Source organism: Panicum virgatum, chromosome 9K (assembly GCF_016808335.1).
Source record: "Panicum virgatum strain AP13 chromosome 9K, P.virgatum_v5, whole genome shotgun sequence".
Taxonomy (NCBI): domain Eukaryota; kingdom Viridiplantae; phylum Streptophyta; class Magnoliopsida; order Poales; family Poaceae; genus Panicum; species Panicum virgatum.
In genome coordinates, this window is record NC_053144.1 from 53,533,426 (window position 1) to 53,657,395 (window position 123,970).

The 123,970-nt window shown below is 46.2% G+C and overlaps 18 protein-coding genes, 1 long non-coding RNA gene and 2 pseudogenes across 36 annotated transcripts in view; 11 read left to right on the forward strand and 10 right to left on the reverse strand.

The window, feature by feature from the left end:
• The window catches only part of LOC120652269 (probable mediator of RNA polymerase II transcription subunit 26b), a 3,109-nt gene extending 2,208 nt beyond the window's left edge, over positions 1–901 (reverse strand). The window contains exon 1 of one of the 4 annotated variants that reach the window (XM_039930034.1): positions 55–901. In XM_039930034.1, the coding sequence (XP_039785968.1) occupies positions 55–417 (363 nt within the window). In that variant the 5' untranslated portion in view covers positions 418–901. The remainder of the gene's footprint in view (positions 1–54) is intronic. The other 3 variants (XM_039930036.1, XM_039930037.1, XM_039930035.1) reach the window with 3 other exon arrangements.
• Positions 902–11,610: 10,709 nt separating this feature from the next.
• LOC120652270 (stomatal closure-related actin-binding protein 1-like) lies at positions 11,611–18,376 on the forward strand. Of its 2 annotated transcripts, XM_039930039.1 has the most exons (14): positions 11,638–11,934; positions 13,051–13,179; positions 13,566–13,870; positions 14,072–14,200; positions 14,463–14,555; positions 15,054–15,194; positions 15,748–15,816; positions 15,914–15,997; positions 16,344–16,524; positions 16,619–16,735; positions 16,823–16,881; positions 17,221–17,355; positions 17,687–17,836; positions 17,922–18,376. In XM_039930039.1, exons 3-14 carry the CDS (start codon positions 13,586–13,588, stop codon positions 17,958–17,960), a joined length of 1,482 nt encoding a protein of 493 aa, XP_039785973.1. In that variant the 5' UTR covers positions 11,638–11,934; positions 13,051–13,179; positions 13,566–13,585; the 3' UTR covers positions 17,961–18,376. The 2 variants fall into 2 exon arrangements, with proteins under 2 accessions (XP_039785972.1, XP_039785973.1); XM_039930038.1 differs by lacking the exon at positions 13,051–13,179 and having other exon boundaries at positions 11,611–11,934.
• Positions 18,377–19,029: 653 nt separating this feature from the next.
• LOC120648802 lies at positions 19,030–19,483 on the reverse strand. The gene is made up of 2 exons (XR_005665091.1): positions 19,318–19,483; positions 19,030–19,233 (listed from the first exon to the last, which is right to left on the reverse strand). It is a non-coding gene; the product is annotated as an uncharacterized LOC120648802 (long non-coding RNA).
• Positions 19,484–22,893: 3,410 nt separating this feature from the next.
• LOC120652271 (probable serine/threonine-protein kinase PBL15) lies at positions 22,894–24,937 on the reverse strand. Its single transcript, XM_039930040.1, has 3 exons — positions 24,092–24,937; positions 23,853–23,989; positions 22,894–23,747 (listed from the first exon to the last, which is right to left on the reverse strand). Exons 1-3 carry the CDS (start codon positions 24,672–24,674, stop codon positions 23,151–23,153), a joined length of 1,317 nt encoding a protein of 438 aa, XP_039785974.1. The 5' UTR covers positions 24,675–24,937; the 3' UTR covers positions 22,894–23,150.
• Positions 24,938–31,826: 6,889 nt separating this feature from the next.
• Positions 31,827–36,844, forward strand: LOC120652272 (DEAD-box ATP-dependent RNA helicase 10-like). The gene is made up of 13 exons (XM_039930041.1): positions 31,827–32,528; positions 32,619–32,751; positions 32,854–32,923; positions 33,284–33,346; positions 33,762–33,836; positions 34,404–34,523; positions 34,890–34,931; positions 35,049–35,123; positions 35,457–35,603; positions 35,747–35,884; positions 36,000–36,111; positions 36,224–36,312; positions 36,419–36,844. Exons 1-13 carry the CDS (start codon positions 32,354–32,356, stop codon positions 36,536–36,538), a joined length of 1,359 nt encoding a protein of 452 aa, XP_039785975.1. The 5' UTR covers positions 31,827–32,353; the 3' UTR covers positions 36,539–36,844.
• Positions 36,845–39,051: 2,207 nt separating this feature from the next.
• On the forward strand, positions 39,052–43,057 carry LOC120652274 (nodulation protein H-like). Of its 4 annotated transcripts, none has more exons than XM_039930045.1 (8): positions 39,052–39,369; positions 40,400–40,525; positions 40,810–40,954; positions 41,036–41,274; positions 41,380–41,638; positions 41,937–42,116; positions 42,263–42,418; positions 42,512–43,057. In XM_039930045.1, the coding sequence occupies exons 3-8, from the start codon at positions 40,934–40,936 to the stop codon at positions 42,686–42,688; spliced, it is 1,032 nt and encodes a 343-aa protein (XP_039785979.1). In that variant the 5' UTR covers positions 39,052–39,369; positions 40,400–40,525; positions 40,810–40,933; the 3' UTR covers positions 42,689–43,057. The 4 variants fall into 4 exon arrangements, 3 of the variants coding, with proteins under 3 accessions (XP_039785979.1, XP_039785978.1, XP_039785977.1); XR_005666512.1 differs by lacking the exon at positions 40,400–40,525 and having other exon boundaries at positions 39,053–39,369; positions 42,512–42,746; positions 42,832–43,057; XM_039930044.1 differs by lacking the exon at positions 40,400–40,525 and having other exon boundaries at positions 40,787–40,954.
• A 180-nt stretch (positions 43,058–43,237) lies between these two features.
• On the reverse strand, positions 43,238–48,254 carry LOC120652273 (probable protein S-acyltransferase 17). The gene is made up of 10 exons (XM_039930042.1): positions 47,959–48,254; positions 47,781–47,874; positions 46,553–46,647; positions 46,308–46,475; positions 45,951–46,023; positions 45,826–45,878; positions 44,666–44,757; positions 44,313–44,365; positions 44,105–44,230; positions 43,238–43,693 (listed from the first exon to the last, which is right to left on the reverse strand). Exons 1-10 carry the CDS (start codon positions 48,105–48,107, stop codon positions 43,418–43,420), a joined length of 1,179 nt encoding a protein of 392 aa, XP_039785976.1. The 5' UTR covers positions 48,108–48,254; the 3' UTR covers positions 43,238–43,417.
• Positions 48,255–49,070: 816 nt separating this feature from the next.
• LOC120652276 (serine/arginine-rich SC35-like splicing factor SCL28) lies at positions 49,071–53,528 on the reverse strand. 5 transcript variants are annotated; one of them, XR_005666513.1, is made up of 8 exons: positions 53,178–53,528; positions 52,129–52,206; positions 51,395–51,559; positions 51,245–51,312; positions 51,122–51,161; positions 49,875–50,154; positions 49,494–49,655; positions 49,071–49,390 (listed from the first exon to the last, which is right to left on the reverse strand). XR_005666513.1 is itself a non-coding variant. In XM_039930050.1 (7 exons), exons 1-7 carry the CDS (start codon positions 53,399–53,401, stop codon positions 49,381–49,383), a joined length of 747 nt encoding a protein of 248 aa, XP_039785984.1. In that variant the 5' UTR covers positions 53,402–53,528; the 3' UTR covers positions 49,071–49,380. The 5 variants fall into 5 exon arrangements, 4 of the variants coding, with proteins under 4 accessions (XP_039785984.1, XP_039785982.1, XP_039785983.1 ...); XM_039930050.1 differs by lacking the exon at positions 49,875–50,154; XM_039930048.1 differs by lacking the exon at positions 49,875–50,154 and having other exon boundaries at positions 49,071–49,406.
• Positions 53,529–53,613: 85 nt separating this feature from the next.
• Positions 53,614–56,341, forward strand: LOC120652275 (pentatricopeptide repeat-containing protein At5g18950-like). The gene is made up of 2 exons (XM_039930046.1): positions 53,614–55,522; positions 56,036–56,341. Exon 1 carries the CDS (start codon positions 53,710–53,712, stop codon positions 55,357–55,359), a length of 1,650 nt encoding a protein of 549 aa, XP_039785980.1. The 5' UTR covers positions 53,614–53,709; the 3' UTR covers positions 55,360–55,522; positions 56,036–56,341.
• Positions 56,342–60,766: 4,425 nt separating this feature from the next.
• Positions 60,767–67,956, forward strand: LOC120652283 (sugar transporter ERD6-like 16). The gene is made up of 18 exons (XM_039930062.1): positions 60,767–61,191; positions 64,218–64,280; positions 64,599–64,688; positions 64,777–64,836; positions 64,927–64,992; positions 65,138–65,203; positions 65,295–65,370; positions 65,457–65,521; positions 65,666–65,758; positions 65,840–65,920; positions 66,054–66,138; positions 66,215–66,258; positions 66,332–66,394; positions 66,478–66,537; positions 66,730–66,783; positions 66,951–67,010; positions 67,118–67,232; positions 67,407–67,956. The coding sequence occupies exons 1-18, from the start codon at positions 60,931–60,933 to the stop codon at positions 67,526–67,528; spliced, it is 1,524 nt and encodes a 507-aa protein (XP_039785996.1). The 5' UTR covers positions 60,767–60,930; the 3' UTR covers positions 67,529–67,956.
• A 4,043-nt stretch (positions 67,957–71,999) lies between these two features.
• Positions 72,000–78,907, forward strand: LOC120652280 (sugar transporter ERD6-like 7). 7 transcript variants are annotated; one of them, XM_039930055.1, is made up of 18 exons: positions 72,000–72,423; positions 72,587–72,649; positions 72,991–73,080; positions 73,168–73,227; positions 73,321–73,386; positions 73,592–73,657; positions 73,736–73,811; positions 73,910–73,974; positions 74,333–74,425; positions 74,503–74,583; positions 74,728–74,812; positions 74,886–74,929; positions 75,005–75,067; positions 75,146–75,205; positions 77,644–77,697; positions 78,122–78,181; positions 78,276–78,390; positions 78,524–78,907. In XM_039930055.1, exons 1-18 carry the CDS (start codon positions 72,094–72,096, stop codon positions 78,643–78,645), a joined length of 1,593 nt encoding a protein of 530 aa, XP_039785989.1. In that variant the 5' UTR covers positions 72,000–72,093; the 3' UTR covers positions 78,646–78,907. The 7 variants fall into 7 exon arrangements, with proteins under 7 accessions (XP_039785989.1, XP_039785988.1, XP_039785990.1 ...); XM_039930054.1 differs by having other exon boundaries at positions 72,035–72,423; positions 78,122–78,196; XM_039930056.1 differs by lacking the exon at positions 77,644–77,697 and having other exon boundaries at positions 72,035–72,423; positions 78,122–78,196.
• A 1,349-nt stretch (positions 78,908–80,256) lies between these two features.
• LOC120648125 lies at positions 80,257–82,105 on the forward strand. The gene is made up of 2 exons (XM_039924877.1): positions 80,257–80,957; positions 81,096–82,105. Exons 1-2 carry the CDS (start codon positions 80,257–80,259, stop codon positions 81,148–81,150), a joined length of 756 nt encoding a protein of 251 aa, XP_039780811.1. The 3' UTR covers positions 81,151–82,105.
• Positions 82,106–82,696: 591 nt separating this feature from the next.
• On the forward strand, positions 82,697–84,802 carry LOC120652284. Its single transcript, XM_039930063.1, has 3 exons — positions 82,697–82,877; positions 82,984–83,787; positions 83,890–84,802. The coding sequence occupies exons 2-3, from the start codon at positions 83,063–83,065 to the stop codon at positions 84,533–84,535; spliced, it is 1,371 nt and encodes a 456-aa protein (XP_039785997.1). The 5' UTR covers positions 82,697–82,877; positions 82,984–83,062; the 3' UTR covers positions 84,536–84,802.
• A 2,436-nt stretch (positions 84,803–87,238) lies between these two features.
• On the reverse strand, positions 87,239–90,345 carry LOC120652287. The gene is made up of 5 exons (XM_039930065.1): positions 89,801–90,345; positions 89,564–89,642; positions 89,405–89,492; positions 89,147–89,321; positions 87,239–87,662 (listed from the first exon to the last, which is right to left on the reverse strand). Exons 1-4 carry the CDS (start codon positions 90,290–90,292, stop codon positions 89,183–89,185), a joined length of 798 nt encoding a protein of 265 aa, XP_039785999.1. The 5' UTR covers positions 90,293–90,345; the 3' UTR covers positions 87,239–87,662; positions 89,147–89,182.
• A 425-nt stretch (positions 90,346–90,770) lies between these two features.
• Positions 90,771–91,909, reverse strand: LOC120648126 (annotated as a pseudogene).
• Positions 91,738–94,330, reverse strand: LOC120652285 (uncharacterized protein HI_0077-like). Its single transcript, XM_039930064.1, has 2 exons — positions 93,635–94,330; positions 91,738–92,443 (listed from the first exon to the last, which is right to left on the reverse strand). The coding sequence occupies exons 1-2, from the start codon at positions 94,223–94,225 to the stop codon at positions 91,913–91,915; spliced, it is 1,122 nt and encodes a 373-aa protein (XP_039785998.1). The 5' UTR covers positions 94,226–94,330; the 3' UTR covers positions 91,738–91,912.
• Positions 94,331–95,281: 951 nt separating this feature from the next.
• On the forward strand, positions 95,282–96,606 carry LOC120652288 (universal stress protein PHOS34-like). Its single transcript, XM_039930066.1, has 3 exons — positions 95,282–95,697; positions 95,815–95,921; positions 96,131–96,606. The coding sequence occupies exons 1-3, from the start codon at positions 95,484–95,486 to the stop codon at positions 96,356–96,358; spliced, it is 549 nt and encodes a 182-aa protein (XP_039786000.1). The 5' UTR covers positions 95,282–95,483; the 3' UTR covers positions 96,359–96,606.
• Positions 96,607–97,037: 431 nt separating this feature from the next.
• Positions 97,038–100,359, reverse strand: LOC120652277. Its single transcript, XM_039930051.1, has one exon. The coding sequence runs from the start codon at positions 99,902–99,904 to the stop codon at positions 97,325–97,327; it is 2,580 nt and encodes an 859-aa protein (XP_039785985.1). The 5' UTR covers positions 99,905–100,359; the 3' UTR covers positions 97,038–97,324.
• Positions 100,360–115,619: 15,260 nt separating this feature from the next.
• Positions 115,620–116,587, forward strand: LOC120652286 (annotated as a pseudogene).
• A 945-nt stretch (positions 116,588–117,532) lies between these two features.
• On the forward strand, positions 117,533–120,403 carry LOC120652279 (eudesmanediol synthase-like). The gene is made up of 6 exons (XM_039930052.1): positions 117,533–117,766; positions 117,893–118,199; positions 118,393–118,762; positions 118,886–119,104; positions 119,252–119,387; positions 119,574–120,403. Exons 1-6 carry the CDS (start codon positions 117,638–117,640, stop codon positions 120,114–120,116), a joined length of 1,704 nt encoding a protein of 567 aa, XP_039785986.1. The 5' UTR covers positions 117,533–117,637; the 3' UTR covers positions 120,117–120,403.
• A 493-nt stretch (positions 120,404–120,896) lies between these two features.
• On the reverse strand, positions 120,897–122,930 carry LOC120652289. Its single transcript, XM_039930067.1, has 3 exons — positions 121,799–122,930; positions 121,509–121,638; positions 120,897–121,400 (listed from the first exon to the last, which is right to left on the reverse strand). Exons 1-3 carry the CDS (start codon positions 121,913–121,915, stop codon positions 121,156–121,158), a joined length of 492 nt encoding a protein of 163 aa, XP_039786001.1. The 5' UTR covers positions 121,916–122,930; the 3' UTR covers positions 120,897–121,155.
• Between the last annotated feature and the right edge of the window lie 1,040 nt (positions 122,931–123,970).

Consider the following 123,970-nt stretch of genomic DNA (forward strand, 5'->3'; position numbering starts at 1 on the left):
GAAGAACCGGCGGTGCCGCGGTGGCCGGTGGGGACGCAAGGAGCAAGGGAGGACCTTTTCTTGGGCATTGGAGAGAGCAGCCTTGACGCGGAACGCCTCGGCGACGACGGCGTCATCGCTGTGGTTCCGCGGCGCGGCGCCGCCGTCGTCGGTGACGACCTCAGCGCGGTCGGAGCTGCAGAGGCTGGGCGCCGGCTGGCCCGTGGTAGGGAGCCACGGCGCCTCCGGCGGCGGAAGGGCGATAAGCGCGGTGTAGAGACGCTCGGCGATGGCGTCGCGGCGCGCGCGGAGGGCGTCGGGGTGGTCGGCGGCGGCGAGCCGGATGGCGGCGTCGATGGAGTCGAAGATGCTCGCCCGCGCGCCGCTGAAGAAGCCCCGCCAGTAGTCCAGCGACGGCGGTGGCGGCGGCGGCGCCATCCGAGCCAAGATCGGCCGCCGCCGATCAAACCAAAGCTGTCGCCTTTCTTCAAGATTGCAGTCAATCAATGTTGGTTTCTTTTTTTTAGTCTTGGAATTTAATGCTAGGCGTTTTTCCTGATCTCGCGGTTCCAGGTCCAATCCAATGGATGGAACAGCGAGACGTTAGTGCTGCAACCGGCGATCGATCCGTCGACGGAGGAGGAGAGAGGGGAGGAAGCTCGCGCGGCTTCTTTTCTTGGGCAGCGCGATCTGTCTCTCTTGGAAACAGCGCCGCTGTATCTGTCTTGCCTGTCTACGCCAAGCTGGGGGAAGGCCGGAGGGGATGAGCTAGAGGCGGGGTGGAGGTGGAAGAGGGCGACGATGGAGAGCGACAGCGACGGGGCGAGGTGGGGGTGGGCCGCTGGTGCGAGGCGGATCGCGACGGGGACGGTGAGTGGGAATGCGAATGGAATGGATGCCGCAATCCAATCCAATCCGGATTCCGGTGGATTTCCCTGACGATGCGATTCGATGCGAACGAGAAAAGGGAGGAAATTCCTGAGGCAACATCGATTCGTGGCGCTCGTTGGAGACTTTGAGGTGGCTGGGGAAGTCCAGCCAATTTTAGTAGCAGGCAAGCCCACGTAATACTTGGGCTGACGGGAGCTCACACAAATAGGGGTACTCGTCTGCTCTAAAATGGCCAGCCCAGTTCGACAAGGTAGGCCGGCCCATGAAGTGTAGTTGGGCTTTTCGTGACACAGAGAGAGAAGCGAATGGGTCTGTAGCCTAGTGGTTACAAGAGTCTCAGTAGCACCTGAGGTCTTGGGTTCAACTCCCCGTGGGAACGAATTTTCTAGGATTTAACGGCGTTTGTGCTTTCAGTGGTAGGCGATGTTTCCATCGACAGCGGAGCGCTTGTGGTGACTTCGTCAATCTCGAGGATTTGCCGGCTCAGTCTCTCGGAGGTGCTCATAGAGGTAGGGTTGCGTGCGTGTGTTCATATGGATGAGTGTATGTGCGTGTTTGTGAGCGCGTGTGTGTATTTATAGGGATGAGTATATGTGCGTGTTTGTGAGCGTCTGCGTCTGTACTGTATTTCTAGTATTTCTAAAGAAAGAGAGGCCCACTTGATGGGAACTAATTTTAGGTTTTGCCTAGTCTTGTCTTGTAGTACTATTTTCCTTTCTCCCTGCTTGTAGTGTGATGTGAGTGTTTCGTGGAGACGGAGATGCAACTGTCCTGCAGCACAGAGGCTCGGTTTCAGACTACGGCGTAGAGCGGAGCACGAACACTCAATTGTATGCCGGCAGTAGACTTTACCGTTACAAATGTGTGAATAATCCCGTTTGTAACAACTCTCAGACTCTCAGAGGGAACAACCCAAGAACGAACATGTCTGATTTTTTTTTTTGACACACATGTCTGATTGTTTGGAGAGGAGAGAAGCGTACGTGGAGTGAGAAAGAAACACAGTAGTAAAGGGGTGGCAAGCAATGAAGCCAAGCAAAGGCAGGCAGTGCGGCGTCAGGCGGGGGCGCTGGTATGACCTGGGGTGTGTCTCCAGAGAGATCTTGGACCAGGCATTCATCGTTCCTTGGGCCACGCGGTCGTCACTGCTACCATCCACGCATGAAGGTACAGTATATATATCCACAACAAATTAAAGATGTAGGAGTAATTCCTGCGATTTAAAGATGCTCCGCTGTACCTGATGAATGCCTGGATCAGGTCCGGATGGATGCATGATCCAGTCGATGAATGAGTTGCGGTTGCAGCTCCTCCTCAGATTTGGATATAATAACTGTAACACCCAAAATTCGGTTTTGTTTGAATTCAAAAGAAATTTATTCAAATGAGTTTGAGTTAAAAAAAAAACTTCTTTCTCTCCTTTCCCGAATCAGCCCAGCAAGCCACTCGACCCAACCCACTCTCTCCCTTTCTTTTCCTGTTTCGGCCCAACCCACTTGGCCCAGCAAGCCCACTCCACCCTCCTTCCCTTTCTCTCACCGGCAGGTGGACCCCACCTGTCATCCCCTTCCTCCCGCCTCCCTCTCTTCCCTACGCCGGCCGCCGGCCGCTCCCTTCCCCTCCTTCCGTTACTCGGTGTCTCCAAGGCTTAGTGGAGCCTCCACTCACGCCTCCCCACCTTCCCTTCTGCTTCCCCTCCCTTAACGGACGCCGCCACCCTGGCCTTCATGACCGGCCACGCTAAGCTCGCCGGCCCTTCCCCTGCTGGCCTTCCCTCTCTTCTTCCTCGGCCTATATAAGGCCACCGCGCGAGCCCTTCTTCTTCTTTGCCTCTCCTCCACTCGCCCTCGCTCTCTTTTCTCGCCGCGCAGTGCCGTCGCCGCCATTTCCGGGCTCGAGCTCGACGCCGCCGTCGATCTTCCCCTCCATCCCCTTTCCTCGACGACCTGCCGCCGCCGAAGCTTTGTGACGTGGTGAGGAAGCCCCAGCCCTCTTTTCCCCTCTCGATCTCGCTCTCCCGCCCCAGCAATTGCTCGCCGGAGCACGCCGTCCGCCCTCACCGTCGTGAGGCACCGCCGCCGCACCAACCCGCCGCCCAGATGTCTCCATCGAGCTCGCCGACATCTCCTCTTCCTCTCCGGCCCTTCCGTGCCACGAATCGAGTGCCGAAACACCATTTCGGTGAACTCCGGTGAGTCCGCCACCGCGCCGCTTGCCGCCGGCGCTCTGCGCCGCCAATAGAGCCGCCGAGCCGCCCCGCCTAAGCCGAGCCAAGTCGACCGCTGAGCCGCCCGAGCCAAACCATCGAGCCGGCGCCGATGATCAGAGCCGTCGGATCTCGATCCGACAGATCCTATCCATCCGACCCGAGTCAAACCGAGCCGCCCCTGGTCTTTTTGCAAAAAAGGACTCTCAGTTTTATATAAATCAACCCGCAGTCCTGCCCAGTTAAAAAGTTTATGTGAAAAAGTCCTTTTTATTTTTTTTAGACCCCTGATCTTTCTGGTTTTTGAATCCGCCGTCCAAGACCTTTCCTTTCTTAGTCTAGCCCCTGGATCTAACCTTTAATTAGGTTCTAGCCCTCGGTTTCTTCAAGTTTATCCCCTGAAAGTTCTATTTCTTCACAAACAAGTTCTTGGAACCTTGTTTTAGCCATATCTTTCTCATCCTAACTCCGTTTTTAGTGATTCTTGCGCTCACACGATCCTTGCAACACGTATATCATCTTTAGCACCATATCTCTCTCTATTTTTACTGTTTGTTGTGCTTTTTTCTTATTTATTTGTTTTGCTTGCGTGATCGTGTAGATAACGCGTCGTTTGAGGGAAATAAGAACAGGTATACGAGGAAGAGAATCAGCAGTTTGGCAAGGAAGGCAAGTGGACTTCTCCCCCTGCATATTCTATTTTGTCCCAATAATAGCATGATAATTCACTTTACTTTATTGTTAAAGTTGAATAAACTTGAGGGGACACCTATTAAGGATTTATCTAGTCTTTTACTCATGAAACCTTGAATACCGGGTTTAATAATCTTGTTGGGTAGATATGCTTAGTTGCTTTATCTTGAGTTGGTAAAATAATAACTTTTGAAAAATATTAAACATGCTTTATGTGTTATCTTGGTTAATGATACAAGATCATATGACTTTAATTGGCACATGGAGAACCACCCAGGAAAACAGTACAACCACAAGTACCACATGGCTCTGGTCTCGGCTGATTAATTAGAGACTCTAGTTTGAACCGGTCTTACCGAAAGGGGAAGAGGGGCGGCGGTAGATGGGATATAACCCGGTCCTCTTGGGAAGTGGGCTTTGCTAAGACACTATGCCCATTAGGGAGGTTTATGCTCTACTACTGCTCCGGAAACCCTAGCGGACTACTTCTTACTAGGGAATCTTTATAAAAGCCTCGTGGCGTCCTATGCAATCACACCTTGAAAGTGTGGTATTGTGCCTGATCAGCACATGCATGGTTGGATCCAAAGTTCTTTTGAACTTTTACGCGACATGTGGTGAAAGTGTACAACCTCTGCAGAGTGAAAACTGATATATCAGTCGTGCTCACGGCTAAGAGCGGCCTGAACCCTCACATGATAATTGAACTTGAAGAATAATTTAATCCGTGTTTCTATGGTTTTGATATGATGATGATATATCCTTTATGCTTAAGTGGGTTGGTATAAACTTATAACAAGTAAATAGGTGCTTGCTAATAAAATATGACCAACTTAAAATGCTAACTGCTATAAATCTCAGCCTTTCCTTGAAAGCCTTGCATTCTTCCCCCGCTTGCTGAGTACCAACCATAAGAGTACTCGCCCTTACCTAAATATTGTTCAGAAGCGAATGTTCAAGTGGAGAACTACGACGACTTCGAAGAGTTCTAGGTGCGCGTTCACTAGTCAACTGCCTGTGAAGGAAGCTGCTGCTGCAGTACTCGTTTAGATTATCGGTGGAACGCTTATAATTTATCGGAGTGTAATAAAGTTATTTACTCTCTCTTATCTACGTTTTGGACACTATTTTTGATATATTCACTTATGACGTCTATCATATGTGTGTAAACTTGATCCTGACGCACATATAAGATGCATTCGGTTTTGTTCTTGAAACCGGGTGTGACAATAACTACGCGTGATGTTAGAGAGCGTAGCTAGATAGTACTAGTAGTTGACAACGACGGATCATGCAGCGTGAGTCAGGCTGCATGCTTAATTACTCGAGGATGGTTGTGATTGGTGGCTGGTGCTAATTTAATTTGCTGTGAGAGTAAAGTATTGTTGGCTGAGATGTGATTTTTTTTTCTTTGCGAAAGACATTGAATTTGCAATAAATTGAGTTGTCCCTGTGCCTATCCTAAATACTCGTTGGAATGCTTCGGTATCAGCTACAGCAACGCGCAAATCTCTTGCAGAACTGCAGGACCGTACCATCTCCAAGCATGGAGAAGCAATTGGTATATAGGCGGCGCCGTTACGTCACACACTGACACCGTACCAGCATGTTGGCTGCCGTATTCGCGATGGCAATCCAGAAGGCGACCTGCCCAGCACGAATTCATTCCCATCTCACCATACAACTATATACTGTCTGCTGAAGCTGGTCATCGACCGATTACTCCGTCCTTCCATGGCAATCGAGCTCAAGCGAGAGTTTCTTTTTCCAAGCCATGATGGTGTCGACGTACGTCCCGGCCGGGTGGACGCGCGGCGCGGCCGCCTTTCTGCATGCATCATTGGCGCTCCACACTCTGAAATTAAAAAGGTAGGGGGGAGAGAGAGAGAGAGAGAGAGAGAGAGAGAGAGAGAGGACACGGAGGGGGGGGGACTAACCTTTGTTAATCAACCACCGCCGATCGGTGCGCGCGGTGGTTAAGTGTTAATTAATCACCGATCGAACGGTGCGCGCAGTGGTTAAGCGCGGGTTTGATCGGGGTCTATTACGTGGCTAATTAGAGTAGCTAGCTAGGGCGCCCGCCCATCATCATCATCATGCCATGGTGCCTTTGGTCTCAAGGCATACGCGCGATCATCTGCGATTCTGGGGACTGCACTGTTTATTAAAGAGGAGCACTGACGCCAACCGCGCTGCAGTAGCGCAGTTGCAGCAGCCAGCGGCAAATGATGGCGATTGTTGCATAGCGGCAAAGTGGAAATTGCACCCTTACGATATAGCCTAATTCTATGTAGCTACCTAGCTAGCTGCTAGGATTAGCATGTCACTTGTGGTTAAAAGGTGAAGCCAGAAACTCTACACACAATTTTGGCCTGCAAGAAGCTCGATGGATGTTTAGGTGGTGGGGAAGGTTCTCTGCATGCGTTCTAACACGTAGAATTAGGCTCTAGTATCTAAATTTGTTTGTAGCCAGCTAGCGTCGCTCTCATCTTGGGCTGTAGTATACTAGTACTTACTGGCAAAGCAGCCGTACTGTCCGTAAGCGACTAATCAAGGGAGATGATGACAAAGAGCATCGCAAGAGACCGGCCCGAACAACCTCGTCGGCGTCGGTACCACGCATGTGCTGTGTGCCGCGTTACGTTTACTAGCAATTAGCAATTTAGCATGGGGCTCGGCTCGCGGTAATGGCGCGGAATAATCAACACGACCCCCCCCCCCCCCCCCCCAACAGTCGACACGGAACGTGCGAGTCTTCATACGCTGCTTCCTTCCTTCTTACAGGTTGCTCATCGGGTTGGTAGGTTGGTGGGCTGCTCGAGCCAATGGCCCCCTACTGCTTCTTTTCGCTTCACTTCAGGGGCGCCCCAACTACGATTACAAGCAACCGCAGGGGGTTCCGCGCAAAACGCCGCAACGGTCTGTAACGGACTGCCATCGACCGCCGCCCTTCCCGCCACCAGCGGGCGGCGCGATCTGCCGTGGCGCGGAGCCGGCCGGCCGCGATCGGTCGTCGTCGGGGGGCGGCCGCCCGCCAGGTGGGGACCGCCTGCGCCGGGATAAGCGGCACCGGCCTCTGCTGGCTGCTGCCCGGGCCCCGCCCACCCCGGTCGCCGCGTGGGGATCCCCGACCAGGATTCTCTGCGGCGCTCCTCTCCTTCGAAGGACGGAGACGGGCGGCGGCCGGCCGCAGAGTGGGTCGCCGCACCAGATGCTCGTAGGCCTTGTTTGCTTTTTACCGTGTTTTTTTATAGTAAAATGTACTGGGGTCCTTAAACTAGTTGATCTGTTCTGTTTAGGTCCATGAACTTTGAAAGTGTATTTTTAGGTCCACAATCTATTCAATTGTGTCACTTAAGGTCTAAAACATCTCTTACTAGCATTGACCGCCTACGTGGACCGCCACGTAGATCCAACGTGGACCGTATATTTGCAAATCACCCCTTTCCTCTCCCAAACTTACTCATCCCTACACTTTGTTCCCCCAGGCCTTGCGTGGCGCGGCTCGGCCGGCGCTGGACCAGCGGTGGCGAGCGACGAGGCAGCAAGGGAGGCGAGCGAGGGCAGGGATGGCGCGCGCATGGGACGTGAGGGGGTGTGGCGAGCCTCACCGGCCGGGCGCAGGGCGGGTAACGGCGGCGAGGAGGCGGCCCAAGATGGAGGATGGTGGCGGCGGGCGGTAAAGGGCCGGGTGAGGGCTCAAACAGGTAGAGAGGAGGGAGGAGGAGCCGTGGGTGCAAGGAATCGACGAATGGCTCACCGGAGAAGACGAATCGACGGTGGCCGGTGTCGGGGAAGGAGCTCGTGGCGGCGGCAATGAAGGAACAGAAGGAAATTTGGGGGAGGGTTTGGAGCTCTGTGCTTCTGCTACCCGCTGCACACTCAATCAGCCGGGGATCCGCCGCCACAGCACTGCTCCGCGGCCGGGGAAGCACCGCTGCCGGATGGGGAGAGCCCGCGCGCGTCGGGAAGGACCCATGTCGCCGCCTGCTCAGCCACTGCCCGGATCCGCGCGCCTGCTCGTGCCTGGACGCACGCCCCGGCAAGCCCACGAGCTCGCATGAGCCGTTCCGCCTCCCGCGCGCCGTTGGTCCCTTGCCGGCCCGCCTGGCCGCCGCCTGGTTTCGCGCTCCGCTCCCGCTCCCCTGCTACAAGCCTGAGACGACGCGCGCCGCTCCCCTGCTGTAGGCCCGCGCCGCACCCCGCGTGCCGCTCCTGTGCCTCCCCTTGCGCGCCTCCTGGCGCGCGCCGCTAGGCCCCATGCCCTTCTCCGCCTCCCGCACGCACGCCACGTGCTACCGGGGTCCGCCAGAGGTGCTTCGCGCTCGGGAGGGAGCCGACAAGGCACGCGCGGCGGCCCGGCGGGAGCCGAGCAGCGGGGCTGCAGCGGCCCGGCGGTGCGGGAGCAGAGGAGATGAAAGGATGGGGGAGAATTGAGGAGGGTTCGGCTTGGGAGGGGTGATGTGCAAATATACGGTCCACGTTGGATCTACGTGGTGGTCCATATAGGCAGTCAACGCTGGTAAGAGGCATTTTGGTCCTCAAGTGTGTCAACCTAAAAATGCACTTTCGAAGTTTATGGATCTAAACAGAACATGTCAACTAGTTTAAGGACCCCCAGTACATTTTACTCTTTTTTTTGGACGCCTCTCATCTGGATACAGCTGTAGTATCTGTTCATACATGTACACGCACATTCACGCACACCCACTCTACACACGCACACCACCGTACACGTACAAACAGCCCTACAACTATACTCAGAAATGAAATCACCGGATGACTCTATACGCGACGGGCGCGTCGCATTCTCTTTGTGGCTCCACGCGTGAGAGACTGTAGATTTAAATAGGAAACACAGTTCCCTGTTGGGGAAAATCCCCCGGTGAGACACCCCGGTCGATCCAGGATCGAACCCGGGCGGGCAGGAAGCCACCCACCGGCTTTTGGGCACACGGCAGTGGTCGAGTCTCTCTGCAGTTACTGCAGAGGAGACTCATCCCGGCTTTTACCGTGTCTGCATGGTGAAGGGTGTGCTCAGCTCCGCGTACTACTACCCGCTAGGGCGAAAAGGTCTGCATTTTCTGCGTGTTAATAAACAGTATTTGTCTTGGGTGAAGGATTGCCAGCGGTTCAACGCAACCATGAAGTTTTGTTAGATTGATGGGGTTTAATATGCGGATGAGAAAAACCACATTCTTAGTTATGCATTATGCTATTGGAAATCTAAATTTATGTAAAAGAATTGGAGAATACCTGAACCTACATAAAAACTATATAATTTTGTTCAAATTAACTCCCTATCAATTCCTAGCAATAGCATAGCAAGAACATCATATTAGAAAAAGGAAGAAATAGCAAATGTTGTTGTCCAGAATAATCTTTCTCGCTTCTCTAAACCCATTGCTAGTTGAGGATCGGAATTCTTAAGATTCGCACTCAACTCCACGGTGCTATGTCATCGACTTTCATGACTATGAAGTTGCATGTTGATTTGGCATTTCAAAAACTCGTTTTGAACTATATTTATCCCCTATCTGATATGATGCTTATAATCGTGTGGATAAATGTGAAAATATGGAGATCTAAGGTGACATAAATTCTCGCTCTTGTAATAAGGGGTTGTTTGATTCTAGGGGCTAAACTTTAGTCCCTGTCACATCAAAAAGAATCTTGATATTTAAAAGTATTAAGTAAAATTTTATTATAAAACCAATTGTAGAACCCTGGGCTAAATCATATAAAACCAATTGCAGAACCCTGGGCTAAACCGCGAGACGAATCTAATAAGGTATATTAATTCATAATTAGCGAATGGTTACTAAAGCATTACTGTTGCAAATTATGGATTAATTAGGCTTATTAGATTCGTCTCTTGAATTAGCACTCATCTGTCAAATAAAAGTTATAAACAAATTTTATTAATATTTTTAAATAGCAAGATTCTCTTTGATGTGATAAGGACTAAATTTAAGTATGTGAAAACAAACAGCACATAAGGCAAATAGTGCATATATATGCTACATATGTTCCTTGTACATCCTTGTAGAGGGAGCAGGATGAGTGCCGAGGCCTTCCACAGTGATGGTGTGATACTGGCTAACGAAGCACCTTCTCACCTTCTTCGGTAATTGAATTCTTGATGGCTCATGATGAAGCTTAGAAAATAAGGAAAATTTCCTTCATAATTATTTCTAGAACTGTTTGGTTTGCGCTATACTAGGAATTGTATCAACTTTGTCCGTTAATTAGAGATATTAAATTAAGGCAGTTTCCAAAACCAACATCAGAACTCCTGCGCTAGGAACCCTGAAGAATCTAATGAGACATTTGACCGCGTGATTAAACAATGGTTACTGTAGCATCATTGTAGTCCATCATCAATTAATTACCGTCATTAGATTCGTCGCGAAAAGTTGCACTCATCCCTAAAAAAGTTTTACAAATAGATTATATTTAGTACTCCATACATGCGAGATTCCTATCTCGAAAATTGTGTGCTAAGGATAACCAAACAAGACCATTAAAAATTCATAGAGTGGTATACACCAATTAGTATAGACAAATATAGTCTATTCTTACTTTTGCCCTTTTATCCATTCAATTTTGCATGTGTCAAAAAATACACAAAAAGGAGTAAAAAAGATAAATTCAAGGGGAGATAACACATGCTCCCTCCGTGCCACTACCTCTGTCCCAAAATATACAAGTCATTCTAGAAATTTTAAAATAGACTAGCGGAGATGTACGTGCCACAGGCATGTATTTTTTTTCATCAAGCAATGATGTTATTTAAAAGGACGGCTTGGTGCAAGTGGTAATGCTTGCCACCTGTGAACCGAGAGGTCATAGATTCGAGCGGTGACCTCTACATATTGCACGATGTGTGGGAAAGACCTCCCGCTAATAACCTCCCCCAGACCCCGCACAGTGCGGGAGCCTACGACACTGTGTAAGTCCTTTTTTTTAAGCAATGATGTTATTTATTATCCTTGCAAAAATAATACACGTCTTTTTTTCTTCCATAAACAATGATGTCAATTATTATCCTTCTAAAATAAATAATGACAAGAATTATGGGTGAATGTATGTGAAAAGGAAAGTAAAAGTATATGCTAAAGGAAAGTAATACGCAGGTATAGAAAATTGCTTGTGTAAAAAGTATTAAGATTTTGGTGGAAACATTGACGAAACCAATCTCCCCCTCTCTTTCGTCCAACCTTTTGGATTGACAAGTGGGGCTTCCGTGAGGGGTATGGTGGGCCTAATTTTGGTGAGAAAGAGTTTCAGTTGTTTCAACTTTTTATAGATTGATTAACAAAAAATAAAAGATCATGCATACCCCTATTTATTACCTATATTTGACAGTAATTGATTCTTACATGCTCATACACTTTTCTAAATCAGATAAAACAACTTATTCTTGGAATAAATCTTGTATCCTAGAATGACTTGTTTTTTATGAAGAGAGTACTCATTAATTTCAATTTTTAAAATTATCGGAACTTAACGTTTGCTAGTGCTTACTGGAAATTTGTACGACCGCCATGTAATTAGTAAAAGGATATCACGAGTGTTAGGGTTACGAAACGGAAGCTCACAATGTGTTGTAGCTTTAGTATGAATTAAAGTAAAGCAAAACGCACAGTATACAACATATAAAAGCGAGAGTATAAGCTCTTTTTTTTTGTACCCATCAACCCATGGCCCTGCCTTGTGAACCAGGAAACTACCAAAAAAGATGCACGTTGTGCAGTGTGGCCCTAGCAAAGAAGAGATGCGCCATGCCACGGGATCCAGATTGCCCTTCAAAGCTGCCACCCGCCCTCCCCTGCTCCCACAGCCAGCCTAGCCCCTCTACCAGAGTGTGTGTGTGTGTGTGAGAGAGAGAGAGAGAGAGCGAGGCGCGAGCACCGAGCAGAACCCGCGCAGAAAAGCAACTACCTCTCCTCCCCCGCTGGCCCGCACCGCCCTCGCTCCCGCAAGATCCCCAATCCCGCCGCAGGTTTCTCGCCGGAGAGACCACCATTGCTGCGCGCAGAGCTGCCGATTCCGCGGCCCGCGGCCGGTAGCTTCTCTCCATGCTGCTGCTGTGAGGTCCTTCGACTGGGTTCGAGCTCTGTTGGCGTTGAGGAGGGCGGCCAAGGCGCGCTCATCGCGAGAGGGTTAGTTACTTCTCGGTATCAATCATTATCCCTTTCGCTCCGCGGATTTTTGGCCTGCCTTTTGTTGGGCTTGGCGATTTGTTTGGCGCACTCGTTGCTTGTGGAGCCGAAAGTTTGCATCTCTGTTCGGTGGTAGTGTGTTGAGGTTCATTCTTCTCGTCCTGTGTTCATCATCGGGACGCTCTGTTCGACCGACCTCTCCGAGTGCCAGCGGAGAAGGTTGAAGCCCGGGGCTCGCATTTCCTTGGAGCGGCTGGGTGGTTAATCCTGGGACTCGGAGATGTGAAATAAAATGGGATGCCGTGTGGAGTCCGAATTAGTTCGGTGATACAGCTGGAGTGCATTTGTTTATGCTCTTGATGGAGCCCTGTAGAGCTTGCAAGTTGCAATACTCGCACCTTGGGGGCTAGTAGGAGTAGCCTAAATAAACTCCGTATGTTCTCATTTTAAGTATTGTTTGGTCTAAGATACGACCTTATCTTTGGGTCTACGCCAATAATTGTTCTGGCGTACTAGAGAAGAAAAAATGGTCGTACTGGCTTCATTTCGCTTGCTGGTAGAGGTTTTTGTTGAGAAAACAACAACAAAAAAAGAGCTCAAGGGGATGCCAAATCAAGGGGTAGTTCTGATGATTTGTTTTGTACATATGCTCTAGTGTAGTGTACTGCTATTTCTTTCAAAGCTAAGGTCCTTACAAGTTACAACTGAAGCTGCTACTGTGTGTAATTTCATCTAGCTGTACTTTTGATATACCCCCCGAGTAACTTCAGATCGCATTCTTGCTTTGGTAATTTATTTGACTTTCTGCATGTGGAGTAAATGAGGTAGGAACGGGAGGCTGTCATGTGAGGAAATTCTGATCTTCTGTGTCACTAGATGCCGTTCCCCTGCTTTCAACCACCTCTCTAGCAGTCTAGCTCTGTCCCAAGCACTTGCTGTTTTCCTAACAAACAACGGTGGCCCACTCCCAACTGTAAAGCACAAATGCTTTTCTTATTCACTGATAAAGTTGCATTCTTACCGTCCTCTAACTGTCCTTTTTTGTGGATTTCAAGAAAGCGATGTCAAAAGTGGTCGGATCCGCTCTGGTCTAATAGTACTGAAATTTGCTGTTAGGGATTTCTGTAGACAATATGGGAGGCTTATGGATCGATGCAGCATTACTTTTCCAACCACCTGCAGGCTACAATCATTCATGCTCCAAATATTTGCTGCTAGATGATCAACCTTTTTTTACTTCTTTTTGTGAGTGCTTAATATCTTTTCATTTTCTTTTGGTGCTAATTGTTAAAAAGGCGTTGGGACATTACAGATTTTTTTTCCTGATTAAATTTGACCTTTTGTTTCTTTGTTATCTCAAAGATAAGCACGTTTTAAGTTTATTTTATTGCAGTGACATGCTAAAAACAATTAGGCCATCCCTATTTTATTGCTCATCCAGCCTGTATCCACCCACCTTTACATTCTTGGATTCCATTGTGCTAGTTTTGCTGTTCGGTCTTTATTCTTTTCCTTTTTGGCATGCTTTTGAGCAAAACAAATCATCAAATGATAAATGTTTATCCACATGACATATGTATACAGAATATATTGTGAATTACACGGTAACAATGCTTTGTTTTGTGGATCAGGATTGCGACGTATTTCATAGATGACGAAGGCTGCAACTCTTTATGGGGCCAAGACACAGACTGAGACCCTACGGCCAGGGCCATTGCGCCCAGCAAATATCATCAGAAATAAATTTCCTACCTACAAGAATGGTTCAAATGGTATAGTGATCAAACTGGCCGATGGTCTAGAAATACCCCCTCTCAAGGAGATTGTTGCAAAGGAGACTGCAGATCTACTTGATCGTCGTCAGCGCCTCTCTGTCCGTGAACTTGCGATGAAGTTTGAGAAGGGTCTCAACACTGCCACACTGTTGTCCAATGAGGTTCAGACCCTTACATTTCAGTGCATCATGTTCCAGTTATTTGAATTAATTCAATAACATGTACCTGTTTTCATGCTTCTGTGATTATACAATGTAGTGCGTTGGCTGATGTTTTCCGTGATTAATGCAGTGTAGCAATAACTGTAAGCCTGGCCAAACATATAACACAAAATGTTTTGCTTGACTTTCACAAAATGACAGGTTAAATGGAGACAAGTAGCTTTGCTGGAGAGGGATATCCTTTTGAAGAATCTTAAGAGTGTATTAGAGTCACTCAGAGGTCGGGTGACAGGCAAAACTAAGGACGAAATCAAGGAGTCTATCTCTATGGTTGGTTTCTTCATATCCTTTGCCAAATGACATTTTATTAGCTTTATATTTCCCCTTGACATGATTAATATCTAGTAGCAAATCTTCATAAAAGTATATTATACATTTCTTTAAAAAAAAGTGCTCCACATTGCCTAGTTTATCGTGTAAGGGTATTTTCTCTATTCTGTTGAATTACTTTCATCAAGATACTTTCAGCAACATGCTGAAGTGGTGCTCCTATTTCATTGTGATATTTGATTTGGGGTGTACTGTTCTGTAGGTGGAGATCCTTGCAGTCCAGCTCTCCAAAAGAGAAGCCGAGTTGCTTCAGCAAAAAGAAGAGGTCACGAAATTAGCAAAATCATTAAAGCAGGTGTGTTCCACATTGTTGTATAACTTATCTAAATGTGAGTGATAATAATTTCAGGAATCGAAATCTATTTATTTGAAATATTCCAAAGTGATTACTGTCATGATTCATTCATATTGCACCGTTTATAGTTCCCCACCAACATGTTTATCTCCAAGGTTACTTTTTTGCAGCCATTTCTGTTCAAGACTCGCCTCAAAAAAATGAATCTTATTGCAATCCTAATCCTTAATTTCAACTAAATTAATGTAATTTAAAGTGGCTCAGCAATCATATATTTACTATGCAAGCATAACACCAATTACCTTATGTAGGATTTGATTTTCTGCTCATTTTAAACATTGTGTTTTGGGATTCATTTCTCCCAGCATAAAAGGCATCCAAGCATTATGGGTTTAGCTACCACTACTCTTCATGTTATTATTCGTTTACATGTGTGAGAGTTAGAGTTTACTCATTTTTAATATTGCTTATAGGCTTCATTTTTAATATTGCTTATAGGCTTCTGAAGATGCAAAGAGAATTGTTGAAGAAGAAAGAGTGAATGCTCATACAGAGATAGAAAGCGCTAAGAATGCTGTCCAAAGAGTTCAACAAGCAGTTCAGGAGCACGAGAAGATGTCCCAGAGTACCGGGAAGCAAGTATGTGGATAAACTTAGAATTTTTTCATAACCATGCCTTGCTACAAGCTAATGCATAACTTGATTTTCTGCCTCTAGTTTAAGTGAAGTTTTGATACAGTTGTTGATACATCTTGTCTTGTATTACCAATCTGTTATTCCTTACCAATTGCTTTATCTACGAAAAACAGTATGATCAGTTCTGAAGATTTGCTTATCTCTCTGGACAAGTGCATGCATCATTCTAAAATTTAGTTACATGAAAGTTTATTTCAGCACATCTGCACAGGTTGGGATAACCTGGAAGATACTTCCCATAGTTTCAAACTTTCAATTCATCATGTATGGCTGTATTATTAGCTATAATGGACTTAGAACATGCATTTCCATTTGTTTTTTCTATTCTTATTCAAATTCCATTGTCATGCTATTATTCAGAACTTTCAGAAGCTATTCCCTTTGTATAAACATTTGTTCATTCAGAGGTTACATCATTTCAAATTTATATATAATCTTATTTTAATACCATTTTCAACTATGAACTTGTGTGTGATATCTATTTGCTGTTTGGAAGGACATGGAGGAGCTAAGGAAAGAAGTTAGAGAAGCTCGGAGGATCAAAATGTTGCATCAGCCCAGCAAGGTAGGGATGATCACACTTTGTAGAACTCTGTATATCAATTGGGGTCTGTATACTCTTTTCATCAATATGATCACATGATACATTTTTTGTTCTCTAGGCAATGGATCTGGAAAATGAAATAAGAATTTTACGTAAGACATTTGCTGAGAAGTCCACTGATTGTGTTAACCTTTTGAAAGAGGTATCTTTACAAATGCTGGCTTCAGTTATATCCGCATATATTTCATATTTAAGGATGAAAGTTGAAATCATACAACATTTTGTCCGTTGTATTGTGTAATGTACTGGAAATTATTTAGTATAACACGAATGGGTGCAAAGGCACCATATTGTTCAGAAGCATGATGCATACATGCCACTTAATTCAGCGTGGGCTATCGTTCTGCTGTTATTTCTGTGTGCCTTAGTGCCTACCAACCTCAAACCTCTTCTATTTTCAACATCTGAAATATTTTCAGTAGTTGATCTTTTCCAGGTAGAAAATAAACCTGTGTTACATTAATGATTTCAAAATATGTTTTTGGCAGTTGGAACTGCATAAAAGGTTAAAGGAAAATGACACCCCATCATTTGATTTGGAGGGTCTCCAATGCTTAGGATCAGTGCTACGTATAGTTGCTATCAGTGGTACTCACATGGATTTGTCAAATATTTCTATCCAGTGGTTCCACATACACCCAAAAGAAAGCAGCAAAGAGATCATTTCAGGTGGAATCATGCTCTGTCTATGTCTCTCTCTCATCTTCACATTAAATTCAGGGTGCCAGTGCTTTTGACATCTTTTGTGATTGTACCTCTTTAGGTGCAACAAGACCAGTATACGCCCTAGAACCACATGATGTCGGACGCTATTTGCAAGCTGAAATCGATGTTGGTGGTGAAATTGCCATAGCAAAGACAGCTGGGCCTGTAGACCCTGGTTTGTTTGAATGAACATACTTGATGAGGAATATTATCTGTATGTCTCGGTTATTGCATGATGTATAGTGTTTATTATTGCTAGCAGATGCTGGATTGGTGGAATATGTGGAGACACTCGTAAGGAAACCTGAAACTGAGTTCAATGTATGATCACACATCCTTTACCACTCTGGCATTACTTTTGCACATATGCCATGTCATTTTTTTGAAATCTGTATTCCTATGTATCAGATAAGTAGTCCGTACCATCATAACCAGTATATTAGCTTAAAGTTTGTTCTTTTTTCGAAAAAAAATTCTTCACATGCACTGTTCTTAAGCACGTACTGCTGCTCTTAATTTGAATAACACTGCTGGTAACCTAGCCATATATCAAATCCCATCATGGCAGAACTATTTTTTTCTCGAACACTCGAGGCACAACTATTAGAACCTTGAAAAACAGGTGTTCTTAGGTGCCTCTTGTTTTGTATATCATGGCAGGTTGTTGTGCTTCAATTGAACGGCATTGAGCAGCCAAAAGAATCAGTTCATGTTCTCAATGTCGGACGGCTGCGGATGAGGCTTACTAAAGGGAAGTCAGTAGTTGCCAAGGAATTCTATTCCTCATCAATGCAGGTATGGTACAGTACATGAGTAACATCATATCTTCTCTTCTGGGTTTAGATGGTGACTGCAAAAGGATTGTGCTACGTAACGATGCATGCATCTATTATGGCAAAAAGCATGCCTTTCTTTAAGGTTTAACACAAAGGTTTTCAACAATGTTACTGGTAGTTCAGTTGGTTGGAACACACTCAAGGTTCACTAGTACCCTGCATCTATAGTAGTGTGTTTTCTTTTAAGCATGAGTTGGTATTGGCATATTGCTCTTGTTCAATACTGCTACCAGTCCAAGTCAAGAAGTAAGAAGCTTCTGCCTACCCTTAAAAGCCTGCTTTTGTTACAGTTATGTGGTGTTAGAGGTGGTGGCGAAGCAGCCTCGCAGGCAATGTTTTGGCAACCCAGCAACGACCTCAGCTTGGTGCTGGCCTTCGAGACCGCTCGGGAACGCAACACAGCCATCATGCTTGCTCGGCGATTCGCCATAGATTGCAATGTACGTGCCATCTCCTAGCACTACCGCATGTTCTTAGTCTCATGCTGCTGCTACAATTTTCCTTACCTTGGTGGAATGGTTGCAGATCATCCTTGCTGGGCCAGGCGACAAAACTCCCTGGTGAAATGAACCTGTAGTGCTCCGCCGATCCGACGGCACCTGTCGGTCCGCGACCCCGTGCAGTGATGTACATTTGCGTGCACAGCGTGTTTGCACCAGTTCCTCTAGTTTTCTCGTTCAGTCTGGGCTGTTCTGCTCTTCCTCGTGCTGTAGGTTTCTGAAAGAAGGCGCCGTGCGCACAGTTTTAACCGCCGCGGCGCCGTCTTTCTGTCTCACTGTGCTGTGTTTTTTTTTCTTCAGTTGCGAGCGTTGTGATCTGTTGCTAGCAGTTGCAGCAGTAATCTATGCTTGATGCGGTACACATCTAATTGTGTTCGACATATGTTAGTGCTGATGTTGAAGCAATGATAGGTATTATGTATGGGGAACATAATATGGTTGAGAAACGCCCAATCGAAAATATGGTTGAGATGGTGGGAATCTGAGCCCACGCACGTTGATTGGGCGGCCTTCTTCTTTTCTCTCCACTCTGGCGATAGATCTGGAAAATGGAGATCCACGCAGAAAATTCGGTTGGCTATTTCGTGGAGGAAGGAACTACGCACTGTATTTGATCTCGCAGGAACTGGCAACGGATCGGGCCGTATCTTTGACGAAGCTCCATCTCTATCAAGGAATGTGTCGAGCGAGCGGTTTGATTCTCTCAGGGGAGTAAGGGCAGCAGAGCGATGAATAGCGGATGGACGACCGGCGCGCGCGTGGACTGGGACTGACCCAGGCCCGCGCGGGAGGAGGAGGGTTTACCTTTTCGGTTTTTTTTTCGAATCCCGCCGACTGCCGGAAACGAAATTTCGGCCGAAATTTCGCCGAAATTCGCTAATTCCGAACGGAAAGAGAACTCAAATTCAAAAAACGAAATTCTGATAAATTCCGACCGAAATTTCGGTGATTTCGACCGAAATTCGGTGATTTTCGATCGGAAAATGATGTCATTTGTGATTTTTCTACTGTTCCCGAGGTCAAATGAAAAACTTTTGAATACCAACTTTGTTCAGTTTTTCGAGATATACAACTTTTGTTTTAGGAACTTTTTCATTTGAGCAATGGTTTGAAAATTTTGGCAGAGTTTCCCCTGATTATGTGTATATTGACAGTTTATAATGCATAACATATATATAACTCCACAAAACAATGACAAATACACCATTTAACACATAACTCATGTCCAAAGTCCACACATATAACGCAATACATCCAAAGTCCATTAGAATTATTACAATCCAAAGATACAACAGAGGCAAAGACATAGTCCATACTAAGTCCATGTAGCATATTCTCTGCATTTAAATAATTATGTGAAATGAATTGAATAAATAGAGGAATCAAAACATATAGATAAATTTTATTGATAGGATACGTACCTGCATTCTTCAGTCCTCATATCTCTCTCCCGGTGGTCCCTCATACAGCTCGTCTATTGGTGGCAAATACACGTACGTAGGTGGGTGATATTGCAACTGTGGAGCTCCATATGGTAGGTAGCCGTGATAATCCAAATAAGGCAATGCTGCAACTGCCTGCGGAAGTGGCGGGTGCACCACCCCTGGTGGTGACCATAGAAAGCCCCCTTGAGGGGGAGAAGTACTGTACGGGTTGTAGTACTGAACACTGGAGGCAGAGTTGGAGCTATCTTCATCATATGCAAGTGGGGCCTGTCGACGTGTCGATGTTGTTTGTCGTTGTGAAGTAGGTGCTCCATGATCTGTATCTTGTGTTGCATGGGTGAATTCTTCCTCCCCAGTGAACATTATAGTAGGAGCTATATAATAACCTGAAGTATTAGCTCCTCCACCCTCGTCGCCATCAATGGCCATTCGCCTAGCAATGTCACTAGAGAACTCACCTTGCTTCATCCTGAATGTTTCAAATTACTGCAATGCAATTGCTGCAGAATTAGTATTCAACATTTTCTCCAGACCATTGCGCATTACTGCCATGACTGTTTGTGATGTGCCCAAACTGTACTGCACGTAAGGGTTAAGAGCACAAGCAGTGGGCATATAGGTGCCTGACATCACTGTGCTCATCATTGATCACCAACTCCATATTCGCCCACCATTGAATACTTGTCATGCATTGGTAAGCGTACCTTCCAATTGCACTATTGAAGTGGCGGGACCGTCGGAACTCAGGTGACACTAACCATGTGTCCTTCTTCTTGTACATGCTTTCAAGGAACATGTAGTTGGTCCAAAATCTTGTTACATTCCACTTGACCAACTCCCCACCAATGCCTTCCCTCATCATGCTGTGTAGACTGTTGGAGTTGTAGAGCCAGCTGCAAATTCGTTGCGCGCTTCGAATACAAGCATCATGCTCCGGCCACTTCCCTATGTCCTTCAGCATAAGGTTGATGGTATGGGCAAGGCAAGGCTGCCATGCAATGTTAGGGAACTCGCGACAGAGAATTTTGCAGGCTTTTTTGTAGTTCGAACCATTGTCCGTGACCGAAGGGCAGTCCTTCACATCTTTCCCCCTATGTGCCAAATGCTCTTTGAACCATGTTGCTCCTCCCCCACCCTTCTCCTCCCTGCAATACTTGCATTTGAAACCACCCCCGACCTTTTGGCCATGCTCCCACACTATGTCTGGCATTGTCCTACAATTATAGAAAAATAGCACGGTGTAAGTTCATGAATATCACATAGTAGCATAATGCAAGTCCATATATATAAATACTTTTATGGTTACATACTATTCTATATCACTTAGTACCTAGGTGACATGAATCAATCGGCTCTTAATTTCATCAGTAATATTGAATACAACTCATATACAAAACGTTGGAATAATTTTTTCTATACATTGCATTTCACATTGTCACTAGAATATCAAATCAACTAACAAATCCTAACATTCTCTCTAACCCTAGCTTCCCCATTGCAAAAATAGTATGAAGTTCATCATTTATCAAAACTAACTCACTTAGATCAACAACAACAAGCATCACCATCGCAAAAATAACATCTCATACCTTTTTTTTCCGGAGCCCGCGGCGAAATCCGTCCCGAAGAGGCGGTTTGCCGCCGGGATTTCAACGAAATCCTCCTGGAATGTGGGCGGCAAACCGCCGGGCCTTCCCGGCCCTGAGATCCGGTCGATCCCGGCCGGAACCCGCCGCTTTCCCGCCGAAATTTCGGCCCGGGACACCGGAATCAGCTGCTGCGGCGGCGGGCGGCCAGGGGAATGGAGGGGCGAGAGAGGCGAGCGACGAGGGGAGTGGGGAAAGGCCGAGACTCCGCCCACGGGCGTTGGGTAGGTTATAAATGTTAACGGGTCTCTTAATTGTTAACGGGTTTGAAACCATTTAGTGAATTTAACCAACCAAATCAACATATATTTCAATTATTTCAAGTGCTACTCGCTCAGAAAAACACCTAGTTTTTTATCATATTTTTACACATTTTTTACAATTTTTTTTGAATTTTTAAATTTTGAAATGAAATATACCGAAAAAATCGAATTTTCTTTTCCCGGTGTATAGCGAAAACGAAAAATTTACCAAAATTTCGGCGAAATTCCGCCGAAAATGTTAACCCTGGGGAGGAGGAGAACCCGCCGAAGCGCAGCACGCCACTGTTTGAAGATCCCCGGCCTGCTTGGGGGAGGCAGGCAAGGCAAATCGAGTTGAGTCGGGACTCGGCCGGCGAAAGGTAGTCCGCCGCGGCCGTCGACCGCGCGCCCGGCCGGCCAGCCATTTCTTGACGACGACGATCCAGCTGGAACAGATGATGAAACCATGCATTACTTTAAAGGAAAAAATTTGAATTACATTCATGAACTATTGCAAAAATTCAATTTTCAACCTTCAACTATAAAACCAAATAACAAAGACCAACTAACTGTCGAAACCGGATAAACTTACCCCTAGAGTGATTTCCAAGGTAGTTTTATATTTTCAAAAAAAATAAAGAAATTTAAATTAGATCTTTAAAATCAAAACTAATTCATCTTAAATAAAAAAAAGAAACTAGTACTAAAAAATTTCTAAAAATTGAATCTATCTATTATTACTCTATTTGAATCTTGGTTGTGCAAAAATAATAGACATAACTACAAGCAATTAAATTTATGAAAATAAAAAATTAGACCCGAATAACTAAAAAATATCATGCCAACAGATAGGTTACATTTTTAGTACCCATTTTGTATTTTTAATTTAAAATAAATTATTTACAAATTTTTAAGTTTAAATTTGAATATTTTTAGTTCTAAAAAAATAGAAAACCACCTTCAAAATCACCTAAGGAGTCAAATTTGCCCGCTTTCAATAATTGGATGGTCTTTGTAATCCGGTTTTGTGATTGAAGATTGAAAATTGAACTTTTGCGATAGTTTGAGGGTGAACATCGCAGGCAGGTTGATCGAGCACAACGGCGGTTCACTTTTTGTGAAGCGGATGAATAATCTGTCCTGCTTTTTTCTGCAACTAGCATATGGTCGCTGCACGTGTGCGTAAAAGATGAGATTGACTGCAGGAGCCGTATCGATCGATCCCCCTTCCCTTGTAGGAGAAGGAAGAAGGGGAGAACGGCAAGCTCGAGAAGATTACGCGCGCGGGCCAAGTCTTGACTCTGGAGGAGACCGGCATGGAGGTACAGTGACAAGCCGGTGGATGCACGCCGGCCGCCGTCGCGGAGCAGCAATGTCGCCGTCGAGAGGATGACGCCGGAGTGTCCCGTAGCTACGATGCTGTTGCTGTTGCTTGGATGGATAGATCGATGCGATGCTCCCATTGGAAGACCGAGCGCAAGGTGCAGGCGCACCGAAACAAACACTGCTCTCTATCCCCATCCCAGCGCGCTCTGTGATGTGAAGCATTGCTCGTCGTCGTCGTTGACGCAGAAGCTTCCTATCCACATCCTCAGTCCCCACACGAGCGAGATTTAGAATCACACAGCACACGACATGGATCTGAAGCTTCCTAGACAACCTGCTGCATCGATCCCATCGTCGTATTCTCAAAACGATCGCTTCATGATGAATCCAAAAGCAGTATGGATGGTACAGCCATGGAGGAGGATACAGGGCGTGATCTCATCTGCCTCTGCGCCTGCCTGACCAGTGACCACATCTCATGCTCAATTTGCTCATACAGCGCCTATATATATACTAAACCAACTGTAAAATCTTTCTATATACCCGCGCGCGCGCGATCATACAATGCAAGTACGCGATGGCGATTCGAATTCGATCATGGCAGCTTGGAGGAGGCGCTCCTCCGGCGCGAGCCGGCGTTGACGCCGGCGCTCTTGACCTCGGCGCGGATCTTGGCGGAGATGGCGTTCCTCCCGGCGACGGGCGCGCCGGCGGGCCAGAGCCCGACGCTGACGGCCATGTCCTTGAGCCCCTGCAGCCGCTCGAGCGCCTCCACGACGGCTGCCATGCGCGGCCGGTCCCGCGGCTGCGGCGCCGTGCACTGCACCGCGAGCTGCGCCACGGCGCGCGCGCCCTTGACGGAGTAGTGCCCCGCCAGGCGCTGGTCCATGATGCAGCGCAGCCGGCGGCTGCCGCCGCTGAGGTAAGGGCGGGTCCAGTCGACGAGCTTGACCTGCTGCTCGGCGTGCGCGCTCCGGCCGCGGACGTGCTCCATGGCGCGGCGGCCCGTGAGGAGCTCCAGGAGCACGACGCCGAAGCTGTAGACGTCGCTCTTCAAGTTGAGGTGGCCCGTCTGCACGTACTCCGGCGCCGCGTAGCCGTGGGTGCCCATCACGCGCGTCGTCACGTGCGTGTCCTCGCCCTCGGGGCCCATCTTGGCGAGCCCGAAGTCGGACAGCTTCGCCGTGAAGTCCTGCAGATGGATTATTGATCAGGTTCAGGATTCAGATGACTTTGAGATCGATGGGGAAGGAAAAAGATGCAGTGGTAGCTAGGACAAAGCTAGGACACCACCGACCGAGTCGAGCAGGATGTTGGAGGCCTTGAAGTCCCGGTAGATGACGGGCGTGCTAGCGGCGTGGAGGAAGGCGAGCCCCTTGGCGGCGCCGATGGCCACCTTGATCCGGGTGCCCCACGGCAGCGTCGCCGAGATCCCTGTAGTTGCAGGTGATGAAATGGATGGATGATGAGTTCTGAATCTGAACTCCCTTGGCAATTGAATTTGTGAGCAAATCAGGCAAGGCGAGCACTACGTACTCCTGAAGAGGTGGTTCTCGAGGCTGCCGCGCGGCATGAACTCGTAGACGAGCAGGCGCTCCTCGTCCTCGCAGCAGTAGCCCAGCAGCCTGACGAGGTGCGGGTGCCGGAACTGGCCCAGGAAGATGACCTCGGCGAGCCACTCGCGGTGGCCCTGGAACCCGCCGGCGTTGAGCTGCTTCACGGCGACGGGCTGCGCGGCGAGGCCCGGGCGCATGCCGGCGTCGACGAAGCCCTTGTACACGGCGCCGAAGCCGCCCTCGCCCAGCAGGAAGCTGGCGGAGAAGTCGTGCGTGACGCCGCGGAGCTCGCCCAGCCCGAACGAGTGCAGCTGCAGCGGGCCCGCCATCTCCCCGGCGGCCGCCGCCTCCGCCTCCGCCTCGCCGCCACCCTTGCCGGCGGCGGCGCCCGAGGCCGGGCTGTTGGCCAGCGACGAGAGGCGCCGGAAGGAGGCCAGCCGGCGCGAGAGCTCCGACTGCTGCGGGCGGCAGCGCGCCAGGCCGTCGGGCGCCACCGCCGCGTCCTCCGCCGCGCAGCACTTGGTGGCCGACGCCAGCACCGGTCGCCACGGCCTCGGCGGCATCGTCGTCGTCGTCGTTGATCAGGTGGTACTAGTGGTGGGAGCCTGGGAGGAATGAGCTGAGCTGAGGTGGTGGTTTTGGGAGGGGAGTGGATGATGATGCGTCGCCGCGGTGGGGGTGGTTAGCGCGGCAGGGGAGGCGTGGGGATGATATAGCGGGAAGGGAAGGGAAGCGGAAGCAGGGTCGGAAAGGGGAAGGCGAGGCCAACCGTTCCAACACACCACCACCCCAACTGCTCCGAACCACTCTTCAGGCAGAGTGGTGGTGCGCTGCTTATGGCAGCAGGGGGCCTCGCCTTTCCCGCGCGCTGCCGGGCACTTGCTTGTCTTTTCCTGCTCCTAGGATTTCATCAAACTCACGCTGCCGGGCACTTGCTTAATTAGTGCTAGTACTACTCTGTACTCACATGTATGCAAGTGTAGACCAGGTGGGGGAACGGTGATAGGAATTACACCCTGACCGAGCGTCCTTTTCAAGAAAAGGAGGAGTACAAGGAATCTGAAAATTCGATAGACATAATAACAGAGATGGAGCGCATAGTTTTTTTTTTAACCGATCATGGCTATCTCTGTTTCCAGATAGTATTATGAATTAATTACCCACTAATAAGCCCATGTGCACTTGTGTGTTCCTAATCTTTCTATGGCGCATTTGTAACTTTGCACGGTGTATTAGGCAATGGTTATTTTCCTAATGCACTCAGTCTGCTCCTTCACAGTTTTATTAAATAGTCATGGCTTTTTAGGCCAGTCTCAATGGAGTTTCATGAGAATTTTATGGGTATTTAATTTTGCTGATGTGACCGAACATTTATGAAGAGAGAAGAAAATGTTTTATGAAATGTGAGAGGAGTTTCATCCGGCACAGTTATCTAGTTTTTGTTCCACGTAATTGTGAAATGAAATCCTTCATTGAGATTGGCCTTAGTCCAATTGTGGTGGCCAACGAGAGCATTTTATCAAGCGTGGTCATTGTTTCTTTCTTCTATTTGGAAATGCTGGCTATGGATTTATTGTTGCTAAGTGGTTTAATTTCCCCTCTTAGAGGTTGTGAATGTCCACACTATTTAAGAAAAACCGTCGACCCCTTGATAATGGTTTATGAAGAAGAACAAGAATAACACCCAGCCATAGTAATTGAGAAAATGTTAATACCGTGCAGTGAGTTACTCCTTCCGTTACAAATTATAAGACATTCTAACAATTTTGGAGTATCAAGGTTTTTTATGTTTGACCAAATTTATATAATAGAATAGTGACATTTATTATATAAACTAAGTACCATTAAATTCTTTATTAGTTATATTTTTATAATATATCAATTTGATATCATAAACTTTTATATTTCTCTCTATAGTCTTGGTCAAATTTGATATTGTTTTGACTCTCTAAATTTCTTGGGATGTCTTATAATTTGGAACGAAGGGAGTATGAATTATGATTAGTTCGACCATTGAGGCCACACAAATAGCCCGGTGGTAACTTCACCGCTGGTGGTGTTACCTATACGAGTTTTTGGTTCCGACTTCTTCGATACGTTGATGCTTCCGATTTCATTTCAAGAATACGAGTGGTTTGTTTTCACCGTGCCAGATTTTTTTTCCAAGAATACGAGTGGTTTGTTTTCACCGTGTCAGATTTTTCTCGTGCAGTAATTTCGTGGAACTACTATTTGTAAAGCGACAGCAACTGCGGGCGCCAAGTATACAGCAGCAGCATTGACAGCGCGCTAGGGGCGACAAAGTCAAAGTCAGGGTGACAACTGACACTTGTATGAATCTTTCTTAGGTGGAATTCCTACTGACGTAAGCTCTTCGTTCTTTCCTTGCTAGAGGAGCATACTGTATTTATTAGGTATAAGATTTACTTAAACATGAGCATCGCAAAATTTTTGCACGATTATTTATGTACTATATATATATATATATATATATATATATATATATATATATATATATATATATATAAAATATCCTGCCTTACAGTGAAGCATCCGTTGACGACCGGACAAACACTCATTCAGGCAGTCAGCGTGTTACACGTGACGAATCGACGCGGCAATTAGCATTTTTTTTCTCTCTCACCGTGCTGTAGATGCTGCTAGCCTGGCATTATATATACAGTACTGCGCACATGTACCGTACGAAGCAGTACAGGGTGTAATGTAACGATATTGAATTGGGGTCGCCACGCACATGCATGAACGTTTGACTAGTTTGACTTGTCGCTGACCCAACCCCTGCATATGCATGATGGGCACAACACCGCGTACTGGCCAATAATGCTGCAGCCTGAAGCTATAGCATAAAGGGCACGGGATGCTCAGCTCGTGCTGTACACGTGATCCTTCCTTCACAGTATTTGTTAATTTATTTATTTGTTTATTATACGGCACCACATACTGGAGTGGCCGAATATTGTGTGGTGGCAGCAAGGGATGAGCACACGAGTCAAGGAGACTTGATCTATCTCTTGTTTTCTTTTCTTTTTCCTTGACCGATCGGAACTTTAGACAACGTCGATGGGAAAGAAGAGCGTATGGTATGTATTGTTGAGGTCCTGTTTAGATTATCTAGAACTAAATTTTAGTTTCTAAGCAAATAGAGATGTGATGGATTGGTGTTATGTGAAGATATTGTCAGGTTGAAGCAGGAATGAAGAAGAAGATTGAAGCTTAGCCTTCTAATTTTTTTTATTCTTTAGTTTTTTCTGTTTTTTTTTGAATTTTCTCTTTTGAAGTTTAGAGTCTAAGAACTCTTGTAGCTTGAGGGTTGGATCCATCTTTTGGTTGTAGACATTCTCTTGAGAGTGTTTAAGGCCGGGATATTCCTTTATCTAAAAAAACTAAATTAAACTAAATTTTAGTTGGGACAAAACTTTAGACGACTAAATATTGTATAATTAATTTTAATGCATATCTGTTTGGATACATGGACTAACTTTTTTTTTGAAACGGGATGACCCTGCTTTTATAGAAAGCAATAAGAGTTTTTACATGCCGGTTACTGGGGATGCCAGTTTGCTTAGAACAAGCGAGCGAAGATTAAAAACTAACAACCAACTAGAAGAAAAGACACAGGACAAGAATTAACAAATGTCTTCTTCGATGCACCGCCGCTCCACATTCTTCAGAAAGAGTCCCGCCCAGCTACTGACTTGTGCCACCAGTCCCTCCGCTTTGGCTTGATCATCCCTTCGAAGCAACGGCTTCCATCTCTGTAAGAAAGATTTGGTTTTGAACAGCAAGTCAGACGGTTTTCTAGGAAACTTGCCCTCTATTGTTCGTTTATTACGCGAAGTCCAAAGGGCCCAAGTCACCATGGTTAGAAGGAAAAGTTTACTGTGATAGTCTTTGCACCCCAACGGAATCCAGGTGTCAAGGAAGTCCTGCCATCCTACTGGAATCCTTTCCCACCCCATTACTTCTTTGAAACAAGTCCAGAGAAATCTGGCAACAATGCATGTAAAGAGGATGTGGTCCGCTGTTTCAGGTTTTTTACAGATATTGCAGACCCCACTGCCTTTCCACTTCCTTTTGCGAAGTTCTACCCCCGTCTGCAACCTGTCATGGGTGATTAGCCATATGAAGGTTTTAAGTTTCAGTGGTAATCTGTTCCCCCACATGAGCTGCAGCCTTTTGTTCACCACCCCTCGGTGTGAAATCCATCTGTACATGGACTTTGTTGTGAACTGTCCTGATTTTTCCTACACCCATTTGACGACATCTTTCTCCGAATTCAGTTGTACCTCTTCCAATTGGTCTATCAGGCCCTCCCAATCTGGAACATCATGCTCTGTCAGGGCTCTTCTGAACTTAAGTAGCCAGACGCCGTCCACAAAGAATTCACTGACCACCCCTAATTTATTACTGCTGAGGTCGTACAAGTTGGGGAAAGATAATCTGAGAGGTGTATCTCCCAACCATACATCTTCCCAGAATCTAACTGACTTCCCATCATTCACATGGAAAACAGCCCCCCTGCTAAACCCATGCTTGATTTTGTTCAAGCCTTTCCAGAATTGTGATCCTCTAGCTCCTTTGAAGCTCAAAAGGGGTTTATTTTTTAGGTATTTTGCTTTCAGGATCTGGCAACAGAGGTCATCCTCGGTGCTGTTATAGATTCTCCAGGCCCATTTCATCAGTAGGGCTTCATTGAAAATTCGTGTATTGATGATCCCCAGCCCCCCAAAATCTATTGGCAAGCAGACATTTTCCCATTTGATCATGTGGTATTTAAACTTGGAGCAATCTCCCCTCCAGTAGAATTGACTCCTTATAGTATCCATTTGCTTATGCACCCCCTCATGAAGCAGGAAAATGTTCATAGTGAAGGTTGGCATGCTACTTAGAGATGAATTAGTCAAGATAAGCCTCCCCCTGAGGATAGGTGCTTCCCTTTCCATGATTGCAGTTTCTTCCTCATTTTGGCCACTATGTCTTTGAAGCCACCCACACCCCACTTTTCTGCTAGCAATAGGGAAGCCTAGGTATCTCATTGGTATTTGGCCAATTTTGCAGTTAAGCATGTTCATGGACTAACTTCAGACCTAAAGTTTAGTCCATGAATCCGAACGGGACCTCATTATGGGCGGAAGGGATTAGAGTGCAAGTGCCGGATTGCATTAACATCATCCCGACCATTTTCAGTGATCCAGCAGCTAGCGCACGCGTGATACGGTAACCACTACACAAGCAGCAGCGCTACGGAGTACACCTCTGCCGTCTCTCTCCGCGTCATCAACCAATTCATTATAAGTATTTTCTTATTCATTTTGGAGCAAGCAAGCGATCGATTCAGAAGAAAAAAAAAAGGTCATCGCCCCGCAGATAACGCAAACAGAGAACGTTGCGCTGACGTATGCGTCTGCTATCGACGACATGCAGGCGCGGACAATCAGTTGTGTATTACTACTATTTTCAAGTGCTGCTTGCGTTTGTTCTAAAAAACAGACCTTTATTAATTTATTATATTATATACTGCTGTATGATGCATTATTGCAACTAGCTAGAGCGGGGCGGGTAGAAAAGATTTTGACCCAGACGGGCTCGAACCTTGCACTTCAATTAAGAAACACCAAATTTTGCATGCATCCTCTCGATCGCTTATTAACATTATTAGTATCGGATCGAAAGCATCCGCGTGGATCGACGATCAGATCAGACACTCACGCAGGTGGCCGCGTCAGCATGCATGTTCCGCGTGCGCGGCGGCTACCTGACGTGGCAAATTCGCCCGTCTTTTCTTTCAGCAGCCTGGCGTTGCGCTTGCGCGCATGTACCGTACGAAGCATGCAGTTGAAGGTGCAGCGCTATTGAATGTGCGGATCGCCATGACTGGTTTGACAGGCAACGCTTAGGTGTATTTAACCAAACAACCTCTTAGAAATCTCTCATGCTTCACCACATTGTTTACTGGCTAAGGGTAGCTTTGTTTGCCGCCGCAGATTGTATGATCCAACTTATAATTTGTCAGCTGAAACAAACACATCCTAAATTACAGCCGTATTAAAACAATCCATATAATAGATTATGATGATAATAATCTCCAATAATAAGCTTAAATATTATAGACAGGACATAGGCGGATCATTAATATATTGTAGGTGTCAAACAATTAATCCAAACGGGTAACGGGGCCCCAGCACGTCCCATATGCGCGATTAAGTAATCTTTTGTATAGTGCCGGCCGATTGCATCATCCGTCATCAACCCCATTTACCCAAAGAAAAACAAGATATAATTAAATTAGCTAATTGCATCTCACCACCCCAACCATTCAGTGGGACGAGGCGCGCGCGCATGCTTGCATGTGTTGACTACTGCATAACAAGCGGGCAGGCCGCATGTTTAAAGTCGCCTCACGCATCTCCATTCTCCACGTCATGCGCTCTGCTACTATTTCTTTCCGAGTGCACCCTACCAGACTTTGATCTTCCCAGCTCCTGCGCCTGCGAGATGCAGTAGAAAAATCAGCAAACGTATCTGTCCCCTTTTGTTTTGGATGGGCTGGGCCTGAGCCTTGCTGTGCGCGGCTGCGCGCCATGTTCGAATCAGCGGCATCGTATGGCGGAGCAGTTGGGTCAGGTGGAGGTTGCTGGCTGAGTGACATGGATGGATGAGAACACTGAAAAAAGAAGAAGAAGACGACGCGCCCGATTCCGGGGGATCCTATATATCCTCCGTGTGATAGAAACTTTAACGATCGCACAACCCATGAACCGAAGCCCAGCAACATATGACCCAATTGGACAACGGTAGCAAACAGCACGTGCACTAGACAAAGTGCGGGGACGCTGCCTTTTTTCATCAGCGCGTAAAGAGGCTCAGCCCACCGTGCTTTATTTTTTATCATCTTTAGTTTTGTTTGTTCTACTAATTATTATAGTGCAGCATTCAACAATCTTAACAAACTGAATTGATATCTTGAAAAAAGTAACTCGACAATTCGAAAATATTAATTCAACATTTTAAAAATGTTGAAATAGTATAATACAAATGTTGGAGTGATATATTGAAGATGTTGAACTAGTATATTAAAATGTTGAAATACTAAAATAAAAAAATAAAAAAACATATTGGATCTCATTCTATAGTATTAATTGCCAGAACATTATGGTTCAGACGGATTTTAAATTGAATGTATAGTTTAGGAAAAAAATCATTTCAAAATAGGAAAACGTTTAACGTCCACCCACCTCCGGTCTTTCCCCAACACGTGGATATGCTATGCACCCGAGGCTGATTTCCTGCGTAGAACTAGTTGCACGTGTCGCTCATCTACTCGTGGCCTGGCCTCTCACAGCTAAAATATCATTTGAATCAGACGATGTAGAAAAGCTGCACGAATCTTATACACCGAAAGATGAGTAGATTTTTTTCTTCCAGAAGATAGATAGGATCCCCCGGTATCCGCGTGAAAAACATGAAGCACGGAAAGCGGGGGGACCTATTTATCTTGTACAAGATTGTTAACACACATATCTTTAATCCATTAGCGGCCCAACAGTAGGCCCATAGACTACGAGCTGCCGTACAGTTTCTTTTTTTTTCTCATGTCCGCGGTCCACCTGATTATTTTCAAATTCCAACACATGGTAACTCAAAAAAAATCCAACACATGGTAATAAAAATAACATATTGGATCTCATCTCGCCGCAATCTTCCGCCCGATTCCCGCCGCCGCCACGCGCCGCTGCCTCGCTCCATCGCACTCCCGTGCCGCCACCCCGCCAGCGCTCCCTCACCACGCGCTGCCCGGCCGCAGAATGCAGCAGGCAAAACCCTAGGCTAGGGTTTCCGCTGGGATTTGTCGTGCCCGCTCGTCGATTCGCCATCTTCGGCCGCTGCGCCTCGGCTTCCTCACCTCCGGCCAGAGGCACGGCATTTGGGCCCGCCCGAGCTCGGATTTTGGGCCGGATCAAACACGGCGCCAGGAACGCCCGCCGCCGTACCAGCAACCGCAGCTCGCTAGGGTTTCCACCACCGCCGAAGCCGCCGACGTGGCCGTCAAGTTCAAGTCTTTGGCGTCGCAATAAAAAAATAAAATCTTTGGCGTCCTCCCTCCCAGCCCAGCCGCTCCGCGCTCGCGCTCCGCTTCCTCCACCACCGCTCGCCTAATTCGCCGCCGCCGCCCGCTTCTGAAGCCTCTCGCGCACGCTCGCGCACGCTCGCGCAGGCAGCCATGGCGAAGGAGGATCTGGCCGCGGAGGCCGGCGAGAAGCAGGAGCCGACGCCGCGCCTGGCGTCGACGTTCGCGGAGCTGGGCATCTGCAAGGAGCTGGTGGAGGCGTGCGACCTCATGGGGTGGAAGGAGCCCACCAGGATCCAGGCCGAGTCCATCCCCCACGCCCTCCAAGGTACCACCGACCATCCGTTGTCCTTCCAGTTTGGGCTGTGCCGGGCGATTGCGATTGCAGGCTCTTAGTCCGGTTTGGTTCTGCTCCCAGGGAAGGACCTCATCGCGCTGGCGCAGACGGGGTCGGGGAAGACGGGCGCGTTCGCGCTGCCCATTCTGCAGGAGCTGCTCGAGAACCGCGACGTGCAGCATCCTTTCTTCGCCTGCGTGCTGTCCCCAACGAGGTCCGGCTTGCTTTCTCAAATCCTCCCTTTGCCGGCAACGTTTCACCATCCGGTTTCGAATGTGCGTGGTAGCTGACCTTGCGACTGTGGTGTGTGGCCCAGGGAGCTGGCGATTCAGATTGCGGAGCAGTTTGAGGCGCTCGGAGCAGCAATCGGTTTGCGATGCTTAGTGGTGAGTTAACTTGCTGGCAGCGATCAATGTTAGAGCATTCCTATCTGATGAAGTTCAATGCTATCTGTTACGGTGAAGCAGGCAGACTTTCTAAATATTGCTGCTCAAGTTCAATGCTATTTCTATATATTGCTATCCAGGCCACTTTTGCTACCAATTTATTCTTCTTTGCTGACCACCTTATATCTCTGTCTAATGTCTATAATCATAACTGCTTTCTTCTCTGGATTCTTTGAACATGTCACGCGCTTGTATTATTAAATTAGATGCATTCAGATGTCCCCTGGAGATATTGTATCTCCTATGCCTGTTATGTGGGCTTGTTGGTTTCAACTGACATTTTATTTTATTTTTCACCAGCTTGTTGGTGGAGTGGATCGGATGCAGCAGGTGTTAGCCATTGGAAAACGTCCTCATATTGTTGTGAGTGCTGTAGATTCCATGATTTTCTCTGCATTTGTCCAAGCTATAGACCTGAAGTTGTTTTCCCCATTTATATAGCAAAAAATATTTTTTTACTCAGTATGTTTCTAATATGTATTATGTTGAAACTTGTACATTAAATGACTTCTGAAAAGCCACCACAATGGCATCGGCATCCTTATGAAATCCAGTTTCTCCTGTTGCTGGATTTAGCTCTTGGAGCTTTTAGTATGCCATATAAACCAGTAGCAACAGACATATGAGCTTTGATTCTCTTTGGCTCCTCCACACTTGCATGACACCGAAAATTCTATAACTGAATATTCCGTGAAGTCAATTTGATTTTGCATATTGTTTGTCTTCATGACTTCATGTGAACTAATGTATTTCTCGTAATATTTCCTTCAAAACTTAGGTTGGAACTCCTGGGCGTCTTTTGGATCATTTGACAGATACTAAAGGTTTTAGCCTTAAGAAAATCAAGTATTTGGTATGTATACTGTTTTCTTATTATTAAACACGTTGTATTAATTGTGTTAGTGATCTACACTAACGTCTACTGTGGGAAGAAACAAAAACTTCTTCTATCTACCTGATAAACTGTATCTCCCAACTGCTTTTCTAACCATCTAACTGAATAATATCTATTTACCTTTTGACTGCCTGAAGTTGCTGAAATCTACTTTTTTCTAAGTAAAAAATCCCATACTGTATGTTGGTAATTCTTGCTGGATACGTTGAAAAATGTTAGAACGTGTCATCTTACTGATTTCGTTCCAATTTTCATATCCATGATTTCTCCAAGTTATTGGCTCATATTTTATTATAGCATGAACTTCATCCTTGATGTTCTTAATTCGTAATCATTTGCCGAATGCGGTGCTGTTAATTCTGTACTTTGCTTGTCAACTAAAACTGGATCGGTCTGAACTCAAAGTTTAATTTTAGACATGAAGATCCTTATATATTGGACTGTATATCTTAATTTTAGATATCTGTATGAATTGTTGTCGGCCTAAAATTGTTTTGACATTAGGTCTATGCTTTGTGTTTCTAGGTATTGGATGAAGCTGATAAATTACTTAATGTGGAGTTTGAGAAAGCCCTTGATGACATTCTAAAAGAGATACCTAAAGACAGGAGAACTTTCCTCTTTTCAGCGACCATGACCAAAAAGGTTTGTGGATACTGTTGTACTTGGTTTGTTTATGTGATGAAACTACTTAATTTATAAGACTTCTTAATAAAATAACAGAAAAATAAAGCAAGTCTTGATAGTATTAAATTCTTGATACAGCCATGCCTTCTGTTCTCAGTCATATGATACCACTTTAAAATGCCTGAGAAGATAAAAGAGTGATGATCTCTCATATCTATCCTGCCAAATGTCACTATGCCTTTATTTTCTTTTATCTTGTGTGATTGTCTCTTTCACTGCTTGATTTTTTTGGTACAATTAGTTGGCATAATCGTGGACTAGTTTTATAAACTGTGCTTTTGTAATTTTGTTTGACTAAACGAAATTTCCTTTCCAACAACTTAGGTAAATAAACTGCAACGGGCTTGTCTCAGGAATCCTGCTAAGGTGACATTCTATCTTTGCCCCTCGAAGCATTTAAATAAGCAAGAAGTTGACCACATTTTCCTCTGCTTTCTTATTAACCTTCCCCCCCCCCCCCCCCCCCCCGCCCCTTGTGAACAGGTTGAAGCGGCCTCAAAATATTCTACAGTAGATTCACTTAAACAAGAATTCTATTTCGTTCCTGCAGATTACAAGGTCGGTTTATCTGGCCCCACATCTGTGTTGCTGCTACTGCTGATGTCTTGCTGTATAGATGATTTTCTTGAGTTCATGTGATCTAAATCCGTGCCCTCTATGTTTTGTATTGCCATGGACTATTGTAAGTAATATGTTTAATGTTGCAATCATATCTTGCGATGTTTGAGTACTTAAAAAGTAGTGTCTTTTTTTGTTTCTTGGCCATTGGTGTATTATTTTCAGTATAGCTTTTCCCAAACCTATTATGCAACTCTATATTGTTCACCTTCACAGCGGAGTACCTATTCCCATCATTTGTCTCTGATCTACCTTTTGTTATGTGAATTTTAGGATTGTTATCTTCTTCATGTTCTGAATGAGAGGCGAGAGAGCATGATCATGATCTTTGTGCGCACCTGTGAATCTACTAGGCTCCTTGCTCTCATGCTAAGGAATCTTGGTTTGAAAGCTATGTCTATCAGTGGCCAAATGAGTCAGGTTTATTTTCTTTGACTTAAATGTCACACACAGACAATTAGATGATTATTTCATTTAGTTGACTAATCCTCTGTGAGGTGTGACATGTCTTCTTTATTTCTTTCCTTACTCTCTAATTATTTTGGTTTATTTTTCTTTATCAGGATAAGAGGTTGGGTGCTTTAAACAGGTTCAAAGCGAAAGATTGCAATATCCTTATTTGCACTGACGTGGCAAGTCGTGGTCTTGACATTCAAGGAGTCGATATGGTCATCAACTATGATATTCCAATGAATTCTAAGGTCTCATCCATTCATTTCAGTACTTGCCTCATATTTAGTGATTTTATTTCAACAGCTTACAATGTTTACATTTGGGTATGCTATGATTCTAAATCTTTTGTTGCTCTACATATAGGATTATATTCATCGGGTGGGTAGGACTGCACGTGCAGGGAGATCAGGCTATGCTGTATCTTTGGTGAATCAATATGAAGCCCAATGGTTTGTGCTGATTGAGCAGCTACTTGGTAAGAGCAGTTTTCCTTCATGCCCCCTTTTTACTTTTTGTTTGCCAATTTGCATGCATAACTGGAGATAGTATCTTTCCAATGCCTGAATCTCATTGACTATGTTTTGCAGGCAAGAAAATTGACCAGTGTAAGGTGGACCCAGATGAAATCATGATACTTAAAGAGCCCATATCAGATGCAAAGAGAATTGCTCTAACGGTATGCCCTCCACCAATGTTTGTTCTCGGTGTGATTCTTGCGCCATTCTTGCTGGTGCACTTCTATGACAACTGGCTCACAGAATCGTAATTGTTTATCCTTGTAGAAAATGAAGGATTCCGGTGGCCGCAAGAAGCGGAGAAAGGTGGGAGATGACGATGACGAGGTAGAAGACCATGCTCATTCTAAAAGATCAAAACCCTTCAAGAAATCTAACAGACGATGAAAGCTCTGGAGTTTGCCCTGCTGAGTTGGAATCCATGTGTACAGCTCCTCGAATGTTAGTCCATTTTGCATTTTTGTGCGACACCGTTTCAGTGCCAACCCTGTGGATTGGCTGTGATGCACCTGCAAGTCGTCCAATTTTGTCGCCTCAAACCATGTTATGAAGAAAAGAAAACTAGTTATATTTGTTCATTATTGGTGAAAGTTGATGGACACTGCTGCCTGTATTATTCTTGTGCCCCAAGTCGTAGGCAGCTCCGCCTGGCTTTCAAGTTTAGGCGACAATAAGAGAATTTAGGTGAGACTCTGAATAGGTTTCAGAAACAGTATAATCCTGCTCTGGGATAAATGTTGTTGTGCGCAAAGGTTTGGACTGGCCCCAGAAATGTTTTTCCGTGTTAGCAGCGAGTTGGAGGACGGCTTCATGTCGTCGTCGTGATCCTGTGCCTAGCTCACAAGGTTGTGCTCTCGTCGGCGTCGCATCCAGTTGATTTTGACCATGCAACTAACCGATGAGGTTGTCGCACCCTGCCTTATTGTATGATAGATTTCCTGATCTAGTAGGGGGAAAAGAAACCGCATTGCATGATGTCCATCCGCTTTGCAACGACATGGTTCCACCACCCTAATCTTGTTGGACCTTCGCTTTCACCACCCTGCCTCTGGGTGGGTGATGCTACCTAGCTGCGTTGCTGCAAAAGCTGTCGACGTACTGCGTGTGATGGATTCTCGTTTTCGGAAGGGCTTGTTGGTACCGCCTGGTCTGGTACTCGTCGCAGCACCTGAATGATGGACCTCAGGTATGCAATTGCAACAGAAGAGGAGGCTGCACCTGCACCTGCACTGCAATGCAATACAAAGTGGTTAGCACGAACGAATCGGCTGAAGATAGGGATAGGGACGACGACCAAGACAAATAAAGATGATGGTTCCGAAACTCTTGCTTGGATCTGAGAGTTTGACCTCAGCTGGTAAGGGTATTAGTGGGCACCAAATTAACGTTCCTCCGTACGTGCTACTCGGCATCATATCTAGAATTACCGATACTAATACTTTGTACAAAACTCCCCTATACACATACACACGCACACATCTCTACCAGTAAACTATCAACATCTTGGAATATATATGAACTTCCGTGTCTGACTTGGAGATTTAAAGGATAATAATACTATATATAAACCTCACCTGCTCCAGGTCCAGGAGTATCCGGACATAAAGTCAGATGGTTACGCAGACGATTTTTTAGTATTAATTCCCCTGGCCTGATAGCAGCAGGAGATGCATGAACGGGCATGCCCTGCAGACCGCAAACTAGCATGCCCTGTATTTTAATTAATTAACATACCAGGAGATTTTACAAAACTGAACATGAGACGCCAGCCCGTCACTAATTAACTGCTGTCGTTTTTTTTTTTTTGAGATCTTTCGGAATTTTTTCTCTCTCGATTACGCGAGAGAGAGTCGCGCATCATTGTATTAAGAAGAGAAAAAAAAACTGCTAGTAAGAACGAAGAAGACTTAGGAGAAGCACCGCACGCAGCTGCTGAATTATATTAACGGCCACTATCTGTCCGGCCGGCTCGTTGCTGCTCCAATTCAATTCAACCTGAACGAATGCATATTTTTACCAACACCAGGAGATGTGTGTACGGCATGTGTCCTTGGTTGCTTTGCTCCTACTCCTAGCGTACGTTCTAGCTAGAACAATCAAGTTCGCCCGTTCATACAGTTTCAAATCGGTTCATCTCATTCCTACCTAGCTTAATTCACCGCGAAATACGAGTATATATAATACACACACACACACACACACTTGGTATTAATTTGAAGTTTGAACTAGTATGTGTTCATATGTGTCGGGCGTAAAAGAAAAAAAAACTTGCACAAAATGATATGTAGTAACTTCATTTTGTTTGCACAAAAGCTTGGGCAGAAAAGAAGCAGTTGCAGGGCTTCATCAAAGTGTGGGCGTTTCTTTGACTGGAGGTTAGTTATGAATACATTTGTCAGGAATAAGCTTTGAATACAATGGAGGCTACATCTACATTGTATGGCGCCATCGAAGTTCATTTTCAACTAGTCTATCAGATTATCATAATCACACCGAGCCTTCAACTAGTCTATCAGATTATCATAATCACACCGAGCCTTCATACTTTGTCTGTGACAGCGGGGGTTGGTGTCTCACGCCATGGAAGAGAGGTACGGAGCCGTTAACATGTTACTACTACTAAACAGTACTACTAGATCATCATCGCTACATGCTACTACCACAACATCATCTTTGAGATCGACCCTGCTTAAACTTACATCGATCAGTAACTAGTCATTTTCTTCGTGAGAAACATTGCACTAGTTCTTCAAAAAAAAAAGAAAAAAAGAAACTGTAAGTAGGTATAGAGTGACGCAGACATGTAGCAGAACTGCAGTAAGGGGCCGGCAAGCAGTTCCGAGCTGGAAGCCGTTACCAGCAGACCCTACCTTGCGTTTGGCTGCTGCTGCTGCTGCAGCAATCTCGTTTCAGAAAAACAGCAGCAGCAATCCAGAAAGCACGATCCTCCTCTGTTCTCATGTAATTTCTGCTGCGCGCGGCTCCTTTCGGCTTGTCGCTGTCACGCACACCTCTCCGCGCGCGCTCTCTTCTCTTCTTTTCTTCTTCCTGGACAGCAGAGCAGGCAGCACTCTCTCAGCTCCCGCGACGTCACGCTCTTTTTCTTCTCCATCCCCTTCGGGTTCCAAGCTCGCGAAGCCTTCCTTGCTGCTCCAGCAGGTCGAGGAAGCTAAGGGTCGACTGCTTCATCGACGACGCGGCTAGCTGGGCTGCATCAGGTAATTAATTAGCAAAGACACCTCTCCCCCCGTCGGTGACCCTCGCGGTTCCAACTTGCTTGTGCTGGATGCCTGGATCATGGCCATGGCCTGCAGTCCAAGGCCCGGCCATCATCCCTGATCTTCGCACCGATAACCTGCGTGTCGACTTACCGTCTTGCCTGGGCGGGCGTTTAGGAGTTTAATCTGGGGCCTGGGGGCGTTCTTGGTGTGGCTATATTTTGTATCTCCCTCCCGTAGCCTGAATTTCTCTGAACTTGCAACCGAATCGACTAGCTGCTGCCCGAGTTCGTCGGCTTCGTCTCCTGTCCTGCCTGCTACTACTCTTTTAGCACCCCCGATCAGGTGATTCCCGGTTGGGGTTGCTTCAGCAGCATTTCCCAGGATTCTACCTAACCTGAGAATTGATGACTTCTTTCTCTCCTTTTTTCTTCTTCTTCTTCTGGTTGCTCAAGCATATTCCTTTGCCTGTAAAGAATCATCAATGCTTTTCGGCATTCTCGGCACCCTTCCGTTGTTTCGAGCCTTTTCTTGACTCCATTTCCATGTTTGCTACCGTGTTCTCCGCCGTCCTTTCGTCTCTTGTCCAACGGGAATTGGAGTGATTATACGCATTCACTGAAGACAATTTGTGCATTTCGTTTTACCAAGTCTTATCTGATCCAGCTGCGATAAAGGTATTGACTACCTCGTGACAAATTTTCCGCAATGCTGCTCCAATCCGCCTTTGCCTCTGACTTGTTGTAATGGTAGTATGGTACCAGATTTCGTTTTGTCTTTCCTTTTTTCTTTCAAATGACCTAAACTACTTTTGTCCGTGTAGCTGTCAGCTTTTTCGAAAAAAAAAGGTTAATTGGATCCATGCCACTACAACTTCTTGAAGTTGGATTTCATGTTGAAATCCATGCCATTGAGTGGCATGATTTTCAACGTGAAACCCAAATTCACGGAGTTGTGGTGGCATGAATCGAATTTTCCCAAAAAAAAAATAGCTGTCAGCCTGTCACCATCTGAAATATTGCTTGTGTAGTAGGAAAAACTTTGTCAGAAGCAGAAGCAACTGCTGATTCCTACCGACAAAGCTGTACGGCCCTTACGGTCATGGGGACTGTCAATGACTGGGGAGAAAAGCTAGACCATTTCGCCGAGTCCTCTGGTGAATCCTACGCTAAAATGAACTGCATTTCCTTGTTCCCTTCGTTGACAGTTTGTGCACGGGGGCCTCGTTATTTCAGTCTCTATGCAGCCAAGCCTGACATGATAGAGTAATCTTGCTTTAAGATGTTTCAGCAGGAACCTTTGTTCTGAAAGCTGCTAGATATCCGGTCAATTTTGTCGAAAGAAATTGTTAGCCCTTGCATTAACTGGAAAAAAAACCCTCTTACATCCCGAAATTTGTATACTTCTCGTTGCGCAGGGGCTAACATTGAAACTCTATAGATCCAGATTATGCAGTACAGCTAATTCGCAAAAGGTGTGAGGTGTGCTGCCAATGAAGACCAGACACATCGATTTCTTGCTCACATGCTACGTAGGGAAAACAGGAAGACAGTGCATCTAGCAGATGCTATTGCAAGAGAGAATGGTAAGATATACAATATTGTTTCTTCGTTGCTCTTATCGTTAACAGTTAACATCACTAATCATTTATTTCCCATTTTTGCAGAGTGTTTACTCGTTAAAAGGTTCTAAAGGTCCAGTGTTTCCTCTACGATCAATCCTCGTCTTCTTCATTGCATTATTCGGCTTCTATGTCTGCTACTTCTCCTTTAATCAGTTAGCTTTCGAAACTGAAGAAAAACTGACCAGCGAAGAAGAACAAACAAAACATATTTGCAGAAAACCTGCAGTTCCACATGAGCAGGGGCGATATTTGCACTTCCCAAAACCTACGACTTATGACAGGTAACTTCCTCTGAAGATAGATGGCCTCTCCCATGTTCTACGCATATAATTCGTGTATGTTATGTTCTCTGATTCTTGTTTCTGCACTCATTTCCTGGTTCAAAGAGGCGAATGTGCTTGTACCCCGGTCCGTTTCTTTGTCATCGTGTCTATGCAAAGATCAGGAAGTGGGTGGTTTGAGACTTTGCTGAACAGCCACCCTAATGTCAGCTCAAATGGTGAAATCTTCTCTGTGAGAGATAGAAGAGAAAACATCTCGACTATTTTGGGGACTCTTGATAAATTGTATAGCATGGACTGGCTCACTAGTGCAGCAAAAAATGAATGCACAGCAGCATTTGGATTGAAGTGGATGCTAAATCAGGTAAACTATCATTGCATTCCCCACTTTACTGTGGTCTGTGTGAAGGTTTACTCAGTGAGCTGCTTTTGAAGTACACATTGTTCGGTTAGCCCAGAAATGGCACAGGAATACAGGATAGGTCCTATCATGTACCTTTGAATCTTCGACTATATGTTTTTGGACTCCAAACCTGAAACCTAGCAATAAGGATTTTGATAAACTTGAAAACCTACTAATCATACATTGGCCCTGAGTAATGCTAAATATGAGGCATAAAAGCACTGGCTTGCATTAAGATAGTTCACTCCATGTTTTGCAGGGACTCATGGAGCACCATCATGACATTGTTGATTATTTAAATAGCAAAGGGGCTATAGTGATACTTCTCTTCAGGAGGAATACATTACGGAGGCTTATCTCTGTGTTGGCTAACAACTATGATAGAAGAACAAAGCAGTTGAATGGCATCCATAAATCACACGTTCACTCAAAAGAGGAGGTATGATGCAATAAAAGAAAAAAAAATGAACCTATCGTAATAGCAAAAGATGGCTTATCTGATATCCTTTTGCTCTTACTGAAAACTACCTTATCTGATTCTCTCTGAAAAGTATTCCATCCTGTCCGTACCTTTTGCTTGGGCAGGCTGAGATACTCGCAACATTCAAGCCAAAGATGGACGTGTCAACTCTGATCCCAAGCATCAGAAACGCTGAACATTCCATGAGAACTTGCTTGGGCCATTTCCGAAAAACGCACCACATGATCCTCTATTACGAGGATGTGATCCGCGACAAAAATGTAGTGATCATAAACAATCGGCATTCTCAGCCTCTGACTAGCTCCAAGATCACTCATAGCATTTTTTTTCTTTTCTTTTGTTGATTTATGCAGGCACTGTCCCGAGTGCAGGAATTCCTCGGAGTTCCGGTGACCAAACTGTCCAGCCAGCATGTGAAGATCCACACCAGGCCCCTCCCTGACCTCGTCGAGAACTGGGAGGATGTGAGCGAGATGCTGAACGGGACGAAGTATACTCAGTTTCTTGACGACGCAGATTATGTCAAGTGATGTTTTCTAGTTCACATCAGGGCCAAACGGGTCATAGTTCCAATTTCTTTTAGCAAAGGTTTCAAAAATGTGTTTCCATTCTTTTTTTTTTGCCCTGCAAAAAGAGGGTTGCAGTCGGTTAAGGCAGCATTGTTTGTGTGCAGGAGGTTACAGAAGAGGTGAATGAAGCAGAGATGATAAAAAATTGAGGCGTTCATTTTCTGCCTTTTAGATTCTGTATAGATATATAGATTTTCTGGGTTTTATGCGTGCCCTCCGTTGGTGGCTCGCAATTGAGCTCCATCTCTGAAATTCCAAGAAAACAGTGCTCCATGAACCACAACCAGCGATTGCTGTGCTGCATTGGAAGTTTCGCCGTTGCCAGCTGTTTCCTTACTAGCACCGATCTAATTTTACTTCGAAGTTAAAAAACAGTCCTGAAATTTCAAAAATCAAGTATCTTCTGTTCAACAGTTTTTCCTTTTTTTTTTCGAATGCGGTAATCCTCTTTTGTTGCAGCAAGTGCTCATTGTTCTGACAGATTACAGATGTTTCAGGAAGGGCACAAAATTACAGACAAATGGAATTTCAAAACTTTTTATCTATATTTTGATGCTATCTCATCAGTCCTGAACAAAGTCGGAAATCTATATTTTGCAGCAATCCCTCTGATATGAAAAAAATGTTTTTGCAAATTCTACATGGATATACAACAGTTTGGTGATACAACAGCTATAACAACAGTCGGTCTCAGTCTGTTTTCCTGCGGGAAAATGACTTCCGCTCTGACAAAGGGACAATCACCTCGCACATATTTCTAATCATGCCTCGGTCATATATGTTGTTTTTCACAACTGGTTCCACAGTCGGTCTTCTGGACCTAACGAAGAATGCCCTCCATTTGCTTGGAGGAGCTTTGTGGGCATCGCTGTTAGCTGAGCCCATGCTGGCCTTGAGTGCAGCAGCATTTGCCTTTGCTTCATTCTCCCTTTTCATCCACACGACGTAGTCTTGCCATTTGAATGACTGAAGAAGATTGTGGGGGAGAATCCACAGGCATTTTCTTGTATTAGAAACGTCCTTCAAACTATTTTTTGTTGTAGTTAAAATTAAAATTCATTTTCCCACTTGGTATAGCACTTGTCTCCTTGAGAGAGGCATATGATATTCTGACTATTTACAAAATCCGCCTACACTGATATATGCTTCATCTAGAAAGTTATACTTTTTTTTTTTCGAAATACTAGAAAGTTATATTTTGTCCACCAAAACAAAAAGGCATGTCTGGCTAGTAAGGGAAGCTAGTCTTTGAAATGAAATATTTAAAGACTACAACAAAGAAAGGATGGAGTTTTCATTAAACAGGAACAAAGCGTCTTGAGAAATAATTTGTTTGACTAAATTTCAAATGTTTAAGTGCAGTTATCAATTTCTTACCTCATTGGTTGTTGTATTTTTTAAACAAAGGTGTGCATGATACGTGCAGAAACCACCAAGGAGCAATGCTAGTATAGCCAAAAATACACTCAGAAGTATCTGTGTGTTATGCACAGCAAGCAACCACTGCAAAATTGACCAGAGTAAAAAGAACAGTTCAGCAGAGCAGTAAAAAAAAGATTGGATTCAATGTGTTCCTATATTGTACCTGTGCAACATGTGGAAATAATCCCGAGAATGAGTTCTCAATACCATAATAAGCTGTCAAAATTCAAAACAGTTCAATACAAATGCGAAAATATAGGTCCATCAAAATAAGTCATGTTACTTAGCACGGTTTATACTTTATATGATTCCTCAATCAGTGTATGCAGGTCATTCATCAGAAATTACAGAGGCCTAGCAAGATGGTAAACAATTTCCTAAGAAGCGCTATTAGGAGAGTTTAACCCTCCAGCAAGAGAAATAAATTCTCATATGTGAATGGTTAAGTTTTATTGTAGATATGTTAGGTTACTCATGTTGAACAAGGCAGCAAGTTCTCGAGAAGGCATTGGTAACCTGTGAGAATGTAGATGACTTTCTTCTCTTTTAGTTCACCAGCAAGAATTAAGGCAAGGACTACTGCGCCATACACACATATAAGAAAATGCCTGTTATCAAAGGGAAGACAAAGTAAATAATAAAACATCTAGGGGAAAATGAGAAGACTATGTCAAAAAAACTGTTCGATAGTCATCAATAACAGACTTTTTAAATATTTCAGGTCAGTGAGTCACTTTGATGATCAACTAGCTTCCTGCGTCCTACTGACTACTGAGACAATTATGAGTATAACAAAAAGGCTCTAGTGTTTGGCTAGGTAGAATAGTCGAGTGCTGATTAAATCTCCCGGATTGATTTGGCAATACAAAGATAAGATGATCTATAAGTTAGAACGAAAACCATGAAGCTACAACACAAATAGATCAGTAATTAACACTACATCAAAACAACTGCATTTTGCACACTACATTGGAAAATTATGCTGTAGATTTCTAGAAGGCTAAGCATTTCACATAAAAACAAAGAAAAGAACAAGGAACTAATGATCCAACCATTTTTAAAAATCTCGACCAACCTAGGAGGAACTAGGTGGCTTTTTAATTAAGAAGAAATAGGCACCCAAATTTGCCTCGACAAGGAGTTGTAGGTGGTCTAGGCATACATTCACACGCTCAACCAATGATCCAACCTATTGTAAGAAAGTTAATCTTGAAACCAAAGTCAGATAGCATATGTATTTTGAGACACTTATTTGTTTTTTTACATTGATTGATGTCCTATTCTTGGTGGTTGTAGTTGGCTTAATATTCGGTACTCATAAATATTGAATGTTTAGGCACTGCACCACACCCAAGAGAGAGAGAGAAGGGGGGGGGGGCTTTCATTTATATAGTTGTGCAAGGGGAGCCAAGTAGGCTGCACTACAAAGGAAGTACAACTATTTATGTCTAATAATAAAGAATGACAGTTTATTCCATAATAGTAACATAGAGAAGCTTTGATTGGAAATCATGTTGATTATTACGAATTTTTATTTAGGCTCTAAAAGACAGGCAGAAGGTAAACATAGAAAAACATAAACAATTATCTGTTAGAAATGGTATGAGCCTTTAAATTTCCCATTTAGGACATATAAAGTTTATAAGGTAGGCTGAAGAAACCTGAGGAAAACTCACCAAACCAAAAAGGCCACAAAATAGCGAGTATTTTTCTCCCCAATGCAATTATTCTGTATCAACAAGGACAGATTCAGAACATAAACAAAGCAAAAGCAATACCATCAAGCAGTAAGTGTAAGTACCATCCATCCACAATGGTGATCAAATCGAGCAAAGCATTTATCACATATTCTGCAGTGCTTTGCCCTGGCTGGTCTGCATATACATGGCTAACGAATCACTTTCAGATATGAAATAAAGGTAACAGACATGATGAACGTCTAAAAGAGAACAGAAGTTATTCATCCTAGAATGTTATCAAAATTAAAAGGACTTCAAGAAATCAGTTCTATCTGTTGCACATGCGTAGGATTACTCATTGCAACTCATCAGTGAAATTCTACAGTTGTACTTAAGTAAACAGATAACTATCATCTTACAGATTACTACTCCACTGTCTTCAGCATGCAATAATTAGCTGACATGTTAGTAAAATATACCTAGGAATCTTGCAAGTAGAGCATTCTTTCTCCACAAAGATAACGTTGTCATATGGGTAGGCAGATACATATTGAGAGACATTCTCAGCAGTAACAGTCCCAGGATCAGAAAAGCTAGTGAGCACGAAGAGTATAGCACCAACAGCAACAGCAACTATGCTAAAATATCTGCACATTTAGACATCTCATCATTAGAAATAGACAATGAAATCTATCCCAAATTAGTAATTGCAGTTGCAAGTTACCTGTGCCATCCACTAATATAATACCCAGGAATATACTCGAAAGATGTCTGCACTATTATAAAATATGTGACCCCAATTAGGGCAACATAAAACACCTGCAGTTGAGAGAAGAAATGAAGTCACAAAGACACAAACTACTGATTTGGAGCTGCTGCAGACTCTAAATGTTATATGCAGTCAGCGAACACATCAGGAGGAAAACTCTAAGCTCAGTAGGGAATTTCATATAAAAGAGTGAGCTACAGATTTGCCAGGCCAAGTACTTTGTGCTAGCTCATGTGTCCAAGGATATTAGTGGAATAATCAATACAAAAAATCTCAGTGAAAACAAGGAATTTAAATGCAAGGGGGAACTGAAGTTTATGCGAATTATGTGCAAGTATTATCCATCCGTAATAGTAAACCACTGTGCTCCCTATTTCAGTGCAGGAGTTAATTCAGATCGACTGTTCAAGCATGCCATTTTTTACATGCCAAGTGACGCCAGAAAGCAACATGTATCACTATTCTCACTTGTTCTCCTTCCAGTCCTCACTTTACCCGCCTTCCAAATCCTTTTCCCTCCGCTCCTCCATCGGTCTTCCTTAGCTCTTTCTTACCCCAGTCAACAGTGCACCCATGTACTCACATATCACAGCTTCACACATTCGTGTGGTGGGTGCAACCGACCAATTGTGATTGGCATGGCCCCAGTCAACAGTGCACCCATTCAATTACGTTTAGTTCATTCCAACTTAACCTCCAAATAAAGCCAGACACCTCGCATATCCAAGCTGCACCAGCGAAGTAGCAGAGTAACAGAAACCTTTAACAATTTCACAGAACCTGAAGAAGATAAGATCCCTCCCTCGATCAGCAGCTTTTCGCTACACGTTTAATGTTTGGAAAATGCAGCAGGTTTACCCTATGCATGTAACAAACCAAAACCCCTACATGGCTACATTCTGGTTCAGAAAAAACTCCTCATTTGCAGAACGAAATCAATCATCCGGGCTACCGAGCACCCACCCACCACCAATCCCATATCAGTTAACCGACGCTCGCTAGCATCAACTTGACAGCTACCCATAATCACGCAGCATCAAGCTTTCACAACTGAAACCGAAATACCTAAAACTCTTTACTACATGCCATTTCGTCATGAACAATTCTCCCCCATCATTGACCATGCAAGACACTTTCTCCCCTATCACTGGCAGTTCAAGTACTGAATGAGGTTAGCACGTACCTGCAGGATCGGGTTTGGCCGGTCGCAGCAGTACTGCTCGACGCCGAGGACGAGATCCCTGGCCCCTTTGCCGCACACCGACTGCACGAACCGCCTGCGCGTGCGCGAACAACCCCTTCACTCGCTAAACAGGGGCAGGAGCGAAGGGAAGGGAAGGAGGGAGGCGCGAGAAACGTACAGGAGGTAGTGGTAAGCGCCGAAGGTGAGGAAGTGGTTGATGCTCTGGACGAAGGTGCCCTCGAAGATGGGCCACTGCCCGCACAGGAACGACACCACCACCAGCGCCGTCACCGACCCGTGCGCCACCAGCAGCCACGGCACCTCCATCCCGTCGCCGGCTCCTCCCCTCGCCCTCGCCGGCTAACCGCCGCCGGTGATTCTGATCGATCCCGTCAGAGTCAGAGGAACCGCCGCCGGACGGGGGAAACAACGCGAAGCAACCTCTTCTGATTGAGGTTGAGGCTAGCCACCTGAGCAGGGAGACGTGGCATTTACGAGGTTTTAGGCCTGATTGGAGTGCCGATTGGTCTGCAAATCTTCAGTATCTAAGTTCAGATTTGAAGCTAATTCTCAAGATTTGAATTGCGAACTCTCCTTTTGTTTCTCGGAGATAGAGAATTAAAATCGGAGTTTAGGTTAAATTCGTACGAATTACGGGGGTTCGGGTTCCGTGCCTTGTTCGGCTGGCTGGCTGGCTGATTTGGCGTGAGAGAAAAACACTGCTGGCTGGCTGGCTGATTTGGCGTGAGAGAAAAATACTGTTGTGGTTGGCTAAATCTCCCAGCCGAACAAGGCACCGGTCTCCCTACGATTGAAAAAAACAAACATAACGAAGGATATAGTAATTAATAAATTATTAATGGCTCGTTTGGTAAGGCTACCAGTTTGAAAACGTTTCTGATTTTTAAACGATCTTTGCTCATTGTAGCAAAAACCCAGTGAAGCCAACTCCCAAGAACCGAAGCCGGGCTGTATCAAACGAGAATACTGCGCTGCACCCTGCACGTCACAATGTCAGCACTGGGCTAGCTCGATCGCGAGCGCAGACCCCGTTAACTCCACTATGCCACTTTCTTTTCCCAGTTCACATTAGAGGAAAAACCGCCGTCAAGCACGAAATTCAGACCTTACGGGTACCACTTCCGCCAGCTCATTTCTGATCATAGGACAGTTTCCATTCAATTTTGTAACCCTAAGTACAGGGCCTCAAATGGCAATACATCTATTCAAAGCTTTTCTCAGCCAATGTTATCGTTTATCAAGATGACTTCATGACACTGCAGCGAACAATAATTGAACTTGCGGGCAGGGTAATTTATTAAGACAGGTAAAATGTTCTTGCCAAATTGATGATATATCATTCAAGCAAAAACGAACACAAAATTCCATAAGGTACCAATACCATCAGCCGCCAGTTTGAAAAGCACAAAAACCACCTCACAAAGGGAACATATTGTTTCAACCAAAAGCATCACCCATACAAGCACGTTTCACTAAAAACCTACTGATCTCTTCTAGGGAAGATTGATCAAAGGAAGGCGTTGTCTGCAGCTTTCCATCCTCCCACCTTCATTCCAAAGCAATCCCAAACGGCATCATATTATCTGGGGCTGAATGAAACGGCATCTTGTAAATATGAAATTATCAGACAAAGAGTGTACAAATGCAACAGATAAAAAAAGGCAACATTTAATTTAAGAGTGAGGTCTGGACCTGGATACAACAGCTGGGCCATGCCCATCGGTGATTGGTGACACCTGAGGTTTGCACCCATCTGGGCTTGGAGATCGACTACCTGACCTGTAGTGCCTGTTATTCTGAGGACGCGGAGAGTATGACCCCCCAGGGGAGTAATTGTCACGGCTGTCCCTGCCCCTACAAATAGTTAAAGTTCAAATTCCTGAATATTGATGGCACGCAAGGGACAAAACGTGCACTAAATCAAAAGCATATCATACCTAGCAGGTATAAGAACAAAGTAAAATCATCAGCAAACTAAATTTTATATAACCAAACACTTATCAACAGCAACTGTACAGTAACACTTTTATCCCAAGACAACTGAATTATAAAGCAAGATATCAATTTTTTTACCTGTCCCATATCAATAAAAGCTACCGACTTTGTCCCAAACATGCAATGTGCAATGCATTAAGGTGCTGGCTCAACAGAATCAGCTCACTTGAAAATAACTCTTTTCCCCAGGTTTCTTAGCCAAGATTATCTTTACAGTCTGGGTGACAGTACCACTTTATCTTTAACAGTAGTCCCTTTCACATTCTCCAACTGGGGAGGTCATAGTACTTTCACTTTGGTCTTTATTCTCCAAACATCATGGTTGTCTTTTGGTCTTTTAGACTATATTCTTTGTTGACTGGATAATAAGCACAACCAGAGCAACACAATTCAGAGCAAAATTCATAGCCTTATGTCAAGAAGAGCATATATTATTAGATCAGTCCACAATTATCAAACAATCTAACAAACCACATTGCTAATGAAACATGGCATGCACACCCATATGTAAACATAGGAAACCTATGTTTGTTAATTTCTTGTTATCGTTGCTATAGTTTGTTTGTTATAAAATGAAATTACCATTCTGCACAAGCAACATTCACTCTTGAATCATAAAGTCACTCATAAGTAGTAAGAATGACTGAGGAGCAAAAAACTTACATTAACCACTCAACAAGCAAGGTAAATTTAATTTGTTGAGTCTCCATTATGCAACTTTGACCATTGCGTTTACACCAATTAACAGCCATACATTGTATCATTGTTACTATAATACTATGTTATGAAAACATTTTTCATGACAAATCCAATGATATTATTTCTGTCCGAGCAATCCAAATATTTCTTCCAATGCTTGTTAAATTTGGAAGTCTGATTTCTAAAACATCATATAGTTTACGAATGAGAATAATTTCTATTTCCTGCTTGCTTTACCTAAATTCAAGTGAATATAGTAACCATCATGACAGCAATGAGATTACAGGTGTTTAACCACATGGCTTCGCTTGATGGATTTATTAACCTCAAAACCAAAACTTCTACACAAGCTGAGACCCCCCCTTTCTTTGAGCTGGGAATTTCAGAAATTTAAAACCTTGATATGCTAAAACAAAATACCTGGAACACTGCAACCAATGTAGCATATAATCCTAATGGTTTGGTCATGGTAAACAGTATGTCCATAACAACCTTTTTTTGGTGTGTGTGGGGGGGGGATGCAATTTTTCCTTATGTGCCAACAGCCCAACAATGAGGCGTTCAAAGGATCCATAAGAGTGAATTGTTAACATACTAGTCTATTCAATTAGAAATTGAATTCAAACCTGAAGTCACGCCTAACCGGAGATGGTGTAGGTGAATAAGCTGCTAAGAAAAGAATGATGTTACATTTTACAATAAAATGGAAAAATATAAATATATAAATTTACGAAATGCTTTATACTTACAGTGGGAATGAGATCTTGGAGATCTAGATACTGATCGCCTTGTGTACCTTCTGTCCATATACCTACCACTACAGCAACAGAAGCACGATTCAAGTTTAAAATTTAATACCACTAAGGCCAATCTAGAGCATGTATAAAGGATGAACTTACCTTATTCTTGTTCTCATGCGCATTTCTTGGGGTGTCTTTCTATTCTCTTCAGCATAAACTATTGAAATCTCTCGGCCACCAATAACTTGATGATTCATCTCTTGCTTGGCCACCGCAGCATCCTCAGGGTAGCGGAATTTCACAAATCCGAAACCACGAAGTTCCCTGTAAAATTGGAAAAATTGGACTAAGAATCAATAAAGAAGGGAAAAATTCGATTCATGCCACCACAACTCCGTGAAATTGGGTTTCATGTTCAAAATCATGCCACTCAATGGCATGGATTTCAACATGAAATCCAATTTCAAGAAATTGTAGTGGCATGGATCCAACTAACCCATAAAGAAGACACTTATTGTAATTCAGACAAAGATAATTTATTGCTGCAAGAGCTGGCTGTTAATTTCAATCATTAGTCAAAAAAGAACTGGCACCATGATATCATACAGGACTGTTATTGACAAAAATAACAAGGCATTTTCATTGAGTTTTGAATCCATTCATACTACATTACCATTTACATCCAAATGGTTCAAACTAATAGTCTTCTAATGAACTTTTGAAAAGTAGTATAATGTATAAGTTTCCTAATGGGTGTGTCTAACTCCCACATAATTCACCTACTTTTTCATACTGAAAAAATTGTTTGTCCATGCACAACTACTATAGCCTTAATGAAAAGACTGACATGTGATTAAACAAAACTTTCAAGGAACTTATAAAGCGATTTTCACCTGGTGTGGAAGTTTCTTGGAAGATAGACATCCTTTACAGGGCCGAATTGCTCAAAGGGAACACGAATATCTTCTGGCCTGCAGCAGATGAGTAGAAAAAAACAGTTCATCAAGCTGTCCTGGGTTGTACATGGTGGCGCTGACAACCTCTAAATAAGATACGGAAACATTCGAAGTTCATAGATCTGATTACCAATATGGTTCAATGGTTGAACAAACCTGAAAGGTTTGGATTTTATAACTAAAAGAAATGTTCCTTGACTATCATAGTACCAGTAATCATGAGCACCAGCTCCATTAATGCAACAGTAATCAATTTTCTTAAAAAACAAAATGGTTGGGAAATCCCATCCCAATAACATCAATAAAATCCAAATTGACTCTAAAGTTGTCAAAGGCTTGAAGACAATGACTTAAACAGGACTGATCCAATATATGTAATATTATGTCAAACTACTTAGCAGATTAAGAATGCACACCATCATGAGCAGACCACTTAGTGAATGGTTTCCAAAATCCAAAGCATCTGTCATGACTGATGGACTTGTTTCTCTCCTAGCACGTTTCGGTAAACAGCCTCATTAGTTATTTATGCACACATCTTCAGTCAACAATCAAATGGTAACAGCCCATCACAGTGAGGTTCAATCAAAGCATTTGTCAGCATGTAAACAACCAAACAATCGGTCATCACAATCGAACAATTGAACCACCGTTCAACTTATGAACATCATCTGTAAGAAAAAGCAACTGCATTTGTTTTGTTGTGTATGTACCGACCATCAACATCAAGTAACACATTACAGGTCAATGGATACAAATTGAGTCGATGACTAATTAAACTGTCCTGAGCAACAAAACGACGATGGATCATACAACTGAATCAATTCATCAATTCGATGTATTTGCATGCAGCAGCAATACAATTTAAAGAGGTTATTAGGATCAACGGCTCCACAGATCGACCAAACCAGATAGCGCCGAGTCCACGAACCCTAGGTCACAGGAGACGTAACCCCGGAGGCACGGGGGGTACAACGAGAACTCACCTGGCTGTGATGGAGATGTTGCGGATGAGGAGACCGGACTGCGCCGACGGCCGACCGTACCCACGCCGGGCTCCGCCTCCGCCTCCGCCTCCGCCTCCGCCGCCCCCACCCCCGCGGTAGCGGTCGCGGGGGTCGTCGTAGCGCTTGCGCCTAGGAGGGCTCCGGCTGTATCGCCTCCGAGGGCTATAGCTCCGGCTCGGACTCCGGCTGCGGTAGCCAGCCATCGTTCGTCGCGGATGCTGCGCCGCCCCTGAGAGCTTTCCTAGGGTTTCTCCGGGGTTTGGCTCAAAGGGGGTCTGTTTTTTTAGGAGAGATTTGTATTTTTGCTACCCCACAAAATAGATTTGAGAGAGAGAGAGAGAAGGCTTCGTTTCTTTTTGAGAGGAGAGAGAAGGCTTCGTAAGATGAGAGAGGAAGATGAAAGCCCCAATGGGCCAATTTTTGTGGTGGACGGCCCACAACCAAATCTGGGCAACTTCACACCCGGCACAACCGCTCGCGCCGCCGCCGCCGCCGCCGGCAGGGCACAGCCATGCCCCCACCTCGCATCCTTCTCGCTAGGCGCCTCTCCTCCGCCTCCGCGTCCGATCCCGCCGGCACCCTGAGGCCACCCACGGTCTCCGACGCGGCCGACCTCGCCGCGGCCGCCGTCCGTCGTCGGGTACCGTGTTTCGAGTCCCGCCTCCTCTCCCAGGTCCCCGGCGGCGTCCTCTCCGACCCGGACTTTGCCCGGCTCACGCTCTCCCGCCTTCTCCCCGCCCCGGTCCCATCGCTCCGCTTCCTCCGCTTTCTCGCCTCACACCTCCCAGCCCCTCCGGCGGGCGCATCCCCTCCGCTGCCTGGGGTCGACGAGTTACTCCGGCGCCTCCCACCGCATCTCGCCGCCGACGCCGCCGACCTCCTCGCTTCCCACCTTGGCATCCACCCGTCCCTCTGCACCCTCAATGCCGCGTCCCGTACCGCCCTCCGCGCCGCTCGCCCGGACCTCGTCTTCCGCCTCTTCTCCGCCTTCTCCTCCTCGCCCGACTACCCCGGCGATGCCACCACCGTCGGCTGCCTCGCGCGGGCCTACGCCTCCCAGGGCCGCCCCCTCGACGGGCTCCAGATCCTTCGCGACGCCGCGCGACGCGGGTCCCCGCCGCCGGCCGACGCTGCCGCGGACCTCGCGGCCGCCTTCGCGGCCGACGGAAAGTTCGCCAAGGTCTCCGCGACGCTCCACCTCATGATCGCGGCCGGGTGCACCCCGGACAATGTGATCTACCAGCGGATCATACATGGGCTCTTTGGGCGAGGGATGGGTGAAGAGGCTCTGCGTGTGTTCAGAGAGATCAAGCAGCGGGGCTATGACATTAACAGAATTATGTATACCACGGTGATCCACGGGCTATTCAAAATGCGCTGCCCTAGAGAAGCGCAGCAGATGTGGGATGAAATGGTGGACAGGGGATTCGAGCCTAATGAGTATGCCTACTGCTCCCTTGTCAGTTACTATTTCAAAGCTGGTGATGTTGAGAAGGCCTGCAAGGTATACAATGAAATGCTTGAGAAGGGGTTCAAGCAGACTACTGTTACATGTAACATTCTCATCAAAGGGTTTTGCGTCAATAAGAGGGTGTATGATGCACTTGAGGTGTTCGAGGAAATGTCAATTAAGGGGATCGAGCATGATGTGATCACTTATAACACATTAATACGGGGCCTATGCAAGGTTGAGATGTTGGCCCTGGCAATGCGGATGTATGAGTGGTTAGCATCATCCGGTTTGGAGCCTACAGTGCCAACCTTCAGTCGGCTCATAGCCATCATGTGTAAGGAAGGACAGGTGGATGCTGCAGTGGACCTGATCAAGTCTATGCGGGCTAAGGGCTTGGAGCCATTGGTGTGGTGCAATGATAGCATCATCAATGGGTTCTGTAAGATCGGTAGATCAGATGAGGGCATGGTGTGGTTGGCAAGTATGTTGAAGAACAATATAAAACCACGGCAAGAGACGTTTAATACTTTGGTGGAATCGCTGAGCACCTCAGGGCGAGTGGATGATGCATTGCTGATCCTAGATATAATGTTCAAAGTTGGATTTGAATTAGGCAGGTTGGCTTGTACTATACTTGTTGATAAGCTGTGCCCAGGCAATGTATCTTACTCCCACCAACTGGATAATATTTTGGCGAGCAGCCAGTAGCAAAACTATTAGCAATCAATTGCATTGTGTATGGCTGAAATGTTTCTTTGGCCCTCCCAAGACTGATGTGTCCCAAGATAGTGTTGTTTTGGTGCTGTCAGAGAGAGGGTACTCAAACGCCTTCAGCAGAAGATTCTGGTGATCAGAAAATTTTGATGTATTGGTTTGTAATTGACTCTTGACTCTAGCGTTTTGGCAATTGTGGTTGGAGCTTGCCGAGTGTTGTAGCTCCTGTAGTGTCAGTGTAGAATTTTCATGAGAATCAATAGTAGTTGCCAATTTGTATCATTCAGAAATGAGAATAATGCTCAAGGCATGTTCTTACGGGTTTTTTTCCAAGATATGAGTAATACTTTGAGAGACATTCCATTTTGTCAAAGTATCCAAAGGAGTTTTTTCTTCATACGCATTGTCATCATAGCGTAACTGCGTAAAATCATTGTCATGGGAAATGGCTCAAAAAAGGAGCTAACTCCTGCATTCTGATACTAACTTTTTAACAGCTGTTGCAAATTGTAAATCAGATTGACCAAATTGCATGGTAAGGAATTATGTTTGCACCCTATCAGCACGCAACACATACTCTAATTTTCATTGCTCTACCATGTAACTATTCTTATTTTCAGCAACAGCGACACATGTGGTCTCATCTAGGTTTGTTTTTTTTGGCTTACAGATCTTCCATTTGGGGCTTGGTGAGTGTCTCTTGGCAGCTGTTGGTACCAGTTGGTATGTTATTTCGAACAGATCATGTTGAATAATGTGGAGCATGTTATTGGCTGTATCAAAGCAACACCAACACCTTTTATCTTGCCAGGGAAGGGAGGTATGCTCTCTCCTTTCCTTTTGTTATCCATTTGGTAGTTCTCTTATGTGAATAGGGTACCGTTCAGCTTTCTTGTGTACCGAAAAAGATAGAATGGCTATTTATGATTTACTTGCACCATGTGTATACGGTGAATGCAATGCCTTTCCACCTTAAGTTGTTCCTGCTGACTGTAAAATCAGCTCCGGCGGTCGTCAAAATTGAACAGATGAGATTATGAGAATTTTCCTGAGTGCAAATCCAAAGTTTGTTTTTGCTAGCTCAACAGGTTGGACAAGGAAGTATATTGGTCGTTACAATTATCTTGTCCAAACCAAAACTAGGAATCGCTTCTGGAGTCCCCACATTCGCTGAATTGGTGAACAGCGTGAAGTAACGAAACGCTGGCACCAGCCATGCTGCTAGGTAATCTATTCATTCGTTCATCATGCCTCCTGGTGGGATTGAATCACACCACCGTAGTCGCAGGGAGAGGCTGAGACACTCCCTCCAATCGGTGAAGGCTCTTCTCCGCTGAAGTCTTGTAGTGGCAAGTGGCCCTGTTCAAGCAGCAACGCCTCCACTGAGCTTGTGCAGGATGCATCCAGTAAGCCGCTGCCCCTTTCTGGATGTAGTTAGGTGATGCCCGTCATGCGCGTGACTCTTAATTTAGCTCCGATGTCGCTAGTAGTTCTGATCGGAAAATGCCGTTCGCTAACAGCCTCTAGCGAGCAAGGTTGGTGCTGCCTCGAAAGAACAAAAAGAAAAAAATATGAAAAATTTCCCTCCACGGCCCTAGAAATAATAACACTTCCTTCCATGACCCTCAAAAGTTGAATCTTCCTTATTTAGCTCTAATTTTAACTTCTATCCCTTCTATGGCCTTGCCGTCAAAATCTGTCAGTTAACTCGCGTGAACAGTAACATGTGGTTTCTCACCCCTCTTTTCTTGACTAAAATGACCTTCATATCAACTCAAAAATTCATAAAAAATTTTACAGTGATACAACTAATGGAGGTGAATCCATTTTGCAAAAACAAACATATGTCGCATTTACGATCTTAAAACTAAAATTCACCCAATTAGGCTACTTATTAAGACTATTTTAATTTTTGCGGCACAAAACTATTGTCCAAAAATTGATAAAAATACCTAATATTTCTAATATGAGATTTATTAATTTATAAAATTATTATGTATCATATGTTACTTATAGTATTTGGAAGTTCTGTTAAAATTTTATTTTTTGAAAGAAAGTTTAATTTTTTTTTGTTAACGAACATCAAAATTATCTAAGTAACATATAGTATAAAATAATTTTATAAATTATTAAATATCATCTTAGAAATATTAGGAATTTTTTATTGATTTTTGGATAACAATTTTGTGCCACAAAAATTCAGATAGTCTTAAAAAGTAGTCTAATTTAGTGAATTTTAGTTTTAAGATCGTATATGCTACATATATTTTTTTTACAAAATGGATTCATCTCCATCGGCTGTATCACTGTAAAAAGTTTGATGAATTTTGGAGTTGATTTGAATGTTGTTTTAGTCAAGAAAAGAGGGGTGAAAAACCACACGGTACTGTTCATGCGAGTTAACTGACAGACTTCGACGGTAGGGCCATAGAAGGAATAGAAGTTAAAATTAGGGTCAAATAAGGAAGATTCAACTTTTGAGGGCCATAGATCTCCAGGGCCGTGGAGGGAATTTTCCCCAAAAAAAAATATTGTGGATGCAAGCAGTGACGTGGAAGTGTGTACCCATCACCGGAGGCGGCCGGTTGGCTGGAGATTGCCCGCCCTGTGCGTCGAACGATGCTTTGCTCATGTTTGGATGGCCCCTGAAAATTTTTTCAGTACTTTGACCACTAATTAGGATATTAAATAAAGTCTAATTATGAAATCACATCGATAACTATGATACTGTAGCAGTTATTGTAGCTAATGAGACATTTGATCGTACGATTGGAGGATGATTAGGCGCGATTACTGTAGTATCACTATAGCCAATCATGATGAAACTTGGCTCATTAGATTCATCTCGAATGAAAAAGTTTCGCAAATAAACTTCGTTTAGGACTCCACGCATGTTTTCGTCTTTTTTTGAAAAAAAATTCAGGGTGTTAACCAAACACGGCATTTGCTTCTGGTGGATCTGCAGTGCTGGTCACCTCTAATAATAGGTCTCTTTTAGTTCCCAAAAAATTTTCTACACTACCCGTCACATCGAATTTTTATACACATGCATGTAGCATTAAATGTAGTTGAAAAAATAATTAATTATATAATTTAACTGATTAGCATGAGATGAATCTTTTAAATCTAGTTAGTTTATAATTAAATATTATTTACGAAATAACAACGAAAGTGCTACAGTGTCAAAATACAAATATTTTCGCGAACTAAACGGCGCCGAGGAGGGGTCCGCGAGTTTTGTGCATACTAGATCCCACGTCGGCCTGCCGTGGCGAGTAACATGCACGGGCTTTGGCAGGCACCGGCGGCAATCCCCCGATTATCTGATTGAGGAGGCTTGCTGTTGGCTGTTGTTGCCCATGGCTTGACTTGCCAGTTGCCAGTCAGGTCAGGCTCTTCCATGTGGGAAATCATCCAGACACGCCTTCAAAAAAAAAATCATCTAGAAACAGAATCATATTCCATTATAATATGCCGCCTAGCTCCAGAGAGATATTTTCTTCTACGCTGCTGATTGTTATTATTTAGTTTTAATTCGCTTGCATCTGATTATCAGTCGACGAGGGAAAACGGGAGCCTCGTAAGCGAGCTGTTTACCGCCGGTACTGTAATGCAGGAGTAGACCTGGGCATCCTCCGGGCCGGGTCGGGTTCGGGTCGGGCCAAAAAAAGCCCGGTGTTTTTTCTAGCGGCCCGTGCCCGACCCGACCCGGTGGCCGGGCCGTAAAATTGAGCCCGCACCCGACCCGACAGCCAGTCGGGTCGGGCCGGGCCTATGTAAAATGTCGGGTTCCTTCGGGTTTCGGGTCAAAATTTTTAGCCCGTGCCCGGCCCGTCAGTCATACCGGGTCAAAAATTTTGACCCGAGCCCGCCCATCAAACTCTTCGGGTCGGGTCGGGCTATTTTCGGGCGGGTTGGGACGGGTCCGTCGGGTCGGGCAGCCCATGCCCAGGTCTATGCAGGAGCACTGAGGCCTTGTTTGGTTCCCACAGCACACAATTTTCGAGAAAGGAATCCTGCATGCATGGAGTATTAAATAAAATTTATTTGCAAATTTTTTTTAGGGATATATGTAACTTTTCGCGACGAATCTAATAATGGTAATTAATTGATGATTGTCTACAGTGATGCTACAGTAATTATCCCCTAATTACGCGGTCACATGTCTCATTAGATTTTTCGGAGTTCCTAGCGCAGGAGTTCTGAAGTTGGTTTTAGAAATTGCCTTAATTTAATACCTCTAATTAGCGGTCAAAGTTGATACAATTTCTAGCATAGCACAAACCAAACAGGACTTGGGGAGGGTGGTGTTTCGTTCTAGACTTCTAGCGGCATCTTCGTTTGATTGCTCGCGTCACGAATTCTTATCTCTAGTTATTAGTAATAGTGATGAAACGGACGGTCAGGTGGAGGTCAGGCCGTCCGCCGTCGCGGTGTAGACCTTGTGCTTGCCCACTTGACAGTCGATAGGTATCCTTTTTTAGTTTTGAGTTTTTGACCGGGCGTGCTCCAGCTCAAAGCAGGCAGACGGTATGGAACGTCGACCGGCCAGGCGGCCACTAGTGCCGACCGATATCGCATCGCGAGCAGCCGTATCGCCCCCATACTCTCTCTGCCGAGGATGGCCGGATGCAAAGGCCAGCCACCAGCCTATGCGGGGATTAAACCATGTTTCAAATTCAAATCTGTAGGACTTGGATCCCGATCCGAATTAAAGCAGCAGTAAGTAAAACGGATGTATGGCACAACTTACCAAATACGGAGTTGAGATGCAATGGGCTCCTGCTCCAACGCTAGTTTTTTTTTACAGGCATACTCCATCCATGCTGAAAAGAATGCAACCCTCGCTTCTTTAGAAGTCAAACAATTCCAAATTCGATCAAATTTGTACTAAAAAAGTTACTAGCATTTATGTTTTCAAATATATTTAGTATAAAAATATATTACATGATTAATTAAATAATATATATTTCATCACACAAATGTTAATACTATTTTATACAAATTTAATTAGATTTGAAATTATTTGAATTATGGGAAAGCGAGAGTTGTATGTTTTTTTGGACGGAGGACGTATAAAGAGTACTGCTTGAAAGTTTGTACGCGCAGCGTGATTCCAGCGTGTACGAGATGAGAAGGGAACCTGCTGTCTGGTGTCAGCCTGTCGCCAACCAAAAAATCAGGATCCGTCGTCCTCCTAACCCCGATCCTCGCGAATTCTTAAGCCTATCGCGCCATCAGACGGGACAAGCCCGCGGCGAGGCGAGCGTAGATGAATCGTCATCACGCGGCTCGATGCAATTCCCAAAAAAGGGCCCGAGATATTTTCCCTCCTCTGGCCCACTGGCGCCGGGCCCCCCGAGCCCCGTCGCCAGGTATAAATACCCCGCCGCGCTTCGCGTCGCCCCACAGGCAGCGCAGCCCGCCACCGCCAGACCGGAGAGCGCTGCGGCCTGCCTGTGCCGCCGATCCATCGCGGCCGCCGCGAGCGCGCGCTCCTCCTAGGCTAGGACACTAGCTCATTCGTTTGTGCGGGGTTCCTGATCATCCGTCGGTGCAGAACCAATGGCCATCGCGCGGGTCGCCGAGGATGTGGAGGCCGGGGTGGTCGGGGCCGGCGGCGGCGGCGGCGGCGGCGAGGTCACGGAGCCGCTGCTCCGGCGCTGCGGCAAGGGGGAGGACGCGGGCCCCAAGATCCGGGACGAGGCGGAGGCGTCCGAGTGCGGGAGCGAGGGGCGCCTGCAGGCGGACGACGGAGGGTCCCTGCGGATGGTCCTCGTCTCCACCGCCGTCGCCGTCTGCGGCTCCTTCGAGTTCGGCACCTGCGTAAGCCCTCCCGTCTCCTCCTCCTCCTTAACTACGTTCCTTTTTTACCTGTACTCTGTGTTGGTTGGCGGCGTGTATTCGGCACTTGCCTCCCGGGAGAGAAACGTTGTAATGCGAAAACGTTACCAACTTACCATCCTTTCAGGTTTCACGAACCAAATACGACGGACAGGTTCCGTTCGTTGTTCTGAAATTCTGATGAGACTATGTAGTAATAGATAAAAAAAAGAAAAAGGACTGGACACTGGACAGATAAAAAAAAAAGGAAAATGTGACTGTGTAGTAATAGACGAGATTACTGATGAGACTATGAGGGACTGCTAACAGTACTAACCAGCATCGTTGCTAGAATTTGACATGTAATTGGGTCGATGAACCCCCTAGGAACATCCTAGAAGCTTTGGTGAACGATGTAACAATGTTCCAAGATCAATAAAGTGCGCCAAATGGCTTAAAAAAAACAGTACTAACCAGCATCGTTGCTGTTCTCTCTTTAGTTGGGGAATTTTTTTGAGTTTTGGAACCGTAACTCTTTCGTTGTTATTTAACAATTAATATCTAATTATAGACTAATTAAGTTTAAAAGATTCGTCTCATCGTCTACAATCACATTCTCATTGCAAGGGGTTAGATCACAAGAGGTAGATGCATCTACCTTGTCAATGGGAATAGCACAAGGAATATTGCAAGGAAAAGATTTATCCAATGATGATTCATTTTTAGATTCAAAGCTCTCATATTTTATTTTAAGTTCTTTATGCTCATTGTATAACAAATTGAATTTGTTTAGCAAGTTCTCATATCTTGAGACAAATGAGGCATGAAATTTTTCTTTAGCCTTGAAAACTTTGATTTCTTCATTTTGTTTAGTGAGATATTCTTGTTGATTATGAAGAAGTGTCATCATCTCACTAATTTCATCGGTTTCAACATCGGATTCATCATTGGAGGAGGAGTCATCACTTACATCGTTATTACCTAGTGCCATAAGACACATGGGAGGTGGTGATAATCTCTGAGGGCGATGAGTGGTGGAGCTCTTGGAATTTTTTTTGTGACTTGATCTTTCACCATTTTTCTTGGGCTTGTAGATGGCGGAGAGAGTTTGAGGTCTTGACTTGTTCTTTTTCTTCGCCATCTTCTCCATCCCAACCGCACTCCCTCTAATAAGTGTTTTGTACCCAAACTCATAGAGCTCATGTACATGCTTGGCAATCTTGCGGTGGTGGTATAGCACGGCCCTTGAATATTCTTCATCACTTGAACTTGATTCATCATCACTATCCTCCTCATCCTCGTCTTCTTGTTCACTTGAGCTTGATGAGTCTTGTCGCCTTGGTTGGTGCTTGCATTAGTGCTTGGCGGCGAGACTCTTTTTGCTTGAAGAAGAGGTGGACTCTTGCTCTTTCTTCTTTGTCATCCCCATACTATATTCATGAGCAATGATTTGATTGATAACTTGGTTGGGTGTAAGCTTGACCAAGTCTTTCTTTTGCAAGAGTGTGTTGATGATGTCATAATCGGGCTTGCGAAGGCTTCGGAGGATCTTGCGGTTAATTTCTTCATCTTTAACTTGATTGAGACCTAAGGCATTGATTTCATTGACAAGAGTATTTAATCATGAGTACATGTCATGAGCATTTTCATTTGGAAGTTGCTTAAAGCTACTAAGCTCCTCGCCGAGAATATGATATTTTTGATTGGCAACATCCTTTGTGCCCTCATGATTCTCGACAATTTGCTTCCATAGCTTATGAGCATTTTTATTAGCAAATACACGATTAAACACACTATCACATAGAGAAGACAATAGAATTGATTTTACAATGGCATCATATTGTCTCTCGGTCTTATTCTCATTTTTCATGCCCACTTCGGTGACACGCCAAACATCAAGCCCACGGGCTTGGAGATGTGCTTGAATAAGCACTTTCCACCGTGGAAAACCCGTGCCATCGAAAAATGGAGCCCTATCGGTACTCATCCCTTCCCCGGACATTATACTCACTCGACGGTGAAGTCGACGGGTCTCCTACGAGCTTTCTCACAAATTTACCAATAGAATTGGTTAATCCTCGTAAGAGGTGTGAGACCAAGCTCTGATACCAATTGTAAGGATCACCGGGGTGTCCGACCCTAGAGGGGAGGGAGTGAATAGGGTCGCTAATCGCTTTTTAACCTAGGGCTCAAACTACTTGCATAAGATAAACCTAACACGTCCTATACATGTTAGTTATGACTAAGGTTTATCTTTGCTATTCTCTACTTACCTCAAAATACTTACTACCTATAGCCAATCCTAAACAAACTAACTAGGAAAGTAAAGGCAAGGAAGATAAAGTAAATGCGGAAACGTAATAAGGTAAGTAAAGAAGTAAGTGCAAGAGGGATGCAAACTCCCGAGTAGACACGGTCATGTAACGTGGTTTGGCACAAACGCCTACATCCACGGGACACCGAGGCTCTTCCGATCACCGTCTTGCACTACACCACCAAGGCGTTGCTGGCAAGTAAAGGCGAGTGCCCACAAGACACCGAGTCTCGTGCACCGCCACCATCTCCTGGCCGAGATCCAGCCGGGGCGGGCTCCGCGGCGGGCCTGCGTGGACGCCGACGAGGCGATGGCGCGGCCCCGAGGAGCGCCGGTGGGAGGCGAGCGCGGCGGAGGAGGCCGATCCCGGCGGCGACGAGGCGGAAGGCGATGGCGTTCCTCTGCAGCTCTGACGAGCTCGGCTTCCTCTGCCCCTGGAACGCGCAAGACGCGTCACGACGGCGACCACACGGCCGGGAAGGCGAGGCGGGACGGCGGCGGCGGCAGGCGGCGGCGCTACCGCGGGTGCGCGAAGGAGGGAGGAAGCACGGGGGATGGCGAGGCAATGCGTTTGCCTCTCCAACTGTTGGAGACAACAAAAAAATACCCTATTCTAACTACTGTAGACGCAAGGCAAATTGTATTTGCCTCTCAACTGTTGAAGTCAGTCTTATGTCGAATCGTGATGCATTTGCTCGGCCATGTTTTTTCGCAGGTCGGCTATTCTGCGCCCACGCAGTCAGGGATCATAGATGAAGTGGGGCTATCTATCTCTGAGGTCTGTGACAATATCCTTTTTTTAAAACAAATGTTCTTCAGCACATTGCCACGTTCTTTAAACGCAATTGTGGTAACTGAAATTTATCATCATGTATAAAAACCAAGGCAGCCATGTTCTTAGTGCGTGAAACTTGCATTGATGACAGATGTTCAGGTTGTCTTAGTGCGCTTAATTTTCTTAAACCAAGGGAGTATAGCTATAGAATGAACAAGCTTTTTGAGTAATGCCTTAGACAGACAGATTAAATGTAATTTGTTCGATTCTGACCTTTTTCTTGGTTATATTGTGACGTGTATTGTCACTTTTTACCTGCAGTTTGCAATTTTTGGATCTATATTGACAATTGGAGCGATGATTGGTGCCGTTACCAGTGGGCGCCTAGCAGATTTTCTTGGACGTAAAATGGTAAAATTACTACCCTGTCAGTTGGGCCGATTTGCTAGTGTTACTGAAGATCGTCTCTCAGTGTCTCCTCTGCTTTAATATGTAACAGACCATGCGGATATCAGCTACTATTTGCATGTTTGGTTGGCTTTCTATACATTTGGCTAAGGTTTGTTCTTTGATACAACGCTTGATCCAATTCTTCTGTTCCGAGAGACCATTTCCATCTGTAACAGTGTAACTTGTCATGAACGTGCAGAGTGCTATCATGCTCTATTTCGGCAGAATCTTGTTGGGCTTTAGTACTGGAGTTCTTTCTTATGTGGTATGCACCTCATGCATCTCTGAATTAGATGCACTACACTGCTTACTCAATCCTATCTCCGATCCCTATCAATATCAGTTCTGTCATTTATGTTTTAACCTTGATAACCTTCAGTTTTAGTATACTGATGCGCTAGATCTGGCAGGTGCCTGTGTTCATAGCTGAAATAGCACCGAAGAATCTCCGAGGGGGGCTTGCAACTTCAAACCAGGTTTGAAAACTAGAGCTCAAGAATCTCATAACTCACATTTGATTTTTAACTGTTATTAACATTGACCACCGGATTTCTTCTGCATTTGCAGTTGTTGATATGTTCTGGAAGCTCAGCTACCTACATAATAGGGGCCCTGGTTGCATGGCGCAATTTGGTACTAGTGGGTAAGTTGTGTTCACATCAATATGAGATCCATGGATATGCTTCATTTATATGCTGAATGGAAATGAGGAGAAGTTACCGTGTGCAGGTTTATTGCCTTGTGTCCTCCTGCTAGGTGGTCTTTTCTTCATTCCGGAGTCTCCAAGGTGGCTAGTAAGGCACTTCTGCTGAAGTGAATGTTATGTGAAATGTTACTTTTTGGATCAGATGTGTTTGTGGTGCACATCAATCAGCTTCCATGCAAGAGTAGTTTTAGTAGGACATAGAAAATGGAAGTTTACTGATGTCAAATTACAGGCTAATGTCGGAAGGGAAAAAGAATTTCACGCCTCATTGCAAAAGTTGCGAGGAGAGGATGCTGACATATCTGAAGAAGCAATTGAGATTAAAGTTGGTTTCTGTCCTAATTGGTTGTATATATTGAAATTTATAACATGAAGAAGACTATGCTCAAACTGATATTTTATTCAGGAGTATATTGAATCACTCCGTAGCTTTCCGAAGGCCAGGCTTGAAGATTTGTTTCTCAGCAAAAATATATATGCTGTCATTGTAAGGAAGTTTTCCAACTACTTACTTTTAGAATATGCGTCTCTTTTCGTACACTAAATTTGGAATTTAATCATATGAAACTTTTGAGAAACATTTGTCGGCTGGCATATAATTGTTGATCTTATATGCACAGGTGGGTGTTGGCTTGATGATTTTTCAGCAACTGGGAGGGATAAATGGTGTCGGCTTCTATGCAAGCTATATCTTCAGTTCTGCAGGTGTGCAAATGTCTCTGATACTGTTGTGTTTTTCTGACAGTCCGTTATGAATTTGTTGGTTTTATCACAACTTCAGGATTTTCTGGAAAACTTGGAGCCATCTTGATTGGCATTATTCAGGTTTGAGAAAGCCACTTTCAGTTGGTAAAAGTTACTAATTAGAACATTTTGTTTATAACAGCGATCGTTTCAGATTCCAATCACATTGTTTGGAGCCATTCTCATGGATAGGAGTGGAAGAAGGGTTCTTCTGATGGTATAAATGCTACAAAGCTGAGCTGATGTATACAAAGAAAGATTGTTAGGTAGAATGTTTTGTGAGATGCTTTTGTCATTTAGGTCTCCGCATCTGGAACATTTTTGGGCTGCTTCCTGACTGGGATATCCTTCTACCTAAAGGTAAATATAATGCTCTTAACCTTGTTTGTGGAGGAAAAATGAATTTTCTAGACTGACAATATGTATGATACTGTCTTAAGTTAGTTAATGTCAATCACTTGGGAACTTACTGGTAAAAGTTGCAACTCGTGCTATTGAAAAATGTTTTTCTTTGTTCCTGTGTATAATAGTGAATGCTTAATCCTCTGCTAGGCACAAGGACTTTTCCCAGAATGGGTTCCCACATTGGCTCTTTCCGGCATACTGGTAAGCGGAGCTGTATCCCTGTACTTTCAGTTTTCTTCAGTTACAATTTGAAATTATTGTATCTAGTAAAGGTGGCGCATTGTGGAAGATACTTGTCCCCACATAAGCTATGTTCCATGCACTCTAGCAATCTGACATTCTGTCCATGTTGCTACTTCCTGAAATAGGTGTACATAGGGGCATACTCGATTGGAATGGGTCCTGTCCCATGGGTAGTCATGTCTGAGGTAAAATGGCATCTGGATTGACTTTGATGATTCCATAAGATGGCTGAAAAATGGTACATTATGTATGCTGGCCATTTGCCTGCTTTATACGAATTTCCTGCCTGCAGATATTCTCAATCAACATGAAAGCAATTGGTGGAAGTTTGGTGACCCTTGTTAGCTGGTTGGGTTCCTTCGCGATTTCTTACTCGTTTAGCTTCCTCATGGACTGGAGCTCTGCAGGTAAAGCACCTGATGCTATTGCAGTTCACCTTTTACTTCTCTTTTTCTCTTGTTTAAAAAAATGTGGCACTGTTATGAAATTTGCCTAGTCGGAAATAAACTTTCAGATTAAACATAGAAGGCAAGGAATGTACCCTTCATGCTTACATTTGTTCCATTGCTTCTTGTGTGTAGGGACCTTCTTCATGTTCTCTGCAGCCAGCTTGGTCACTATACTCTTTGTGGCGAAGCTGGTCCCTGAGACCAAGGGAAGAACACTTGAGCAGATTCAAGACTCTCTAAACTCCAGAAGATAATAATGATTTTACACTACACAACAGAAGAACTATAAGATGAAAAATTATATACACGGCGGCCTTCACCATTGGACTTCTGCCCATTGCAGGAGCCTGGAGATAGAAGAAGCAATTTTCGCCTCCTCCCATTTCCCATTCCCTTCTCCCCTGCTTTGTCTCCCTGTATCTGTAGTGTTCCCTCTGTAGTTTAAGGATGATGCAGATTAAGATTATGTAGTATGTACCATGCCCCTCCAGATTATTGAGCAGCAGCTGAAACGACATTATGTACCATGTACCTCCAGATTAATGAGTGTTGAAGTATAAGTAAATTATCCTTCTCCCATCAACGTAAGCTTTCGGGTTGAATTGGCTAGTGTAACGTAAGCTTTCGGGTTGAATTGGCTAGTGTATTGTATGCAATCAATAATGAGCATCACATTTTATCTTGATCATCGTAAGGTTATGGTGGTACAACTTACAACTTGTTGCTATGTTACACTGAAAATTTCCTTCGATGCATCACCCAAGCCTCTTGCAGAAATCAAAAAAATTTACTTGTAAGATTTATGAACTTTTGAGAAATTTATGGAATTCACATGTATTTTGAAAAGCCATATTCAGTTCTAATATCTGGAAATGCATAGATAGAAAAAACAAAAAGACACAAAAAACAATGGTTGTGCTGTCCGTGTTCCCTGTGACATTCTTGAATCTGATCAAAGTTAATTACATAAGTTTGAAATCAACACTATTTTCTTGTTTATTGAGGCACGAGGGGTGTTGGAAAATCAGCACAGATTGATTGATGCTCTGCTCACTGTTTTTTTTTGGAGTGTCAGAGCTGAGGAGAGACATTAATTTTGAGCTGCTCCTTACTGGTGGCCTTGGCCTTTAGCCCTTTAGCCTCTTCTTTATAGCTGAGAGTATACTGCAAGACAGCCATAGTGGCTTATCTCTAAAAGCAAACACTTGACACACGAACTTGACTCGGCACACTAAGGACATGTTTAGTTCCCACCCCATAAACCCTGTAAACGCAAAAAAAACATCACATCGAATGTTTCGACACATGCATGGAGTACTAAATGAAGTCTATTTACAAAATTTTTTGCATGGATGGGCTGTAAATCGCGAGACGAATCTAATGAGCCTACTTAATCTATGATTTGCAACAGTTATGCTACAGTAATCATCTGCAGCAGTGATTAATTAGCATCATTAGATTCATCTCGCGATTTACAACCCATCTGTGCAAAAAAAATTGTAAATAGACTTCATTTAGTACTTCAAATTAGCAAGATTCTTTCGCAAAAAATTTTTGCGTTTCAACTAAACAGAGCCTAAGACAAAAACTTACACATTTACTCGACTCAGCACACTAAGACAAAGACTTGATGTATTGACTTGACTCTGTTAAAAAAGATGATGACCGAACTGTGTATTTTGATAGAGGCTCAAAGGGCCACATATATATAGTACAAGAGGAGACTCCCAAACTCTAGATACTAGGATATTACCATTATACCCTTAACAAACTCAAACTATGAGTCTAAAGTCTTAATTCGAATTTCTGAGGGAAGAGGAAATCGACCTAGCTAGGAAAACTAGACTGACTAGACAAGCCAATGAAAAAAAAAAGATGACTAGTCGGCAGATCCTGCAGTGCAAAGCTTCAAATTTTGGAATGCATTTGATTTTTTTTCCCAACTAAATGGTGGATAACTACATTCAATTAGGACGAGGAAGTGACGAACAAATTACTATTCGACATCCTCCAAGAAGGAAAAAAGGTCCACAACATCCTATGTTTGATGGCAAAATTGGGTGATGGACACTCTTCAAATATGGTTTTTGCTACAAATCATTAAAAAAGAAGGCATTTGCTAGAAGACACTCTTCAACCATGATAATATGCTGCTGGACACTGCACCTATTATTTTATTCAATTTAATAGCATGGGCACGGGAAATGACATATTTGACCCCGGTGTCGGTTCGTCTTCGTCCCCTCCCTCCAGTCGCCCCTCCCTTCCTCACAACATCTAGGGGCGGTGGCGGCCATCTCGGCGAGGGCCCCTCCAATGCAGGGCAGAGGACGGTGGAGGGTTCACCAGGCATGCGGTGGTGGAGGCTGCCTCCCAGCCCCGAGATCGAAAAAAGGTCATCTTCGTGAAATCACCGTAAGGCCAGTCTCAGTGGGGGTTTCATGAAAAATTTTATGACATTAAATATCATCAAATTTGCTGACGTGGCAAGGAGAGAGAAGGTTGGAGTTTCATAAAATGTGAGAAGAGTTTTATCACCATGAAACTCATCTGGCACGATTACCTAGTTTCCAATCTAGATATTTGTGCCCATAAAATTCACACTGAAACTGACCTAACTCTGTAGCACCTTTCGTCTTCTCCATTCTTTACTCTCGTCTGCACCCTGAGCAGGCCGACCCGGCCTCATGCCCACGAATATTTTTTTTATTTTTAACCTATTTTTCGATTTTATTTTAAAAATAACCCATCCGGATATATATTTGCAGATCTAACCCTTTTGGTCGCGCCGGTCTGCGTTGTGTGACAAAAACACGCTGTCGCGCCACATGCATTGGCGTGACAAGATGTGCCACGTTGGCACGCTTCGGAGCGCTCGGAAGGGGTCTGCCAGCTCATATTCTACGTGTCAACCTTGTCACGCCACTCCCACCGACGTGACAGTACAGCCTTGTCACGCGACCCCCCGCTGGCGTGACAAGGTCTGACTTTAGAAAAATCATATATTTTTCATACGAACTCGGATGGAGATGATTTTTATACAAAAATTGTAGCTCTCAACGAGATCTACAACTTTGTAGTTTTGAGTTTTTTCATTTGAAGTCATTAACATGGTTAAATAATTGATTTAAATTTTTGAAAGCATATTAAGCACTTTACCTCTATCGGATCATCTCTAACTTGACATGTTTATCATGGTTCTACAAATTAACTTCTATATAATGTTTGATATATGAAATAATATGGACTAAATAATAATAGTTTGATAAGAGATACAATGAGAAATCAAACTATATCATCATTGAGTACGGAATATAATGCAACACTCTAGTTATTATTAATTATAACTTTAACTTGTGAGTTGGTCCATGTTAATAGCGTGTCTAGTTTTGCTATGTTTTGTTTTTTATTATAAATACTTTTTTGTAGCAAGCTATTTTGTTTGTTCCCCTGGAGTTTGTTCTTCAACCACTGTATCATATTTTAAGATCTTAATCTTTCAAAAAAATACTTGATAGCTTATAGCTATAATTAATATCTAGGGTGTTGCATTATATTTAATACACAAGGATGATATAGTTTGATTTCCCATTGTATCTCTTATCTAACTATTATTATTTAGTCCATATTATTTCATATATCAAACATTATATATAACTTAATTTGTAGAACCATGATAAACATGTCAAGTTAGAGATGATCCGATAGAGGTAAAGTGCTTAATATGCTGTCAAAAGTTTAAATCAATTATTTAACCATCTTAATGACTTCAAATGAAAAAAATTCAAAACTATAAAGTTGTAGATCTCGTTGAGAGCTACAATTTTCGTATAAAAATCATCTCCATCCGAGTTTGTATGAAAAAAATATGATTTTTCTAAAGTCAGACCTTGTCACGCCAGCGGGGGTGGCGTGACAAGACTGTACTGTCACGCCAGTGAGAGTGGCGTGACAAGGTTGACACGTGGAATATGAGCTGCCAGACCCCTTCCGAGCGCTCCGAAGTGTGCCAACGTGGCACATTTTGTCACGCCAATGCATATGGCGCGATAGCGTGTTTTTGTCACGCCACGTAGACCGGCGCGACCAAAAGAGTAAAGAGTTAGATCTGCAAATATATATCAGGTGGATTATTTTTAAAATAAAATTAAAAAATAGGTTAAAAATAAAAAAATTCCATGCCCACGCGCGATGGCCGGCTAGCCGAGCGCCCTCCACTTCCTCTTCCTCCCTCACGCTGGCCTTGTGGCCGAGCTGTCTGCGCCCCATGCGGTTGTGCCTTGTCTCGATCTGCTGCGCTAGAGCGCCAGCCATGGTGAGCTGGCCGCCCTCCCTTCCTTCGTGTGTTGTGCCCGTGCACCTCCTAGCCGCGGCTCCTGCTCCAGCCTAGTGCCCACGCATAGGCTTAGCTCGAGGAAACCACCACCACTCCCTGCAGCGTGCAACGGCCGCCGCTCAGGCAACATGCGGTGGCCACTCCAAACAATGAAGAGGGGCAGGGGTATACTCGTCCCGTAGGAGTGTTTTGTGGTCTATTTGAGTAGGAAATAATATTATATGAGCCATATCCGGTAGCAAATTGGTAAGAAATAATAGTGTCTTTTGGCAAAGATGTATTTTTAGTGGTTTGTAGCAAAAGACATCTAGCTACTGTCAATTGAATATTCCAGACCTTGTATTGTAAAAAGATCTTCTGACCCCTGCCCACGGCCCCACCCCACCCCACCCCACAAAAAAAAAAAAAAAGGGTGTGGCACGACGCGACCGCGCGAGCCATCACTTGGCAGTTGGCAGTTTGGCACTCCCTGCTCCGCCACGTATGGCTGCAACGCTCCCTTCGTCCGCCGCAGCACCGGCGCTGCTCCTCCGCCGCCACACCGCCGCTTCCCTATCCTCCCGCTGCCGCCAGCGTTGGCAGCGCCCGGCTGCCAGACGGCGCGATGACCCCGGAGCTCCGTTGGAGATTCGGGGTGCGCGGTGGCTGCCGCCACCAGCGCCTACCGGATGCAGTGGCGCGAGCGGAGCCACTCCTACAGCGGAGGCGGCAGGGGAGGCGCCGTACAGAGGCAGCGAGGCGCAGGGGTCGCTGTGGATGGTCTTGCTCGCCACCGCGGTGGTCGTGTGCGGCTCCTTCGAGTTCGGCACCTGCGTGAGAACTTACTTTGATTGAGCCATAAGCCATGTAGGAGTAACTGCAATACTGCATATATACTTTTATTTATTAATTGCACAAAGCATGCTTGTAGTGGATAAAATTTTAACCTGCCGTTCTTGATTTGTTTCCAATGTGGTTTGATCGACATGCTATGCAGGTCGGGTATTCTGCACCTGCTCAAGCCGGAATTGTGAGCGACATTGGACTGTCTAACTCCGAGGTAAGTTGGCACTTGGCATACACATCCTTCTCAGGACCACGGATACTAGCATCTTTGTTGCTTCTATCTTGGCTGTGGTCTGTGGATCCATAGTAGCAGAGCAAGAGAAGCCATTTCATTTTATCAAAGCTGAATATGAATTTATTTCGAATATCTCACAAGGGTTTAGTTGATGAAGTAGCTAGGTATTATAATATGATTAAAATGTAACCAAGCCAATGCCTTTGAACTTGTCTTCTTTTATTTCTGGAATTTCGATTTTTTGTCTACAAAATATAATGTTGGACAGAAGGCCCATCTGTTGGTTTCAACAAATCATTTTGATTCATGTCAACCTGTAGTTTGGTGTCTTTGCATCTGTCTTGACGATTGGAGCAATGATTGGTGCTCTGACTAGCGGCCGTCTGGCAGATGTACTTGGACGCAAAATGGTGAAGTAATTCAACTGCTGGTCGGGATAACTCAGTGGTTGCTCATATTCACCCTCATGATATCGCTTCCATTTTCATTTATCACAGACCATGAGGTTTGCGGCAGTTGTAGGCATTTTTGGTTGGATTACTATATATTTTGCCAAGGTATGATCCACCATCAGCTATTCTATTTCTTCATATGTTATTTTCTAGCTACAAATCCATAATGCTTGCCTGGAATGACATATTGACATGAAGGATGCTATGATGCTCTATGCCGGAAGGGTTCTGTTGGGCTACTGTACCGGGGTTCTTTCCTATGTGGTGAGCACAAGTAGTTCGTTTGTTCTCAATATGAACCTGAATTTTCATTTTTCTAAAACTTTGTTTAGACAATGAACACATGTTCCAGCCTCTGTAAAAAAACAGCAAAAGTTTGTGCACAGCTTTAAAAACTTTCTTAAGACCTTGTTTTATTCAACAATACTATTTAGCTGCACTAATATTTCCTGGGGTTATAATAACACAGGTGCCTGTGTTTATATCTGAAATAGCTCCAAAGGATATCCGAGGGGGCCTTGCAACCTCAAACCAGGTTAGAGAAATTGGAGCCGAAGTGACTCTTTTTTTTAGTGAATCTTAAGAACTAATATGGGCACTTTTGCATATGCAGTTGTTCATCTGTTCAGGGTGTTCAGCTGCTTACATTATTGGAGCACTTCTTTCATGGCGCTCTTTGGTTGTAGTAGGTAATAAACATTTTTTTTTCGTCCAATACAGGGAATAACTATATATTTACATGTATGTTGTCCAGCATCAAGAGAAACTAATGCAGCATTTCATGCAGGATTAGTACCTTGTGCGGTCCTACTTGTGGGGCTTTTCTTCATTCCAGAGTCTCCAAGGTGGCTGGTGAGACGGTAACTGTATTTACGTGTAATATGGCCGTGATGTAAAAAGTTGATATTTTTTCTAGTTAATTTCATACATTGTTAGAGGTAAATAACATAATTTTTTGTTGTCCATGGTTTTCATCTAAGGATGGCGGTCATGTGGCAGGCAATTTTTCTCGTTCTCTTTGTTTCCAAAGATATTATTGTACAAATTCTGAACTCGTTGATTTTTTTACTTATAACAACAATATTTTGTTACACATGGTGAAATATATCAAAATAATAATAATAATATAAAATATAGCATCGTTTGTGAAAGAAATCCTTGACTGAAGTGATAACTTCTAATTGTACTCTATTCTTTGATGATATTACAGGCCAATATAGGGAGAGAGAAAGCGTTCCATGCTTCATTACAGAAGTTTAGGGGGAAAGATTATGACATTTCTGAAGAGGCTGCTGAGATCAAAGTTATTTATTCCCAACACAACTTCCATTTATGAAACAATGTGGACCATAAGATATTCAGACTAAATATTTTATTCAGGGCTATATAGAATCAAATCATAGATTACCTAAGGCAAGGATTCAAGATTTGTTTCAGAGAAAAAATATTTATGCAGTCACGGTAAGAATTATATCCACTTGATCTATTATAAAAGACCTTATAATTTTCTCGTAAAAAGCAAAAGTTCAGATGCTAATGGTGCAAGCTATTATTTTCTGGGAAAGTGTTAAAGTTCAGAGCTAACTCTGTAACTTCGATACCCAGGTTGGTGTCAGCCTGATGATTTTTCAGCAACTTGGAGGAATAAATGCCTTAGGCTTCTATACAAGCTATATCTTTTCCTCCGCAGGTATTTGAACTAGATAAATTATTTTCACCTGACAAAACGAGGTATCCACAATTTCTCTTTAATGAAACTTCAGGGTTTTCTGGAACACTCGGGACCACCTTGATTGGCATTATTCAGGTTCAGGATTAGCCAGTTATTTCAATAAAAGTAACTGGTCATAGCATTTTTTTTCTATAGTAGATTTTTTTTTAGATTCCAGTCACATTGGTTGGGGCCCTTCTCATGGATAGGAGTGGAAGAAGAGCTCTTCTTTTGGTATGGACACTCCAAAACTGGCCTGGCATACACACAGGAAAAATAGAGTGTGATGTGTGATATTCTTCTGTTTTTTAGGTCTCTTCATCTGGAACATTTCTTGGCTGCTTTCTAACCGGGCTTTCATTCTATTTTAAGGTAGCATAAACGTCTTAGTTCTGTCAATTTACAGAGGAACAGTTCAGTTTCATTTTTTAAATTAGCAGTTAAATGGTATTAGTATTTACAAAAAAATATTGTTAACTGTTGAACTTTATAGCATGTTCTAGTTTGGCTCCGTGGTTGTCTATTGATTCGTTCAATTGTAAATTTATTTTGATTCCTTTGGTCCAGGTTAGTTATTTGAGAGTGTGTTTGCATGCAGTCTATAAGGTAGCTGCAGTTATTTGCGCTCCTTGAATTGCTAAAGCCCTATTTGGAAAGCAGGAATTTCATTGAAAATGGTTCAATTTTCGCTAGGATTAAGAAAATTCTTCTGAATTCCAAATGGAGCCTTGAGTTTCATGCATCTTATAGCTGATGATGGGATAAAAAAACAATACAACAGCATTACACACTCCCACTTCATATGTATGAGGCTCCATTAAATAGCTAGATGGAATTCAGAAATATCAACAAAATGAAACTGGCCAAGTCAACACAATCAAATAGTTGAACAAACATGAAGTAAATAACAATTTTGTGAATTTACATGGTCTATCAATGTATTGTGGCTAGACACAAAATGTAGTAAACGAGTATTTACTTTTCTTTATCTTTTGTGTTAGAATGTGAGAGGAGGAGGAAGATGGCTGAATGTCTGTCTGTATTGAACATCCCCAAATGGGGTATATGTAGTACATGAGAGCCCAAACCCTAGACTAGAGTACAAAGACAATAATACCCTTAACACCCCCCCTCAAATGCAAAGCATATGCAATTGCATTGCATTTGGAAGAGAGAAAGAACACTAAGCACTAGACTTAGACACATTACAAATTTACAACACTAAGATAACTGAAAACATCCAAATCTAAGTCTCCAATATGTTGTAGTGGCATGCGAGTCTTGAAACCTTGCCAAGCCGAGAAGGTGCAAAGAGAAGCACAAAAGTAGAGAGTCGTGACGATGAACGTGCCTTAGTCAAAGAGTCGCGGACTCGCAGAGGAGGCGACAAGGAGCAGCAAGGCGCAAATGGACGAGCCATCACCGCACGGATCCGGACGGGGACAGATCCACACGCATCCGGACAGGCATGGCTGCACAAATCCGTGACAACCAAAACTGCAGTAGCAGTCAGAGGCTACAAGACCGAAAGGGAGAGTCGCATCGACGACAACTGGAAAGTGATTATCCAAAAGAGGTGGACAACCACAAAGGAAAAGATAGCAGTCAGCTATTTGGCAAAGATTTTGTGGACTTGAATGACAAAGGCGAGTTGAAGGAGCAAGATTAGCGGATTCAGATGGACACCTCAAGGAAATAAAGACCAGATATTAGCAGCAAGCAGAGCAAACAACGTGGTCCGGTACATTGTAGAGCAGAGCAGCACAAGGCAAAGCAAGGCAGAGCAGAGCAGAGTGGAGCAGCAGGACAGATCCATCCTCTTGGAGGAGAGGGCCCATCCATCCCGCCGTAGCCCCTTGCAGCGGTGGCTCGGCGGCACAGTGCGGGTGGCCTGGTGGCACGGGGACGCAGAGGCGGGGCCCCCGGCCGGCCGTGCGGGAGGCCTGGTGGCGCGGCAGAGGCGCGGGCGCTGCAACCGGTGGAGGGCATGACGCGGAGGCGCGAACGGCGCGGCAGCCCGCGAAGGCACGGTGGACTGTGGAGGTGCCGCGGTTGCAGAGCCGTGACGGCTGCGGAAGGCGCGGTGGAGACGCGGCGGAGGCGCTGTGCGCCGGCGAGGAAGATGGCCGGGGGTCCGGGAGCCGGGCACACGGGTCCGGGAGCCGGAGGAGGATCGTCGCCGCATGGCTCCTCGGCGGCGGGCCGGAGAAGGGGAGCAGCTCGGCGGTGGTACATCCGCCGAGCCACGCGCCCGAGACAGCGACCAGCGACCCCCGATGGAGAAGCGTCGACCGGCGACGTCGAGCTCGGGGAAGGGCAGATCGGGTCGGGGTGACGCTCGATCTGCACCTGGAGATGCCAGATCGAGGCCCGGCGGTGCTCGATCTGCGCCCGGGGATGACGAATCGAGGCCCAACGGCTGCGGAAGGTGGAGCTGCGGAGGAGAGCACCGGCGGCCAGACAGGCTGAGGTAAACGGGCGGCGACTTGCTTGCTGCTGCTGCGACTCGACTACGAGAGAAAAAAAAGGGTTTGGTGCTCAGGTTGCTGCCCCTGGGAGTGGAGTTCGCTCCTCCCAGGGGCAGCGCAGTGGAAGACGGCGACGGAGGCGACCGGTGAAGATCAAACCTTCGGCTGTGATACCATGTTAGAATGTGAGAGGAGGAGGAAGGCTGAATGTCTGTCTGTATTGAACATCCCCAAATGGGGTATATGTAGTACATGAGAGCCCAAACCCTAGACTAGAGTACAAAGACAATAATACCCTTAACATTTTGATTCTGATGTTATCCATGATTTCTATTCTTACAGGCACAAGGACTGTACTCACAGTTGGTTCCTACTTTGGCCCTTTGTGGCATATTGGTAAAATTACAATCACTGAAACTCCTATATTTATGTAATCTAAATGCGAATTTATTTATTCCATGACTTCAAGCTAATTCTCAGAGAATCTCTAGGAAGAATGCTAATTGGGATCAACACTGTACATTATGAAATACTGAAATGGATCCTTTCTGAAAATAACACCATTGAACTTTTGGAGGCTATACACTGTTTTTTTTAAAGGAATCGGCAAGAGTTTTGCCGTTCTTGTATTAATATAGAAGAGTGAGAACAAACCAAACGGCCTAAGCAGAAAAAGAGAGAAACAAGGTTGAGCCCTAGCCTATTCTCCCGGCCATAAATCTCTCGGGCATTTAGCTCCCGCCAAGCGCCAGGCACGAGCTTCCTCCTTGAATTTTGCAAGCAACGTTTGGACCGATGATCCTTCTTTTTATTAAAATAGATATATTACGGAGCATACTCAGTTGGAATGGGACCAGTTCCTTGGATTATCATGTCCGAGGTAAGAATTTCTTGGGTATGTAAGGAAATCATGTTTTTCAGCGGTTTATCTCCTGATTTTTTTTGACAAGATATCTCCTGATTTGTTGCCATAGATATTCTCAATCAACATGAAAGCAATAGCTGGAAGCTTGGTAACCCTAGTCAGTTGGATTGGTTCCTTTGCGATTTCTTACTCATTCAACTTCCTTATGGATTGGAACCCCGCAGGTAAATAGGACAATTTGAAAGGAAATATTTTCATTAGCTGAGGATTTAGCTACAAAAGTATTGATCCGAAGCTGCAACGTGTACCTGTTTGGTTGATGACTGTACGTAATTGTTGGATACTTTCTGTATGCAGGTACGTTCTTTTTGTTCTCTGCAGCGAGCCTGGTCACTATTTTGTTCGTGGCAAAGCTTGTACCAGAAACTAAAGGGAGAACACTGGAAGAGATCCAAGCGTTGCTCCAAGCCAGCGCGTGAGAGACTGTGATGAAGGACGTACACACGCTCGTTACCCACAAGGGATTCAAAACATTGGGGTAAATACTCACCTCTTGTAAATTATTACCCACAATGGATTCAAAGCATTGTGGTGAATACTCACCTCTTCTAAATTCTCGCCTTGTGTTAAATTCTTGTGATTTGGTGAAGGATATTTTTATTAATTTCAGCTCGTCTGATTTCTTCTTCAGTGTACCTTTTTCAAAAGATAAGATTATTTGACTAGGTACGGTCTTTAAGGTATCTCTTATGCTACATTGCTAATGACCATAAAGGTGACATCATGTAAAAGTACTGAATTTGTATTCTATAGTCAAATATTTAAGACAGTTGTTGACCAAAGATTAAGACTCTTCAATTTTGGCATGCATCATGCATGTGTGCCTTAAAAAGCATAAGTGTACCTGAAAATTACTCAAACTGAAAAAAGAAAGAACAATCGATGGGCCACTTCTCTTCTCAATGACGATGTATTCAGGAAGATGATCTCTTTGTAAGGATGAAATCCTAGAAAGTCGGTGTATTCAGCCATATCGCCAGTATCAAGGACATTAATACATTGTCGCTGTCAGAGTCCCACTCAAATTCCGCTTCCGCTACCGCAACAACTCCCGCCGCCACTCGCCCAGGATTCCTGTCTTCCTGATCTCCTGTTCCTCCGCTCCAACCTTCTTTCCAGACGAAGCTGCCGCGATCTCCTGATCGCGTTCAGGTCCAACTCGTTCAGATCTCTGGTACGTACGTTTACTCCGGCTCTGCAATTTGCGTCCAACGATCGATCTTACCCACCGCCGCCACCATACCATACGTGTGGGTTCCGAGATTTTTGACCTCGATCGTCCTAGATTCAATTCACCAACGACTTGCAGTCTGCCGTGCTATACTAACCAGATCCGTCCCTCGGCCACCGCGCGCAGCCGCCCTTGCGATTCTCGGCGGCGATCGAACGAGAAGAGAGGCAGGGATGCCCAGGGGCGGAGCCAGGAATTCTAAATGAAGGGGCCAAGCAGCTATTTGGAGGGGGCCAAAAGCTAATTAGAAAAATCATACAGTGTAATTTTATATTTGATTAGAGATTCTAAATAGAATTAATGGAGCATTAGGGGGGGCAGGCCCCTGCCCGCCCCCCATGTGGCTCCGCCCCTGAAAGTAAAGTAAGGGGACGTTGGGTCATGGTGGGGCCACGTGTCGAGCGTCAGGTGGCAAGGTCTTGGGGCGTCGACGCGGGAGTAGCGGCGGCGAAAGTAAACTAGGGTTAAATGTTTGGATATTTAGAAACCAGAGTTAAGTTGACATAAGAATATATTTATTAACTATCCATGATATCTAAAAAGTTAGGTATAAACAAATTATATCAGCTAAAAGACTAAAAATGATAATGATTACTCAAAGATCATACTTTGTGAAATATATAGTTAAAATATATTGACACAAGTAATAAATAAAAATTAATTTTATATGTCTGCACTAGATTAGTGTATTCTTTAATTTTTATATTTATACAATCATCATTATATATATATATAGTAGACTTACAACAAGCATAGGGGGCCATGGCCCCTGCCAGCCCCCCCTTGGCTCCGCCACTGGATGGCGGCAGGACTGGAGCTGCCCGGCGACCTCACCGCCGCCGTCCTGCGCCGCCTCCCGCCGCGGAGCCTGGCCGTGTCCCGGTGCGTCTGCAGGGCGTGGCGCGACGCCGTCGACGCGCGCCGGCTGCAGCGCGCGGACCTGCTCCCGCGCTCCGTGGGCGGCATCTTCATGAACTACTGCACGCTCTACTCCCCGGAGCTCCTCTCCCGCCCCACCGCGGGCCGCTCCGTCTCCGGCGACCTCGAGTTCATCCCCGGGATCTCCGAGGTCGTGGACCACTGCGACGGCCTCTTGCTCATCGAGGAGACCTCGGCCGATTACGTGGCCAACCCCGCGACGCGGCGGTGGGCGCGGCTGCCACCGTGTCCGATGCGGCGGACGGGGGACGACGCCTTTCGCCAGATCAAATGCCTCGTCTATGATCCAACCATGTCACCGCACTACGAGGTGTTCTTGATCCCTTCTTCCCTCCCTGACAAAAACCCGAACCCTGACATGGCGCCATCCAAGTGGCCGCCATCATCGCACGCACTGCAACTGCAAGTGTTCTCATCAATAACTGGGTGCTGGGAGGAGAGGTCCTTTGTTCTGGAAGGAGAGCACCGGGAGGAGGTTCGGGATGAATGCCGCGTCATCGACAGCAAAATCTATTGGCGAGGAGCGCTCTACGTTCTCTGCAAAATTGGTTTTGTTCTGAGGTAGGCTGGGTATTATTCCTTTTTAGGATCATTCTTAGATTTCCTGGTGTAACTATGACTAGACAATATTGCTCGAAAAAAACTATGACTAGACAATGCGCTGCGCTGACCTTTTGTGGCTTCTTCTCTTCTTTTTAGGATATCCATGTCAAGTGCAAAGTACAGATGGGTTCCGGGACCATCACGTGTTTGAATTTAGGCACTATGGATACCTTTCTTTGGGAAGATCGGAGAAGGGGGTTTACTGTGCATTCCAGCATGATTGGCAAGGCCTTCGAATTTTTCACCTCAATGAATCAAGTGCTCAAGTGGGATGGGAATTGAAGCATTGTGTTGATTTCACATCCTTCGCCCGGAAGCTTCACGAAAGGGACTGCAGTGAGCAACATGAAGGACCTTGGATATTGCAGGATATCAACTATTACAAATATCCTTATGGGAATGATAAGCATAAAGAGGCAGTGGAAGATAACTTTGAATGGAACTCCGACGACGATAACGTTCTCGACACAGAGGATATGGTTGAAGGGTCCTATACGGGACATACCAGCTTTCTTGGATTCCATCCTTACAAAGAGATTGTCTTCTTGGATGCAGATTTGAGGAGAGCAGTAGCTTATCACTGGAATACCTCCAAGTTTCAGGATTTGGGCAACATATACCCAGAAGGTTACTCTGAATCTGCTATTAATTGTGCACAAATAGAGGCCGCCTTCATATACACACCGTGCTGGATGGAGGATTTCCCAGGAAATAATTTGGAAGCACGGATTGAAGATTAGCACAAATTAAATGTGTGCTACTTGTGGAAGCCATGGAGTAAACAGTGCAGTCATGTTTTACTCTCTGTCCTTATGCCGTGTGTTTCTGTTTGGAAATACATCAGGATCAAGACCTCTACCCTATATACACTGCTGGATTACCTTGATCGCCTTTTACTTCCCAAATAGGAGCGGTTCATCAAATGTTCGCATGTAGCACCATTTCGTAACTACTTGATATGTTCCGCTGCATATTTGTTAATAATTTTTCTAGGTATAGCGGTGAATCACATGGGAACACCTGTGTTGGCTGCTACAATTTCAATTTCAATAATTTGAAAGTCCATGGTTTTGTAGGAATTTGCTGTCCTCTCGTGTTTATGCTTCCTAGCGTCCGATTGATCACACGCAGTATATATAAATGATATTTTTGCACAAAGTTCCGTGTGTGATCCACTCATGGTGGTCGATTTCTAGGGTGGATAAACACTTGTGGAAATGAGTTACCACCCTAAACAGTAAGCACCCACACTATATGAACGCTCTCGTGCACACTGTACCCATACCAACATCTCGGAGAGAGTGGGTCTACGCATCATGAGCCATGAGGTATGGTGTCTTGCTATATATTAATGGGCACAAACCCGGTCAACAAATTTTGGACTAGGGTTACTGAATATTACACTAAAAAATTTAATCTAATAACGACAATAAAACACTCATACTCCATTTTCAAAACGCAAGGGTCATTTAATTTTCTTTCGTTAGGAAAAGACTTCGACAAGCAATTAGTGGTCAAATAGCCCGAAACTACATTTTAAGACATATACTTTTACGAAATTAGTGGTCAAATAGCCCGAAACTACATTTCAGACATAGGCTTATATTTCAAAGGAAGCGAGTATTTGGACTTTGTATTTTTTTTTTTGTCTCTGTTTCTGGGCCTTAAATAGCCCGAGTGCTGGGCCTTACAGGGCCGCCATCACAGTCATCTCGCCCTCTTCCATCCATCACCGTCCTCTCGCTGAGAACTTGCGTCTCCATTCCCGTCTCGCCGCCGCCGCTCCTCGCGCCTAGGGTTCCTGGATCGCGTCGCTCTGCTCCAATCTTCTGCCTGCGGAAGCTGCTGCAAGTCTCCTGATCGCGCTCGAACGTCGGGGTACGTTTTGAATTCCATCGCTCTGTAATTAATTTCCGTCCGTCTAACCAAACGTGTGGATTTCGATTTGATAATCGTCCTGATTCATCCATACGTGCTCTTCTAGATCCGTGTCCCGGGATCCCGGCCGCCGCCGCCGCCGCCGCCTTTGTGATCTCGCCGCTGAGCAGGAACGAACTGAGGAGATGGCAATCGGGCGGGAGCTGACCGACGACCTCATCGCGGACATCCTGCGCCGCCTCCCGCCGCGCGGCCTGGCCGTGTCCCGGTGCGTCTGCAGGGCGTGGCGCGACCTCATCGACGCGCGCCGGCTGCTGCGCGCTGACCTGCTCCCGCGCTCCGTGGGCGGCATCTTCATGAACTACACCGTGCTCTATTACCCGGAGTTCTTCTCCCGCCCCACGACGGGCCCCTCGATCTCCGGCCACCTCAATTTCATCCCTGGGTTCTCTAAGGTCGTGGACCACTGCAACGGCCTCTTGCTTTGCACGGAGACCACGGACGACCGTGACTACGTCTCCAACCCGGCGACGCGGCAGTGGGCACGGCTGCCCCCGCGCCCAACCTCGCAGATGGGGGACGCCTTTGACCCCATCAAATGCCTCGTGTATGATCCCACGGTGTCGCCACACTACAAGGTGCTCTTGATCCCTTCCCTCCCTGATGAGCCCAAGTCAATGCTTGACTCGGAGATGAAGCGATCCGAATGGCCACCGTCATCATACGCACTGCAAGTGTTTTCATCAAGAACTGGGTGCTGGGAGGAGAGGTGCTTTGCTCTTGAAGGAGAGCGCTGCAAGGAGAGGTTGTTTGTTTCCGAAGGAGGGCATATGGTTCAAACCATCGCTGACATGAAAGTCTATTGGCGGGGAGCGCTCTACGTGCTCTGCAAAATTGATTTTATTCTGAGGTAGGCATTCGTTTTTAGGATTATTCTTTGGTCTTCAGGTGTAATTATTGCTTAGACTCTACGTTGTGCTGACCTTTTGTGGCTTATTCCTTTTTTTTTTAGGATATCCATGTCAAATGCAAAGTACAGATTGGTTCCGATGCCATCAGACACTGAATTTAAGCGCTATGGATGCCTTAGTTTGGGAAGATCAGAGAAGGGGGTATATTGTGCATTTGAGCATGATTGGCGAGGACTTCGAATTTTTTACCTGAATGAATCAAGCGATCAAGTGGGATGGGAACTGAAGCATATTGTTGATTTTACGTCCTTTGCTCGTAAGTTTCATGCACGTGGGGACTACAGTGAGCAACTTAAAGGACCTTGGATATTACAGGATATCAACTGTTACAAACATCCTTATGACAATGATGAACACAAAGAGATAGTAGAAGACAACTTTGAATGGAACTCGGACAATGATAATGTTCTCAACACAGAGGATATGGTTGAAGGGTTCTATGAGGGATATACCGCTTTTATTGGGTTTCATCCATACAAAGAGATTGTATTCTTGAATGCAGCTTTGAGGAGAGCAGTAGCTTATCATTGGAATACCTCGAAGTTTCAGGATTTGGGCAACATATATCCAAAAGATTACCTTGAAGTTGCTCAGCATTGCACACAATTAGAGACCTCCTTCATATACACACCATGCTGGATGGAAGATTTCCCACAAAATAATTTGGAATCATGGATTGAAGATTAGGGCAAATGTGTGCAACCTGTGGTAGCAATGTATGTAGGACAGCATATTAATGGTTGAGTCTGTCTCTCTAGTTTATGTCTTATGTCAATATACTGGGAAATAATCTGAGTGCTCATCTTCATTTTCACTTTTTTTTTTCTTTGCTTTATCATTTGTTTTAGATCTCTGTAATAGTGCCATCAGTTTGTAAAATGTGCCAAGATACACAAATCAAACGTTTTACCTTTGTTCTCCTTTTTGTTCGGTTATAACTAGAGATTACTTGAAGAGTCGTTAACTTGCAGTGGTCTCTTTTTTATTCTTTATTCATCTGTCCTTAAGCCCCAGTTCAAACGAACCAAGGTAAGAAAGGCAAAATGAAGGGGGACAAAAGCAAGGGCTCACATGGTTTCAAAGGACAAGGGGGTTCCAACTTCCAAGGACAAGAGAAAATGTCCTTAAGCTAGGCTGTTTTTGTGCCATCGCCTCCGTGCTCATACCTTTCCTCCTCTCTTTCTAAGCTGCAAGACTATCCATGGAACTCCTTGATCCGGCAATAGAAGGTTGATTCATGACGTAATGTGATCGGTGTTTATAGAGGGTAACGGGTTACAATGGAACTATAGCATGTCTTCGTGTGGAGCTAATGTCAACATGTGAGTAGAGACTTTCTACGGATGCACGTCGGGATTCGATTTTGCACAACTCATGTGAAAAAAAAAATACTGACTACTTAAAAAAAATAACACAACTCATGTGCCGCGTGTTGTCATTCGGTCCCCTCAATTCGAAAAAGAATCCTCTGTAGTACCACATAGTGCAATTGGATCATTTATGTGGGTAGCGCCAAATCCACATGTAATAAGTGACCATGCAGAGCGCCGTTGGGTCATTTATGTGTGTAGCCCCAACCCCACACGTAAGTGACCACGCACTGCTGCAAACGAGCCCCGTCCTTCAATTCTTACATCCGGCATCGCTGGCGAGGAGGAAGGGGACCCATCCAACTTCACTTTAATTCTATTAGTGTCTAAATTGTTTTTTTAGGAAACCATACCTGTATTACTGTGTAGGAAAACCGTACACATACGCATACAAGTACGAAAGAGGAGGATACATGGACAGCTGTCCAAACCATCTAGCACAAAGGCCCCTCAGAAAGCAAGATATTACAATTAGGTCCCTGGACCCGTGCTTCCCGACAATGCCAGATTTCGTCCTCGTCCGCCGCCGTGAAGCCGTCGCTGGTCATCGTCGTGGAAGAAGACTCCATGGCCACCGAAGAACTGGAGGAGCCCTATCGCGCAGAGGCTTTGAGTAGCTGCAGTAGTCACCCGACGCGGACGCCAGGATTGAATCGCCATGGAAGGAACATCGGTCGGGGGTACACCCCGAGCGCCTCCAATCCTGGACCAGAGCTCGTCGACGATGCTTGCCGACAGAGAATCAAGCTCGATCCACACTCCATCAAGCCGCAACACCGACAACCGTCGCTGCATCCTTGACCCGAGCCGCCGGATTCGCCGCCGCACGAAGTCGACGAAGAACAGACGAACTCCTGTACACGGGCCGGCAAAACCAGACCCCACCTCCACGAGCACGTCGACGGCACCGGAGCGGAGCACCATCGAGACGGGACGACCTCGAGAGGACCTTATTCCAAGGTGGCGCCGCCGCCGGAAACCTAGACCTAGACACCCTAGGACCTAATCTACACCGCTGGGATGAGGACCACCATTCCCCCACGGCACCAAGGGCCAGAGGCCCGCCGGAGACAGAGGGGAACGGCGACCTCGCCGGCGGGAGCACGGGCCGCCTCTCTCAACTGTTCACACGAGAGCCTTCGAGAGAGAACGAGGAGTCTATTTCGTTGGGCTTGAGAGAAGCGGAAGGAGAGATAGAGGAAAGAGAAAGGGAAAATGAGAAATGTCTAAATTGTAAACCTTAGTAAGATGGTTTCAAGCATCCATCTTATTATGTTTTTATGTTTTTATGTGTTCTCCAAATTGTGCCCTTTGAGGCCTATGAGTGGAGAGACAAACATAAAATTTGTATTTATGTAATCCCGCAATTTGTTTGCCCAGATTTTCTTCTCCTTGGCAGCACTCCTGCCTTTTATTTCAAAAAAAGAAACGAACATAAAATTTGCATGACTTGTTCGAGTAGAAGAATACGGAAGTGGCGTTATCACCCAAATTCAAGTAAAATAGGGTTAATTTTGATGTCGACAAGCTCATTAAGGACAAGAAAAATGACCCATAAGCTGTCGCAACAAGTATATCATTTAGTCAATGGGCAGAGAGGAGGTATTTTGAAAACATATAAAACACGTATGTGATACAGTGTAAGAAATTGACATGAAATGTTGGTGTTTGAAAACCGCATAGCTTGCAGGTTGGGTTTTGCAATTTTCCTTGGATCGCAATCACAACAAGTTTAAATATAATACATGTCCAATTGAAAAAAAGGAAAATTCTTTATATGCCATTAGAATTAAGTATTTTTTGCGAGTATTAAAATTAAATATAATACATGTATCACCAGGATTGTAATCACAATAACCGTTTAAATAAAATACATGCCCAGCTAAATCATGAGAATTCCTTACATGCCTGTTTAAATATGATTCTGTATAACAAGAATGCAGTAAGACAAAGAGCTATGCGGTTAGTGGTGGACGGGTGGAGTAATCAGGATACATGGAAATGTTGAGCTGGTACCACATTTAAACAACAAACTAGTATCCCGTGGAAAATGATCGATAAATTGATATGCAGATACATAGAAAGCATCCAGAACTTACAGGATAAAGGTCGGTAGCTCCTCATGCAGCCCAAAGTTTGAATAAAATTTGGACCGCAAACAACTAAGAGCCCCGACTAAAGAAAAACTAAGTCTCTGGGACCAATCAGAACCTACTATAATGCTGTGCTGCCGCAAACAATTGCTGATAATAAAGAATACCAAAAACTTTTGGGGTCTTGGAACCAGGCTTGACTACAGTATCAAGGATTCATTCAGAACTGAAGTGTGCACTCAGCATGTCAGAGTTGTCATAGCACTGGTTTGGGTTACCTACACTGAGTACCTCGCTTAGCTTGGTCCACTTTTGAACCTTATAAGTATATTGTTTTCTTCACAGTTTTGCCTGAAACAAAATTTATGCATCAGCATATGTGTCACTAGAAGGCTTATCAAAGTTTACAAGAAATGAAATAAAGGGAAATAAAGAAATAGAAAAGCTGAAATGGAATTGACTCTGTCCAGGGAAATAAAAAAAATCTATTGTGCCAGCACAAAAGAATACGAAATACAAAGCAATTCCGTCCTAATAAGCGAAGGTAATCTAATAGAATCACAGTACTCAATACTTGACAGAATTAGCTTGATAATCTTTTGTCCACTACAATTTTCTCACTAATATAAATTAGTTCTGTGAGCAAATATGTTTTCCCATTTTCGATGTGACCAAGCTCGTGTCAAGTAGCTTATGATTTCAGCATTCCGAGAATATGCTACTAACCTAGGTTAAGTTCAAGGATATGCCATTATATAATTGGCATGTGTGGGTCATAGGACCGAAACACAACTTCGGAGATTGACTGTAAACACAACTTCGGAGACTGACTGTACCCGTATGTTAATGGAACACGAAACTGGAATATTTAAGAAATTCCCCAGGTAACATGTAATGGTAAAAGGTGGCAAGTGAAGTCAGGATGAACATTTTTTTTTTTGAAAGACTGGACAATTCCGGCATATATTCTTCCAACCAGGGTTCAGGATCTCAATATTGGAATGCTTTCTGCTGATTGACCACTATACTGGTGAAAATAATTATGGCAAATGTTTCAGTATTTGACGCTGTTCTGAAAATATTGTCAACGTTTCTTCAAAAATCATGGAGTTACCTTCATAGAAGTACTTCTAAGTCTAACATAAGTCTTGGTATGGATATTGCTATTGGTTTTACTATTTAGGCATGTGTCCCATCTTTAGATATGCAAACAATCATATCAGAAGTACTTTTATTTCATGCTTCATGCTTTGTGATTGACTTTTCTGTAAAAAAAATCTCTCTAAAAAGCAAATAAATAGCAGAATTTTTCTTTGAATTTTTCCCCAACCTAATGGTTTTACCAGACACAGAAGTCCCAAGATTCTTCAAAACGATGTACCAACTACCCGGATCCTGAACCCACAACAAGACTATTTATGCATGAAAAAGTTCACATTGGATATGAACAGCACAAAACTTAGGAAACCTTGAAACTAAAATTACTAATGACTACTAACATCTGGAATACGTTAAACGCAAAAGAGAGTGAAATGTCCACGTTTCTGAACTACAGGAGCATACATATAAAAACTACTAAAATTCAGTCAACATTGGTATGCACACATTATAACACAATGGAAGAGTAAGGTGCGCGAGATGTGAAAACCATGGTAGACATGACAAAACATTATTGGATGTTCATTTCTCAGTGAAGATTTTTTGTAGTGATTCAACAAGACTATCAGATTCCATCTTTGACGTAGTTGGCAATCATTGAGACTCCATAAATGTATTGAGATGACACATGTTATGAATCAAGCAGAATCTGAGTTGCAGATGTGATAGTTGCATACCCCGGTGATTTTAGTGCAGATCCATGACCCCAGGATCTATGTATCCAATAATTTATCTTGGTTCTTGCTTGCTTCCAGTTCCAGCTTTTTACTTTCATCCCTTATCACACGCTTGAAATTACTGAGCTCGGCAGAGTCATCACCATACACCATCTTGATGTTATCCAGGCAAGCACTGAACAAGCAGAAAAATCAAATCACCATTCCGATGTTGAGAGAAGATCATGCAGATACATAAATATGGACTTAACAGCAGACCTGCAAGCTTCCCGGTCGAACCTGCTGCGTGGCACGCCAAAGAACTCATCAAAAACCTTGGGTTCCACCCTGCAGAACAAAGGTCGGTCTAAAATCGCAAAGTCAGAATGGCATCTGCATTGCACAAAGAGCATCACCAAGCCTGTGACAAGCAACTACCTTGGTAAATGTTGCAGGTGCGGGTGGCCTTGTCGTAGTTGATGCACCATCCATCGTCGCCGGTCATGCTCCTGTACAGCTGCACGCATGACCAACATCGTCGCCATCAGTTGCTCCACTAATGCACAACAACAAATTCCACGCTCGAATTGACCGAAATCTCGCATCTTTGATCAGGAAACATTCCATTTCAAATTTCAGATACTGGAAAAACGCCGAGGTTATCGACGGTCCTACCTGGAGGTCATCGGGGTGGTCGGCGAAGATCTCGTCGGGGGTGGGGAAGTCGGGGCCCTTGTCCAGCTTGCAGCACGCCCCACACCCGCTAGCGCACTTCCACCGCACCTGCCGCTTCGCCTTTGCCTTCTCCTGCAGCTGCTGCGGTGGCGGCGTCCTCCCCTTCCTCTCCTCGCCGCGCTCGGGACTCCGCGGGCCGCGGGCTCGTTCCATTTCCGCCGGGTGGCTCTTCTTGGCCTCGACCGATGTCCTCGCGCCGGATTTCTTGTTGCTGCTCGGGGTCTCGCCGTGCCGAGGCAAGGGCTGCGGCGGCGGTGGCGGCGGGGACGGGGACGGGGGCTTGGCCACCCCCCGCCGCTGGCCCTTCCTCCTCCTCCCGCCCGAGGACAAGGCGGCGACGGCGGTTAGCCGGATGGATATGGACCTGCCTGCGCCTGCGGCCACCGCGGTGGATGCCGCCGACGCCGCCCTGGCGCCGCGCAGCAGCAGCATCTTCGCCTCGCTTCTTCCGTTTCTCCCTCGCTTTCGCTTATCCCCTCCCTCCTCGCGCAAGGCCTCAAGCAGGCTCCCGGACCCAAAACGAAACTTCCAACAGCCCAATACGAATATTGTGGGCCTCCCCCATGTAATGTGGCTATTGGAGGCCCATAGAAACATGGCTTCGTTGCTCACGGCCCCTTTGGATCACCTAGAACTAAACGTGTAGCCTGTCTACCGTAGCACTGTCTCCCAAGTCGTTGGATCAATCCTTCATGTCAGCACATGATTAGTGAAACGTGACTACTAACCGGAACATGTTTCGATTTATACTTGTTGCCTATCCACTATATACCCTGGTTCTGAATCTCTGACTTTTTTAAAAAAAAATTACACAATACAACTCAAACATTTACAGACGTACGCGCACTCACGTCTTTACATGCTCACATTTGCAGCTAATAATTTTTTGAGTGGCACCTACATTTACATATGACATCATGAACATCTCCGTAACTGCAGGGAATATCACCCCGAAACACCAATCATGCGCTAGAAACAGGAAACGTTTCGCTCACCACGAAGCTGCGCCAACTAACCGACATCACTTGCAGGACAACGAGAAGCAGAAAGAAACCTGACCATACGCTGCGAGAAGACTCTGCACCGGCACCTAGCGTATCTTGTTTTGGGGTAGCTAGCTACTAGCTAGCTAGGCAACCACTGCAATGGGCACAGCCTTGAGAGGCACAGCCAGGACGTTGCCGGTGGTGAACCTTTCGCTCACGTCCAGCTCCTCCGCCGACGTGCCCTCCGGCAACCTCCACTAGAACGCGTGCAGCAGCGACGCCAGCAGGTGCGGCGCGACGCGCTCCGCCATGGGCAGGCCGGGGCACTGCCTCCGCCCGGACCCGAACGGGAGGAACTCGAAGTACTTCCCCTTGAAGTCCACCCCCGCCGCCTTGCCCAGGAAGCGCTCCGGCCGGAACTCGTCGGGGTCGTCCCACACCGCCGGGTCCCGCATGATCGCCCACACGTTGATGAAGACTGTGCAGCCCTTGGGCACCGCGGAGCCGCACACCTCGACGCCGTCCTCCACGGCCTTGTGGGGCACCAGCAGCGGCGCCACCGGGTGCAGCCGCATGGCTTCTTTCACCACGGCCTGGAGGTACGGCAGGCTCGCCGCGTCGTCCTCTCCGATGGTCTTCTTGCCGCCGAGAGCCCCGCCGATCTCCGCGCGCGCCCTGGCCATGGCGCCCGGGTTGCGGAGCAGCTCGGCCAGCGCCCACTCCACCGTGACCGTGATCGTGTCGCCGCCGGTGAAGAAGACCTCGAAAACGATGGCCTTCACGATGTCTAACTTGCAACGCAAAACTCCCCCCAATGCGCTTCCGAGTTCCAAATTGGCACGATGCAGTGCAGTACGGCTGATCACTTAAGCAATCATGAGTACACCAGAGTTCACTTAATGGAACAAGTTGCTGCAAAATATTCTTCAGCTTGATTTGTAATATTCCAGATCAGTAAGTATGTCTGTGGTAAACAAAACGATCACAAAGGTCGCCAACGTATCTATGTGCCTTCTAGCCTGCTACAACATAGCACAAATACTAGAAAAACACCACAATGCATCATTCAGTTGTCTGTATCTCCCTCAACATGTACCTCCTTCACTGCCAGGGGTTCATACCAGGCAGGCTCAAAACCAGCGGCTTTCCTCGCTTCCGTATTGAAAGGGGGCTTTAGGGGTCCCCTGAAATATTCTCTAACAATCCTATGGAAAGTCTGAATGACTGCTGCTTCATCTTTATCTACGCGGTCGCCTAGTTTGCACTGTGCCAAGCCACATTCAACCTGTTGGGTCATCAGTTCATCTTCTACCTGCTGAACCGATGTTGGTTCATCTCTCACCTCCTGAACTGCCTCATCATCAGCAGTACCATCTCCTGGCAGCCCAGGAGAATGAGGTTCAGATTGAGGAACTGAATATGATATCGGATCATCAATGTAGGGCCTCAGGCACAGGAATCTGAACCATCTAACACCAGCAGCGCAATGTGTTACTTCTTCAGGATAAATAATATCTTCTAGCAGTTTTGCTGTCTGTTCATCCCCACCTGCGCGGAATCTTGATATGGTTGTTGGAAGGACATCTAATCCCCTAGCCTGCATTCAAAATTAATATTAATTAGTTATTTATGTGTTTTTATAAAGAATAATTGTTTATATGTAAATGTGGCCAATAAGAGTTTCTCATGGACAGTGAACTCTATATACTACTACACAGTCCATATAAATGATATCCTTCGCATAACCCAAATAATTACTGCCTTGTAATCTGCAGATCACTCAAGTGACCATGGTGAGAGTAAAAAAAGGCAGCATCTTATGGGCACTTAAACCGAAGCATGTGAAAGGAAGCAGAACAACTCTTGAAAGGTGTTCTATGCATGTTTACTGAAGAAACTAATTTGCAAGTATTACTTGCTCGACTAGAGCAAACAAGAAGCACTTTGACATTTCAAATATCTTGATTCTGAAGTTCATTTAATTTAATTTCATATCCATGTTCAATTACCATATCAAATTGTAGCCTCAGGGGCGGAGATAAGACTGGTGAAGGGGGGCATGTAACAGCAGTTCAGCTCAGAAAATCCACAGTAAACCTAAGTCATAGACCAAAACCAAGGCGTAACACCCTGCCTAGCACAGTTCGACAGCACAGAACCTTGCCAACCACAGCACTTTTGCTCTAATCTGGGCTCCAACACTGTGTACCCTCTTGTATAATTCATTGTTTCTTATTGTTCTGTACAAATTAACAATTTGAATTTGTACTATACAAATCATGAAGAATAACCGCAGCTATGTGTCCGGTCAAAACCTTTAAGCATAAACCTTTTTTTTTGACATTTTGACTATCAATGCATTGCTGAATTGTCTATTGATGATTGTGGGAACTGGGGAAGGCTCATACTATGTCAGGGGATGCCCGGAAGCTCATTTTCCTACATCGTGCTCAGAGCATCAAGATAATCTACCGAGAGTCCTAGTACCACCCCCACGCAAGAGCGCGGGGGCAGAGGGGCGGGTGGGGGGACATTTTAGTGCTAAAAAAATGAAGTTCTAAACTAGGGTTTTCTGCCACTTTTCAACCTTCCCAAGTTCAAGAAGAATATCGGCCTAAGTCTCAAATTCTATCGGTTTAACATAGCAATTTTGAGAAAACCCATAGAATTCCATATTCAAGGTTACAACAGACAACATCAAGCTCAAGCTACTCATCGCATTGACTCAATTTTGTCAAATATATGCAAGTTAATTTTGTCAAACTACGATACAGGCATTGCTCCTCACCTCGTGGACGCAGTGCTCGACGGCGAGGCGCGCGAGCAGGCAGTGCGCGGTGCGCATCGCCGAGTCCCAGAGCCCGTCGTGAGCCGGGAGCGCGCCGTAGCGCGAGCCCAGCTCCCTCAGCCGCGCGGAGAGCACCGTGTAGTGGCGGCCCTCGTCCTGCGCGACGCGCGCGAAGTCGTCGAAGAAGCCCCGCGGCATCCGCATCTGCGCGCCGAAGCGGGCGACGATGTCCCAGGAGAGGTCGACGGCCCAGCTCTCGGTGTGCGCCAGCGAGTGCAGCATCGCAAGCCGACTCTGCGCGCTGCCGCCCTTGCCAAGCTTCGGCATCCGCGACGGCGGGAGCAGCCGCACCTCGGCGCTCCGGGCGGGGCGCTCGGGCGGCGGGCGCGCGGGGCGGGACGGGTCGTAGGGGAGCGGGATATCGCCGCGCAGCCACAGCGACGCGGCGAGGTCCCCCAGGCGGGCCTTCTCGTCCGGGTCGGCCGTGGAGAGGATCCGCAGCGCCCAGTCCACCAGCGTCGTCGGAGGCTGCTGGTCTTCCAGGACGCCGCTGCCGACGACGTGTTCGCCGGCGTCGGCTGTGGCCTCCATCTGCAGCACAGCAGCACCCGCCGCACGGAATGAGTATCGGAGTTTATCCGCCGGCGCCGCCGCACTAGCGCTCCTCTGCCTAGGTTGTTCTTTGTTCACAATTCAGACACAGGAAGGGGAAGAGAATGGCCTCATCCTTTATGGGCCGTCGCTCTTCCCATATGGGCCGGAAATTTTGGCTTTTCGAATGTGTATGCGGGATTGGGCCGTTTAAAAGGGATTGGTCTCTTTCAAGAAAAAAAAAGTAGGGATCAAACATGTTATCAGTTTATTTTCCCTCTCAAAAAAACATGTTATCAGTTTTTTAACCTAAATTCCCTTAAAAAGTTTTTACTCTAAAAAAATGTTCTCTATTTTTTTAGTATGACACAACGTATTTTTAAATACTACTGCCGTAACTCTCTCCTAAGGTGACTATTTTAAATACGTTTTCATTACACGTTGTCTACATAAGTTGATGTATTATCTCTGCAATATCAACATAAGTTAATACGGAGCATAGCACAAGTTAATACACTGTTTTCTACATACATGGTCTTCAGACTTTCACATAAAGCTTATACATACTCCCTAGTCTATTTAGGTTGATACAAAATGTGTGAAAATGAATTTGAGATTATATTTTTTTAAAAAAAAAACTGGGACAGTTTCAAAAAAAAAAGTGACCTGGGACACATTAGCATTCAATCTGGATCCGTAAATATTACTGTCGTTACCGAAGCACATTTGCAAGAAAAATTCAAGAAAAATTCTACACTCGCAAGCTTCCATTCGGCGAGGACAGCTTGGATAGGCAAAGGCCCACGAGGCCGGAGTGGATAACTATCCAGTACAATCTCTGCACAAGCCTGATGGATATATGCATGGTAGATTTTTTCCAGCATCGCCTCCAGCTCCGAGCAAGCGTTCAGAAATGTCCCTTTCTTTTCTCTTCCCGCGGCAGAAACCGGGCGCTGGCGGTGGCGGTTTAATTTGCCCCCACACAAATTGGCCATTGTGCCCCATTCCCTTATCCAAACCCGTCTCAAGTAGCGCAGCCCCGGCCGAGGTCAGGACAGTAAAAGGCAACCCCTGTCACGTCCCCAAGCTACCACGTCATCTGGCAGTATGGACTAGTATGGAGCAACTGCCGGCAGCATCAGCTCGGCAGCTTCTCCTATAGATAGCTTGGTGCGTGTGCCTTGGCATTCATCAGCAACGAAGTAATCTTGCCACTTTGCTTGCCAGCCTACTAGTACCTAGTAGGATCCGTTGATCCATGGAGGTGGCCGGAGGAGCTGTCGGCGCGCCGTCCCCGCCGCGGCGCGTGGTGGTGGCGGTGGACGAGAGCGAGGAGAGCATGCACGCGCTCTCCTGGTGCCTCTCCAACGTCGTCTCCGCCGCCAGGGCCGCCGCGGCGCCGCCCCCCGCCGTGGTGCTCGTCCACGCCCGCTCGCCGCGCCCGTTCTACTGCCCCGCCGTCGACGGCGCCGGTGAGATCCGTCTTCTTCTTCCTCCCTCTTGCCGCCAGTAGCTATCCGCCCCTCCGCAATGGATCATCGTCTACTTTGATCGTGGATTAATCAGTGACGGATTGGGATGATTCGCAGGGTACCTCCTGACGCAGCAGGTGATGGACAGCATGGACCAGTACATGGCCGCCGCGGCCGACACCGTCGTCACCAAGGCCAAGAGCATCTGCACCGCGTTCCCCGGCGTACGTGCAACAGCTAGGCGATCCACCATGATTGATTCGTCACGGAAGAGAGAGAGAGAGAGAGAGAGAGAGAGAGAGAGAGAGAGAGAGAGAGAGAGAGAGAGAGAGAGAGAGAGAGAGAGAGAGAGAGAGAGAGAGAGAGAGAGAGAGAGAATTATTCTGTAAATCTGCAGTAGGACCATTATCTGATGGGTCACGGGTGGGTGCAGGTGAGGGTGGAGACGTGCGTGGAGAAGGGCGACCCGCGCGACGTGATCTGCGGCGCGGCGGAGAAGGCCAGCGCCGACATGGTGGTGATGGGCAGCCACGGCTACGGCTTCCTGCAGAGGGCGCTGCGGGGGAGCGTCAGCAACCACTGCGTGCAGAACTGCAAGTGCCCCGTCGTCGTCGTCAAGAGGCCCGGCGGCGAGCGCCGCCCGGCGCCGCCGCGGATCTAGGCTCTTGATGAGGCCGTATATAATATAATAACCGTAAGTGAATAGGAGCCCGACTCGCCTCGGCTAAACGTGACGGTGGCCGCCCGTGTACATATCTCGCTTGTTCGGGGCCTGTATCTCCCCCTGAGTATATAATGTTTTCGGTTCACACAAAATATTGTAACGTGTCATGTACATTCTATATAGTCGTTTCGAATATGTAAGATGAGAAGAGGCATATTCGTTGTTCTGTCCGACACCTTAATATACTTGAAGAGCCTGAGTTTTTTAGAAAATAAAGTTAGATGACTTTGCCACTGACATGTGGGCTTGAAGGCGTCGAAACCCACATGTCGGTGACAAAATTACCATGAAATTAACTGCAGAGGAGTTTCTCCCATGGTGGTTTGAGATCCGGTGCAGTCGCGCATGCTGTGACTTTGCCACTGATATGTGGGCCGTGCCAAAACCTATATATTGGTGATAAAGTTACCGTCGATTCACTCCTGCGGCCGACACCATTCATTGGTCGTCCACCGCCACCTCCACCATTCTAGCCGCATCCCAAGAACTCATTTCCAGCCGTCGTTGCAAAGCCATTTTAACCGCATCTAAAATTGCTTCTTGTTAAAGAGTGGTGGTGCAAGAGTAATCGTCGATCTGTGATGCAGCTTCAGGAAAAACCTGTCTCGCACATCCATTTTCATTGGTATATGAACTACTAGATCTGAACTTTATGTAATTTGACAAATCGGCGAATTGAGCTACTACAGCGGTGCTACCACCTGCTACTGACTACTCTATGCTCTCGACATTTTTCGTATTTCTTTTTTTTTTACACTCATCACATTGCAATTGCATATAGCAATTCTCAAAAAAAAACTTATGAACTGTGAATTTTGTATACATATAATTAGATATATACAGAAAAGGAGAACAGAATCAATGCTTTGCCCCGGTTTAGGATCTTCCGTCATCCGTGCAACCTCACTCTTCAGCTCGAGCTCCTCCGCCACCGCTGCCAGCGATGAGCTCTAATGCGGAGTCCACGATGCCGGCGAAGTTCTCACGGTGCTTGCTGATGCCCACGCTGCCCGAGAACACGTGGTAGCACTCCAGCTCCGACGTGGTGTCGGCGACGGACTCGAGCAGCCGCTGCATCCCCACCTCCCGGAAGAGCTCCACGTACACGTCGCCGCGCGAGCACTTGGCCAGCCAGATCACCTGCTGCACCACGAACCGCCGCATCCGGGGCACCCTGATCTCCGGGTACCTGTACCGCCGCAGGACGCCCGCCAGCTGCTCCACGTACGCGCGCTCCTCCGCCACGCCGGCGGCGCGCAGCTCGGCGGCGAACCGGTCGCCGTCGATGAACCTGCAGATCTCCGCCGTCAGGCCGACGGACACCTCCAGGACCTTGTCCTCCCTCTCCGCCATGGTGGCGCTTAGCGCCGCCGGCAGCGCCTTGGCCGCCGCGCGCAGCCGCTCCCCGTGCTTCTCCCCCGAGTAGGCGCAGAGGCTCCGCAGCAGCCTCGCCGCGTTCAGGCGGCGCGCGTCGCCGTCCTCCTGCAGCGCCGCCACGAGCTGGTCCAGCACGTCGGCCCGCTTGAGGATCGCGGCGCAGCCGTCCTCGCTCTCCAGCGCCAGCATCGCCAGCGCCTCGCCGGCCTCGCCGCCGAGCTCCCTCTCCTCGGCGCCGACGAAGATGGAGATCAGCTGCCTGACCACCCCTCCGGTGGCCACGATCGCCCTCTTGCCGCTCTCGTCCAGGGCGAGCCCCGTGAGCACGTCGGCGGCCAGCTGCTGCAGCTCCCGGTGCAGCTGCCCGTAGCGCAGGATGTCGCGCAGGTTGCTCACCGTGAACACGTCCTCCGCGACGTCCTTCCGGAGCGCCAGCCCCGTGCCGCCCGTCGTGGACACCAGCAGCTTCACCAGCTGGAGCGCGCGCTTCACGGCGAGGATCTGCGACTCCGACGCGTGCGGGTTCCGGAGGAGGGGCGGCGGCGCCTGCGTGAAGCTGATGATCTTGGCAAGGAGGCCGCGGGCGTTGCCGATTTTGCCGCAGTTGTCGTGGTCCCTGGCGAGCTTCTTGAGGATGAGGAGACCCAGCAGGTTGAAGGGCAGGTGGTCGTAGCCGCCGTGCCCTGCCGGCGACGGCGAGGCCTCGGGAGCATGGCCGCCGGGCGTCCGCGACACGGGCGCACGCGCATTGTTGCTCCCGCCGGTGTAGAGCAGGGACATGATGGACTCGATGGCGCCGGTGATGCCGGACACGCGGAGCGCGTTCTGGCGCTTGCCGGCGAGCTTGGACACGACCTCGGCCGCGCACCGCCGCACCTCCTCCTCGTCGGGCCGCTTCCAGTTGAGCATCTCGACGAGGCGCTCCATGGAGCGCGGGGTCGTGCCGACCTTGCGCAGCGTGTCGCCCGCGGAGCGCTCGCTGGTGGCGAACCGCTGCAGGATGCGGACGCCGATGAGCTGCTCGTCGAGGAAATTGGAGAGGATGAGCTCCTCGGCGAAGGAGACGAGGTCCATCTTGATGCCGTCGAAGATGCTCCCGGCGAGGCACCGCGAGTAGGCGTCGTAGAAGAAGCGCGTGAGCGAGACGAGCCCGTACGCGCCCAGCTCGCACTCGGCGCTCACCTGGTGGAGCAGCTTGCACACGGACACCTTCCATGTCCAGTACGCCTTCTCCAACAGGAAGAGCGACGCCTCCGCGAGCGCCAGGGTGTAGAAGAGCAGGAGCGCCGGCCTCATGTTGCCGCCGCCGCCGCCGAAGTCGTGCTTCCAGAGGCGCATGATCGAGAGCGCGACGCAGGCGAGAGCGGAGAGCAGCTGCAGCCAGCTGAGCAGCCTGCCGATCTTCCTGGAGACGAAGACCCAGCCGGTGTAGGGGAGCAGCGACACGTCCGGCGCGTGCCAGGCGCGCTGCTTCATGAAGGCGACGATCTGGCGCTGGAACAGCGCGGCCCGCGCGCGCGCGTCGTCGTCCGCGGCGCCGCCGCCGCCGACGGCCGCGGCCGGGTCGGCGAGCGCGCGCACGATGTGGCGGAAGAAGCGGGAGCTGGAGCGCAGCGCGCCGCCGGCGGTGGAGGTCTGCGTGGCGTGGTGCTGCCACTCCAGCTCGCGGCTGCGGCTGAAGACGCGCGCGCCCTCGCCGACGAGGATCACGGTGACGCACCAGAAGTCGGTGATGTCGAGGGAGCTCGCGAAGCCGCCGAGGAGCACCACGGTGGCCCACACGAAGTCGAGCTTCCCGAGCCCGCTCGCCGCCTTCTCGAGGACGGCCAACCGGAGCGCGAACAGCGTGAGACGCTTCTCGGGCGGCTCGCGCCCGCCGCCCCTCCCCGAGCTGCTGCCGTGCCCGCTGCCGCTGCCCGGCGTCTGCTCGCGCCACGGCTCGAAGAAGGACGCCGACCCGCCGCCTCCGGTGCCGAGGCCGCCGCCACCACCAGGGTGCTCCGCGATGTCCAGCTGGATGCTCAGCGGCACCTCGCCGCCTCCTTTCTGCGAGCCGCCGTCGCCGTTGGACTCGCCGCCGGCGTCGCCCCCCTTCTTGTGCTTCATGGTCAGCTTAGGCTCAGCGATCCCGTGAAAAGAGGAGAATTGAAGTGGAAGGAGGAATCCAACGAGGGAAATAGTTCCAGGAGCGCTAGAACACGATCGCAGCGAACTGAGACGCCGCACTTCTTTCTAGAATTCGAATGGGGACGGAATTCCTGTGCCAATTTTTTCTACAATTCGACTTGCGGGAGGAGACGACGAGACTTCTTGACCCGGGATGGATCAACGACGCAAGGAGGATTCGGCGTGAACAGTCAACTGGTGCACGTAGGGGGGCCGGGGAGCAGACAAGAAGCGTCTCATGATGATTGGTCACGACTCGGCGTCCTGGCATGGAGACGACGGCGATGTGGTTGGAATGATTCAATCTGAGGTACGTGGCTGGCGTAAAGTGCAAAGAAATATCCCGTAATGCTAATTGTAAGCATCGGCAGGAACAAACGAGCAATAACAATCTGCCTGCAGTGCATAGGGATTTTAAAAAAAAACAGAGAATCCACAATCCAGTTTCAAGGTGGAGTAAGGATTTAGAAAAGAGATGCAGTGGCAGGCTGACAGGTGGTTCTATCATGCAAGGATATCAGAATTCAGAGGAGGATATACCCCCGGAGCCATCACAGCACAGCGGGAAACTCGGTTGTTTGGATTCTAAAGTTTATCCATGATGTTTCGATGCTAATTAGAAGGATTAAATATAAGCTAATTATAAAACTAATTGTAGAAGATTAGAGCTAATTCGCGAGATGAATTTATTAAACCTAATTAATCTATAATTAGCACATGTTTATTGTAGCATCACATGAGCTAATTATAGATTAATAAGATTTTATAGATTCGTCCCGACATGACATGGTTATGCAATTAGTTTTTTAATTAGTCTACATTTAATACTTCTAATTAGCAACTAAACATCCGACATGACATGGTTAAAACTTAGCCGTGTCAGATCCAAATATGAAATAGAATCTTTTAATCACAGACGGAGCTCTACCAAACTTGCAGGCATATTTGCACGGCTTCTATTTCCAATCTCGTCATGACTGTATCATGACATTGTTCGTAGTAGCGTGGAAGCTCAGGTTTCATGAATGCGGTGGCAAGAAGATACTAATTAAATCAAGGATAGGTTATTGGAGCAGGATGTGTTTTGGTTTTCGGAAGAAGAGAAAACGATGCCAATCTGAAGGCTGCCGCAGCGGCACAACAGCACGCAGGCGACTACGTCTCCACGTTGAGAGTGACAGAAAAATAAACCCCCCGGCCCGTCGGCGTCCAACGACCAGTCATCTGCATGCGTTGCCACAGTTTTTAAGGGCCTGTTTGGTTCGTTGCTTAGCGGAGCCAGGCTTGCACGGAGTCAGCCAGGCCAGCTTTGCCCAGACCGTGTGCATGCGACAACACCTTGTTTGGTTACCTGAGTCATTTCAGCCAGGCCAGTAGCAGCTGTTGTTTGGTTCATCGCGTCCATGTATCTCTATCTCATGAACCGTGCAAAGATTCAGGCTCACTTGCACCAGGTGAGCCAGGCCCGGTAGATACGGCCGATTTCTGCGTTTCTGCAGAGCCTGGCTACGAGGGGAATCTTGCACGCGCGGAGCTAGGTCCGACAGACACGCAAACCAAACAAACATCTGCTCTTGCACGCGTAGAGCTTGGCTGAGTGCTGATGTAGGCAACCAAACAGGCCCTAATAGATGCCGCATGCTGCTGCCACGGCCGCCGCCGGTGGTCTCGCCGCCCCGCGCCAGCGCATCGCCGTTGGCGTGCAAGCAAGCACGCCACGGCCAGCCCACCGGTCACCGCGGCCCGGATTGGAAGGCACGCGCTGGTCATGGTTCGAACCGGGAAGAAACGAGGCGCGCCGCACGCTCGTGTGATCGTGCGCGCCGGCCTGGCCCTGGCCCAGTTCCGCCTGGCTGGTTCGAATTCGTATCCTAGAGCCAGGCCTCGTGATTGGTTTCCGTATCTACCCTGCCTGGTTCGTACCCTAGAGCCAGGCTCCCGTGAGACAGGTTTGATACATGCAAGATTGCTATGATTGGATACTTGCATTTATCTAGTCTGGTTGTCTTCAGCTGCTGTTTGGTTACCTGCGCAGTGACCTGACTGACGTGCTTGGTAGTTGCGAAAGCCAAAAAAACTAGGCGCGCAGTGCACCTTCTTGCACCAAGCGAGCCTGGCTCGCCAGAAACGGAGGTTTTTCTCGTATCCGTGGAGCCAGACCACAGACTGCTTTTTGCATGAGCTGAGCCAGGCCCCCAAAGGCGATACAGCCAAGCAAACAACACGACCTTGCATCGTGGGAGCATGGTTGGGGCAAATACACCCAACAAATCACGCAATATCATTGTCCGCGCACGTCCGTGGCGCGCGTACGTGGGGCCTGATTCCATTAGCGCGGCAGCGGCCGACGTGCGCCTCCGTTCCGCTTCTGCACGGTCCGTCCCCACTCCCCGGCCGCAGGGCGGACGACAGCGACGACGCGGGCGCGATGCCGAGGCTGGGTCGGCGGCGGCGGCACGTTCCCATTTCATTCGTCGGCGACTCGAGAAGCGATTTTTTCATTTTTTATATTAAAAAAATAAAATTTCAAAAATATATGCCAAATAGGGAATTTTTAAAAATGGGTGTCTGTCGCCCCCCTAATGGGACAGGCACCATGTCGCCCATCCAGTTGGCGACAGGACCTAAATGTAAAAAAAATTAAACAGTGAATTTGTAAAATCGATATAAAATCATAGAAAAATAAAAAAAATACAAACTCGAGTGTTCTGGATTCTATGAAACAAGATCTACAACTTTTGTTACATAAAATTTTTCATTTGATCAATGTATCTTGCTCTATTTTAAATACCAGTTTAATGCACTTTTATTTAAATCTCAAGATCCATCCTTTGGATGCATGTCATCTTTGGCCAGAGTGTTGCATATGGTGAGCATAGGCTTGTACAAAATTGGTAGCCCCAGAAAACATTTCTAGAATAAGTTTTTAAATGAGATCTTGCAATATGTCTAGTTTAAATGAGTTATTTATCCATGCTGCTATACTAAGTATTAGAAGCCATAACTTTTACAGTACCATTATTTTATTTCCTAAAAGCTATAAAAAAAGTTTGGTAAATTTTAGATAAGCACAACTAGACCAAATGAATTATTTCATATTTTTCTAAGTACAAAAACTATTTTTCTTAATTTAGATACATTGATCAAATGAAAAACTTTATATAACAAAAGTTGTAGATATTATTTCATAGAATCCAGAATAGTTGAGTTTGTATTTATTTTACATTTAGGTCATGTCGCCAACTTGATGGGCGACAGGCACCCTGTCGCCCATTAGTGGGGCGACAAGCACCCATTTTTGAAAATTTTACTATTCGGCATATATTTTCGAAATTTTGTTTTTTTAACTAAAAAAATAAAAAAAGGCACTCGAGAGGCCGAGCGCCTTTCGGTCCATCCGCACGCACGGCCATGGGCTGCTTCTGACTTTTCTAACAAGGCCAGTAGCCAGCCAGCAGAGCCCAGTAGCCCGCCGATTCCACTACGTAGTTGATGTGAGAAGAAATAGAATGAATCCTCAAATTAAACGGCGCAAGTTTCATCCATGCGCTAAGGCAAAACAGTTCCCGCTCCGTAAATAAAAAAAACATCACATCAAATATTTCGACACATGTATGTAGTACTAAATGAAGTTTATTTATAAAATTTTTTACATGAATGGGCTGTAAACCGCGAGACGAATCTAATGAGCCTACTTAATCCATGATTTGCAACAGTGATGCTACAGTGACCATCAGCTAATTATTAATCAATCATGAATTAATTAACATCATTAGATTTGTCTCGCGATTTACAACCCATCTGTGCAAAAAGTTTTATAAATAGACTTCATTTAGTACTTCGAATTAGTAAGATTCCATCGAAATTTTTTTTTACGTTTGAACTAAACACCACCTAAATTTAAGCTATTTGGACGAGGACGAGCCAGTACTCCTATATACTGTGGGTATAATGGTGGTGATGTACGGCAGTCACACCATCATTAACAGCTCTTTGAAAAGCAATCATTGACGACTAGGATTTTCAAAGCAATCATTGACGACTAGGATTTTCAAAGCAATCATTGACGACTAGGATTTTCAAGAACTAGAGAAGGAAGGGAACTGCCTCTTAATGAAATACAGTGAAGCCCGTTTCTACCCCGGTCTAGTTCTTAAGAACTAGAGAAGGAAGAGGACGACCATCATCATTCCAATAATGCAACAGCAAACATGTACAGTTCCTTCTCGACAGGGAGTGTTTGTCACCGATATATAATCACAGTAGTATAATCTGGACGGTTTTGGTGAAAATATAGGCTCTGTTTGACATTGCTGTAGCTAAAAACAGTTCCGGCTCCGGTTCCGACTCCGGCTCCGCTTGTGGAGTTATGGGTGGGCATTCGGGTAATCCGAAAATTTCGGGTCGGGTTTTTCGGGTTTTCAAAATTTCGGGTTTTCAAAATTGTTACCCGAAATTTGTCCGAAATAATGAAAACCCGATATTTCGGGTACCCGAAAATTCAGGTTCGGGTAACCCCGAACTACCCGATTTCAATAAACTGATACCAGCAGATTCAAAGCATGAAGATTTTCAAAATAAGCCAAAGATCTAATGCACAAGCACACATAAGAAAGCCAACAAGATATACATCGGAGCAGAGTATTGGCATACAACGAGTACTACTTTATCACTGCCAACCACCAAGGGGACGACATGCCGCGTGAATTAACTGGTGCCGGGAGCGCGAGCGACGGCGGGGCGCGGAGGCCTGGCAGGGATCCGGCAATGGAAAGAGGCAGGGAAGCCAGCTACTGGAGACGAGGCGAGGCGAGGAGAGGTGCGGCGGTGACCGCGGTGTTGCTTGACGCAGGGATGGGATGCGCTGGCCGCCGTCACACATCACGGGTAGGAACACAGGACACTCATGGGCTGCGGCTGGTGTGGGGGGCGGCGCGGGGGTCTGGTCTGGGGGCTGGGGCGGCGGCGGGGGTCTGGTCTTGGGGGGCGCGGCGCGGGGGTCTGCTGCCTAGGGTTAGGGGTTTGGTGTTGGTGGTGTGCTGGGCTGGGCTGCAACAAATACAATAACCTAACATACTTGGGCTAATGGGCTGGCCTATTTTTCGGGTAGATCGGGTATTTCGGGTACCGGAACCCAAAACCCGAAATACCCGTACTATTTTCGGGTACCGTGGGTTGGAACCCGGATTAGGGTTCGGGTTTTTCGGGCTCGGGTTTTTCGGGTTCAGGCTCGGGTTTTTCGGGTTCGGACTTCGGGTTTCGAGTTTTTTGCCCAGCCATATGTGGAGTGGTTTCCTTTGGTGGAGATGAAGCTGTTTTGGAAAATATTTGGCAAAATGACTTCTTCAGGTGCTTAAACAGATCATATGTCCGTAATACCGTTATCTTTTCTATTTTCTATTTTTCTCTCTATTTTTTCTTCTTATTTTCTTTCCTTTTATTGTCTCTCCTTATCCTCTTCTTCCCCGCATTAGCCACCCCCATCCCTCGCCTCCTACCTGCTCGCCCCCTACTACCAGCCCGAGGCTCGCACTGTCACCCCTGCCTGAGGCACAGGCTCGAGGCAGCGGCGGCCTGTGCGAACCTGAGATGGGGGAGGCGGGAGCCGCCAGTGTGAGACCGAGGCGAGGGCCCTGACACGAGCGAGGAAGGTCCCATCCTTCAATTTTAAAGTGGGATGGTCTTGTTTAGTTGCAAAATTCAAAATTTCAAAACTGTCACATCGAATGAGAATCTTTAATGCATGGAGTATTAAATCTAGACGAAATAAAAAACTAATTGCATAATTTGCTTAAAAATTATAAGATGAATCTAATGAGTCTAATTAGACTATGATTAGACACTAAATTGCTACAGTAACTATGTACTGATGACAGATTACTAAGTCTTAATAAATTCGTCTCATAGTTTATAGACGAGTTCTGTAATTAGTTTTATAATTAGTCTATATTTAATATTTTAAATATGAAAATATTTTATTTCTAAAAATTTACGGACGCAAGCCTCGATCAGCAGCCGTGGTCCTATGTGGATGGTGCTTCTGTCATGTCTGCTGTCAGTCTCATGGTACCCACGCTAACAGTAAGTCAGGAAGAAATTAAGAAATGAAGGAAGAAGAGTAACGTGAAACATGCATGATGCACACTGCCCAGTGTGGAAAGCGATGCAAAAGTTTCGTGCAATCTGGGTGACCTGTCTGCAGGCGGCGCCGCGGTTCCAGCTAGCAGAGAAATGTTTCGCACGTGCGCCGGGTATGTAATGCCGCAGGGTCGACAAGATAAGAGCAGCCGCCTCTCCTCTGCCTCGCCCTCGTGTTCGCGCCGGCGCTTGCTACCTCCACCTCGAGCTCGCGCCGGTGGCCGTTGCCGCCATCTCGGGCCTCCGCATCGAGCTCAAGTCGCATGGGCAGATTCAGAATTTGGAAGCTGGGTATTTGAAATTTCAAATGGTGCATTTTTTACAGCCAAAAGTACACATTGATACCATATAATTGAGTATGCAATATAAACAGTTAATAATTTAAAAATGGACGTTGTTACCCCTATTTTGACCAGAATTGTGATTTTGCCCTGGTTCTTCCAACCTTTGTGATTTTGCCCCTATTTTATGAAAATGAAGAGAGTTTACCACTACTCCGTGAACTAGACTTAACGGTATGAAATGGGCTGCTAAAAGATGAGTTTATCCTTGCATTTTTGCCCCTATTTGGTAAACACTTTGTAATTTACTCCATTTTGACATTAAACATGATGTATCGTCGTCGTGATGTAAATAAAATATGATGTAAATACTTTGTGATTTTATCTTATTTTAGCATTAAACATATGGACAACCTTTTAATTTTATGAACTAAAATGGAAAAAGTCTAAATAACCCCCTCAAGTATGAAGGGTGGAACACTTAACCCCTCAAATATGAAACCAGGTATTCTATACCCTAAAGTAGATGAAACCTGTTAAAATCCCCCTCGAGGCTGGTTTCCCATCCTGTTTTGCCCTGCTGCCACGCCATGCTGGACAGAACGTTAGCCCCTTGCCCAGTTGTCAGGGCGGGAAAAGAGGGGCTTTCCCGGGCTCTCCCTCCCTTTCCCTCCAGAACATGTTAAATGGCGCCAAGTAGAAGGAAGCGAAGGAGGAGGAGAGTTCAGGAGGAGAGGAGAGGAGTGAGCAGGGGAGGGAAAGTTCATGGCCATGGCGGAGTACAATTCCCGTTCGTTTGCGTCGGGTGCCAGTGGCCGCAGAGGCATGGGAGGGATGCGCACACCCGTGCCGTACCGAGAGGGCCCTCTTGCTTATGAGCCGGCGGTTTTCTGCAGATGCGATAGGAAAGCGCCGCGTTGGATCTCATGGAGTGATGATAATTCGGGGCGCAGGTATTTCAGATGCATTGCTGCACGGGTGAGTCAAAAATTGTTGGAGTTTTCTCAAGGATTCGTTCTGTTCGAGTGGATTTCTTTTGTGAAAACCTAAGTTTTGGTCGTGCAAATGCAGACAATCAACGATTGCGGTTTCTATGTATGGATTGATGGGGAGCACACGCCATTTTTGAAGAACTTGCTTTTGGATCTTCGTGATGCAGTTTGGAACCTAAGGAATGAGAATGCCCAACTGAAGCAACTCAATCAGCAAGGCACTGGTGATGCTGTTTGCAACTTGAGGAGGAAGAATGCTCAGCTAAAGCAGATGAATGAAGAGCTGCAGAGGAGCAATGAAGTTATGGAGGCTGGCATGAAGGCAAAGATTAAAGAGTTGGAGGACAAGGATGCTGCATTGGCAGCCATAGCCACCATGTTCAGATCTGGAAGTAGCTGTAGCTCATTTAGCTGGGTTTGGGTTGGTGCAGGTTTTCTATGTGGCGTGTGTTTTGGCCTGATGTTTGGTGCAATGTGAGTCATGTTAAACTGATGGAAGGTCTTTTGTTGTGCTTTGTGAACTGACTAATGGTAATGGAATGCAATTTAATGCTTGTGAGAAAGCATGAACCGAATGAACACATATTTAATCTGCAACCAAAATCATGACCATGAAGCACATTCATGACTTGTGCTACTCAACTACCAGCCATACATGTTCAGCAGCCTAACATGGTTCACCAGACATATTAACAAACAAACATGTTCACCAGGCACTACATGAGGCACTGCTAGTAGTTTGGTTCAGCACTAATATTTACAAACAAAAGCACTGATTCATTGTGACAAACAAAAGCAGTAAATTATCTTCCTAATCAAAAGGCTGATGGAACGCAGAAGTAGTTCATCAGTTGTCTCCAAACAGAAGGTATTGCAGCCTAGAAGTGTTGTGTCGTGTTGTCCTCTTCCTTGCTGGCTGGTTATGGGCTGGCCGAGCACTTGTTCCTGGAGTGCTCTGTGTATTGTGAATAACTGAAGCAGCAGTTTGTTGAGTGTTGTTGCTTTGCCATCCTTGAGTGCTGCTGGTTTGCCAAGCTTCAGAGGTGGTACTTTGTTGTGTGCCCATTGCTCCCTGCAAACAAGAAGTGGATTATCCATTGCTCCCTGCAAATAAAAGTTGAATGAACAAGGTTAATTACCTCTATGTTTGATGTTCCTGCCTCATTTGCTTTCCTCTTTCTAGTAGCAGCTCTTTTGATATAGGCATTCTTCTTCTTTCCAGCCTCAGGATTAAGAGAACATTTTCTTGCATTGTGTGTTGTTTTGTGACACAAACTGCACTTCATTTTGATGCCTTTCCTGGACATTTTTGTTCCCTTTGGTGCTTCACCCGGCTCCCTTTGTTCTCTGAGTTTTGGGCCTTCCAGGCATCCTGACATAAGCAGGAGGATGTGGCCTTGGCATATCAGAAACTGCCCACCTCTCTTGTCGTTCAACAGGTTGCAAGCAATGCTCATAGATCTTTCTATACTCTGTGATTGAAAAACAAGGTGATATGTAGTCATCCAACTTTCTTGAACATGAATAGATTGCACTGATAGCATAGCAACATGGCAAACCTGAGAGTTGCCAGTACCTACAGCTACATGCCTACATGTGAACTGCTCTAAATTCACTGTGTACCTCCTCCTGTCATTCTTCTTGACCTCAAAACCATCTGCACCATTCCATAGGACAACACACTTGCCAGACCTCACAATATTGAGTTTCAGCTTCTTGAAAATGTTTGGACAGATTGTTCCCTGCCACCTCTCTACCTTTGTTCTCTGTTCCTGAATCCTCACCATGACCTTGCATCTTATAGCCTCATGCATAGAAATAACAGGAAAGAACCTTGCATCCATGATGGAGTTATTAAAACTCTCACACATATTGTTATCAACAGAATCACAATTTGAACCTAGCTTGAAGAGTGCCCTACTCCAATGCTCAGGTGAAGTGTTCATCATGTCCCTGGCACCATCTGGAGTATCCTGTGCCAACTTTGATCTATTGTAGTTGAACTGCTCTACACAAGATGATTTTGCACAGTACCAGAATTTTTTCTGCAGTTTGCGGTCAGTGTGCTTCTTCCTCCAGTTTGCATAGATGTGCCTTGCACACATCCTGTGCTCTGCATTGGGAATCAGCTCCTGAACTGCCTTCAGTAGACCCTGCAACACAAATATACGGAATGTGATAAGTATTAAGCATGGAAAAGAGTAATTAATGGTTGCATGGACAAGGTCATCAGGTACCTTCTGTTGGTCAGAGATCAATACCCATCCTTCACCTCCAGCACTAATATTCAGATCCTTTTGTAGCAATCCCAGAAACCAATACCAAGAGTCATATGTCTCTTTCTCAACTGCTGCCCAGGCAATAGGGTACATCTGATTATTGGCATCTCTTCCTATGGCACACAATAATTCACCATTGTTAGCACCCTTGAACCAGCAACCATCCAATCCAATGACTCTCCTACAACTAGCAAGAAATCCTTTTTTGCATGCATCAAAGCAGACACAGAACCTCTCAAACACATGCTTGTCATTGATGTCTGGATTAAGAGTTATCACCACTGTGCTTCCAGGATTGCTCCTTAATAACTCAGCCTGGTAGTCATATACTTTAGTGTACTCTCCTCTTATAGAATCCAATGCTTCATTCAAAACTAATGCCTTTGCTCTCTTGCATTTTGCAAGTGACACGTCAGCCAGCAATTCTTTGAGCACTGCTTTCTTGATCAGTTCCACTTTCCATGTAGGATTGTCCTTTATTTCATCAAAGAAATGTTTGGTAATTCTCGTGGAAGTCACTAACCTGTTATCTCTCCTAGGTGGGCAGCAATGATCATCAACAAAGGTGACTATCTTGAATCATTCAGATCTGGTCATTTTGGACCCATATATTAACCATTTGCATCCTTTCCAAGAGCAAATTGCCCTGACCCTATTCTTCTCATCCTTTGGAAAGAGAATGTGGCTATGCGTCTTGAGGCCATACTTCACAAGTGCTTTCTTGAAATGCCAGCTAGACCTGAATGCCATGCCTAAGGAGAACACAGGAATTTCTGCATTACTATCAAATTTGTTCTCAAGGCTCTTCCATCTTTGTGTTTCCCCATCGCTATTTTCCTCATAAGAGTAGTCATCACTTGAGTCAAAGTAGGGACTGCCATAATCTTGTAAGTTGCCTTGTTCAGGAACCAATTCATCTTGATCCTCCACTTTAATTTGGCAAGCACTCACTCCTAGTTTCTTTGCCATTCTATTCTTCTTTATGTCCTTGGCAAATTTCCTAAGTTGTTCTACTTCCTCATCATCTGCAGAACTATTGATCTCTCTAGGCAGCTCATAATCTTCATCTGAACTGTCAGTATCATTTGCATTCCCAGCATTTGAAGGTCCTGGTTTTGAAGGAGACCTATAGAATTCCATGAAAGATCTCCAATCCTTGTCCTGCCTCTTCTGCTTCTTTGGAGTTCTGATCCTCTCATTCTGTACAAGTTCTGCTTCATCATCTGCTCCTCCATCCACCATAATATCCTCAACATAAATGTCTGCAACTTGACCATCTCTATTGTGATCAGCCAGCTGTAAGCACGATGCATCATCAACCAACAACATGAGGCCTTCTGCTAACTCCTTCCCTCGATGCAACCAATGCAAGTGCACTACATCAGTTAGAGAGGTATGGTCTTTAAGATGCCCCATGAGTTCTGGTAGAGAAAGCTTGTCAACCTCAATATAGGACATTGCACTCTTGCCTCTGACATACTGCAATTTTCTTTGACCCAGGATGAATTCCCCACCAAAATCAAATTTGACCGCAACGAAATTGAGATTATCCATTCCTAACAACAATAAAATACACATGTAAGGCTATGTTATAATAAAAAAATTCCAATCCTTGAAAATCCTAACCTGAAAACCCCAACTGAAAACCCCAATTGAAAACCCATCGACATCCTTCTACAGATTGAGCCCTACCACCTCATGCTCGATTAAACTGACCAAAACCATCACCTTTGCCTATTAAAACTTGAAATCACTCCGATTCATCACCGATTGCAGACCTACCAAGACCCGCTCGAAAACCCCAATGGAAAACCCCACTACCTTCGAAATAAGCACCAGATTAGGGGAACAGCCTACATGAAGGAGTTGCAGGGACTCACCTTGGCCTCGTGCATCAATCGAAGGAGCCTGACGTCCTCGCGATCATGGATCCGCCTTCCGCTTCGCCGGATGCCGGAGGGAGAGCCGAGCGGAAGGAGCGAGGAGGCGCGCCGTCAATTAATGCACGGAGGGGTCGAGACGCTGCCACCTATAGAGGAGGCCCAATATTACCTGACAAGTGGACCAAGGGGGCAATGTGGAGGGGGCAACGCTGGGCAAGGGGCCAGTGTGGACTTCTGTCCAGCATGGCGCGCCAGCAGGGCAAAACCGGATGGGAAAACAGCCGTGAGGGGGATTTTAACCGGTTTCATCTACTTTAGGGTGTAGAATACCTGGTTTCATACTGGGGGTGGGGGGGGGTAAGTGTTCCACCCTTCATACTTGAGGGGGTTATCTAGACTTTTTCCAACTAAAATCAACAAGATTAAAACGGAGCAAAACTTGCATGTATACAGTGGTGAGAACCTCTTCAAACCCTACTTTTTTAACGAATTAAACTTCATGCAGTGTTGTAATTACATAATTAATTAGTAGTATATAACCTCCTGCATGTATCAAACTGATTATCCACAAAAGAAATTCTGCCTTGGATTCCATGCTGTGCGCACGGTCATGAGCTTGATCCCCTCCGGCCTCGGGTCTTCAGTCCCTGCGATTCCTGTCCCGCCATCTCGCCGGCACGGGTGGCGGCAGCGGCGACCTGCTGCTTGTCGCAGCAGGAGGCCCGAAGGCCGGTGAGGTCTTAGAGGCGCGCGTTCTCTTCGGTGGGGTAGTCGCACCGGTGACAGAACCCCCACGCTCCCGCTACAAGGACGGGCCGCGTGTCGGCACCCTTGGCTGGCTGGGTAGCGCGTCTACGCCGCGGCCTGGTCGAGTCGCACGCCCGCCGCTGCTGCCTGGACGGGACGCGCGCTTGCCGCCGGTGCCCCTGGTCACCGCCGCCGCTGCCACGAGCCGCTGCCGCTGTGGTTCAATCGGGGAGAGAGAGGAGGACTGGGATAGGGACGGGACAGGGTCGTGGATGGGGTACACGATTGGGTTATGGCTGGGTGTGTATATATAAGGAGTATTGTTGTCTTTTCATACTATTATGAAGGTTTTTTTATTTTTCTTTAATTTGTTTATTTACATATCCACTAACAAAGTTGGAAAGAGGGTCGAACAGAGACTTTTTTTTTTCAAAAAGTAGGGGCAAAATCACAAAGTTGCTAAAAGTGAGGATAAAATCACAATTAGCGTTCAACATATAGGTAAAAGATATACTAAATGGTCAAAATATCAAAGTTAGAACATCTGAAATAAATGAAGGATAAAATTCTAAAATAACAAATGGCGTTGATAAGGATACTTACAAATTCTAAAATAACTTTAGGCTGATGGTGTCCTCATCCTTCCCACTACCACCCTTCTTCAATCAAATCTACAAATTACAAGTATTCAAGATCCAAGGAAAAAAATCCTAACTACTTGCCTGCACTGCTGCTAATTTTTTCACAAATACATAAGTAATCACACATTGCAATGACATATTTTCAGAAAATATGAATAAATCTGTCAATCCCCTGCTGGTCACCTTGGTTCACTAGCAGATTGGCCTGTTGTCTTCCTGCTCGGTGGCTCAGTGCACGTGCGCCATGCCGGCCTGCTCCCTGTATTAAGTCTACCTGGTGGAATGAGAGGGTTTGTGCGCTCAGAGGATGTATGTGATACTGCTTTGCAAGAAAATCCCTGAATTAAGCCACATCAAGTATTGCTTTGCAAGAAAATCGTAAGGCTTTTCTTAAATTATTGCATACGGTGATGTTTCTTTATATATCAGCGATTTGATATACGGTGAGCTAGCTGTGCGGCCCTGCACAGTGCAGCAGCCCCCCTGCAGCCAGCGAGGCGTGGGCGCGCGACAGGTGGCCGAAACGGCGGAGTGGGGGTGGTCCACGAGCCGCTGGCGCTGCGTTGGCCTGCGCGCGCAAGCCCTAGGGGCGACGTGCACGGGCGGCTGGGTGGCAGCGAGGCACAAGGTGGCGGGCGGCGGGTGGCAATGGTACAACACGATAGGATGGGGGCGCGTGGCGCTAAGGCAGACAGACCGGGTCACCGGGGGATCGTAGGGAGGCGGCGTCGGGTCGTCGGGAGAGTGGGCCAAGTAACTCTTTTGCAGTACTGCCCCTCACTGACGTGTAGGATCGGGCTCACGCATTAGTAACTCAACTGCAGAGAGCAGTACTGCAGAGGATCCTCCCAGGAGAGTGAGAGGAGGTTTGGCGAGGGAAAATCGAGCCTACTTAAAATTTTGGGCTGTTTAGGCTTTCTTCAAAAAAGTAGCTTAAAGCTAGCAAAAATAGTTTTTTACTATATGAATAGTAGCAAAAGTGAATAGCTAGCGGTCAGTCTGTAATGTCTGTAATGTTTTTCGATGTGCTTCTTTCTCACTGCACGGCATTTAATACTGACTTAGACCTACTTGCTGGCTTTAAATTTACTTTCATAGATATGTGCTGACTTTTACCATTGGAGGAGGTTACAGGGATAGATGAGCTAGCGGTGGGGGAGGGGCTTGGGCTACTCAGGTGTTTTTTTTGGCTAAAAGAGAGGTTAGGGTTTTAGTCCTCTGGTTTGTTGTATCATTTTTATTTTTTAATTATATAACATAGAATGCACTGTATATATACAAATCTTTTGTTTTCTTTTTTGAGATTATACAGTACAACTCAGACACTCACAACAACGCATGCACGCTCACACCCCTATGAACACACGTACGCAAACCCTACTCCTATGAGCATCTTCGAAGACTGATGTTCAAATAACATATATTCAACAGAATACCATTGAATTTAATGAGTCCCGTGCCGGTAGCCTCTGCTCGTGTCGAGGACCTCCGCTTGCGCCAGTCGAAGTTCAAAAAGGTAAGTGAGGGAAAGTCGCGTGGAGCTAGTTTTTGAGACTGTTCCACCAAATATCTCCAGAGAGTGGAAATTTATAGGCTTCTCCGCTAGAAGTTTGGCTTCATTCTGTTTGGTAGGGCTCTAGCAGCCGCCGCTGAAGGAGCTGAAGCCGAGCCATGCCCTCCCAAAGAGGCTCGTAATTAAACTGCTTGATGCCCACAATTTGCTCAGCTAGTCTGTGGGCCTGGTCTGTGGGCCTGTCTTTGCTTCTCAATCGGCAGCCTTGGCCGTGTTTGGCGCATGATGGACACTGCCGACCCTTCAGCATCATCAGCGTGAAAAAGATGCAAAAGTTTGTTGCAAAGTTGCTCTCCGGGTGGCCTTTCTGAAGGCGACGGCGCCGCGTCCCGCTTGGTTTCCAGCCAGCAGAGAAATGTTCCGCACGCGCGCCGGGTACCTAAGGCGCAAAGCTGATTCTGCGCTCGCTCGCTGGGATCGCTCCTAGCAAGCGATGCAGACACGCACCAGCGGACTGCGCACGCTGCAAGCATGTGCGCTCGCCTCCAACACATGGGACCGTGGGATCTATTTTCCTTTTTTTCTTTATTCAATCATATTTTATACTGTTATTGCTTACGTGTCCCTATTATTTTTATGTCTGTAAATTATGTGTGCAAATTATGTCTATAAGTTAGCTAACAACATATTTTATGGAAGTTGTGACAAAAGTTACATGTATAAATTACATATGACATAAAAGTTGTGATACAAAATTATCACATGAGAGTGTGATAAAAGTTGTGATACAAAATTATCACGTAAGAATGTGTTGTGAAAAAATTATGCGTGCAAGTTATACATATGAAATTTTTTACAATGCTTGGGGAGGTGTTGGGAGGCATTTCATGTATCTATGATTTGTGAGCCTAATAGAGGGTAGGTGTTGGGAGGCGTCAACGAAGAGGCGTTGGGAGACGTTTCAATGTGTCTATAGTCGGTGAGCCCATACATGCCGTAACGCCTTCCAATGCCTCCAAAATTAAGAAGATTAGAAATCCATGGTAATTGCGTTTCTGTAGTAATATTTTTTATCAAGAGTATCATAGTAAATTCACAATTATGCAGTATAGTTAGGGTGTATGATTTAAGTCCTATAGTGAGAGGCATCGATCGCGTCAAAACACGCGTGCTCACAGGCATCGATCGATCACTCGATCAGCGGCCATATCATCCTGCACCGCATGCCGGAACTAAAGGAGCACGTAGCGCCGGCCATGGCGACGCTCGCATTCGCGGTGCGCCGGAGGGAGCCGGTGCTCGTCGGCCCTGCTGCGCCGACGCCGCGCGAGACGAAGCGCATGTCCGACATCGACGACCAAGAGATGCTGTGCGGGCAGGTCCTATTCCTCCTCTTCTACTACGGCGGGGCGCGAGCGCATGCCGCCGACGCCCGCCACCCTGCGGGGGTGATCCGCCGCACGCTCGGCGAGGCGCTCGTGTCGTACTACCCGCTCGAGGCGCGGAAGCTGGTCGTCGACTGCACCGGCGAGGGGGTGATGTTCGTGGAGGCCGACGCCGACGTGCGGCTGGCGGAGCTGGAGGCGACCGGGCTGAGGCCGCCGTTCTCGTGCATGGACCAGCTGCTGTTCGATGTGGACGGCTCCGACGGCGTGCTCAACAGCCCCGTGCTGGTCATCCAGGTGACCCGGCTGTTCTGCGGCGGCTTCGTCCTCGCGCTCCGGCTCAACCACATCATCTGCGACGCCATCGGCCTTGCCCAGTTCATGTCCGCCGTGGCCGAGCTCGCCCGCAGCCTCCCCGCGCCGACCATCGAGCCGGCATGGTCCCGCGAGCTCCTGGAAGCGCGCCGCCCGCCAAATCCGGCGTTCCCTCACCGTGAGTTCGACCCGGTGCCGCCGCCGCCGCCGCCGCTATGGTCATGCAGACCTTTACCTTCAGTCCAAACGACGTCGCTGCGACCCAAAGGGGCATCCCACCGAAACTCGCGGCCACGACCTTCGAGGCGCTCACGGCGGCAATCTGGCGCACACGCACGGCCGAGCTCGAGTTCCCGGCGGACAAGGAGGTGCGCGCGGTGGCCGTCGTCAACTTCTGCGGCATGCCCGAGCTGGGGCTCCCCGCCGGCTAGTCGGCTACTACGGCACTTGCAAGCTCTCTGCCTGGTCGACGTCGAACACACACCTCCTGCCGCGTTCCCGTAGTCGTCGGAGCACCCACCGGCCGACGTCCTTCATGGACACGAGCATCAAGGACGCGGCCGCAACGTCGTCGTCGTCCGGAGGGACCTCGACGCGGGTGCCGGTGAAGGGGTTCAGTAGCGTGACGCCCGCGGCCCGTCCATGAGCACCAGCCACCTGCACGACGCGTCGTACGGCACATTGCCGCGCGGTGGCAGGGAGAAGGCCTTGTCCTCGTCGATGCTGTAGAGCATGATGCGCTCCGAGTCGGGCCCGAACGGGAGCAGCAGGATGGGCGTCAAGGCCGCGAACGGCACGGCGTCGCACCACGGCAACCAGACGGACCAGAACGACGCCACGTCGGAGCCGGAGGGGAGGGTGGTTTTTTTTTAATGTGCAATGACCATACTGCCCTTTGACAAATTAAATCAACCAAAATAGTTATTTTGCGTAGGTGTTGGGAGGCGTTGCGAAGTATTTCCAAACATTGTAAAATGTCTCTATACATATATATTATAACTTTCTGCTACATTTGCAATTTATTCCTAGAAGTTACAGGTATATGGTGTGTATGTCGTAAAAAGTTGTACAACAAAATTATTTCATAAGAAGTTATCAAGAAGTTATGTATCTACATCAAGTTATGTATCTACATCATGCATATAAATTATGATATTGCAGAAATAGAAAGTGACGCGGAGGTCTCGCCTACCTAAGGGCCAATAAGATCGGAGCAGCCGCGATTCGACTGATAAATATAATAAAATACTAATCACGTGAACCATGCATTTTTTAGTACTAATAATTGGATTCGACCATTCCCCGCTGTGTTGGCAGGCGGCGCGGCCAACTCCGCGTCGTCGTCGTCGCTGGCTGGGCTGGCGCTATAAATAGGCGTCCATCGACGATGGGGAGGGAGACCAGACAGAGTAACCTAGCTAGCTAGCCTGCACGCAGCGAGCCAGTTGAGAACTGCTTGTTGCAGGGGACACACGCACACGCATCGCTGGTGTACGCCCATGGCTGCGAGCGAGGCTGCGTCTCCTCCTTTCAGCGTGGAGATGATGATGGGCGCCGCCGGGCTCACGGGCTTCGAGCCCTGCGCGTGGGGCGACTTCTTCATCACCCACGCTCCACCGCTCTCACAGGTGATTACTCCTAATTAAACGCCATGGAACCACAGAAGGTGATGCCTTTGGGCTGCAGAGACTGGAGACGATTCCATTTATCTAAAATTTTATCTAAAAAAACGTATACGCACGCTTGCTATGCAGGAGGCTGAGAAGCGGATGCGGGAGCGGGTGGAGCAGCTCAAGGGCGAGCTGCGCCGCCGTGTGTTTGGGGCCGCCGGCGAGGCCATGAGCGTGGCGGACACGGTGGCGCTGGTGGACACGCTCGAGCGCCTCGGCGTGGACGCCCACTTCCGCGAGGAGATCGGCGCCGCGCTAAGACGCGTCGTCGTCGTTAATGGGGAGAGCTGCTCGGATAATTCAGGGTCGGGGAGCTGCCCGGACAGCGACCTCCGCGTCGTCGCGCTTCGGTTCCGCCTGCTCAGGCAGCACGGCTACTGGGTCCCAACAGGTGCGCAGATTTCTTGGAACCTGACCAAGTTTTTTTTTTTTTTTTGAGATGGAACCTGACGAAGCTAGTAGGCTTTGTTGCTAGTTGCTACTCAAACACAATTGCCATTTGCGTTGAGCAAATATTACCAATTTACTTTATGACAATAGAATCTACAGACGCTAATAATTAACCCCCCTGTGTCTCTCTGCAGATGTGTTCGACAGGTTCAGAGATGCCACGGGCAGTTTCAGAGCAAGCCTGAGCAGCGACCCGGGGAGCCTGCTTAGCCTATACAACGCGGCCCACATGGCGATACCCGGCGAGCGGGTCCTGTACGAGGCCATCTCCTTCTGCAGGCGCCACCTCGAGTCCATGAGAGGCGAGCTCGCGTCGCCCATGGCGGAGCAGGTGTCCCGTGCCCTCGACATCCCGCTCCCGCGGCTCCCCAAGCGGCTGGAGACGGTGCGCTACATCGCTGAGTACGCGAGGGAGGGGCACGACCCCGTGGCCCTGGAGCTCGCCAGGCTCGACTTCGACCTCGTCAGGGCTCTTCACCTCGAGGAGCTCAGGGCCCTGTCCTTGTAAGTACACATCAGATGATCACGCGTAAAATTTAATTTCTTCAAGGCGCATGCGGCGTATATGATGGTTGCTGATGATGATCAGCTGGCCACTCCGACCCTTTAATTGGTTGGATTTTGCAGGTGGTGGAAGGAGGTTTATGGGGATGTGAAGCTAAGCTACGCCCGAGACCGCCTGGTGGAGAACTACTTCTGGACCTGCGGGGTGTTCCATGAGGAGGAGTACTCCCGTGCAAGAATTCTGTTTGCCAAGACATTTGGGATGCTGTCACTGATGGATGATACTTACGATGTGTATGCTACGCTAGAGGACTGCCACATACTCAACGAAGCCATACAAAGGTACACACTACATAGGGTGTTAATTTTATTTATTTATTTATTTTGGAAATTTTCCTGAAAATTTATATTATGCACAGTCTCAAAACAGAACTCCAGTGGTCGGTCTGATTAATCATTCGGTTATTATCGTGTGCCATTGATCTGCAGATGGGATGAAAGTGCTGTTTCTACTCTCCCACAATACATGAGAAGGTTTTACATCAATCTTCTCAAGACCTTCCAAGAGTCGGAGGATAGTTTGCAGCCTCATGAGAAGTACCGTGTCTCCTATGCAAAGAAAGCGGTAAGGCATGAAGCTGTGACACGAGTCTACTCTGTTCTGCTGGCAATTATCAACAGTATTTTTCTCTCACAGTAAATCAGCACCAGCCACAGCCAGCAGAACTTGTGAATTACATACGAATGATGATGCACGATAGGATCGAATTAGTAGTAAAATAAAAATGTTTCTTCAACTGTGTGCATGCAGTTTCAGCTGTCATCCAAGTACTATCTGGACGAGGCCAAGTGGTGCAGTGAGAAGTACGCTCCGAGCTTCGAAGAGCACGTGGAGGTGTCGGTCATGTCGTCGGGCTTCCCGACGCTGGCCGTGGTGCTGCTCATGGGCGCCGGCGACCTGGCCACTAGGGAGGCCTTCGAGTGGGCGATCGGCGAGCCCGCCGTGGTCAGCGCCAGCGGGGAGGTGGCCCGTTTCCTCAACGACATCGCGTCGTACAGGAAGGGGAAGAACAAGAAGGACGCGCTGAGCTCGGTGGAGTGCTACGCCAGGGAGCGCGGCGTGTCCGGGGAGGAGGCCGCGGCGGCGATCGCCGGCATGGCGGAGCACGCGTGGCGGACCATCAACCGCTCGTGCATGGAGGTGGGCGGCGCGCTGCTGCCGGCCGCGCGGCTGGTCGTGAACCTGACCAAGACGCTCGAGGTCATATACCTCGGCGGCAGGGACGCCTACACCTTCGCCGGCGACCTCAGGGACCTCGTCGTCTCCCTCTTCCTCAACGGCCCTGCTGCCTAATAGATCTGTATCGTATCTTCCACGCAGCAGCCAATGGACCTCAAGGACGGATCGAATCGCAGCAAATAGGCACCGGAATGCGCTAGCGCGCGCGCTCTCTCTCTCTCTACGCGTGCTATCACTTTTTTCCCCCTTGAATATGCAGGAGAGCTGAACATCTTTATATTAAGATAGAAAATGCGAAGTACACATATCACGTCACGATTTTGTGCGCGGGCTGTCACTCAGTCGTAATTTTTTTTAACATGCATGTAATGTGATTTGAAAATAAAATACTTGCAAAAAAAGTTTCGTTTCAATAAGGTATACATCCAAAACAGTAGAGCTGTCCTCGTCATCTTGAATATAGATTTCGTATGTCCAATTTTACTTATTATGTGAAACTTTGACTCCGAAAAATTGTAAGTTTTAGAGAGCAAACTATACAGAAAAGTAGAAAACAAATAATTAGAAAACTTTGTTGGGCACCGACCTCATACTAGCCTGCATCCGAGATGACTCCAACACGACATGTATGGTACACTTTCGTGTCGTGCCTGATCTGGCAGTTCAACTTGTGGGCTAGCACGGCCCGGCCCGATTAGCTAAACGGTCTGTACCTAATCGAGCCGGTCGTGCCTTAGCAGACCCGTGACGGTTTGCACCAGGCTACCCATTTGGCTATCTATAAGTACGCCTATTGCTGGGCCGCACAAACTTTGGCATTGAGCTCTCTTATCTTTTTCTAGAGAAATGTCTTCAACTTTGGAGTTATTCTTACACCTACTTTGGGGACACTTGTGATGCTATATATTGGTGTAGTTTTAATGCAATCTGGTTACAATTCACCACAGTTTGGGATGCGTCGATCAGATTGCGCCCCAGCTCTACTTCAATAAAAAGGTTCTATATCCTCGGATTCAAAACCTATCTTCTCACTAAAATCATATCGATTTATACAAAACATGAGGACCTTATAACAATAAAATAGAAGTAAAACAAAAACAAAAAATTTGCACAAGTTCATTGACAGAATCAGTGAATCACCAAGAAACCCGGGCTATCTAGCTGCCCATATCCCCTTGGTCGTCGAGCCCTTGCCCATCCTCACCACCCTCTGCCTCCGGAAGCTGCGCGGACCGTCACTGCCGGCGGCGACGGTTAGGTCCGCCTTGACGATGTGATGATCTGACGTCCCTTTCGAGGACACGACGGCGTACGACCCGGGAACGAACTTGTAGGGAGAGTTGGGCGACGCCAGGATGTAGTCGACCCTCGTGCCGTACTTGCACGTCCCCTGCACATCTGCAAATTCAGTGGAAGCATCAGCGGACAGAATTAATTGGTTGAAACTTGAAACTCTCAAGCCCGATCGAGCTGGCATCGATCGTCTGACTCTGATCGAAATCTCACCTTGGCCTTTGGCCACCACCACCACGGCCTCACACTCTCCGGCGAAGTCCTTGGCGTCGACGTAGCGCTTCGCCTTCAGGTACCTCATCACCTCCGTCTTGGGCGTCGGCTTGCCGATCTCCTCGTAGAACTGCTATCGGATCACCAGAAGTTCAGAGAGAGCCAAGATCAGATGTACTATTTCAGAAGTTCAGATTTGGGCATGAACAAATGTTTTTCAGGAGTTTGTGGCAGATGCAGTCACATTAACGGTTTCTTATTAGACAGCATCGATCTTGCCATGATTTTACCTTAACAATGTCGGCCCAGCGGTCGGCGGAGTAGTCCGTGGGGTCGAGTGTGTTCAGGCCGCCGGCGAGGATGTGGTGGCCGTCGGCAGATCGCAGTATGGAGTTGACCTGCTTCATCCTCAAGCTCTCGTCGAGGTGGTCCAGATGGGTACAGTGGAAGTTGACCTCCCCTGCTCCCGGCACATCTACAGTGACCCTCAGTACGTTCCTGCTCTCTTGCACAACACACTGTTCAGCTGTTTGTTAATTACTTCCCCGTCACAAGAGTTTTTATTTCCTCTTTTCGCTACATTTCTCCTTGTATGCTTATGATCTTTGACAAACATTTATCTTAAACAATCTCTGGATCTTTTGACAAGTACCAGTATGATTGGATCTATGTTTAAAAATTAATTCCCCAGTATCATGACTTTATTGTCATGGGCAATGTGACATATAAGGCAAGTCAGTAGCTAAAACGTATTTTCGAAACTGCACCCTGCAGTCCTGCACTTTGGAAAGGAGAGGATTTTAAGCTATGGCGAAAAAAATTATTTTATAAAAAGTATGCAAGCTATGTTTCATATAACCGAGCTAAATGATCATTAAGGAGCTAGATAATTATATGCTAGTGATTTTGGCCCTTCTATTTTTCAAAATTCAAAACGCAAACTATGCTAATACTAGATCCGTAGCTATCCTTTGATAATCTTATATTATATGCTTACAAGAATATATATATGGTCAAGAATAATTTGATCCCAATGTTGTGGTTTTGTATAATAATCTGTTCTCTGATGGAGAATGTAAGTTTTGTTTTCCACGGAATCTGGACTTCCCAACAGCCATAAATTACAAGTATGTATCGCCATCTACGCTTTTGGAGCAGCTCACCCAATCCTTGATTTAAAAAATTAAATCTCAAGACATGATCTGACCTAATCAAAAAGTGGACGAACCATCTGACTTTTGCTCAGCATTTCAACTACACTTGCTCCATAATCAAACTCGGGGCTACTGATCAAAGGATACGCTGCTCATCTTGAGTTCGTCTGCTTCGTGTTTTGCTCGATACTTGCTACTTTTTGGTGGCGAATGATAAGAAAGGTAGTGTAGGAAATATGCCCTAGAGGCAATCATAGAGATGATTATATTTTCTTATATTCATAATTAATAAAGTGTTTATTGAATATCCATGAAAGGCAACTTGTATTGATTAACGATTATGTGAATTGTTTGTGAAACTCTTTACTTGTATGTTATTCTAAAGATGTTCCTAGTCGGAGTTCATACAAAGACACACATGAATATTAGACTAGCACATGTATTAGTTGATGACTATGTTTCACATATCATGGACATGGAAATGTCAAACTAATAATGTGGACTCATGTAGGACACGAGTCTGAACTGACCCAACACGAGAGATGGTGATTTCTCATTACACAATATGTATGTTGTGTCCTTAAACCTGAGATTGTCGCATGTACTCAAGATGTGAACTGACTTATTTAGGAGCCATCAAACGCTATTCCGTAACTGGGTAGTTATAAATGTGGTTTTCGGGTTTGCCAAAAAGCATGCTGTGAGACATGGTCAGTCGAGATGGGATTTGTCCTCTCTGTCTGAGAGATATATCTCTGGGCCCCTCGAGTGAGTCAGATCAAGAAGTGTATGGCCATGCTGAGGTTAAGTGTTAACCAAGGATCTGAATCACGGCATCGAGAAAAAGAGGTCAGCTTAGAGCAAGACCAAATATCGTGAGGTAAAAGGAACAACATGTATATGACATTGTGACGTCTCGTCTGATATGATCTTTACATGCGTATAGGAGTTGACATATCTTGCTAGAGGGCGCTGTCTACTATTGGGCCGAGTAAGAGTACTCGGGCCATGTCTATTCGCATGTGAGCCCATAGGGTCACACACTTAAGGGAAAGAAGTCTGATAAGGATGAGATACGAATTAGACTTGGCTTAGGTGCACTAATGGGCCTCTCAGGCCCAAAAGAGGGCGCCCAAGAGGAGCCCACCTAGGGGGTGCCCCAGGGGCTATAAAAGCAAAAGGGGGTCTCCCAAGGGTTAACCCTAACCCTATCTACTGTTCACGCATGTGAACAGTACCTGCTACAGTATCCTCCCCCTTTTCTGGCTGCCCCTCCTGTGCGCCAAGCCCTAGGTCGCCCTCGCAGAC

Bases quoted from the DNA above. Each gene is read 5' to 3' on its own strand.
- LOC120652270 (XM_039930038.1), top strand. From the start codon at position 13,586: ATGACGAAGGCTGCAACTCTTTATGGGGCCAAGACACAGACTGAGACC. The intron at 13,871-14,071 runs GTTCAGACCCTT...ACAAAATGACAG, and splicing joins CCACACTGTTGTCCAATGAG to GTTAAATGGAGACAAGTAGC. The intron at 14,201-14,462 runs GTTGGTTTCTTC...ACTGTTCTGTAG, and splicing joins TCAAGGAGTCTATCTCTATG to GTGGAGATCCTTGCAGTCCA.
- LOC120652271 (XM_039930040.1), bottom strand. From the start codon at position 24,674: ATGCCGCCGAGGCCGTGGCGACCGGTGCTGGCGTCGGCCACCAAGTGC. The intron at 23,990-24,091 runs GTACGTAGTGCT...CTGCAACTACAG, and splicing joins CGAGAACCACCTCTTCAGGA to GGATCTCGGCGACGCTGCCG. The intron at 23,748-23,852 runs GTCGGTGGTGTC...ATCCATCTGCAG, and splicing joins CCAACATCCTGCTCGACTCG to GACTTCACGGCGAAGCTGTC.
- LOC120652272 (XM_039930041.1), top strand. From the start codon at position 32,354: ATGGCGAAGGAGGATCTGGCCGCGGAGGCCGGCGAGAAGCAGGAGCCG. The intron at 35,604-35,746 runs GTTTATTTTCTT...TTTCTTTATCAG, and splicing joins TCAGTGGCCAAATGAGTCAG to GATAAGAGGTTGGGTGCTTT. The intron at 36,112-36,223 runs GTAAGAGCAGTT...TATGTTTTGCAG, and splicing joins GCTGATTGAGCAGCTACTTG to GCAAGAAAATTGACCAGTGT.
- LOC120652274 (XM_039930045.1), top strand. From the start codon at position 40,934: ATGCTATTGCAAGAGAGAATG. The intron at 40,955-41,035 runs GTAAGATATACA...CCATTTTTGCAG, and splicing joins TGCTATTGCAAGAGAGAATG to AGTGTTTACTCGTTAAAAGG. The intron at 42,117-42,262 runs GTATGATGCAAT...TTGCTTGGGCAG, and splicing joins ACGTTCACTCAAAAGAGGAG to GCTGAGATACTCGCAACATT.
- LOC120652273 (XM_039930042.1), bottom strand. From the start codon at position 48,107: ATGGAGGTGCCGTGGCTGCTGGTGGCGCACGGGTCGGTGACGGCGCTG. The intron at 46,024-46,307 runs GTATATTTTACT...ATGTATATGCAG, and splicing joins TCTACTTGCAAGATTCCTAG to ACCAGCCAGGGCAAAGCACT. The intron at 43,694-44,104 runs GTAAGAAATTGA...AATCTTCTTCAG, and splicing joins AAAATACAACAACCAATGAG to TCATTCAAATGGCAAGACTA.
- LOC120652276 (XM_039930047.1), bottom strand. From the start codon at position 53,401: ATGGCTGGCTACCGCAGCCGGAGTCCGAGCCGGAGCTATAGCCCTCGG. The intron at 51,313-51,394 runs GTAAGTTCATCC...CTGTTGCTGTAG, and splicing joins CGCATGAGAACAAGAATAAG to TGGTAGGTATATGGACAGAA. The intron at 51,165-51,244 runs GTAAGTATAAAG...TTCTTTTCTTAG, and splicing joins TCCAAGATCTCATTCCCACT to CAGCTTATTCACCTACACCA.
- LOC120652275 (XM_039930046.1), top strand. From the start codon at position 53,710: ATGCCCCCACCTCGCATCCTTCTCGCTAGGCGCCTCTCCTCCGCCTCC.
- LOC120652283 (XM_039930062.1), top strand. From the start codon at position 60,931: ATGGCCATCGCGCGGGTCGCCGAGGATGTGGAGGCCGGGGTGGTCGGG. The intron at 65,921-66,053 runs GTAAGGAAGTTT...TTATATGCACAG, and splicing joins AAAATATATATGCTGTCATT to GTGGGTGTTGGCTTGATGAT. The intron at 66,395-66,477 runs GTATAAATGCTA...TTTGTCATTTAG, and splicing joins GAAGAAGGGTTCTTCTGATG to GTCTCCGCATCTGGAACATT.
- LOC120652280 (XM_039930054.1), top strand. From the start codon at position 72,094: ATGGCTGCAACGCTCCCTTCGTCCGCCGCAGCACCGGCGCTGCTCCTC. The intron at 73,658-73,735 runs GTTAGAGAAATT...TTGCATATGCAG, and splicing joins GCCTTGCAACCTCAAACCAG to TTGTTCATCTGTTCAGGGTG. The intron at 78,197-78,275 runs GTATGTAAGGAA...TTGTTGCCATAG, and splicing joins CCGAGGTAAGAATTTCTTGG to ATATTCTCAATCAACATGAA.
- LOC120648125 (XM_039924877.1), top strand. From the start codon at position 80,257: ATGGCGGCAGGACTGGAGCTGCCCGGCGACCTCACCGCCGCCGTCCTG. The intron at 80,958-81,095 runs GTAGGCTGGGTA...TCTTCTTTTTAG, and splicing joins AAAATTGGTTTTGTTCTGAG to GATATCCATGTCAAGTGCAA.
- LOC120652284 (XM_039930063.1), top strand. From the start codon at position 83,063: ATGGCAATCGGGCGGGAGCTGACCGACGACCTCATCGCGGACATCCTG. The intron at 83,788-83,889 runs GTAGGCATTCGT...TTTTTTTTTTAG, and splicing joins AAAATTGATTTTATTCTGAG to GATATCCATGTCAAATGCAA.
- LOC120652287 (XM_039930065.1), bottom strand. From the start codon at position 90,292: ATGCTGCTGCTGCGCGGCGCCAGGGCGGCGTCGGCGGCATCCACCGCG. The intron at 89,493-89,563 runs GTAGTTGCTTGT...TTGCGATTTTAG, and splicing joins CACCTGCAACATTTACCAAG to ACCGACCTTTGTTCTGCAGG. The intron at 89,322-89,404 runs GTCTGCTGTTAA...CTGCTTGTTCAG, and splicing joins TTCGACCGGGAAGCTTGCAG to TGCTTGCCTGGATAACATCA.
- LOC120652285 (XM_039930064.1), bottom strand. From the start codon at position 94,225: ATGGAGGCCACAGCCGACGCCGGCGAACACGTCGTCGGCAGCGGCGTC. The intron at 92,444-93,634 runs GTGAGGAGCAAT...TTTTGAATGCAG, and splicing joins TCGAGCACTGCGTCCACGAG to GCTAGGGGATTAGATGTCCT.
- LOC120652288 (XM_039930066.1), top strand. From the start codon at position 95,484: ATGGAGGTGGCCGGAGGAGCTGTCGGCGCGCCGTCCCCGCCGCGGCGC. The intron at 95,698-95,814 runs GTGAGATCCGTC...GATGATTCGCAG, and splicing joins CCCCGCCGTCGACGGCGCCG to GGTACCTCCTGACGCAGCAG. The intron at 95,922-96,130 runs GTACGTGCAACA...GGGTGGGTGCAG, and splicing joins TCTGCACCGCGTTCCCCGGC to GTGAGGGTGGAGACGTGCGT.
- LOC120652277 (XM_039930051.1), bottom strand. From the start codon at position 99,904: ATGAAGCACAAGAAGGGGGGCGACGCCGGCGGCGAGTCCAACGGCGAC.
- LOC120652279 (XM_039930052.1), top strand. From the start codon at position 117,638: ATGGCTGCGAGCGAGGCTGCGTCTCCTCCTTTCAGCGTGGAGATGATG. The intron at 118,763-118,885 runs GTAAGTACACAT...TGGATTTTGCAG, and splicing joins GAGCTCAGGGCCCTGTCCTT to GTGGTGGAAGGAGGTTTATG. The intron at 119,388-119,573 runs GTAAGGCATGAA...GTGTGCATGCAG, and splicing joins TCTCCTATGCAAAGAAAGCG to TTTCAGCTGTCATCCAAGTA.
- LOC120652289 (XM_039930067.1), bottom strand. From the start codon at position 121,915: ATGAAGCAGGTCAACTCCATACTGCGATCTGCCGACGGCCACCACATC. The intron at 121,639-121,798 runs GTAAAATCATGG...ATCCGATAGCAG, and splicing joins GCTGGGCCGACATTGTTAAG to TTCTACGAGGAGATCGGCAA. The intron at 121,401-121,508 runs GTGAGATTTCGA...CTGAATTTGCAG, and splicing joins GGTGGTGGCCAAAGGCCAAG to ATGTGCAGGGGACGTGCAAG.